Source organism: Salvelinus namaycush, chromosome 9 (genome assembly GCF_016432855.1).
Source record: "Salvelinus namaycush isolate Seneca chromosome 9, SaNama_1.0, whole genome shotgun sequence".
In the NCBI taxonomy this organism is placed as follows: Eukaryota; Metazoa; Chordata; class Actinopteri; order Salmoniformes; family Salmonidae; genus Salvelinus; species Salvelinus namaycush.
In genome coordinates this window covers 29,323,848-29,468,026 of record NC_052315.1, presented here as the reverse complement: position 1 = coordinate 29,468,026, position 144,179 = coordinate 29,323,848, and the positions used below count along the sequence as shown (strand labels likewise).

The window sequence follows — 144,179 nt, the reverse complement described above, 5'->3', positions numbered from 1 at the left end:
TTTTATATCTTCTGGTGGCAATGGTGATTAGAGTCAGCTGCTTCTTGACGAGGGGGCGGAGTCAGCTCCAATCATCAATTAGCCTGGGGTCGACCAATCAGTTGGTTGGGGAGGCTTCCAGGAAGCCATCTCCTGAAACACACACACTCAAATACAACACAGAAACTGGGGAACGTAACACTCCAGAATCTAATGGCGGTGAGCTTTACACTACTCCAGCCGACGCTTGGCATTGCGCATGTTGATCTTAGGCTTGTGTGTGACTGCTCGGCCATGGAAACCCCTTTCATGAAGCTCCCGACGAACAGTTATTGCGCTGATGTTTCTTCCAGTGGCAGTTTGGAACTCGGTAGTGAGTGTTGCAACCGAGGACAGACTATTTTTACACGTTAGGCGCTTTAGCACTCGGCGGCCCCGTTCTGTGAACCGTTGTTGCTCCTAGACGTTTCCACTTCACAACAACAGGACTTACAGTTGATCGGGGCAGCTCAAGCAGGGCAGAAGTTTGACGAACTGACTTGTTGAAAAGGTGGCATCCTATGACGGTGCTACGTTGAAAGTAACTGAGCTCTTCATTATGGCCATTCTACTGCCAATGTTTGTCTATGGAGATTGCATGGTACTGTGCTCTATTTTATACACCTGTCAGCAATGGGTGTGGCTGAAATAGCCGAATCCACTCATTTGAAGCAGTGTTCACATACTTTTGTGTATATTGTATTTGGCTTTTTGTACATAGCAGTTATTTTTTCTCTGCAAGTAGAATTGTGCTCGGATGCATTTATTTCAAATCAAATTCAAATCAAATGTATTTATAAAGCCCTTCTTACATCAGCTGATATATCAAAGTGCTGTAGAGAAACCCAGCCTAAACCCCAAACAGCAAGCAATGCAGGTGTAGAAGCACGGTGGCTAGGAAAAACTCCCTAGAAAGGCCAAAACCTAGGAAGAAACCTAGAGAGGAACCAGGCTATGAGGGGCGGCCAGTCCTCTTCTGGCTGTGCCGGGTGGAGATTATAACAGAACATGGCCAAGATGTTCAAATGTTCATAAATGACTAGCATGGTCAAATAATAATAATCACAGTAGTTGTCGAGGGTGCAACAAGTCAGTGGGCTTTTCATAGCCGATCATTGAGAGTATCTCTACCGCTCCTGCTGTCTCTAGAGAGTTGAAAACAGCAGGTCTGGGACAGGTAGCACGTCCGGTGAACAGGTCAGGGTTCCATAGCCGCAGGCAGAACAGTTGAAACTGGAGCAGCAGCACGGCCAGGTGGCCTGGGAACAGCAAGGAGTCATCCTGCCAGGTAGTCCTGAGGCATGGTCCTAGGGCTCAGGTCCTCCGAGAGAGAGAGAAAGAAAGAGAGAATTAGAGAGAGCATACTGAAATGCACACAGGACACCGGATAAGACAGGAGAAATACTCCAGATATAACAGACTAGCCCTAGCCCCCCGACACATAAACTACTGCAGCATAAATACTAGAGGCTGAGAAAGGAGGGGTCAGAAGACACTGTGGCCCCATCCGATGATACCCCCGGACAGGGCCAAACAGGCAGGATATAACCCCACCCACTTTGCCAAAGCACAGCCCCCACACCACTAGAGGGATATCTTCAACCACCAACTTACCATCCTGAGACAAGGCCGAGTATAGCCCACAAAGATCTCCGCCACGGCACAACCCAAGGGGGGGGCGCCAACCCAGACAGGAAGACCACGTCAATGACTCAACCCACTCAAGTGACGCACCCCTCCTAGGGACGGCATGGAAGAGCACCAGTAAGCCAGTGACTCAGCCCCTGTAATAGGGTTCGAGGCAGAGAAACCCAGTGGAGAGAGGGGAACCGGCCAGGCAGAGACAGCAAGGGCGGTTTGTTGCTCCAGAGCCTTTCCGTTCACCTTCACACTCCTGGGCCAGACTACACTCAATCATATGACCTACTGAAGAGATGAGTCTTCAGTAAAGACTTAAAGGTTGAGACCGAGTCTGCATCTCTCACATGGGTAGGCAGACCATTCCATAAAAATGGAGCTCAATAGGAGAAAACCCTGCCTCCAGCTGTTTGCTTAGACATTCTAGGGACAATTAGGAGGCCTGCGTCTTGTGACCGTAGCGTACGTGTAGGTATGTACGGCAGGACCAAATCGGAAAGATAGGTAGGAGCAAGCCCATGTAATGCTTTGTAGGTTAGCAGTAAAACCTTGAAATCAGCCCTTGCCTTAACAGGAAGCCAGTGTAGTATGGCATATGTCCCTTCCTTTTATTAGTGTAATGTAGAATGCCAATATTACAGATAAGATAGATGCTCTGACATAGTGAAAACGTCTGTATTATACATGTACATTTAGAAAAAAGTGTTGTCTTTGATAATATGCCAACATTTTATAAAGCAGATAAACATATTCATATGATCCTTTCAACATGTTTGAAATAAATGCACCATATTTGTCCATGCAAAGAAATCATTGTGGATCCCTTGAGATACAGCACCTTCGCATGACATACTGCTTATGAAATAAAAGCTCTGCAAATTGTGACATGAAAGGGAACCTTGCTGAAAATAGGCCCCTTAATACAACTGCCTTGTACTTTGATAGGAATTGGAAGCTTGTATGAAAAGGACATAGGCTAGCTGTATTAAATAGTCAAACATAATATGAAATATACAGTTGCAGAATTTTACTTTCTTCAGAACTGAAGTATCCACAGCTCTTGTCTTGGTATAGTTTTGATAGTTATTTAGAAATTAGGCCAACAGTCAATCAACACAGAGCATGTCATTATGAATAATTTATTTCAGGTAATTAAGAGCAACATGTTATGGTCTGGATCAAATGTATTTAGTTTGAAAAAAGATGTTGGAAGTTAGATGATAGCCACCAGTCACCCTGCATACTGCCACACAATAAATCAGAATACTTGAAAATATTAGCTCAATAAAAAATCTGATCGTACTCTGTGCACTTAAAAAGGCAACAAGTACAGGCCTCCCGGGTGGCGCAGTGGTCTAGGACACCGGGAGGTCCGTGGGGCGACTCACAATTGGCCTAGCGTCGTCCGGGTTAGGGAGGGTTTGGCCAGTAGGGATATCCTTGTCTCATCGCGCACCAGCGACTCCTGTGGCGGGCCGGGCGCAGTGCGCGCTAACCAAGGAAGCCAGGTGCACGGTGTTTCCTCTGACACATTGGTGTGGCTGGCTTCCGGGTTGGAGGCGCGCTGTGTTAAGAAGCAGTGCGGCTTGGTTGGGTTGTGTTTCGGAGGACGACCTTCGTCTCTCCCGAGCCCGTACAGGAGTTGTAGCGATGAGACAAGATAGTAATTACTAACAATTGGATACCATGAAATTGGGGAGAAAAGGGGGTAAAATGTATTATAAAAAAAGGCAACGAGTACAAATGGACACCAAAAATAGGATCCAAAAAATGTATATTATACGTACACAACTCTCGGGTATTTTATGAACGAGTAATTTGGTTTATTGGACCTTATTGTAAATGCTGACGATTACCATTGAGAATTCAGTTGCCACTGTCTTCCTCCTGAAAACAATTATTTAATTTCTCATGCTGTCAGAAGCCATAACATAGTTATTATTATTGCACCTGTGTGTGAAATACAACACGGGTGTCAGAGGCACATTTGTTTCCCTGTCAGTGAAGTGATACATTCTTTCTCAGATGAAAAAGGGTCGTATTTAAGCGATAATGCCCAAGAAGCCAGTGTTTGGAGAATATATTGGCACGGGTGTTGTTAGGCCCGAGATGAAGTCGAGGGCTGGCAAAGCGTTGCAATATATCCTCCAAACACCGGCTTCGAGGGCATTATCACTTTTATACAACCGGTTACCAACATATTAAAATAATGATTGACATATTTTCAATAAAAACTTTATTTTTATGAATTTATTCATACTATTTCATCCTTCCACAAGATATAGTCCTGACACACATCTAGGATTGTTACACAAGCCGACTGGTCATTCTTTCTATCGGTTCGGTTGCTCTGTCTTTTTGTTCTGTATCTATGGACGCGACTCAGTCGTTCGTTCTAAATGTTCCATTGCCATACTGGCTGGAAACGTTCTTATCCCTTGCTTGCTAACTAGCCAGCTACGGCTAACTTTGTCTTGTCAAAAAGCCAGAATAACAGCAAATTAGCTGCATTTGCATTTGTTTAAACTGTTTTCTAGTGACATTTATTTGGATACATCCATAACATTGAGCTAATGAGGCACAATTTTGCCTGGCATAGAAAATGTGCTCACTTGTCAGGACACTGTTGTTCAGACAGAGAAGCTAGCCAACAACACAGCTAACACAATCACTTAACTGAAGCTGGAAAGACTGCAAACTAGATGCACTTTGTTTCATTTTACCTTTTTCAATTGACATTCTTTTGTATTTATCCGTAAAAAAGTATGTAGAAATGTTGCCTGCCTGTCTGTCTCGTCACGACTCCTGAAAGGTTCATTACTATCGGACAGCTGGAGATCAAATTTGAATATTGAAACAATGTTGCAAATGTCGGAGAGACAGACAGCAAGGTTTATGCAAATCTCCGCTGTTAAAAATTAAAGTTTTGTCTAAAAGAAATGTGAGATAATGTTTAGATGCTTTTTATAGTAAAGATCAAGTTTAGAAATAGCCTGGCTTGGCTGATGAGACAGTGGGTTGTGCAGTCAGATGGAACAGAGTAAATAGGCATTTTAACGTCATAGATATAGATTAGAGTCTGACAACATTATTGGCCTCTCATTGTCAATGCTGAATATTCTGTAGTCAGTGGACTTCTGTAGTCAGTGGGTATTGTGCAAATAAAAAATATAGAAAGTCACTATGATTGTGTAATGACTTTATAATAACAAACCCATTATTTTATGGATGTTTCCTGAAATAGATTTCCATAATTTTGCATGCCACAGTCCATTTAACTATGTACCCTGGGAGTCTTAGTCTATTTTTGTCAGATTTGTCTCTTGAAGTCAACTGAAGCACTTAAATGGCATAACGCTGATTATTCATTAGTGCGACAGTCATTAGGCACAGCCAAATGTGTTGGATGATGTGCAATGATTGGAATCTGTGTAGACAGCAAACTGAGGGTGAGGGAAAAGTGTAGAGGGAACTCGATTCATCTGCTGTATGGACAGTGGGTCTACAGTATATTCTCTGACCTGGGTAGCAGTGTTATTGTTGTACGAACTGACACTGTCTCTAAATGTTAAAGTAGGCCTACAGTCTGTGGTGCTAAAATTGTTAATAACAACTGCAGTTAACTGTAGATAACACAGGCCCAGAAATAACAAAGGAAAAACAGACCCTTGGTCATTAAATGTTGTATGACCCGTTTGAGAAAGCTTTGTTGCAATAAAGACATGCATTTAATTTCAGATGGTAAATCCACTCTCAAAATTCCTCCCCTTACTTTAACAACACATTAAGAATGCTAAAAGGGGTTTCGACCATGCGTTTCTTACTATTGTATTCCTTTTAGACAGGTTGTATTTGGAATGTAAAAGACAACCTATGGCAACATGGTAATTTAGCATAGGGAAACTGCACGTTGTAAGCATGAGCTAATAATTCATTAATTGCTGTAAGTGCTAATGGTCCCTTATAATTAACATTACTTTGGGCAGAGATTAAAACCTCTTAAGGAACGGACCCTTTTTTTCATTTTTTTTGCCTAAAATGACATGCCCAAATCTAACTGCCTGTAGCTCAGGACCTGAAGCAAGGATATGCATATTCTTGATACCATTTGAAAGGAAACACTTTCAAGTTTGTGGAAATGTGAAATTAATGTAGGAGAATATAACACATTAGATCTCGTAAAAGATAATTCAAAGAAAAAAACATGCACATTTATTTTTTATTTTTTCCTCATCTTTGAAATGCAAGAGAAAGGTAACCATGTATTATTCCAGGTTAGGCGCAATTTCTATTTTGGCCACTAGATGGCAGCAGTGGATGTGCAAGGTTTTAGACTGATCCAATAAACCATTGTATTTCTGTTCAAAATGTTGTATCAAGTCTGCCCAAATGTGTCTAATTGGTTTATTGATAGATTTTCAAGTTCATAACTGTGCACTCTCCTCAAACAATAACATGTTATTATTTCACTGTAATAGCTACTGTAAATTGGACAGTTAGATTAACAAGAATTTAAGCTTTCTGTCCATATAAGATATGTCTATGTCCTGGGAAATGTACTTGTTACTTACAACCTCATCCTAATCACATTAGCCTACGTTAGTTCAACCGTCACGCGGGGGGAGACCGATCCTGTAGAGGTTATTAAGGAAGTAGTACAGTATTTTTCTCTACTTCTCATTATTTCTGAGGTGACTGTGTAACGGATGTGAAATGGCTAGCTAGTTAGCGGGTACGCGCTAGTAGCGTTTCAATCAGTTACGTCACTTGCTCTGAAACCTATTAGTAGTGTTGCCCCTTGCTCTGCAAGGGCCGTGGCCTTTGTGGAGCGATGGGTAACGATGCTTCGTGGGTGACTGTTGTTGATGTGTGCAGAGGGTCCCTGGTTCGCGCCCGAGGTCGGGGCGAGGGGACGGTCTAAAGTTATACTGTTACATTGATGCTGTTGACCCGGATCACTGGTTGCTGCGGAAAAGGAGGAGGTTGAAAGGGGGGTGAGTGTAACGGATGTGAAATGGCTAGCTAGTTAGCGGGTACGCGCTAGTAGCGTTTCAATCAGTTACGTCACTTGCTCTGAAACCTATTAGTAGTGTTGCCCCTTGCTCTGCAAGGGCCGTGGCTTTTGTGGAGCGATGGGTAACGACGCTTCGTGGGTGACTGTTGTTGATGTGTGCAGAGGGTCCCTGGTTCGCGCCCGTGTCGGGGCGAGGGGACGTACTAAAGTTATACTGTTACAACTGCTTTCAGCTAAAAGCTGAGAGAAGAGGTTGGTTGTCTCCTAAACAGAAGATTGGTTGCTTTAATGACATATACAGTTGACCTACTGATTGTGGTTGGCTCTCTGTCCATGGGAAACTGCTGCTGCTGCTATTTTAGATTTCTGAACCAATGTACAGACGTACGGCTTAATAATACATTTATTTATATGGTAAATATTAAAATCAGTATGGTAATGTTTCTTTTTTCAGAGTTTTAAGAAATGTTGTCACATACAGTATGCAACTGTCAACAGTGAGCACATAGCCTACTTCCTACTCTCCATTGAAAATATGTTTTTAATGTAAAGCCGGTTGACCGGAAGCTCCCTCCGCTGTGTGTGTTCTTATGCAAATAAATCTTCTTATGGGCTTAGCTCACACTTACTTTACATGTTTGATAATTCCATTTACCTCTGATACAAGGGTGTGTTAAGAAACATATAATGAAAAGGAAATGAAAGGCCTATAGTGGCAAGCAAGCCTGTATGAAATTTACATTGGATTTGTAATTCTCTCTGAAAAATCCTGCTGCAAATTAAAGAGACTAAAACTGAGCCAACTGCAGTTGTGATATGATGCCATATTAATTTGTTATTGGTAAAGCCTTGGCTTCAACAAAACTATTTCACAGTCCTGATGTTCTTTTGAAACCAGGCAATGTTTATTCAGATATCCCACATTTAACTGCCATTGTAGGCTACTCACCTGACTGGCTGTGTCCAACTCATCCTGTAAGGACACTAGTGCAGAGACACCTGCAGGACATCTTACATTTACACAGACATTTCACTGAGAACAGTATTTTATTAGTATAGTTATGTTCTGTCTTGCGAGTGATACTTTTGACGACAAAGGTTAGATATGCAAGAATCTGTAAAAATCTAGAATCTGTCAGAATCCGGATCAGTGTGGTCTGTGGCTTTCTCTGTTGCCATAGATTAGATTGTATATTTTCATTGACGTTTTCAGCAGGGCTTCCTCGCCAGCTGAATTGCAGAAACCATTGATTTCTCTGAAATATCGCAATGCCTGTGCCTTTAAGATAAATATGTGGCTAGGGAAAGCAATGTGTTTGCCCGTCTTTACAAACTGATCAAACAGCTGCCATAATGGATGGTGCATTATGCTGAATTATTGGACATGCACTATTTCACGACTAGCCAGGACAACTGAGTGTGGCCCCCTGCTATACATCACACCTCTGCTTCGTCCCTGACTGCACTGTACACAGGCAGAGCCATAAACTAGAGGGAGTTCTTTATCACTGCAGCCCTGGCTAGTGTCATTTGTCCTCCTGAGAGGTGGGGCTTCAGACAGGCTGAGTGAATGACAGCCCCACAGATCCTCCCAGGCCACTGAGGGGACCTTGGCTAAGAGATACTCTGGTGACTGGCCTTCATCCATTCATAAGTCACAAGCTTCCCTCTTGATTTATGTCTTTAGGATAATTTATTAGGCATTTGAATCTCATATACTGTAGGCTTACATCTGATTCCTATCTGATTCTAGCTACAGGCTTCCTTCCCCGGCTGTATTGGAGTCTAGCCAACAGACTTGCTGTAAAACCTTCATGCAAAATGTCATTTTTGCTGTTTGTTTGGTGATACAACAAAATCAGAGTGCGCTTGAAGCCAAATATGTATCTTTGTAATTGTATTATTTCCTGATAAAGATGCTAAAATTGTTGGACTTAATTATGCAGTAAAGCATTATGTTGGAGTGCCTCTTCACAGACTTAAACCAAAGAACAGTTCTTCGGACCAGTTGCTACATTCATTTTTGGACTTATAAATTAATTATATTTACCCATAGACTATTGAAGAATATAACTTATACATTCCTCATGAGCTTAGCTCACCTGTCATACCTCATCAGAACCCCAAACATAAGCTTGTTTTACTCCAACGTATGTAAATAATGTAAATGTAAACAAACACTTTATAGCATCAAAACGTGGTTAAAACTATATTGTTGATCTCATGGATGGTCAGTTCTTGCATCCATAGTTCTGTCAATGAATTTGAGAATGGTTCCATTTCTCCAGGCCCATCCCTCAGCTTTTTACCAAAACAAGGGTCAGGGAGAACGCTTTCTAATTGTTTCTACTGCTGATTGCAGCTTTAAAGACATAATTCATCAGAGGCAGCTGATGCCTTCATTAGACAGCTGCAGTACATGCAGGGTTGGATGTAAGGGAGGGAAGAGGAGGCTATTTGCATGTCATTTCCCCATCAGGAAGGAAGCTCTCCCAACTGGCAACTTCAGGATTACAGGCTGAGCAGAAAGGACTGGACCACCCTGTCTTTTCATATGCAGCTGAAAATAAACTTCTGCTCCAAGAGGGGGGAGGAGACTCAGTATCTTCAGTGTGTAAATATGCTGTTCATGTGGCGATGAGTCTTTTATTATTTCTGCAAAACTCACACAGATGAGTCCACATAATATAATAGCTGAGAGATTCTGGTTGTGGGTAGGGTATTGGGTGATCTCAGAACCATCTACTTGATAGAATTAGAATGGTGATGGTAAAGCTATTGTAAAAATGCCGTATAACGTACTTACGATGAGTAATTTCAGCAATGAATTATGATAATATGAAGTCAGAATGCATGAAGACTGTTGAACACTGCTTTGTTACTGATGTAGTCTTAAATTGCCTCAAGGAAATCCTCGTTCCAGGCTGTCAACCTCTCCCTGGCTGACTTCACTTGTTGCTTTTAGTTCAGTTGCACTTGACTTCTGAAATGGTTGTTACTCAGGGAAAAGCAGCCAATGAATGTTTTATGCCATAAATATGGTAAGTGTTTCATAATGGTCCCTAAACGGTCCCTAAAATTACCCATAATACCCTCCTCCACATTCCCTCTCAGGTTGCATTCCATCAGATAGGCTGTGTGATTGACTTACTGCAACAACACCAGTTTTATTTTCAGTCACTCTAAACTCGTACTGTTTGACATTCTGCCAGTATTGGGGAGTAATGAACTACATGTAGTTCAACTAGTAATTTAACTACATTTTGTAGTAGCTTGGTGGTAGTTGAACTAAATTCTAATTTAGGTAGTGTTTTCAGTTGTTAATTACTTTTTTGCCATGTAGCAGTGTAGCTAACTACTGGAACTACACACAATTTTTTGTGCTACAAAAAAACAGAAAATATGGGTGTAGTAGGCAAGAATTTCCTTTCTTTTTTTAAAGATCAGAACTGCCTAATTCACACTTGGAACATAGGTTTTGTGTGTAATAAGCTAAATTATACATTCTGTTAACAGCTGTCTCCAGAGTGATCTGTTCTTGCAATTTGTAGCCTATGACATTTCAGATTTAGATATGATAATTTTTCACAAAGAAGTTTGGATGTAGGGAACTTCTTTTTCAAAGTAACTTTGGTTAAGTAAACTTAATTTTTGTTAAGGGTAGCTTTAGTGTAGCTTAAAACGTATTTTAGTGTGAAGTAACTGGTAGTTTGTTAAACTATATTTTCAAAGTAGCTTCACCAACACCACATTCTCAGTGGTGAAACCTAAACGTTATCACTGAAACATGTATAGATGTTTGAAAGGTAATCAGGAGGAGACTCAACACAGTCGAGAAACTAAAGATAGCTAACGCAGCCTTTTTCCCTACGTGTGTTCCTTCCCTGTCCAGCATAGAGAGATTTATGACATGGTGAATAAAAGAAAGAGTCTCAGTTAACTAGCACTCACTAGATTATAGTAAGTCATGGTGGGAGTAATGAAATGTTCCATGTTGTCTTCCCAGTCAAGCATCACTGAGCCTGCTATTAAAACAGAGCAGAGGAGTGATTGTGGATGGAAGGCAGCCTGGCTCTTGTCACATTGTAAACAATGGAGGCTCCTTGCTCTCTTTCCATGCCTTCCCGTTTATCTAGACAATTTTACTTAAGTGGTTTGGAATGGATTGGGTTGACAATCCCAGTGGTGTAAAGTACATAAGTAAAAATATGTTAAAGTACTACTTAAGTAGTTTTTTGGGGGTATCTTTATTTTCACTATTTATATTTTTGACAATGTTTACTTTTACTTCACTACATTCCTAAAGAAAATGATGTAATTTTTACTCCACACATTTTCCCTGACACCCAAAATTACTCGTTACATTTTGATTGCTAATCAGGACAGGAAAATGGCCCAATTCACAGACTTATTGTCACGCCCTGGCCTTAGTTATCTTTGTTTTCTGTAATATTTTGGTTAGGTCAGGGTGTGACAGGGGGGATGTTTGTGTGTATTTGTCTGGTATTGGGTGGTTGTATGGTATAGGGGGTTTTGGTAGAGTGTATGGGTTTGTGTTGAGTGTAGGTGTCTAGGTAAGTCTATGGTTGCCTGAATGGTTCTCAATCAGAGACAGCTGTCATGCATTGTCTCTGATTGGGAGCCATATTTAAGGCAGCCATAGGCAGTAGGCTATTGTGGGGGAATTGTCTATGTGTAGTGTTTAGTGTCAGCACTATTTGTTTGAATAGCTTCACGGTCGTCTGTTTGTTGTCTTTGTTCGTTTGTTTCGTCTTCATAATAAAGAAGATGTCTTTCTATCACGCTGCGCCTTGGTCCACTCTGCCTCATTATGACGATCGTGAAACTTATCAAGAGAATATCCCTGGTCATCCCTACTGCCTCTGATCTGGCGAACTCCCTAAACACAAATGCTTAGTTTGTAAAAGATGTCTGATTGTTGGAGTGTGCCCCTGGCTATTCATAAATTTGAAAAAATAACAAGAAAATTATGCCGTCTGGTATGCTTAATATAAGGAATGTGAAATTATTCATACTTTTACTTTGACTTTGGATACTTAAGTATATTTTAGCAATTACATTTACTTTTGATACTTAAGTATATTTAAAACGAAATACTTTTTTGTATTTTACTGGGTTACTTTTACTTGAGTCATTTTCTATTAAGTTATCTTTACTTTTACTGAAGTATGACAATTGGATACTTTTTCCACCACTGGACAATCCTCTCTGCACTGTAGTCATGGAGCTAGAGGCAAAGGGAGCACAGTCAGCAGCTTTGAAAACACCTTGTAAATTTATAGCAGATATTCTGGAGTGAGACCCCCCTGAATCATTAAGCATGTTTGCCTCCAGTTCCCTCTTTTAGTCTAGTCTCCATGTTGAATGCTAGCCGCAATCGTACCAACTGGAAGTTTAGTCTGTGGGAATTTATAGTATTTCTTTGCGAAACAAAAGTTGATTATACACTTCATAATGCCCCATTACAAATCTACAATTACATTAGTCACTTTGTGTTAGAATGTAGGCCTATTGTACATTGTACTGAAACTCATCTTGTGTCCACATGGAGGGATCAAGGTCTATTTCCATACATTAAGTGAAAATATGTTACAGGCTTGCTGTTACTGTGGCAATGTATCTACAGTACAACTCCTATATAGCCAAGTTTGACATCATAGTAACGCAACGCAAAAATTCTTGACACAGTGAAGTCCAGGAATAGCATAGCTAGTAGACATAAATCATACATTTCCAGTTATTCTAATGGACTGCAGCTGAGCAAAATTAGTCAGTAAACCTCATGAGTTTTGTGTCTACTGTGACAGTGGGCTTTTTGGATCTGGTGTCCTCTTAAACGTCTTTTCGACATTAATTATCACCACTCATGTCACACACCAAATGCATACTGGCTGTCAGTCGATGACTTATAGACCATACTCAGGACATGGAATCTTCTGTTACCAAGGAGATTATTAACCTTTCAAAATTCGACAACTTCACAATTATTTTATACCCTCTTATGATCTAACACTATATCGCACGTGGCAGTGATAGTTTGACACTTCTTCCCAGAGAGACTGTGAAATCCCACCCACTTGGTGGATAATGCCTTCAGTCTCACAAAAAGCTTAGCTCTAAGTTCCCCTCTGAATCCCTTGGATGGCTGAGGAGACAGTTGATGTATAAGTCTGTTTCTCCTCATTTGCCAGTTCTAACTGTGCTCACTGTGCCGGGTGGGGAGGGTTTAATTAAAGAGATTACTGGTCCGTTGAAATTAAAATTTGGGAATATGTCCAAACTCCACGTTGCGGAATGTCGTTCCTGCAGTAAATGCCTAATATCCCTCTTAATCATTTTTATCCAGAGCTCTGATATACCATTCTGATGTCTCATTACTGCAGCCAAATGTACACAAAAGCAGAGAAGAGCAGAGTTGATAGGGACATCATTTCCCCCTCTCATTCTGCAGCAATTAGTGCACTTCAAAAGAGATGATTCACGGTAGTTAAGTCACAAAGCATGCGGGTTTTCTCCAAGGAACACTTACCTTTTACCTCAATAAACAAACACTAGATAGTAATTTACACACATTTGTTTCTTATTAATTGCCTCTAAATGTTCTAAGAAATACAACTGATTTATAGACTTCAGTCCAGTAATATGGATGTATTGCCACCTGAATCAAGTGGAACAGCCACATTAAGAGAGCTTTGAGGGCCTTGTTCATGCATCAGTCTTTTTTTACCATCACTGGACCAGAGTAGTGTCTGTCTGTATAATTCTCAGTGAGACAATAATATATGACAGATCTGCAACCAATGTCCCTATTTGTGAATGAGGTTACAGCAATAGCTCTTCCAAAGCAGCCCTTTTTGCTATTGTTTTCACTGAGGCCCTCTGGTTATTCAAGGTACCATACCAACAGGTTTATAATCTAGGTCCTGGACTTTCCTCTTAGCTTAGCAGTTCACTTTGACTCCTTACATATGCAGTTCAACTTGTCCTTCTAGTCCAGTGGCTTTGCATTTCATCTTCTCTTCTACCTGCTTCATAATATCATGGTCATTTCTCTATGCCATGTCTAGAACAGGCATGTGATGAGCTAGAATGCCCACGAGCATTTGGCTATGAGCCAAAACAAACAAACACAAGCATTTTTTGACTATTTCAGCTGGGCTTATAGTACACCACAACCGTTGTAGAGTAAGTACAAGAACGAGGTGTTTGTGAGTGTAGCCTGAGAGGACTTAGTCAGGGTACAGTAGCCCAGCCAGATCACTGGGAGATGGGATGAGTAAACAGCAGGCCGCCCCATCTCTGTGGAGCGGACCTGCATCTGGAAATAAGCACTGAACCCCATGGCTTAACCTACCTTGGGGAAGAAATCAGAGCAGGTTGCTAGTTCATTTGAGCTACAGGGTATGTGCCATGTTTTAAACACTCACCTCAGCAGTGCAGGCGATAGAAGTTGAAAACCACACGCTGCGCCTTTTACTGATACTAGTCTAAAAATAGACAGAAAGCCTCAGCGTGACATGGTTTGAACATAGAACAGACACTGACACACTATTTTAAGACAGGCCACAATCACTAAGCCTCCTAAAATGTTTTAAGTAACTCCTGAAGCTAAGCTGCAAATAGCATTTTACTGTCTTTATAATCATTGAGTATTTATGTGCCTTGCAGAACTCTCTGATTTCTGAAAGAAAAAAGCTGAACTCCACATTTAATTGCACTTTTGGTCAGTACAGTATATTATACAATTGGGTACAAAGGGAGGGCAGCACACTGTTGTACTATGAATCTGATATTATTGTCTGCGTTATACACTGAGTGTACAAACATTATGAACATCTGCTCTTTCCATGGCAGACTGACCAGGTAAATCGAGGGGAAAGCTATGATCCCTTATTGATGTCAATTGTTCAGTCCACTTCAATCAGTGTAGATGAAGGGGAGGAAACAGGTTAAATAAGTATTTTCAAGCCTTGAGACAAATGAGACATGGATTGTGTATGTGTGCACTTCAGAGGGTGAATGGGTAAGGTAGTAGGTGCCAGGCACACCGGTTTGTGTCAAGAACTGCAACACTGCTGGGTTTTTAACGCTCAACAGCTTCCCATGTGTATCAAGAATGTTCCACCATTCAAAGGACATCCAGCCAACTTGACCCAACTGTGGAGTCAACATGAGCCAGCATCCCCGTGGAACGCCTTCAACACCTTGTAGAGTCCATGCCCCACCGAATTGAGGTGTTCTCTCACTGTCGTGAGTGCTGTGGCAAAGGGCATGCACACTGTACACCATGCACTCAGTGATCTTTTAATTGTAAGCTGCAGTCCACCGCCACTAGAACTCATTCCAGTAGTTGAAATACTGCATTACTGCCATGACCTGCTACACAGTAGTTGAAATACTTACACAATACAGATGGTGCCTTAACTGTTTGGTTTGTAAAGCAATACAGCAGAGTGATGTTTATAAAAATCCTGAGTTTGTCTAAGCAACGATTTGCTGCAGGCAAAAACAGATCATAGTTGAATGTGCAATAATATACCGTGGCCAATGCAAGTCAGGAACATTTATATGCATGGGTATGAGTGTAGTTAAATGATGTTAGGGAGAAGGAATTGTGGGGAGTTGGAGGCAGGTAGGATTGATGCTGTGAGTTTCCTACTAAAAGCTTTGTGCTGGTTATCCATGGGGACAATGGGGGCCTGGGCCTGGCTCACTCCTCCCTCCAGGTGAAATTCCAGCTCTGCTGTGGAGCGCTTGATTATGTAGTGCCTGAGTCCAGATTGGCCCAGTATCTCTGTGCAACGGCGGAGAAGGGGAGCTGTCATAGTCTGCGTATGAACATGCAATAGAGTCTATTTCAATGACAAAATAAAAACATTATAAAAAGCCACAGCATCTTAAACCTTAACGATCAATAAATAAACCGCAGGTATGTGACTAACTTATCATAAATATGAAATGCATCTTCTATTACTGCTCACATTCTTTCTACGGAATTAAGAAATATTTCAGGTTTTGTGATCAGTGACAGCGGATTGAATCTTTGATGAAGTGTTTGTAGATTTTTGTTTACGAGGCCTTGTTGTACAGTGGCTCCATTTGGGTCTGAGAATATCATATGTAGCTGGTAATAGCATCCTTGTGTTTGCTCCATGGAACACGTTAGTGTAATGGTACAGTAGATCCAGATATCTGGATTGTCATTAGTGAAGCCAGTGCTTGTGAATGCCCAATGTTTACGTTAATGATCTCTGTTGACTGTCAGATGGGCTAATCCAAATGTATAGTAGGGTCAAGACCTTGAAGTTTCTCAGTTGAGAAAAATAAATAAACACTTAATTTTGTACAGGTTTATCAGTGTGGTTCATAACACTACACTTCCTGTTTTATGACATTAGCAGTGTGTGATTACCTTTTCACATTCACACGGAGGTGAAGGGAACTTTACTGACCCTCTCAATTCTAAGATGTGAACACACAAGGTATGAGTCACTGCTTGTCTTCTTAGCTCTACAGTATGTGCTTGAACAGTCAGGCTATCAACACTGATGGAAAAAGCCCAGGAACCATTTGCACATAAAGAACCCACAATGCCTTAGGTCCTGCATGGTTCACTGCACTACAAAGTTCTCAGAGGGAGGCTGGGAGTTTGTAAGAGGCTGGGAGTTTGTAGTGGGACAACTTCCGCTGAAACTGGAGGGTGCGCAATTCAAATAAATAATCATAAATATTATGGATTTTAAACATTTAGGTACAGTTGAAGTCGGGAAAGTTTACATACACCTTAGCCAAATACATTTAAACTCAGTTTTTCACAATTCCTGACACTTAATCCTAGTAGAAATTCCCTGTCTTAGGTCAGTTAGGATCACCACTTTATTTTAAGAATGTGAAATGTCAGAATAATAGTAGAGAGAATGATTTATTTCAGCTTTTATTTATTTCATCACATTCCCAGTAGGTCAGACTTTTACATACACTCAATTAGTATTTAGTAGCATTGCCTTTAAATTGTTTAACGGGGGTCAAACGTTTCGGGTAGCCTTCCACAAGCTTCCCACAATGAGTTGGGTGAATTTTGGCCCATTCCTCATGACAGTGCTGGTGTAACTGAGTCAGTTTTGTAGGCCTCCTTGCTCGCAATAGCTTTTTCAGTTCTGCCCACATTTTTTCTATAAGATTGAGGTCAGGGCTTTGTGATGGCCACTCCACTACCTTGACTTTGTTGTCCTTAACCTTTCTGGCGCAGGCGTTTCGCTAGCGACCCACCTCAACAACATCCGGTGAAATTGCAGAGCGCCAAATTCAAAATACAGAAATAGTCATAATAAACATTCATAATAAATACAAGTGTTATACATCGGCTTAAAGATTAACTTCTTGTTAATCCAGCCGCTTTGTCAGATTTCGAAAAGGCTTTACGGCGAAAGCATACCATGCGATTATCTGAGGACAGCGCCACACATACAAAAGCATGAAAAACATTTTCCAACAAAACAGATGCATCACAAAAGTCAGAAATAGTGACAAAATAAATCGCTTACCTTCGAAGATCTTCATCTTTTTGCAATCCCAAAGGACTCAGTTACACAATGAACGGTCGTTTTGTTCAATAAAGTCCTTCTTTATATCCCAAAAATGTCAGTTTATTTGGCGCGTTTGATTCAGATATACACCGGTTCCAACTCGCCCAACATGCCTACAAAATATCTAATAAGTTACCTGTAAACTTGGTGCAAACATTTCAAACAACGTTTCTAATCCAACCTCAGGTACCCTAAAATGTAAATAATCGATAAAATTTAAGACGGAGTAAACTGTTTCCAATACCAAAGAAAAACAACACAGAGCGCGCTTTCATTCACACGCACCAAAAGCCTCGAGTCCACCTGAGTGACACTAATAAAGAATACGACTACTTCTTCATTTTTCAAAAAACAAAACATCGAACAATTTCTAAAGACTGTTGACATCTAGTGGAAGCCATAGGACCTATAATCTGGGTCCTAATAATTCGGCTTCCCCATAGAAAAGTATTGGCAATGACCTCAACAACAAAAAATTCCCTGGATGGATTGTCCTCGGAGTTTTGCCTGCCAAATCAGTTCTGTTATACTCACAGACACTATTTTAACAGTTTTAGAAACGTTAGAGTGTTTTCTATCCAATACTGCCATGCATATGTATATCCTAGCTTCTGGGCCTGAGTAACAGGCAGTTTACTTTGGGCACCTCAGTCATCCAAACTTCCAAATACTGCCCCCTATCCCTAAGAAGTTTTAAGCCATGTTGACACAACTTTGGAAGTATGCTTGGAGTCATTGTCCATTTGGAAGACCCATTTGCGACCAAGCTTTAACTTCCTGACTGATGTCTAGAGATGTTGCTTCAATATATCAACATAATTTTCCTTCCTCATGATGCCATCTATTTTGTGAAGTGCACTAGTCCCTCCTGCAGCAAAGCACCCCCACAACATGATGCTGTCACCCCCGTGCTTCACAGGGGATGGTGTTCTTCGGCTTGCAAGCCTCCCCCTTTTTCCTCCAAACATAACGATGGTCATTATGGCCAAACAGTTCTATTTTTGTTTCATCAGACCAGAGGACATTTCTCCAAAAAGTATGATCTTTGTCCCCATGTGTTGAAAACCGTTGTCTGGCTTTTTTATTGAGGTTTTGGAGCAGTGGCTTCTTCCTTGCTGAGCGGCATATCAGGTTATGTCGATATAGGACTCGTTTTACTGTGGATATAGATACTTTGATACCTGTTTCCTCCAGCATCTTCACAAGGTCTTTTGCTCTTGTTCTGGGATTGATTTGCACTTTTCGCACCAAAGTATGTTCATCTCTAGGAGACAGAACGCGTCGCTTTCCTGAGCGGTATGACGACTGCGAAGTCCCATGGTGTTTATACTTGCATACTATTGTTTGTACAGATAAATGTGGTACCTTCATGCGTTTGGAATTGGCTCCCAAGGATGAACCAGACTTGTGGCGGTCTACAATTTGTTTTCGGAGGTCTTGGCTGATTTCTTTTGATTTTCCCCTGATGTCAAGCAAAGAGGCAGTGAGTTTGAAGGTAGGCCTTGAAATACATCCTCAGGTGCACCTCCAATTGACTCAAATGATGTCAATTAGCCTATCAGAAGCTTCTAAAGCGATGACATAATTTTCTGGAATTTTCCAAGCTGTTTAAAGGCACAGTGAACTTAGTGACCCACTGGAATTGTGATACAGTGAATTATAAGTGAAATAATCTGTCTGTAAATAATAGTTGGAAAAATGACTTGTGTCATACACAAAGTAAATGTCCTAACCGACTTGTCAAAACTATAGTTTGTTAACAAGAAATTTGTGGAGTGGTTGAAAAACGAGTTTTAATGACTCCAACCTAAGTGTATGTAAACTTCCGACTTCAACTGTACATATAAGTGTCTTATATCTGCTGAAAGCTTAAATTATTTTTAATCTAACTGCCCTGTCCGATCTACAGTAGATATTACAGCGAAAACATGCCATGAGATTGTTTGAGTACGGCGCCCCACATCAAAATATTTTTCCACCGGCACAGGTTTCATACATTCAAATATAAAGATTAAATGTTCACTTACTTTTTGAAAATCTTCCTCTGATTTGTCATCCAAAGAGTCCCAGCTACAACATGTATTGTCATTTTGTTAGATAAAATTCTTCTGTATATCCCAAAAAGTCTGTTTAGTTGGCGCCATCGATTTGAATAATCCACTCGTTCAACTTGCAGAGAAAGAATACGAAAATTTACCTCTAAGCTTTATTTCAACAAGTACAAAATATGTTTCTATTTACTCCTCAGATTCCCGAAAATGTAATTAAACTATAATATTTCTTTCGGAAAGAAGTATGTTCAATAGGAAACTGATTTTAGCAGGTGCACAACGTCTTCTTGGCGCGCACAAACAAGAATTTCCAAGACTGTGTCCTTCTACTAAAACTGTTATTTCTTATTCGTTTTTGAAGTTACAAGCCTGAAACCTTGAACATAGACTGCTGACACCCTGTGGAAGCCATAGGAATTGCATCCAGGGTGCTAATTTTCAAAATGCCTCAAAAACAAATATCTGTTTGGTTTTTCTTTGGATTTTCTCCTACCATATCTATTGTGTTATATTCCCCTACATTATTTTAACATTTCTACAAACTTCAACGTGTTTTCTTTCCAATGGTACCAATTATATGCATATCCTGGCTTCAGGGCCTGAGCTACAGGCAGTTTACTTTGGGAACGTCATTCAGGCAGGAAATGGAGAAAAAAGGGGCCTAGCCCTAAGAAGTTATTCATTTTGTACAGGTTTATCCGTGTTGATCATAACACTACACTTCCTGTTTTATGACATTGTCAAACAATAGCAGGGTGTGATTACCTTTTCACATTCACAAAGAGGTGAAGGGAAGTTTACTGACCCTCCCAATTCTAAGATATGAACACACAAGGTATGAGTCACTGCTTGTCTTCTTAGCTCTACAGTATGTGCTTAAACAGTCAGGCCATCAACACTGATGGAAAAAGCCCAGGAACCATTTGCACATATAGAACCCACAGTGCCTTAGGTCCTGCATGGTTCACTGCATTACAAAGTTCTCAGAGGGAGGCTGGGAGTTTGTAAGATGTCTCCTCCTAAAGAGCCTTGCGGGACAGAGCAGTCAGCCTCTCCTCCCCTTATCCCTCTCTACTCAGCTGTCCGCCCGGTGTTTGCCTCTGCCACCATGGTAACCAGGAAACACACACAAACAAACAAACAAAAACATTGCGGCATGCACATGGAAAACACCTGGACGGCTGAGACTTTTACTGCCAACTTTATACTGGAAATTGTTGAGGAAAAAGGCACACCAGTGGCTGGTTTTTGGTTCATCTTGGTTCAGCAGTTGGATCTATTTGACATAGTCTGCTGTATGCCTAATGTCTGGCTGTGCAGCACTTGCATATACTTTATTATGCCAGTGTTGAGAAATCAGCATTTGAGAAATCAGCACTTCAGAGGACAAAAGTAACTTTGTTTGACATGTTTGCTTTTACATTTTCTTTGTTGCATATACATTGTACACACATTTTTCATACATGGTACTGTTTTTGCACAGTAGTTACCAAACAAATATCGTTTTTTTAATGTACATTACATATAGGGATAGGGAGTACTCAGACATTTCCAGCATACATTATATATAGTGTTTTCCGTCACACCGATTACACATCACTATCCTTTAATCCCATCCCTCAGCTACTCTCATCCCATCCCACATTCATTATATATACAAAAGTAAGTGGACACCCCTTCAAATTAGTGGATTTGGCTATTTCAGCCACACCCGTTGCTGGCCGGTGTATACAATCGAGCACACAGCCATGCAATCTCCATAGACAAACATTGGCAGTAGAATGGCCTTACTGAAGAGCTCAGTGACTTTCAACGTGGCACCGTCATAGGATGCCACCTTTCCAATAAGTCAGTTTGTCAAATTTCTGCCCTGCTAAAGCTGCCCCGGTCAACTGTAAGTGCTGTTATTGTGAAGTCAAAATCTTTAAGAGCAACAATGGCTCAGCCTAGAAGTGGTAGGCCACATAATCTCACAGAATGGGACCGCAGAGTGCTGAACCCCGTAAAAATCGTCTGTCCTCGGTTGCAACACTCACTACCGAGTTCCAAACTACCTCTGGAAGCAACGTCAGCACAAAAACTGTTTTTCTCGGGAGCTTCATGAAATGGGTTTCTATGGCTGAGCAGCTGCACACAAGCCTAAGATCACCATGCACAATGCCAAGCGTCGGCTGGAGTGGTGTAAAGCTCGCCGCCATTGGACTCTGGAGCAGTGAAAACATGTTCTCTGGAGTGATGAATCACACTTCACCATCTGACAGTCCGATGGACGAATCTGGGTTTGACGGATGCCAGGTGAACACTACCTGCCTGAATGCATAGTGCCAACTGTAAAGTTTGGTGGAAGAGGAATATTGGTCTGGGGCTATTTGTTACGGTTCAGGCAATGAGCCCTCAACTCAACCCCATCGAACACCTTTGGGATGAATTGGAACGCTGACTGCAAGCCAGGCCTAATCGCCCAACATCAGTGCCCGATGTCGCTAATGCTCTTGTGGCTGAATGGAAACAAGTCCCCACAGCAATGTCCCAACATCTAGTGGAAAGCCTTCCCAGAAGAGTGGAGGCTGTTATAGCAGCAAAGGGGGGACCAACTCCATATTAATGCCCATGATTTTTGAATGAGATGTTCGACGAGCAGGTGCCAATTACTTTTCAAAATCTATTGTATCTGCGTAGAACACCCTGTTTTGATTTCCAATTGCCATATACAAGCTACATGGTGGGTAATACCAGAATAAACATATATTTGTTTTTCTCTGTGCTATTTCAATATTTAAATACTAAATCGTTAGATTTTTCCATTGTGTCAATATCGAAAAGATTGACTTCCAAGGTTTTAGAATAAATGATCTAACGTTTGTCTTTTTGCAGCAAATGTCCTATTTTGTCAAATCAAATATTTTAAATGCACAGTAATTTGTCTCTAACTTTGGCAGCATTACGCTCGGATGGTCAGTTAGGGGAATTTTACAGCCCAAGCTGTAATTTCCAAGCCATATTGCGGCCTGTATGTATTTTTGCCTCTCAGATATTTAACAACCAAATGGATGTTCCATAAACCTCATCTCATCTGTCACAGGATCCCAGCATCCCCCTGAAAATCTTCAGCCCCGCTCGCTCTAATGCCACAGCAGTTGCCATGGAGATGGCTCTAGGAGGGGATGGGCAGTGGTATAGTATGCAGGGACTTTAGGCTTCTCTTGTGGACACTGCTGACATATTCAATTGGAAACAGAATGTTGAGGTTTATAGTAACACTGTATGAATTATGCCCTTTTTGCTTCATTGAAAGTGTTATGCATATTTGCGGAGACTGTACAATCAGCCAGGCCGCCTATGATACAAGTCAGTATTCGATGTCCATCCATGTCTGAGGACGTCGAGAGATGACGTGGACACCGGCCACTGGGGCAACCGTGAGTGCTGTTACCTTCAAGTAGGCTTTGGTGTTGTGGATGGAGACGGCGGACAGTCATAAGCAACTGCCTCTGATTTCAAATGTTGCATGTTCAAATCCAGCGAGAGAAATGTATTTTTGATTTAAGCCCATCCCAAACCTTAACCCTTACCTTAACCATTCAGAGTTAGTGCCTAACCTTAAGAATTTTGTGTTAATGCCTTAACTTAACCCTAACCTTAAAAACTCTGAGTTAATGCCTAAACTTTACTTTGATGATTGGAACAACTTCAAACTTTGACGTTTGAGAAACATGGATGAACGTTTAATACTGATGTGAGACTGTGAGAGCTAGTTGGTACAATTATACACTTTGCATTAGTATCTTACTCATCTGTGAATTCGAATGACAATCACATAAATAATGTCAATAGATTCCAGGTGATATTAATTGATGGAGCAATATGAATGCATATACATCATGAGTCCTGTCAGTCAAGCGTAATGATATGTGAGTTGAGTCAATACTGTGTATGACACACCATCTCCATTGGAAATAGAAGGTAAAAAATCTTGATGTGTGTGGACACAGGAGTGGAGTACTTGGACCCCAGAGACAGAAAGCTATTTGCTATCTCTTTGACAACTCTTTTTCACATCCTTTTCTAACTCACACAAAACATACGTGTGCCATATGGAGCATCATCAAAAGGTTAATGATGTTATTGTTAGAATGTCTCCTCTTTACTCTCTGACTCTTGTATTCTCTTACAGAGGAGTGAATATTCTAAAGTGATATACTAAAATATTGTATGCATGCATAGACTAGACCCCACAATGGGTTCTCTCAGAATAGTGGCTGTTACAGTTCATTCCATAGCATGTCAATCCCTGACTTCCATCTATTGTTCATCTTGTGCAATTGAATGTAAAGCATGTACTTTAATTTACTCTCTTTGTTATGTTGATTTGATTAATATTGTAAGGACATGTTATGCCTCATCTTACAGGTATGGTAGTGGTTTAGGTTTGCACATAGACCACAACAACTGATGACATGAGCAGTGGATAAATGCTTTTCAAGGCACTATTACAGCCCACCGGACTGTGTGTGAGTAAGAAACACCTTGAGAAGCAGAGTATGTTTTGTGAACGCATTCACTTCTATAATGTCATATCTCCAGGGTCATGCTGATCCTGTAAAATACCCCAAAAGGCACTGTGTTAAATTGCCTTCTCTTCAGCACCAGTCTGAGAGGTGCAGATAATGACGACAGTAATTCACCTGGAGCCACCTGAGAGCAGTCGGGGAATCATAATGCCTTACTTACCTACTGACTTTATGGCATAGTTATTAAAATGTCCTTTTACCTTTCAATGTTTAACACAAACTTCCATCAAAAAGAGATGAACACTAAAAATATATGGTTCTATATAGTACCAAATAAGAGTTATTTGGCTTGTAACCATAGCGGAACCCTTTTTGGTGCTTTAAATTTCAAAGAAATGGAAGGTTCTATAAAGAACCATGCTCATAAGGTTCTAAATTAAACCTGTATGGTGCTATAAAGAACCCTTTCCTAAAGTTCTATAAATAATCATAAAAAAAGGTTCTATATAGCACCAAAACAGGGTTACGCTATGGTTACAACCCTTTTTGGGGCTATTTAGAATATTTTTTTCGGGTTCTTTATCCTTTACTTAATACCCATCCCGGATCCGGGATCCTCCTCATCAAAAAAGCTGACTAGCATAGCCTAGCCTAACGGGACAGGGATATCATATAATATAATTTTCATGAAATCACAAGTCCAATACAGCAAATGAAAGATAAACATCTTGTGAATCCAGCCATCATTTCCGATTTTTAAAATGTTTTACAGCGAAAACACAATATGTATTTCTATTAGCTAACCACAATAGCCAAACACACAACCGCATATTTTCACCATGTTTCCACCACATAGGTAGCTTTCACAAAACCGACAAAATAGAGATAAAATTAGTCACTAACCAAGAAACAACTTCATCAGATGACAGTCTTATAATATGTTATACAATACATTTATGTTTTGTTCGAAAATGTGCATATTTGAGGTATAAATCATAGTTTTACATTGCAGCCACAATCACAAATAGCACCAAAGCAGCCAGAATAATTACAGAGAGCAACGTGAAATATATAAATACTCATCATAAAACATTTATGAAAAATACATGGTGTACAGCAAATGAAAGATAAACATGTTGTGAATCCAGCCAATATTTCCGATTTTTTAAGTGTTTTACAAGGAAAACACAATATATATTACTATTAGCTCACTACAGTAGCCAAACACACAACGCAATTTACTCCCCGCAAAAAATAGCTTGCACAAAACCGACAAAATAGAGATAAAATTAATCACTAACCTTGAACAAATTCATCAGATGACAGTCTTATAACATCATGTTATACAATACAATTATGTTTTGTTTGAAAATGTGCATATTTAGAGCTACAAATCCTGATTATACATTATGAATACGTAGCATCGATTCACCAGAATCTCCGGAGATATTTTGGACACTCACCTAATCTGACCAAAGAACTCATCATAAACTTTACATAAAAATACTTGTTGTATGGCAAATGAAAGATACACTGGTTCTTAATGCAACCGCTGTGTTAGATTTTTTTAAATAACTTTACCATAACATACAGCTTGCGTTATTGCGAGACAGCGCTCACCAAAACGGCGGAGAATAGGACTCAACATTTTACACAGAAATATGAAATAACATCATAAATGTTTTCTTACTTTTGATGTTCTTCCATCAGAATGTTGTACAATGAGTCCTTGGTCCAGAATAAATCGTTGTTTGGTTTTAGAATGTCCATTTCTTCTGGCGAATTCGCGCCACAATGCTAGCCAAGGTTGCTAACATTCCCATCCTCTCTTGACGCAAAGAACGGAAAACTCCAAAAGTCCCAATAAACGTTGAATAAACTGATAAAACTCGGTTGAAAAAAACCTACTTTATGATGTTATTATCATATGTATCAAATAAAATCAGAGCCGGAGATATTCGCCGTGTATACCGAACGCTTTTCAGAACACAATGTCGAACTCCGCCGCACGCCTGAGAAGACAAAGAAAATTCCGGACCTGTCACTCCAAAAACTCTCATTCGACCTCAGATCAAGCTAGACACCCCATTCCACCTTCCACTGCCTGTTGACATCTAGTGGAAGGCGTATGAAGTGCATGCATATCGATAAATAAAAGCCAGTTGAATAGGCAGGCCCTGAAACAGAGCCTCGTTTTCAGATGTTTCACTTCCTGTATGGAAGTTTGCTGCAAAATGAGTTCTGTTTTACTCACAGATATAATTCAAACAGTTTTAGAAACTTCTGAGTGTTTTCTATCCAATAGTAATAATAATATGCATATTGTATGGTCTAGAAAAGAGTACGAGGCCGTTTCATTTGGGCATGATTTTTTCCAAAGTGAAAACAGCGCCCCCGTATTGACAAGAATTATAGAACCTTTATGGAGAATGGTTCTATAAAGAACATTTCTCAGCCTCAAAGGTTCTTTGTAGATCCTTTTGAAGAGCCATATTGTATTTTTTTCGGGTTATCCATATTATATTGTTAATATTCCATAAGTGTTATTATTGTTTTAATTGACAAGTTGAATCAGATGTGTTAGCTCTGGAACAGCTGGGGGTTGCTGAGGAGAGAATAGAGAACCACTGACTTAGTCTACCATTCTCAACTGACACAAGGCCATACATGAGTATTTCACAAGACACCTTCACTGGTCATAGTCATATATGAGAGGTAATAGCATAACACAACAGATTACATGAACTGGAATGACACTCTCACTCACGGTTGCACAAAAAGAGCCATGAGCAAACCAAACAAGCAAATATTCTAATGAGCCACCATCCCTACATTTTAATTATCACAAAAAGAGCAAAGAACCCTTTTGTTAACAGCAAAGAACCATTGAAGGGCTCAAAGATGTATTTAAGTCATTATGGTTCCTCATAGAACAATCACCCTTCCCAAATAACCCTTGAACCCTCTTTTCTTAGTGTGTAGCAATGATTTACATTATGTTAAATTCATCATTTGAATGAAGCACATAATCTGTGTGGTAACTATGATACAATAAAGAGCACCTTACTTTGGCCCATATTGTCATAGATCATTAAAGTATAATTAAATTTCAGGGCTCTTTCCCCATTCACACTCTAGCTGAAATATAGAGCCCATGGGGCACATTCACCACAGCCCTCATAGCAATAACATAAGAGCAGTGATTGTCATTCACAGAATCAATGTGCAACCTATCTTGCTTTTTGGATTAATAACCATGCTGCCAAACAACTCTACACAAGTTAATAACAACTGTGTTTAGGAATTCTGGTTCTATTTATTATGCTTTTTTAAATAACAAATAATGTTATTCATTAGGATGTAGGAGGATGTATTCATTAGTCGATGAATTAATTCTAAGCTTACAATTGTATGTAAAATCATTGTGTTTTCAGAGTACTTTGAGTATTTATTTAGTCATTGTTCCTCCCTTTCCTGCTTTCCCTGATGGGACCCGGACAGAAGGGCTGGGCTGTTCTTTGGCGGTCCGCCCTTTACCAAATCCTATAAATAACAGCTATTCCAAAGAGCAGCACCATTTTCCATTCATACATTCCTGGCAGTACCAGTCAAGTCCACCCACTCACTTCTGCACCTCTAACCTGACTCATGTACTGAGAAGACTGTTGGGAAAGTGGTGCAGGAGTCTTGAACACAACACACACACAGGCAAATAGGCAGGCATACCACACCCATATGCAAACAGACACAGACTTTCTATAAGCTTTTACATACTCTCACTCATTCATGAATTCATTTATTATCTTATCTATTACATATATACATCTAACCACTAAAACAAGCAGCAAACAAGCTGAAAGTCTAACCCAAAATCAGTGAACCATAGATTGATTATTGACACACCAAATTATCTATTGGTGTCTTCTTATTGATTAACTGTAGTTGAGTAATGTTGATCCTGACAAGTGAAATTACTGTCAGAAGCTAGTCATCGAACGGCACTTGTGAGGACTCTACATTAATGAAAAACGACATGCAGAATAGTTCTGTTGAATATTGATATAAGTCCCACTTGATAAATTTCCCCAAACGTTGACCCAGAGTAAGTGATTTAAATACACAAGTAATTGGCAATGTGCCAATAATTGGGCAGAGTTCATGAAATGTTTATTAAAGAAGGTAAATCTTTCACCTGTGTTTTGTTTTAAACGATATAGCATTGCCTGAGTTCTCCTCTCTCTCCATGCCCTCTACACCATAACATCATTTGAATTAATGGGCATCCAACAGAATATGATCTTCTGGTGTGCAGGCAATTATTAATCGCTGGCAGAAACAAATGGCCTTCCTCTATTCACCTCAGTGATGTTGTTACTCATGCAGAAAAAAGGGTAGAGGGAAGGAGGACGTCCATGTGTTTTAAATTACAGCATTGATTTCATTATTTGCAACATTTGCTTCAATGTGTTTCACTGAAAGAAGTGTACACAGATTAAAATAAATTACTTCGCACTGTGAAATCACACATAGGCAGGCATAACAGTGGAACAGCATTTCAGTTGGACTGTGACACACTGTTTTAATTTACAAAATCTCACCTATAGAATTGTAAATTAAATTGCATACATTCCATTCGTATCTCTATCATCTCCTTGAGTGCTGTCAAAGGGTCAAAGCATTATTATTTAGGAACAGGCACACAGGAAAGCAATATATATAAACTGTTGTAGAATGATAATCAGCATTTGTATACTTCTCTCACCATGAAATGCTACTGTTGAAGGCCCTGCTTATCACATCCCTTACCAAAACAACATGAAAAAATCATGTGGAAAAAACGTCATAGGACTGATATTGGCTTTTTTGCTTCACAATCAATTTGAGATACTTTCAGATGATTTAGACATGGAAAAAAATGCTAATATCGGTCCCATGACTTGAATGGGATCTGTACTATAAATGCTAAAACGTTAGCATGTGGAAACAGAGGCAGGGAAATTAAACCAAAGCATTAATTGCTGTCATACCTTGTCCATAGACTGCTTTCAGGGTAAGGAAACTAATGTATAATTTTGCAATTTGGGTGAACTATCCCTTTAACAAGCACTAGTTATACTGACCAGGTTTATGGAACCACCAACACTAAACTACTATATATTTTCCCTTTGTAGATTATCCCCTGTCATATGGCTCTCTGTTGGACACACGGATGTCCACTGCTTGGGGGCTCGGGTACACATAATGACAGTGTAAAAACGTAGAGGTTAGAGGTTGCTGGAGTGTCAGATAAGAGGGTATTTTTTTGCTCATAGAAGGCCGACCAGCTGTGATATCATGTCGAGGCAAAAGGTCATGGTCCTCAGTCCTGTCTACTTCTTCTCGCTTAAAGACCATTGACTAAGCTAAAACTAATATAATCATCTCAGACCTCAGTTATGTGGGCAAACAGAATAATAGGATGGATGATGTAATGTGTGCATGTGTATCATACAGGAAGGATTTGTTACGGTAATTGTTGGCATCATGTGGGCCATTTATTTAATCATGTTGTTCACATTTTCTGTTCAACATTGAGTAATACATAGCAACACACAGTGTGTTGCTAATATCTTGAAATGGCCCCTTGGCTTTGAGCTCAATATGTGAAATTATTATTATTTTAAATAGGCCTATAAATTAGAATGAACAAATTCCCTATATCAACGTGTATGTGTTATAGAGAGAGAGTCTATTCGAACGCAAGTTAGTTTAGAATATGGTGCATGCTACACATCGCCACTATAGGCCACGGCTCTTAGTGGTTGGAAGAGGCGCGGATTCAGAACATACTAGTAGGCTACACAAGTGGTGGAGGGAGTGAGTGTATGCTCGCATACTGTACAGCAGGCTACAAGGACCATGCCAAGTATAGCTGGAGCAGCGACGCCGTGGCAAGGTTCTCATCGATTATTTTTAGAATCTATGCATTGTTACGCTTAACATTCGTAAACGAGCGTCAAGATTCGGAAAACATGTTATTTGAGAGAAAACCCGGCGTCTCTTATTCTCGTATGCATATGAGAAAATCGTCGGTGAGTTCATGTGTCTTATTCGACGAAGTGGCAATTTTTAAAGCTTGTGGAGTGGAAGCCCTTTGGAGTCTGGCTGTATATTTACAGTCATAGTTTGTAAGATGTAAAGCATAGGTTGAAAGAGAAAATAGACAGAGACCGTGCGTCAGACACCCACTGAATGTAGCCTACAGGGGAAACATAGTCGGTGTCTTCTATGTTTATCTCCGGGCTGGCCGGTTACCCTCTGGCTTTCGTTTCTCGCTGTGATACAAAATAGCTTCCCAAAAGGATGCAGGTGAAAAAACAAATGGGTTCGGACAGGAGCCCTGGAGAGGGCATCCGTAAAAAGTCATCATGCTTCTCAAACATCAAGATATTCTTGATATCGGAATGTGCCCTGATGTTGGCACAGGGCACTGTTGGAGCCTACCTGGTGAGTGAAACATTTTAAACTGTGTCATTGTCTGTCATGTCTCTCATGAGAAGATCTTGCCAGACGCATGTTTTATATACATTTTAGTATTTGGGCCATTTTATCTTAGCTATAACTCTATATCCGTGCCAGTACTGTGCGTGTAAGCAAAGTGTTTGTCATGAAACGTGTAACAGCTATGACATAATGAGATAATGTGTAGCTAACCGGTTTAAGAAGGTTTGACATCCACCGGTGTTTTTTTATACGCAGTAGCCAGTGCCCATACACATCTGGGAGATGGAACACATTTTCGTCTGGTTGCAGAGTTTAACATTGTCCATTTGTCAATAGCAAACATAGCATATTTCCCCTCTGTCAAAAAAACAGTTGTTGATGATTTAATCTCCTAATGCCGCACCTAAAAAATCCAATTGTCCAAAACAACACTCAGATTCCATAGAGGACAAGAATGAACAGGTGACTTGTTAGTAGTCTATGCGGCAAAGGGCTCCTATAGCTGTAATATACAGTAGTGTAATGTACTGCAATAACACCATTTATTGATGTAGATGAGTGAAATGTTAGGTCCCTACCTGTATTATTAGTGTCAGGCTTGAAAGCAATCCTATCTTGATTAAGAAGAGCAGGCAAGCCTATTCAACTCTTATCTCTAGTTCAAACTTGATACTTTTGATATTCTGTAGGCCTACTTGGTTAAAGCTTTTACATCGTTTTAGTCCTGTAGGTCATCCATGCAGAATTATTCAATGGGTTTATGGTGATCAACATTTTTTACCACAGTTCTCATATCAAATGAAACAACAAATGATGGATGAGTAGGTTATTTTAGGTCACATGCTGGGCTAGTGCCACTTCCCAGGGGAATCAAATATGTAAACTGAAATGCTTTAGCCTTATTTGGAGTGGAACATGTTATCTATTCTGTCGCACTGAACCGAAAGCCTCCTCCTGACCATGGGAACAGTGATGCCTACGTGGATGAAGCATGTTGGTATACAGTCAGAATTTCCCCTGTAAGGAGAGGACTTGGATTTTTAAGCCAAAAGTACAATTAACGAGAATCCATCACATCCTGCTTTTGATAATGAGTTTAATGACCCCAAATTATTGAGTAGAATGTTTTCCCACGTACTTGGTACTTTTTTTTTCTTTTTTCGATCTCTTTATTCTATTTTTATAACATGTTGTTATAACATGTTTCTTAAATCTATTTGGTTTGACTAACTTTATAACACTACGTGCATGTGAAGTAAAGTTCTTGTGAAATTAGGCCCTATAACCAGTAGTCTCCACCCTTTCTCTCTCACTTGGATTGAACATTGCAGTCATTTTTCTGTGATGTGTCTCTGCTATGTACACACTTGCCAGTCAGAGTGGAAGAAATGGTTCTATCAGGACTCCTCTGTGATAATATGTTCAGTCATGTCTCATTTCATTAAAATGTAGTTGAAATGGAATATGGCACATCTGCAGTAGTGCCTCCACGGGACTGATGGCTTTGTGTCCTTGTTTATACATAGGCACTTATAGCTTAGTTTAGCTCAAATGTTGACACCTACAGTAGAACTGCCATTTAAAGCCCTGTTTCACTTTGACTATGTAAATGTTTTCAACTACACTTTTCAGGAGGTTATTCTAAAGAAGGTTAACAAACATTGAAATGAAAAGGGTGTACTTTAAATTGGTAAGCAAAGATGAGTTGGTGGAAGGCTAGTCACTCAGCAGGGATGTCTGCTTGTAAAGTATACTCTGGGGCTCAGGCAGGGATTTGCCAATGATGGATCTGAGAGGGAAGCGCATGACTTGCCTAAGCAAACAGGACTTCTGCATGCTCTATGGTCGTCAGCACAGGTAGTCTCTTTCACATGGCACCTGCTCCATTTGCATGGGCTGGAAACCAGGCACCAGCTCCAGCTACAGGGACAAGCTGATGACCCTGTCATGACCTCATTAGATGTTCTCCTGTCAGAGGTACTCTTCTGTCCATGATAGGATGAGGCGACTTAAAGTGTTTTTGTGCTGCCAGGCAGCCAGCCTGGAAGTCAGGGGTCGTGGCCTATGCTCTTGCTCTACGTTAGCAGCTTACAGTGGACGGGCTCTTTTCCAGGCAACATAGTCTCTGGGTAAACAGTCAGTGCACATACCTGCATGGACAATTACTCTCAACGCTATGGGGTTGTGATATGACTGTCAGCTTCCCTAGTTCATTTTGAGAAGTATATGGAAATGGTGTGTAGGCCTACCTTTAGTTCTCAGTTCTCGGAAATTCAACTGAATGTGGTTTCAGCCTTTGTAGTCCCATGTTCTATGTTGTGGTAATGAGTGACAGTGGTGAATGTGTTTCCTGTTATGTGCTCCACTTACTCGTGGGAAAACAGGCTGAACTATCTATGTATTTCATAATTTTCCCCTCATATATACGATTTTCAAACACAGCTTAATAGTTGATTATGATAATTAGACACCAACTTTTTCGAGACTTTAATCCATTCAGGTTAGGTGTTAGTTAAAGTTTGTTGTTACTACCATGCAGTCTCCAATCTTGCAACTTGCAGGTTGGTAAAGCTTAGAGAGTACAGACAGTCAGTGAAATATTTAATTGCCAAGGGATCAACTTCATGTTTTGGAATTAGATAGGATTTTGTCAGAAAAAGGCCTCTGGCTAACTCTGAATTGTCCTTTTGAAAGGGCTTCTATACAGAATAGGAACCTGAGACGCACTTCAACACTTTTATTTAGCAATCGGCTGTTGTTATGTCTCATACTGTGCTTACACAAGCCTCATCCTCCTGTTTAAAAAAGGGATGTCTGTGTGGGGCTTGATTCCTCTGAGGTAATGTTGAGGTGACAGTCACATTGTCCACGAAAACGCAGCCAGACAAGTTTGCATTGTAACCATGCTGCAATAAATAAACAACCTTTTGTGACTGACTGTTTAGTTTTTGGTTCAAGGTTCCAGGTCTATCTTTAACTAGCTTACTGTAGCCAGAGTTGCTCTTCTTTCTGGAACTAAAGATATTTTTGTCAATTATTGAGTATCTCGGAATGCTGTGCCTACTCTTTAGTAAAATGCTTCGCTGGCAGAGTGCATTGGAATTTAGGGGACAGGTACTCTTCTAAATTCACTGCATGTTTCAGGGCTCACTAAGCTGTCAGGCCAAATTCTGCCTGGGTCTGGCCTGGGCAGTAGATGACATGACATGGTCTAGCTGGCCTGGCTGCCATTCCTCTGCTGTGGTGTGGTGGTGAGGTGGAGGTTCAGTAGTCTGTGCTGGTGTCTGCTGAGTGCTGAGAGCTCCAGCTGTGCTGTGGGCAGGTTGCATTGGCTTGGAATGGGCTCTGAGGACAGGAGCAAATGGTGATGTTTCCAACCCAACTCGTCAAGCTTCCAGTATTGCTGGGAAGCCACATTACATTCTCTGGCAACTCAGATGAGACTGCAAGCCCATTTTGGACACCCATAGCATCCCTATTGCTGAGCTGTAGTTTTCGGAGAATTAAACATTTTATAATAATAGGCCTTGTGCAAAGGATGACATCACTACATTGATCAACCTGTTGTTGTGTTCACATTTAATCAAAGTGTAGCTAGTTGTATTAGTATAGATATTACTCAGTCACACCTTCCATTTAAAGTAATTTAAGTCACTTTGTAATCACAGAGAAAATATCATTTTTCCTGCTGGCATCTACGTTAGCTGTTATTTTCCTGTCTCCACGGGTCCTTAGAGGAGCTTAACTTAGCCTATTAGCCTGTTTGACATCGCTGTGGGAATGGAACAGGACCATGCCCTTTCAAGGGCATTTTGGGACACATCTGAAAATAGTTCGATACATTTGTGAAAATGTGACGGGTGGGATATGGCTCAGCAGTTGGTTCTCAGACATTACAAACCCACATTATTTGTTGTGAAATCCTTCCAGGCAATACTTACCAATTGAAGTAAAAGCAGACGAGGATGCTGCATGCAAAATTAGATAAATCGGAGGATCCACACATTTGAGAATGGGCAGCGTATTATACTTCCTGCAGAGTAAGGGATATTGCCCCTCTTCTTTATGGTAGAGCATTTATGTGTATTCCATACATGTCTGTCTCAGAGTCTTGTCTTGGTCTTTCTATACATCGTTGTTGCCTGTACAGTGTTGATACAAATGTGTGGGTGGTTGGTTGGCTATGTTCTTTAAGAATCTTTCTACCCTATTAGTTGGGTGTGTTCCGTATCACCAACTAGGAGGCAACCAATGCAGGTAGCTGGGCTTCAACCATATTATTGTACCAAAAACAGAAGACTCAGTTGGCCAGATTCACCAAGGTCATTGCTATCAAACTATGTACAGTCCTCCTGAGCCTGTGTGAAGTTGTTTTTTATCATTCAGGTTGCGTTCATCATTGAAATCAGTGCCTTATAAAAAAGCTGGTCATTCACTGTCTGCTTTCATGACAGTCTGTGATGGAGCACATATCACATGAAGAAAATCTAAATGAAATGGAGATCAATTTGATCATTATATTTAGTTAGGATCTTATCTTATGAACTGAAATGCAATCCATAATGTCTGACTTCCATGTATTTTACCAACAATGGCAGAGGGGAGACAAAATCCCCTGCTGCCCCAGCTTCCATCTAGAGACAGTGTTATGCTCTTATCTTTCACTTGCATTAAATGCTGCACCATTAACTCAGAGAGAGAGAGTGAGCGTTAGGGGAGAAGGCACTTTCAATAAAGCCTTGGGAGTAAGTGCTGCAGTGCCCAGCTAATGAAAGACAGGGATGGATCTTGGCAAACGGGATTTTACTCAGACCACAATGAGAAACATCTGAAGAGGTCTGTGAGTCAGTATATCCAAAGGAAAGGGATTATGTAAAAGGACACGACCTCAATAACATGGTATTTTCATAGCCGTGCTTTATTTCTCTCATCTGCTCGAAACCCTCTTGCGGTCTGTGTGCTACTTGATTCAAAATTCACCATGCAAATAATATCCTATTTTCTCTCATTTGCATGCACCGAAAGTTTGGAAACCCCTTGGCACGTTAACCCTTATTATTCCAATATATAGAGTTTTATGTCATTATTTTGTATTACTTTTGGTAGAATCACTTCTTTCAGAGAAGTTTAATATAGAAACATGTAATTTGACTTATATGAAGTTGTTCTGTAATAACCAAAATGATATGACACTTAATCGGAATTCAAAAATACAAAAATACCCTAAATACAAATATATTTCTTTTCTCAATGTTTAGGCCTACAGTCTTGGTTATTTGTTTTTAAATTTCAACTGTAAAATACTGCATGCATCTGTGATGTGATTCCTTATACCAAAGGCCATTCATTCAAATGCATCAAATGTTTCAAGTGATTCTAATTTTCTTACTCATGGTAAAACTGTAACCTATTTATTTAGTTGCTATTTGTAAGCTAGGTGTTTTCATGTTCCTCTCAATGACATAATTCTCAGCTAATGTGAAAGCAATAGGCTTTAAGCCTGGTCATATTTCAGCCTCATAATGATGGTACCCTGCCATTTACAAAGTTAATCAGTTTTGTGAAGTTAGTTATGATTGCCTTTTATGAGTAACATATTTCCTCCGCTGTTGCTTTCTCAGGTGAGTGTCCTGACAACCCTGGAGCGACGATTCAATCTCCAAAGTGCCGACGTGGGTGTGATCGCCAGCAGCTTTGAGATTGGCAACCTGGCTCTCATCCTATTCGTCAGCTACTTCGGGGCCAAAGCCCACCGGCCAAGGTTGATTGGCTGTGGGGGTATCGTCATGGCGCTAGGAGCTCTTCTGTCAGCACTGCCGGAGTTTCTAACCAAACAATACGAGTACCAGCCAGGGCAGACATGGAGAACTGAGGTGGGCAGGAATGGGTGCGCCAACAGTACCAGGAATGGTGGGCAGTACATAGAGGAGATGTGTTCCAACAAGGCCAACACCAACATGATGTACCTGTTGCTGATTGGGGCCCAGATGCTGCTGGGGATTGGAGCCACCCCAGTTCAGCCGCTGGGTGTGTCCTACATAGATGACCATGTGAAGAGGAAAGACTCCTCTCTGTATATAGGTAAGTGAGGTAGATGCATGAAAACATGGGTTTTCAAACTGGGGTCCGCCGAGGTAAAAAAAATAATAATAATTGGGGGAGAATCTACAAATTCTCAAAACCGGACATTCAGGGCACATTCCCATTGGTTTTGTTATAATGTCTGAGAAGAGGAACACAGCATGAGCTATGGCAAAATGCATAGAATTGCAGGAAATTAGCTTTAAAACTGAAAAATTGTCTCTCAGCTTCATGCCAAACTGTGTAGAATTGCTGGAAAGTAGCTTCAAAACGGCAAAATATTTTGTGTGGTCCTCTATAGCTCAATTGGTAGAGCAAGGCTCTTGTAATGCCAGGATAGTGGGTTTGATTTCCAGCACCACCCATACTTAAAAAATGTAAACACGCATGACTGTAAGTCGCTTTGGAAAAAGCGTCTGCTAAATGGCATATATTATATTATATATTTAAATAATATTTATTAGAAAGACATTGTTATCACACTACCATTTCAAAATGAATTTGTTCCAGCGCCAAGGGATTCACAAGACTACTTAAATTGGTACATCTGTATGGTGGAAGGACTAACAGTGGTTGTGTTTGTCTCACTGCGGGAAGGTGCAGTGTGTACACATCCCTGCCTCTGAGTCAATACAGCGTGAATGTATTCTCTGTGTTGTGCTCAGTCTTTCTTTTGTCCCCAAGCACAATCTGACCTAAGTGACCGCCAGGTGAGCAGATCTATGAGGGGTTTATAATCTCAATTACATTTGTGCTTGAGTCACAGTCAAGTGCAGACGCCAGGGATGGAAAAGGAGCATTAAAGTGCAAAATATCTCCGCTCAGCTGGCTTGCTCTCTCACGCAGGTATTTCACTGCTGACGTGGCTTTTCAAGGTTTTACAGTGCATTCAAAGCACTTTCTGAGAACCTTAAATAGCAGATTATTATTTGTGAATGTACCTTAAGGATACTGTAAAGGCCCATGTTTTGACATCATTGTTGAAGGCACATGATCACTGATGTTTTTCTGTCTAACTGTAAAGCTGGCTGGCGTACATTGAGCATTCAGTATGTGTGTAATCTTAACATGAGACCATCTTGTATGACCACAATTACACACCATGGCTTAATACTCCATTCTGATTGGCTGAAGGGCGTACACAGGGCATGTTACAGCACAGCCATTAGGCTAGATGCAGGCTGCTGGCTCAAATCTGCTGCAAGAGGAAGACCACCTACAGAGATAATTCACAGTCAGATGAAGCACAACTCATTTCTCTGACTGCAGCTCGCTTTGAAGACCTACAGTTGTCAAGGTGACAAATCTTTAAGGGATTATTAGACATTTCCCTGCAACATGTGCTCTTTCTTTTTTATTATAATTATTATAATTTATAATTAATATATATATTTTAAAATTACACGCCTTTTTCTCCCCAATTTCGTGATATCCAATTGGTAGTTACAGTCTTGTCCCATCGCTGAAACTCCCGTACGGACTCGGGAGAGGCGAAGATCGAGAGCCATGCGTCCTCCAAAATACGACCCTGCCAAACCACACTGCTTCTTGACACACTGCTCACTTAACCCGGAAGCCAGCTGCACCAATGTGTCGGAGGAAACACCGTACAACTGGCGACCGTGTCAGCGTGCATGCGCCCGGCCCACCACAGGAGTCACTAGAGCACGATGGGAAAAACCCTCCCCTAACCCAGAAGACGCTGGGCCAATTATGCGTCGCCTCATGGTCTCCCGGTTGCGGCCGGCTGCGACACAGCCCAGGATCGAATCCGGATTGGTAGTGACGCTTCAAGCGCCACAGTCTCTTAGACCGCTGCGCCACTCGGGAGGCCCAACATGTGCTCTTTCTTCTGTATTTTTTGTTGATAGTGAGAGAGAGAGAGAGAGAGAGAGAGAGAGAGAGAGAGAGAGAGAGAGAGAGAGAGAGAGAGAGAGAGAGCATTGTTAACTTGGTATATACAGTACCCAATTCTCATCAAAGCAGGGATGTTTCCTATTTTGATAGAGGCATGGCCATAACGTGTTGTCCATGCATGCACATTAGTAGCCTTTGGTGGGATAGAGACGACGTGGCTTTGTGAATCAGCTGCTGGCTGCATACGTGGCCATGTTTGATATCTCAGCAGTACAACAGACTGAAAGTACGGCTGAATGGGAGACAACTTCCGGAAACACTCACAACATTAGTAATGGGGATGACATTTGTTAGTGTAACTAGGATGTGATGGTCAAACTCAAGGATAAAGGCCTTCAGTGTCTTGTGTGATCTTATGCCAGCAGCGTAGACCTCCCTAACTTTCATTCTTACTCATATGCACTTTGTTTCAAGTCCTAGCTATTTTTCACAGCGAATTATGTTTTTTCTAGAAGTGACAGAAACAAACAAGCACAGAACAAAACAGGTTTGACGTAATGCACAACTGCAGCGCCTTGTTAACACTGTACAGTAGGAAGTGGACTCTCATTGATTAAAGTTTGGCAGGCACAGAGGGAGATTTGGTGCTGTTCTCCTCAGATAAGCTGCACGGAGAGTTGGAGGAAAACAAGTGGTGAGCGTTGGAGAACAATGTGTTATTGAGTTGGGAGCATGTGCTCAGCTGATCGTTCTAATCCCCATGCTGTGGGCATGTCATGTGCTTGTAGCAGCATGAATGGACGAGATTGTCTGAATCGCTCTAAGATTTCTTTTCACATGCTTATAATGTAGTCAATGATTGTTCATTAATGTACACATCATTGTACTCAGGGAACATACACATTGTTAAGGTAATCAGAAAAAGTTTTACTTTAGTTGTAATTTGTCGTATTTTTCCTTTGCTAAATATTTTTCTAACACTTTTGCAAGACACTCCGAATTCAGCATGGCAGCATTGAATTTCACTGCCTCGAAAAACTGAAATACTGTAGATGCTTCTATATTTCCACATACAGAAATATATATATAAAAAAAAAAAGTACCCCAATTTCATGGTAGTTACAGTCTTGTCTCATCGCTGCAATTCCTGTATGGACTCAGGGGAGGCAAAGGTCAAGAGCTGTGCGTCCTCTGAAACACAACCAACCAAGCCGCACTGCTTCTTGACACAATGCCCACTTAACCCAGAAGTCAGCCGCACCAATGTGTCAGAGGAAACACCGTGTCAGTGTGCACTACACCCGGCCCACCACAGGAGTTGTTAGTACACAAGGACATCCCTGCCGGCCAAACCCTCCCCTAACCCAGATGACGCTGGGCAAATTGTGCACCGCCCAATGGGTCACCCGGTCATGGTCAGCTGCGACAGAGCCTGGACTCGAACCTATAATCTCTAGTGGCATAGCTAGCACTGCGATGTAGTGCCTTAGACCATTGCGCCACTCGGGAGGCCCTACAGAAGTATATTATTGTTGACGAATATAGACCAAACACACTCATAGACGTTACACCAACAACAAAAAACTCAACATACAGCACCTGCACGGGGGAAGGCTGAATATGTTGTTTTATATGGGCTTAATACATCCCAAAGGCCCACAATATGAAGTTTAATAGTGTATGGTAGCCTAATTGTTAAATGACTAAAACAGACAGTCAGCATAGTGATTACCATTTAGCCCCCTAGTCTCCCATCTCCCGCAGTCTGTATGTCTGTCCATCTGTCCAGCCTGAACAATTCTGTTACATGCTCGCTATGGCAGATTTGACTCTTTATATTTCACTACTATGCATTAATACTGTAAGGATAACCTGAATGAACAGCCTCACATACTGTCCATAAAATGGATGGAGCAGTGCGGTGCATTTAAAGGGTTAAAGGGCATAGAAACAGTTGACAAAGGAGGAAGAGATGGTAGTAGGATAGTCAGTCAGAGAGCAGTGAGAGAGGATGGTACTCCTGCAGAACTATGCAGTGTGATCCTTGTAAAGGGCGAGAAAGTCGTATGTACTATTTGAACATCTCAAAGAAAGCTGCTTGCAAGATTTATCACTGTCTTGAGTCTGTTCTTAGTCTGACACAACCAGGTTCATACTGTACATCAATGTGTCAGGAGACATGAATATTAATCTGCAGCTCACAGTAACACATTGCCTTGTCTCCTCGTAGTGCAGTGGGACCCAGTGTGTGAGATGAAACTATGGTGATTAGAATAATATACTACCACTATCACACCATTGGTAGAAGTCTCTGCTCAGATGTATGTTCTGCTGTGATATGTTCATTTCTAAATGATCATCATCACAAACTGATGATGGTGACGATGGCAATGACACCACCTATAGCCCCAGGCATAGCCTATTGTAAATAGCCACTGGGATAAACTGTTGAGTTAATGGCAGGATGACATCAGTGGAAGGCCCGTGTAAGTGTGAGAGTGTGCTATGGGGAAGAGAGAGCAGAGAGAGCAGTGGTTTGTAGGAGTGGAGCCATAATTACAGAGTGAGGCAGGAATGCCAACCAGCCAGCCATGAGGTGGGTCTGAGCAGCCCGACTGCACATACATACCACATAGCTCTGTGAAAAACAACTCCTACTAACTCAGCGGCAGAGTTGGGCTGGCCTGTCGACTAGGCAGGAATTATAGTGCTTTAACAGCAGATAAAACGGATTCAAACTATGTTAGCAAACTATGTTTCTATATTCTTTTTACTTTCAGTTTTGTGATCGGTCACTGTTGAATTTGCAAGTCCAGTCATGTTGATCACTGAACATTGTATTATTTTTGCTCAAATGTAATTTTGAGGGTTGAAAGGATTTGTCTAGGAAGGAGTGAAATGGCTACCATCACGACTTGATGTTGAAAGTGGTGCTGCGGATAAAGACTGTGTTTTACGAGTTGATCTTGTTTTCCATGTCGTTTGGGCCAAAGGAAACAAATATGATTAGAAAGTTAGTGTCAACAGGATATCCGTCCGTTCCCACTGCTCTATGATCCTTCACCATCTCATTCTAACTATGGCTCTTCCCACAGGGCCTCAGGTTCCAAAAACATACATACATGTATGAACTGACTGTAGCTTAGCAATGATGCTCCCTCCATAAAGCATTAACTTAACCTCTCTTGGGTACGTGAGACGTTAGCGTCCCACCTCTTCAACAGCCAGTGAAACTGCTGGGCGCCAAATTCAAATACAAAAATACTCATTATAAAAATTCAGAAAACATAACATATTTTACATAGGTTTAAAGATTAACTTCTTGTGAATCCAACCACGGTGTCAGATTTAAAAAATGCTTTATGGCGAAAGCATACCATACGATTATTTGAGAACATAGCCCACTAGACAATTCATTACAAACAGTAACCAGCCAAGTAGAACAGTTACACAAGTCAGAAATAGAGATACAATTAATCCCTTACCTTTGATGATCTTCATATGGTTGCACTCACTCATTTACTCAATAAATGTTCCTTTTGTTCGATAAAGTCTCTTTATATCCAAAAACCTCCGTTTTGTTCATGCGTTTTCTTCATTAATCCACAGGCTCAAACACAGTCAAAACAGGAAGACAAAAAAATCCTATGTTCATAGAAAAATGTTCATAGAAACATGTCAAACGATGTTTATATTCAATCCTCAGGTTGATAATATTTCAACCGGACAATAACGTCGTCAATTTAAAAGGTAAACAAGAAACGCACTCTCTCAGTCTCGCGCATGAAAAAGCTCTGTGACACTTTAGGATCCACTCATTCAGACTGCTCTTACTTCCTAATTTTTCAGAATACAAGCCTGAAACAATTTCTAAAGACTGTTGACATCTAGTGGAAGGCATAGAAACTGCAATTTGAGCCCTAAAAACTACTTCCTGAATGGATCTTTCTCAGGTTTTCGCCTGCCAAATCAGTTCTGTTATACTCACAGACACAATTTTAACAGTTTTGGAAACGTTAGAGTGTTTTCTATCCATATCTACCAGTTGTATGCATATCATATCTTCTGGGCCCGAGAAGCAGGCAGTTTAATTTGGGCATGCATTTCATCCAAAATTCCGAATGCTGCCCCTTACCCTAGAAAAGTTAACCCCACCCATCCACCTCTCACAGCTTTTGAGGCTTTTTCCATCCTGGGTAATCTCCTGTAACACGAGAGGACCTAGATAAAGACTGAAAGGATCACATTAGTTTATTCAGTGTCAATGTATAAATTGGATATGTGCTTTTTAAAAGGCTGTGTTTCTATGATATGGGGTCTATAACATAGTTGTTTGATGATTGGAAAAGTGTTATCACTGCTGTCCATCTTGTAACTGAAGATCATATTAACTTCACAGGTTTCAGAGACATTCTCCTAGATGTGAGGGGAGGCCATAATAGGATGAACTCTCAAGCTTGGATCTTTTCGATCTTGTCTTTTTCAATTAATGCTTCATGCATTTTCATTGATAAAGATAAGGTTCAAACAAAAGTCTCTATCAGAGAGGTGTCGTGAAATGTGGCCTTTTGAAATGCAATTCCATTGTATGTCAAATCGGCACTCTTAAGCCTATGTTACACGAATGCAATTTAGATGCAATTTCTGTTGCAGATGCTAGTTGCAATTGACATCATCTCAAGCAACTTTGCTGATACACGAAGAAATTCAAATGCAATTGAAATTGATTGCAACATCCAATCCTGTCAAACATCACATCATGGTTTCATAAATTATTTGTTTAACCAAACGTTTGGTAATTGTAACAGCATCGATATAGACAAAATGCAGACTGTACAAAATTTTGCCTATTTGCCAACCATGTTTAACCAAGCTTGAGTAAAATAAAAAGGAAAACGCTTCATCAGGCTTCCATATTCTTCAGCTTTTTACCAAGCTACAGTGCCTTCAGAAGTATTCATACCCCTTGACTTATTCCACATTTTGTTGTGTTACAGCCTGATTTCAAAATGGACATTTGCACATTATTCTTTTTTAAATTCTTCAAGCTCTGTCAAGTTGGTTGTTGATCATTGCTAGACAGCCATTCTGACGCCTTGTCATAGATTTTCAAGCCGGATTAAGACAAAAATGTAACTAGGCCACTCACTCTTTACCTATAGATGTGATAGGTAAAGACCTTTTAGAGTTTAATTCGGGAGATTGTTAAATTATTAAATTAATCGGGTAACAATTAAACATATTTAGTTCATTAGATAAATAAATCTTCAGATTGATATTAAAGTCAAGTCGCAACAAAATCATTAGGGGATGAATCACTTCAATACATGCCTAAAGAGGAAGAAGGAGATGTTTACATATGATGAACAATATGCGAATGACAAGACAGGTTTTTGTTTAATTTAAAACGGTCTTATTTAAAAACATATACAGCGCATTCGGAAAGTATTCAGCCCCTTGACTTTTTCCACATTTTGTTACATTACAGCCGTATTCTAAAATGTATTAAATACATAAATACATACAATACCCCATAAAGACAAAGTGAAAACAGGCTTTTTGAAATGTTTGTACATTTATAAAAAAATGTAAACAGATACCTTATTTTTGTAAGTATTCAGACCATTTGCTATGAAATTGAACTCAGGTGCATCCTGTTTCCATTGATCATCCTTGAGATGTTTCTACAACTTGATTGGAGTCCACCTGTGGTAAATTCAATTGATTGGACATGATTTGGAAAGGCACACACCTGTCTATATAAGGTCCCACAGTTGACAGTGCATGTCAGAGCAAAACCAAACATTGAGGATGAAGGAATTGTACCTAGAGCTCCGAGACAGGTTTGTGTCGAGGCACAGATCTGGGGAAGGGTACCAAAAAATATCTGCAGCATTGAAGGTCCCCAAGAACATAGTGGCCTCCATCATTCTTAAATTAAAGAAGTTTGGAACCACCAAGACTCTTCCTAGAGCTTGCCGCCCAGCCAAACTGAGCAATTGGGGGAGAAGGGCCTTGGTCAGGGAGGTGACCAAGAACCCGATGGGGAAAGGTTCACCTTCCAACAGGACAACAGCCCTAGCACACAGCCAAGACAATATAGGAGTGGCTTCGGGACAAGTCTCTGAATGTCCTTGAGTGGCCCAGCCAGAGTCCGGATTTGAACCTCTCTGGAGAGACCTGAAAATAGCTGTGCAGCAACGATCCCCATCCAACCTGACAGAGCTTGAGAAGAATGGGAGAAACTCCTCAAATACAGGTGTGCCAAGCTTGTAGCGTCATACCCAAGAGGACTCGAGGCTGTAATCGCTGCCAAAGGTGCTTCAACAAAGTACTGAGTAAAGGGTCAGAATTCTAAAAACCTGTTTTTGCTTTGTCATTATGGGGTATTGTGTGTAGATTGATGAGGAAAGCAAACAATTTAATACATTTTAGAATAAGGCTGTAACGTAACAAAATGTGGAAAAGGTCAAGGGGTCTGAATACTTTCCAAATGCACTGTACTCTCCTGAGATATCAAGTCACTTCACAAGACAATTTCGCTCTTATATTGTACTATATCTATGTAGTATAGTACTGTATTTACAGTATCAACATCCACCACATTTTGCGACACAACGTAGGTTCATGTTAGCTCTGTTACAAATGTCACTTCAGCTTTGGTTCTGTTGCAGTGGCATAAACCTCGGAGGGATCCTAGAAAGACACGTCAACATTCTGCTAAAATGTTCTGAATCCAATCAGTGGCTTCCGCGGGGCATGTTTAAAAGCTACTTAAACTCAGCTCTGTTATGTCATCTTGAAGGATTAGATTCTAAATGGGTTTTTCCATCTCTGTGATAAGCTCCATGTTGAAAGTGCCCTAGCAACACCAATTTGTTTTATTCTAAGGCAATAAACAGCATGGATTCATCAACAGGCAGCAGAGAAGTTCTCTTCATCATTCTGTTCTGCGTGGACCTGCACTTCCACTAGCCTGGTGGCAGGCTTGTCATCACCTGCTTGGCTGCATAATTCCCTGAATGCTTCAGAGGCACCGCTATAGTAACTACACACCAGTTGCCAGAGCACAGTGGCCTTACTGAGCCATGTCAATTGGATCTAACTGCACAGCAACATGATAGCATGTCAGGAGAGCGCCTAGAAATTACAGCTACACATACGTTGGAAAATGAAATCATGGGAAGCAATCACATAATGCTGTGTTTGAGACAATAAGAAGCAGGATACCTTGTACCCAAAAGAGCACACATGCTGGTAATGACAAACTGTACTACAGTGATTGATAAGTGATAGCCATTATTAACAGTCGTCATTAAAATAGGGCGGGCGTATAACATCATTATCATTAGTTGACTGCTGTCATTACTTAAACATAATGATAGCATTTATCAATGCTGTCTGCTGATGAAGCAAAACAAATGCCATGCAGTGCAAGTGAGTCACCTCCTGTGCCCTGTATCAATGAAGCAGGAATAGGCTATAATATATCATGTGTAGCAGCTGCCATTTGGGCATTCCTCATGTTATCCTTAAGTTATCCAACACTGATTATACAAAGCCATCGTTTCTACAGGAATCATTACAACTGCCCATGGCACAACTTTGTTGTTGTGTGTCTGGTTTGGCTGCTTAGTTAAATGTTAGATGGTGTCACTAAATTCCTTTGTGTGCTGTTAGGGTGTCTGGACACAGAATTGCTGCATACTTGTTAATCCTCAGATTCTGTATGAGATGAACCCTTACAAAAAAAACACATGAAAAAAATTATGTGAAAAAAAACGTGGTTTTCGGGAACACACTAGGGCTGGGAATTGCCATGGACCTCACGATACAATGTTATCACAATACTTTGGTGCCGATACAATATGTATTGTGCTTCTTATAATTTTATATGTATTGCGATTCGATACTGCGTTTTTATTGTGATTTCAAGTTCCAAACATTTTGATCACTGTACTGTATGTTTGCTACAGAGAGGCAAGAGAGAGCATGAGAGCTTGTTTTGATCAGGGAAATGAAAGTGCTGAAAACATGTTGACTCACTATTTAAAAAGAAGACGGAGAACAATCTATAGGATGAAAAATACCAGAGCAAGTACTGCCAACTAGCGCTAGCTAATGCTACCTACAGTAGCAAAAAATACAAATACAATTTTTTTTTATTTTTTATGAATCAATACTTGAGTAAGATATCGCTATAATATCATTGCAAAATAATATTGCGATATGTAACTGTATCAATTTTTTCCCCCATCAGTAGAACACACGTGTGAACAAATCACATGAAAAATGTCACATAAATAAATACAACTATAAATACCTAGGTGTCTGGTCAGACTATAAACTCTCCTTCCAGACTCATATTAAACATCTCCAATCCAAAATCAAATCTAGAATCGGCTTTCTATTTCGCAACAAAGCCTCCTTCACTCACGCCGCCAAACTTACCCTAGTAAAACTGACTATCCTAACGATCCTCGACTTCGGCGACGTCATCTACAAAATAGCTTCCAATACTCTACTCAGCAAACTGGATGCAGTCTATCACAGTGCCATCCGTTTTGTTACCAAATCACCTTATACCACCCACCACTGCGATCTGTATGCTCTAGTCGGCTGGCCCTCGCTACATATTCGTCGCCAGACCCACTGGCTCCAGGTTATCTATAAGTCTATGCTAGGTAAAGCTCCGCCTTATCTCAGTTCACTGGTCACGATAACAACACCCACCCGTAGCACACGTTCCAGCACTGATCATCCCCAAAGCCAACACCTCATTTGGCCGCCTTTCCCTCCAGTTCTCTGCTGCCTGTGACTGGAACGAATTGCAAAAATCGCTGAAGTTGGAGACTTTTATTTCCTTCACCAACTTTAAACATCAGCTATCTGAGCAGCTAACCGATCGCTGCAGCTGTACTGTACAAGTCCATCTGTAAATTGCCCACCCAATCAACCTACCTCATCCCCATACTGTTTTTATTTTATTTACTTTTCTGCTCTTTTGCACACCAGTATCTCTACTTGCACATCATCATCTACTCATTTATCACTCCAGTGTTAATCTGCTAAATTGTAATTATTCGCTCCTATGGCGTATTTATTGCCAACCGCCTCATGCCTTTTGCACACACTGTATATAGACTTTCTTTTTTTCTACTGTGTTATTGGCTTGTTTATTGTTTACTCCATGTGTAACTCTGTGTTGTTGTCTGTGTCACACTGCTCTGCTTTATCTTGGCCAGGTCGCAGTTGTAAATGAGAACTTGTTCTCAACTAGCTTACCTGGTTAAATAAAGGTGAAATAAAAAATTTAAAAAAATTATAATAAACATGTGAAAAGGTGGTGTTAACATTTAATATATGTGAAACATGGTTTCACGTGTGAAATGTAAGCTCAACATGTGAAAACAGCTATTTCACATGTAAAACGTTTCAGGTGATTTGTTCACACGTGTGTTCTACTGATGTAAGGGTAGCTGCAGCAGTAAGGCCTGTATCCGCTGTATGAACCTGCTTTCTGTTGTTGTCCCTTATGTGATACCACAGTGTGAAGGCTATACTTTCTGAGTGGCCATGAATATATGACAAATGTGGGCATTAACTTGTCACCCAAGCAATGATGTCTCAGTGCTCTGTGTACATTTAGATGAAGGTGAGGGATAAGAGCTGAATGGTTTCTTTATTCATTTATGCTACTATATCTTTATTGATGCCAATATAACACAGCACCTTTATTGCCAATGTTTATAGCTATGTATCTAAAAGATGTCTTTCAACATGCCTTAGAATTATGCTTTAAAAGGTTGTCTGTGTGCCAATACTGTCATCGCCCTTGTAGCTCTTGCTAGTGCTTCTATCATTTGAGTTAGAGTCTAGTCAACCATGAAGAGTTACAGATGACTGACCAGAGCATGTTGCACTGGTGTTAAAAGGTTGTCTGCAGCCTTGACCATGCCCTGCTCCCCTGCCCTCACCAGACCCAGAGCACTGAGCACTGACCCATGTATGTGCTTTGGCAGGGCAGTTTCATCAGAGCAAAGGAAAGGGCTGCACCAGTCATGCTGCTGTCCAGATGCCCTGGTATATCTCTGCTTTGGAGACTTTGAGCACTTTACTCAGAGCCTAAAAGCTGCAGTGTGGCTCACGGGTGCTGGGCAAGCCAGATGAGCACCATGCATCCGTCCCTTGAATTCCAACTGGTCTCACCAGAGAGGGATGTGGAGGTTGAGTTTGAAGCCTCAAAATAGGTCAGACCTTTGAATGAAGTGGGTCAGTGTTGGATAACAGATGTGGCCCAGAGCACCAGAGGGAGGCCTTAACACGTTAACACCAGAGCAGTGTGCTGCCTGCCACCCATGGCCTGCCTCTCAGCATATCACTCACTGTACAGTATAGGCCGCCATCTGCAGCACCGGAGAGTAGGGCCAGTGGCCTGGTCCACTGCCCGCACACTTCCCACCCATCCCAAACCACCGCACCCCATCTCTGGCCCCTACTGTATCACTCTAAGCCCTGTTACTGTAAGGCCTGGGCCAGCTCTGTGTCTGAATACTTAGGGAAGGTAGAGTGGATGTGTGTTGGGCTAGGCAGAGGGATGGTCGTCATAACGTCCTCATCTCCCTCTCTATCTCCAGTCCCATCAGTAAACCTGTCACCATGCAGCCTTCTCAAGGCAATCTGGGTCAGGCCCTGTCGTAGGGCTGGCCGATATATCAAATGAATTTGATTAATTTGCATGTATTTTTTATTCCAGATGCCTGTATCGCATGAATCAATTTTTATATTCTTAAATTATTTTTTTTGTGTTTATGTCCGCTTGTTCTCATATTGTCTTTTTGGTCTCGTCTCCTTCACTCTTTCTGTGCTGTGTCAGAGGCCTGCATATAATGATGAGATGCTCATGTCGCCGACCTAAAAATGGGAGTCGTTGTTCCAAAGGTGGGAAGGCAGTTGACAAGCTTGTGTCACCTGGGGGAAAGTGAAACCTCTCACTTCGCCTCATCCTCTCTAGCTGTGTGCACCTTCCGCTGATTAAAAAGGGGACATTGTTTTCAGTCTGGGGGGTCAAAGGGATAAAAGGGGGCAGAGGCAGATCATAAACACAACAACATCAGCAAGCCATTGCCACGGAAATGCCTGTTTGTCTAGCTGGTTTTGACTATTGGATTGAGATGCTCAGCCTTTCCCTGGCACGGCTGTCGGCTCTGGCCATATGCCTGCTGGGAAGGATGCAGCTGTCAGAGGGCTCAGGCTGATCTGAGAAGCGAGCCTCTGCTCACAACCCAGTAACACAGAGAAGTGTTCACAAATCACAGCCCAGGAACTGGCCCTTCCGCTTTAGAAGAACGCAAGATCCACGCAGGCCTCTGGTTAGATCAGTTCTTGGATGCACAGTAGCTGTTCATTTTCGGAGGTTAGGTTGACCTTGTGGTTGGTGGTCAAAGTGTGCAGATTCACTGTCCTCTCCTGGCATTAACACAAATCCCCAACCTCATTGATTGAGTGGTCTGTAAGTAGTGGCTCTGCAGGCTCCAAGGATTACCCAGTAGCATGTTCAGCACTTCATCCCTGTATCAATGCTGACGTGGAGCGCAGGATGACATTGCCTAATTAAATGGACTTGAATCAATAGGGTGGGCAGTAATTATTACAAACAATCAGATGTTTGATTGAATCAACTTTTATTAAGTAGCCAGGGTCAGGAGATCCCTCTCGCTGGTCCTTCTGTATTCTGTTGGTTTTCAATGAATTCACAGGAGTTTAGTATGTGTAATCCCTATATCTGAGAAAAATAAGACGTGATACAAAACCTGATGAACTGTAGGCCTATCTATTTTCCATTCAATAATGCCTTGGGCGAAAATATTCTGGCCTCACCACATTACAATATCACTTCCATATTTCACTTTCAAAAATGAGCTCACTGTGGATAGTCAATAGCGCTGAACGCTCTCCGCATTACAGATCACTGCCAACCTCACATTTGGCAAACCCCATCAATTTACCCTCTTCCTCAGGATGCAGAAAAATGACTACTTAATTGTAATTTGTGGCAGATATTCTCTTGTCCAAGCAGCTTCATTATATTTTCCTGGTTGAGGAAGGAGGAGCCGTGCTGTTGGCATCTTTAGCCTGGTAATTAGGCCAAGCCACCTGCTGAAGGAGCTGCTACCAGCTGCAGTCAGTCACTGATCCCTTTACCCTGCACTGGCTCCTCCTCTCCTTCTATGTGGCAGCTGGGGGCACTCCAGTAGAAGAGAGCAGAGCACTGCACCCCGCCTTAGCCTCCCATAGACCGCCTGATGTTCTGCCCTGCCTGCCTCCACCCATAAGCACAATGGACACTGTGTGTGTCACACTCCAGGCCTCAGGAAAACATCTGAGTCAGCATAACAAACAGATCATACAAATCGCAACAATGGCCCAGCACAGGGTTGCTATGGATGTTAAACTGTGCCCTCCTCCTTCTATATCCTCCTTCTATATCCTCTCTCTCTCTCTCTCTCTCTCTCTCTCTCTCTCTCTCTCTCTCTCTCTCTCTCTCTCTCTCTCTCTCTCTCTCTCTCTCTCTCTCTCTCTCTAAATTTTTACATTTCAATTAAATGTAAGGGCTTTATGGAAACATATGTTAACATTGCCAAAGCAAATGAACTAGATAATAAACAAAGGTTAAATAAACAATAAAAATTAACAGTAAACATTACACTCACAAAAGTTCCAAAATAATAAAGATATTACGAATGCCATATTAAGTGCAAACAGTTAAAGTACAAAGAGGAAAGTAAATAAACATATATATGGGTTTGTTCTTCACTGGTTGCCCTTTTCTTGTGGCAACAGGTCACACATATTGCTGCTGTGATGACACACTGTGGTATTTCACACAATAGATATGGGAGTTTATTAAAATTGGGTTTGTTTTCAAATTCTTTGTGTATCTGTGTAATCTGAGGGAAATATGTGTGTCTAATATGGTCATACCTTTGGCAGGAGGTTAGGAAGTGCAGCTCAGTTTCCACCTCATTTTGTGGGCAATTTGCACATAGCCTGTCTTCTCTTGAGAGCCAGGTCTGCCTACGGCGTCTCTCTCTCTTTCCTTCTCTCCCTCCCCTCCCTCCCTCCCTGACCTGGTGCTGACACAGAGGTGGCAGTCTGACAGTCCACCAATGTTCCAGTTCCACATCAATGCCCTGTTTGCAAACATGCTGAATCTGTTTATGCAGTCTTACAGCACAGAATGACTATAATTATCATTGTGAAAGGGCTCTAACCTAGCATTATTGAAATAATTGCAAATCACAGGCTGTAAACAAGAGAATATCTATTTTTTAATTTCTCAGCAGTAACGTGCACGTTTAGTTTTTTGCCCTAGCACTACACAGCTGATTGAAATAACCAACTCATCATCGAGCTTTGATTATTTGTATCAGCTGTCTAGTGCTAGGGCAATAACCAAAATATGCACTGGGGGGGCAGGACTGAGTATGGGAAACCCTGAGTGTGGTGACACAAGTTTATGATGTTGACTTACAGTGTTTAGAAGATCGAACTCTTCACTCGTATGTAGGCAGACAACAAACAAAACAGGAACACACACACAGACAGTATGTGCGCACACATAGACATTCACATACAGACAGTATGTACGCTCACATAGACATACACACACAGACAGTATGTACGCACACATAGGCATACACACACAGACAGTATGTACGTACACATAGACATACACACACAGATAGTATGTACGCACACATAAACATACACACACAGACAGTATGTACGCACACAGACAAACACAGACAGTATGTACGCACACATAGACATACACACATAGCGTATGTACGCACATATAGACATATACACACAGACAGTATGTACGTACACATAGACATACACACACAGATAGTATGTACGCACACATAAACATACACACACAGACAGTATGTACGCACACAGACAAACACAGACAGTATGTACGCACACATAGACATACACACATACAGTATGTACGCACATATAGACATACACACACAGACATTATGTACGCACACAGACAAACACAGACAGTATGTACGCACACATAGACATACACACACAGACAGTATGTACGCACATATAGACATACACACACAGACAGTATGTACGTACACATAGACATACACACACAGATAGTATGTACGCACACATAAACATACACACACAGACAGTATGTACGCACACAGACAAACACAGACAGTATGTACGCACACATAGACATACACACATACAGTGTGTACGCACATATAGACATACACACACAGACAGTATGTACGTACACATAGACATACACACACAGATAGTATGTACGCACACATAAACATACACACACAGACAGTATGTACGCACACAGACAAACACAGACAGTATGTACGCACACATAGACATACACACACATAAGGTATGTATGCACATACAGTATATATGCACACACAGACATACACACACATAGACAAACACACATACAGTATGTACGCACACATAGACATACACACACATACAGTATGTACGCACACATAGACATACACACATACAGTATGTACGCACATATAGACATACACACACAGACATTATGTACGCACACAGACAAACACAGACAGTATGTACGCACACATAGACATACACACACAGACAGTATGTACGCACATATAGACATACACACACAGACAGTATGTACGTACACATAGACATACACACACAGATAGTATGTACGCACACATAAACATACACACACAGACAGTATGTACGCACACAGACAAACACAGACAGTATGTACGCACACATAGACATACACACATACAGTATGTACGCACATATAGACATACACACACAGACAGTATGTACGTACACATAGACATACACACACAGATAGTATGTACGCACACATAAACATACACACACAGACAGTATGTACGCACACAGACAAACACAGACAGTATGTACGCACACATAGACATACACACATACAGTATGTACGCACATATAGACATACACACACAGACAGTATGTACGCACACATAGACATACACACACATAAGGTATGTATGCACATACAGTATATATGCACACACAGACATACACACACATAGACAAACACACATACAGTATGTACGCACACATAGACATACACACACATACAGTATGTACACACACAGACATACACACACATACAGTATGTACGCACACGGACAAACACACACATACAGTATGTACTCACACATACAGTATGTACGCACACACAGACAAACAAATATTTGATTGATGCTAAAAGCATGAAACATGACATATGAATGTATGACTCCTTTTTGAAATACCAAGTTAGGAACTATGTGGTTTAGTATATACTCTCCCAGATTAACACACAGGATGACACTTCAGTAACTCATTTTCATCTCCGGAGCCAGTGTGACTGAAGCGTCCCCCCAGTTCAGCCGGGTGTGTGGATGAGACTGTGGCTCACAGAACATTATCCCGAACCAAACAAACAGAAACATTCTGGGAACCAATTTCTTAGCTGGGTATCGTCAATGAGGGGAGAGGGAAGGCTTAGGACTGCAAGCTATTGTCCTTAAATGGTCTCTCTGGTTTATACAGGGTCATGTTGCTGGTGTCAAGCTCTGTCTTCACCCAAACTGGATTGTTAAATGTTAATGACAATCCACGTTTAGATTGTTAACCCGAAGGTGATTTCTAATCATAGCAAAGACTTGATGTAGACAAAAAGTGCCTGCTACTCTGTTTCTGTCTTGCTCTGGATGTGCTACATAATCCTTCTGTCTCTGTTACATATTATTATTCTCCTTTAAAGGAAGCCCCACACAAAGCACATCAATATCATACATCCTAATGCAATAGCCGCACGTTGTCTCTGAATGACTTCAGTGGACATGTTCTTTTACAGATCCAAATAGCATTTATTGCCATGACAATGTCCTGGAGTGTGTCATGTGTCCATTCAATAAATTGCTGTTTTCAGCCTACAGCAGCCTGTAGTGTCTTACTTAAGTGATTTTATTCTTTATTGACATCCACACTGTCACAAGATGGTCACAAGCTATGGTGTTGCATCCCCAAAACAATGAAATAGGACTGATTCAAATAACATTTTATTTGTCACATGCTTCATAAACAACAGGTGTGAAAAGGTGGTCCTTTTCAGAGTTAAAGATACAGAGTTAAAGATACAAAAATATAAAATAAAAATACAAATAGTGACACAAGGAATAAATAAACAGTTAATAACGAATAGCAATAACGAGTAAAATGAAATGGCTATTTACAGGGAGTACCAGTGCCGAGACGATGTGCAGGGGTACGAGGTAATTGAGGTAGCTATTTACAAATACAGTACCAGTCAAAGGTTTGGACACACCTACTCATTCAAGGGTTTTTCTTTATTTTGACTATTTTCTACTGTCACGCCCTGGCCATAGAGAGGTTTTTATTCTCTATTTTGGTTAGGCCAGGTTGTGACTAGGGTGGGCATTCTAGTTTCAGTGCGCATCTACAGCCCGGTGCGCTCTGTGCAAGCTCCCTGCAGTGGCCGTGCTAGAGTGGGCATTCAACCAGGACGGATTGTGCCGGCTCAGCGTTCCTGGTCTCCGGTGCGTCTCTTCGTCCCAGGTTATCCTGCGCCAGCTCTACGCACGGTGTCCCCGGTTCGCCAGCAAATCCCAGTGCGGCCTGTTCCAGCTCCTCGCACTTGCCGGGCTAAGGGGGTTATCCAGCCAGGACGAGTGGTGCCAGCTCTGCGCCAGAGACCTCCAGTATGCCTCCACAGTCCAGTATGTCCTGTGCCTCCTCTCCGCACTTGCCCTGAAGTGCGTGTCATCAGCCCGGTGCCACCTGTACCGGTCCCACGCATCAGGTATCCAGTGCGCCTCCACAGTCCAGTACGCCCTGTGCCTCCTCTCCGCACTCGCCCTGAGATGCGTGTCATCAGCCCGGTGCCACCTGTACCGGTCCCACGCATCAGGCATCCAGTGCGCATCCACAGTCCAGTACGTCCTGTGCCTCTTCCCCGCACTCGCCCTGAGGTGCGTGTCATCAGCCCGGTGCCACCGGTACCGGTCCCACGCATCAAGCCTCCAGTGCGGCTCCACAGTCCAGAGCTTCCGGCGACAGTTCCCAGTCCAGAGCTTCCGGCGACGTTTCACAGTCCGGAACCTCCAACGACGGGCCACAGTCCGGAACCTCCAACAACGGGTCACAGTCCAGAACCTCCAACGACGGGCCACAGTCCGGAACCTCCAACGACGGGCCACAGTCCGGAACCTCCAACGGCGGGCCACAGTCCGGAACCTCCAACGACGGTCTACAGTCCGGAACCTCCAACGACGGTCTACAGTCCGGAACCTCCTGAGACGGTCCCCAGTCCGGAGCCTCCAACGACGGTCTACAGTCCGGAACCTCCTGAGACAGTCCCCAGTCCGGAGCCTCCAGCGACGTTCCCCAGTCCGGAGCCTGCAGCGACGGTCCTCAGTCCGGGGCCTGCAGCGACGGTCCCCAGTCCGGAGCCTCCGGCGATGATCGGTGGTCTGGTTCCTCCGGCGATGATCTGCGGCCCGATTCCTCCAGTGAAGGTCCATGCACCAGGGCCGCCACCAAAGCGGAGGGATCTGCAGGGCGGAGGGTGGTCTACGTCCCGCACCGGAGCCACCGCCGTAAGGGATGCCCACCCGGACCCTCCCCTTTAGAGTAAGGTTTTGCAGCCGGAGTCCGCACCTTTGGGGGGGGTACTGTCACGCCCTGGCCATAGAGAGGTTTTTATTCTCTATTTTGGTTAGGCCAGGGTGTGACTAGGGTGGGCATTCTAGTTTCTTTATTTCTCTGTTTTCCATTTCTTTGTTTTTGGCCGAGTGTGGTTCCCAATCAGAGGCAGCTGTCTATCGTTGTCTCTGATTGGGAATCATACTTAGGCAGTCCTTTTTCCCTCTTTCATTTTAGGGTAGTTATTTTCTCTTTAGTATCTGTTTACCTGACAGAACTGTTCACTTTCGTTTTGTTACTTTGTTCGAGTGTTTTTGATATTAAATAAAATCATGAACACTTACCACGCTGCACTTTGGTCCACTATTCCTTACGACGACGAGCGTTACATCAACATTGTAAAATAATAGTGAAGACAACAAACTATGAAATAACACATATGGAATCATATAACCAAAAAAGTGTTCAACAAATAAAAATATATTTTATATTTAAGATTCTTCAAAGTAGCCACCCTTTGCCTTGATGAAAGCTTTGCACACTCTTGGCATTCTCTCAACCAGCTTCTCTTGGAATGCTTTTCCAACAGTCTTGAAGGAGTTCCCACATATGCTGAGCACTTGTTGGCTGCTTTTCCTTCACTCTGCAGTCTAACTCATCCCAAACCATCTCAATTGGGTTGAGGTCAGGTGATTGTGGAGGCCAGGTCATCTGTTGCAGCACTCCATCACTCTCCTTCTTGGTCAAATGGTCCTAACACAGCCTGTTGAAAAACAAATGATATTCCCACTAACCGCAAACCTGTTGGGATTGCGTATTGCTGCAGAATGCTGTGGTAGCCATGCTGGTTAAGTGTGTAGGGGTAAAGTGACTAGGCAACAGGATGGATAATAGACTGAGCTGTAGCAGCAGCATATGTGGTGAGTGTGAAAGTGTGTGTGAGTGTGTGTGTGTGGGTAGAGACCAGTGTGTGTGCAAAGCGTCAGTGCAAGAGAATTAGTTCCAAGAAGGGTCAATGTAGGTATTCCGGGCTGCCATTTGATTAGCTATTTAGCAGCCTATTTTAGCAATCGCATGACTTGGGGGTAGAAGCTGTTCAGGGTCCTGTTTGTTCCAGACTTGGAACCAACCTCCTGGTAGAGAGGTCCTGGAAAGCAGGGAGCTCGGCCCCAGTGATGCACTGGGCCATACTCACCACCCTCTGTAGGGCTTTGCAGTTGCCGTACCAAGCGGTGATGCAGCCAGTCAAGATGCTGTCAATGGTGCAGCTGTAGAACTTTTTGAGGATGCCACATCCTTTCAGCCTCCTGAGGGGGAAGAGGAACTGTCGTGCCCTCTTCACAACTGTGTGTATGTGTGTGTGTGTGGACCATGTTAATTCCTTAGTGATGTGGAGCTCAAGGAACTTGAAGCTCTCGACCTGCTCCACTACAGCCCCATTGATGTGGATGGGGGCGTGCTATCCCCTCCGTTTCCTGTAGTCCACGATCAACTCATTTGTCTTGCTGACGTTGAGGGAGAGGTTGTTGTCCTGGCACCACACTGCCAGGTCTCTGACCTCTTCCCTATAGGCAGCCTCATCGTCGTCGGTGATCAGTCCTACCATTGTTGTGTAATCAGCAAACTTGATGATGGTATTGGAGTTGTGTACCGCCGTGCAGTCGTGGGTGAACAGGGAGTACAGGAGGGGACTAACCACACAACCCTGAAGGGCCCCCATGTTGATGGTCAGCGTGGTGGATGTGTTGTTGCCTACCCTCATCACCTGGGGGACGGCCCGTCAGGAAGTCCAGGATCCAGTTGCAGAGGAAGGTGTTCAGTCCCAGGGTCCTGAGCTTGGTGATGAGCTTGGAGGGGACTATGGCGTTGAATGCTGAGCTGTAGTCCATGAACCACATTCTTACATAGGTATTAGTTTTGTCCAGGTGGGTGAGGGCAGTGTGGAGTGCAATAGAGATTGCGTCAGTTGTGGATCTGTTAAGAGCGGTATGTGAATTGGAGTGGGTGTGGGGTGTCTGGGATGATGTGAGCCATGATCAGCCTTTCAAAGAATTTCATGGCTATAGATGTGATTGGAGACCTGATCAGTTGAGGGGCTATTTTGACAAATATAGGCCACACTAAATGTTCCCTCTCCTTAGGTTAACCCAAACTGGACATTGGTTCAAGTGGCTGAAAATATTTGCCTTTTCAAAGAGCTGTTTACGGAAGGGTATATCGTTTTATTTAACTGGCTATATTGCATATAGCTTTAGAGATTTAGTTGTCTACAACAGTTATTTGTTTAATGTCCTGTTAAATTACTCTGTGCATGATGATGGCCCAGGGGCACAGTCACAAGTATCAGCATAGCATTTCCTGCTCTGTGCTGCATTTGGGCTTAAAATAGCTGATGTTGTCCACTTGATGTGATGCTTTCAACCCATCAGCAAGCCCTGACACCGAACTCCCATTCAGGGTTGTGATCTCTTTGAGGTTTACTGTAGATGCACACAGACACAGACACTGGACTGCAGGGGCCTGCATGAGACTGGTTAGTTTGGCCCAACACTTGAAAACTCCACCCGAAATTCCTGAACCAGACTTGTGTCCTCAGGCTAATGCACAAAATTGCTCCTTCTGTTTAGAAGGCACAAACTGGTACAAGTTGTAGAGAACTATGACACTCAAAGGCACTCGCATATTTAGGCTCATAGCCCTACAAGGGAAAGGCATGTTGGAGTGTGCTGTTTTAGTCGGACACAGTATGGAGTTGGGGACATGGATAATAAGGATAAATGGAATGATAAGTTTATAACATTAATGTGCACCACAGTTTTTTTTTATTACCCTTTAAACTACTACTACTAGTTTGATTTTTGTAGCCATCAATTGCCTCATTAACAATCACCCATATTAGCAGACTTATTGCATTTCAAACTTCACATTTAGTATAGGCTACTTATTGTAATGAACGATATAAGCAAAACCGCTTGCGATAAGTGGTCTGTGTGGTCGGTGTCGATTATTTTGGGTTTATCGTCCCAGCTCTAGCATAGTACACTGCTCAAAAAAATAAAGGGAACACTTAAACAACACAATGTAACTCCAAGTCAATCACACTTCTGTGAAATCAAACTGTCCACTTAGGAAGCAACACTGATCGACAATAAATTTCACATGCTGTTGTGCAAATGGAATAGACAAAAGGTGGAAATTATAGGCAATTAGCAAGACACCCCCAATAAAGGAGTGGTTCTGCAGGTGGTGACCACAGACCACTTCTCAGTTCCTATGCTTCCTGGCTGATGTTTTGGTCACTTTTGAATACTGGCGGTGCTTTCACTCTAGTGGTAGCATGAGACGGAGTTTACAACCCACACAAGTGGCTCGGGTAGTGCAGCTCATCCAGGATGGCACATCAATGCGAGCTGTGGCAAGAAGGTTTGCTGTGTCTGTCAGCGTAGTGTCCAGAGCATGGAGGCGCTACCAGGAGACAGGCCAGTTAATCAGGAGACGTGGAGGAGGCCGTAGGAGGGCAACAACCCAGCAGCAGGACCGCTACCTCCGCCTTTGTGCAAGGAGGAGTACTGCCAGAGCCCTGCAAAATGACCTCCAGCAGGCCACAAATGTGCATGTGTCTGCTCAAACGGTCAGAAACAGACTCCATGAGGGTGGTATGAGGGCCCGACGTCCACAGGTGGGGGTTGTGCTTACAGCCCAACAACCGTGCAGGACGTTTGGCATTTGCCAGAGAACACCAAGATTGGCAAATTCGCCACTGGCGCCCTGTGCTCTTCACAGATGAAAGCAGGTTCACACTGAGCACATGAGCACATGTGACAGACGTGACAGTCTGGAGACGCCGTGGAGAACGTTCTGCTGCCTGCAACATCCTCCAGCATGACCGGTTTGGCGGTGGGTCAGTCATGGTGTGGGGTGGCATTTCTTTGGGGGGCCGCACAGCCCTCCATGTGCTCGCCAGAGGTAGCCTGACTGCCATTAGGTACCGAGATGAGATCCTCAGACCCCTTGTGAGACCATATGCTGGTGCGGTTGGCCCTGGGTTCCTCCTAATGCAAGACAATGCTAGACCTCATGTGGCTGGAGTGTGTCAGCAGTTCCTGCAAGAGGAAGGCATTGATGCTATGGACTGGCCCGCCCGTTCCCCAGACCTGAATCCAATTGAGCACATCTGGGACATCATGTCTCGCTCCATCCACCAACGCCACGTTGCACCACAGACTGTCCAGGATTGGCGGATGCTTTAGTCCAGGTCTGGGAGGAGATCCCTCAGGAGACCATCCGCCACCTCATCAGGAGCATGCCCAGGCGTTGTAGGGAGGTCATACAGGCACGTGGAGGCCACACACACTACTGAGCCTCATTTTGACTTGTTTTAAGGACATTACATCAAAGTTGGATCAGCCTGTAGTGTGGTTTTCCACTTTAATTTTGAGTGTGACTCCAAATCCAGACCTCCATGGGTTGATAAATTTGATTTACATTGATCATTTTTGTGTGATTTTGTTGTCAGCACATTCAAGTATGTAAAGAAAAAAGTATTTAATAAGAATATTTCATTCATTCAGATCTAGGATGTGTTATTTTAGTGTTCCCTTTATTTTTTTGAGCAGTGTATTTTGTACAGTGTTGCAGTATGTGTGTGTCTGTGTGACGTTTCCCAAATTGCCTATGCCAGGTCATTTGCTGAAAGGTATGATTATCTGGAAAGGTATGCTTATATTTTTTAAAACGTATTTCAAATGTACACTTTTATTTTCCAGTCAGCTAAAAAAAACAGACCACAGAAAGCCTCCATCCCCCTCCTCTCCTCCTGACCTACACAATACTGCACAATAACTAGCTAAAACACCCTAACCGGAATGTGACCATACCTGAACAGCAGGCTGGTTTACATGCTGATGGATTGGCGTGAGTGGTGTCTAGGGGGGCAGCAGTAAGCAGAATGACCCTGATGTATTGTAATGGCATTTGACTATGAGTTATTAGCCTACTTTAGTTCTTTGGCTTGTTATTTAGGTCAACATAGTTGTGGAGTGTTGTATTGGTAACATTATGACAGTTGATTAACATATCATCCCAAATGTGAAAAAGGTGCGTGGTCAACCTCAAAACAGGACAGTTAGGAAGTTCTCAGTTAACACCTGTGCTGTTTACAAAACAACTGACTGAAACTCAACCTAAATCCTTATGTTGAAACAATGATACTGTTGCACAGACTATATGTATAAGATCATGTGTGTCTGGAGGCATATCCGGACACATCAGTGAGATACATTTGTCTGTGTTTAACTCGATTTAAAGCAGATGCCTGCAGAACAACATGTTGACATTGTGATACACCATAGCCTGAAGACTTTACAGGCCAGGCAGGGTAATGCTGTTAGTTGTGACTGGTAGACAGGATGCAGATCGGGCTAGGCCTAATCCCCTCTTATACGGTGTACTCGATGAAAATAGACGTCCTCACCTAAGTTTACTCAGCGGGTTCGTCCGTTATTTGTCCTGTTTGCTTGGTCTGAGCTGTCACTGTTGACATCCCTTATGAAAAAATATTGCAGTCAGAGTGCCGTATAACTGCAGTTAGAATGCAGTATAACTGCAGTATGCTGCAAATACGGCATCCAAAATAAAACAACAATTTACTGCGGTAATTTGGCAGTGTAACTGCAGTTACAGTGCAGTATAACTGCAGTACACTACAGTTATTCTGCAAATAGTGTGTCCAAAATACCACAGTCAACTGCAGTTACTGCAGTCTTTTTTTGTAAGGGATAATACAGCTAAATGTACTGCTTTGTTTTTTACCAAACTACTGAATGACACTCCCACAGTCTGTACTCTGTTGGACAGGTTGGTTGTATGTTTGAATTGGTCAAGTAGGTTACAGAAAGGAGAGAAGCCATTTTAGCGACTGTGAGAGACAGTGTGGCAACTCTGAAGACCTATATCCTTGAGCAGGGCATGAGAATTCTATTCCTGTTATAATTACCTCAGTTATCCTTTGGGGTTGGTCAGGGGACCTTGCATAGCTAATGAGTTACAGGGAATCTCCTAATATCAATGAGACAGCTGGAAGCTGCTGCAGAAAGACAGAGCCCAATCAAAAATGAATGTCTACCAAACAGTGTTGTTGCTGCTGAATCACCTCACCAGTGGCAGCACATTCTCACACTCCTTCCCATATGAAGATTCAAGACAGTTTGCTTTGCTCTCATATCAAACAGCAGTAAAATGCTTTCATTAATTTCTGATTACCCCTCTGTGACACTGGGATGGTGCAGCCTGCTCCCTCATTGTGTAGACAAATGTATTTCAGGTAAGACATATAGTATGTTTCCTTTCAAAATGTTACAGTACAGTATGACTCAACGGCACAAATGTAGTAATCTATTTGAAGTCCCAACTAATATGGATATTATCCAGGGCTGTTTCTAGCTTTTTTGGGTACCCTAAACGAGATTTGATTGGACGTTGCATGTTGTGTATTCTACTATTCTAACTAACAGTTAGTTGAGACCCCAAAAGCGGTCGCTTATGTTGCTTATGTCTAGAAACGGCACTGATATTATCACACTATTCTAGGGGCTTGTCACACCTGCTCCCGCTCTCCCCCTCTGGCGCTCGAGGGCGCCAGGCTGCCCATCATTACGCACACCTGTCACCATCATTACGCGCAGCGCTGATTGGACTCACCTGGACTCCTTCCCTTTGTTGATTGCCCCGTCTATAACTGTCTGCTCCCCCGTTTGTTCCCGGTGTCTGCACTGATGTCGTTATTTTTCCCCTGTCCAGACGAGCTGTTCCTGTCCTGTTACATGTCCGTTGTTCATTAAATGTTCTCCCTGTACCTGCTTCCGGTCTCCAGCGCCGATCCTCACAGGGCTACCATTTGATAACCAGAGGTTATGGCATCACACCATCTTCCACCTTCTTATTAATGAATGACACATTCAGAAATTATTGAATGTGGAGCTACTAAGACCACCGAAAATATAAATAAATGTTCTAATAAAACCAGGGTGCTAGCAGCAGCTTGTATATTATGTAATGTGAAGATGATGTAGAGATGTTTGGACTTTTTGATGCCTTATGTGTTGACGGTCAAGGAAGTCAGCTCAGAGACCCAAATGGCATCAACCCAGGGTCAGAAGTGAAAATGAAAGTTGCTCTCTAAGGAATGCTGGGTTAGGGTTTCTGGGTGAATTGTTATACGCTCCAGTATTTATTTGCCTCTGATATATTCTCATTAGTGATTTTAACCTATTTCTAATATTCCTATGGGAATCCTACATAGAAAATTAGAACATTTAATTTGATACAGTATAATACTATATTTACCATAATAATTTATCGTAATAATTTCCTCATGTACAACAAAAGTGCATAAATAATATAATTAGCAGGGTATTGTTCTGGCTGTAGGCTTCTAATATCAGCTACACTGTTTTTAGGCAAATATCTTCTAAGGCTGTTTGGGGTATTCAATTAGCGCACAGTCCATTTTCTAACCAGCTCAATAGTGTGTGATTATATTTTTCCACTCAAAGGCATACAGTATACTCTCCATCTGACAGGAAATCAAAGTCAGTGTGACTTACATCTCTTAATACAGTGGTGAGCTCTGAAAACAGACCCATGTTTCACTAGGTCTGATGCTGACTTAATCACCAGTCTGAATGGGACAGACTCAAGCAACTGTGAAAACACCCCATCTCCTTAATAATCCAGGTTGAAAAGAACTGTAGGCTACAACAACATTTATGTTACTAGCTTTATCCTTCTTGGCAATACGCAATACCTAAAATGTTGTAATGTTATTGCACTGCAATTTTGCTCTGTATTTTTGTAGCAGGACATAGCGTATACCAGATAGAAATGGAGGGATTGAAGACAATTATTCAATAACTTAATGAAGGAGTCTTCATTTTATTTTAATATACTAAATTTCATATATATTTTCTCTTAGAATGTTAGAATTTGAATAGCATTGGTGGAAATGTTTTGTTTGACAACAGATAACTTCATAGGTAGGGCATTGTTGGAGAGCTAACATCAGCAGCAGTTGAATACAGAAGTTTGGCAACTGTCCATTTCCCAATTGCTTTGCCTTTCCTTGTTAGAAAAGCAAAGACTCATAATGTATTCAGTTACATTTCCCCCATCCTAGACTACCCTTAACAAAATGCCTTGACAGAACAATAAGGTGCAATTTCAGTGCACATTTAGCTCAGTGAAGAGAGAGGGAAGAGGAAACGAGTTGGGCGAGAGCAGGGAGCACATTGTGTAAACTATATGTGACATCTCTAGAAAATATGGCGCTTTCTCGCTTCACATAGCTCAGCATTCCCCAGAAGTCCGGTGAAGTTGTGGATACCATTTTTATGTCTCTGCGTACAGTTTGAAGGAAGTTGCTAAATAGCGTTATCGCAATTGCTAACTAGTGTTAGCGCAATGACTAGAAGTCTGTGGTAAATGATAGCATGCTAGTAGATACCAAAGACTTCATCATTGCACTAACGCTAGTTAGCATTGGCTTGCGAAACTACTTCTAACTTACTTCATACTTTATGCAGACATAAAAATGTTATCCATGAGTTCATCTTATTTTTTGGGGCTGATTTTAGGACTCCCGAGTGGCGCAGTGGTCTAAGGCACTCCATCTCAGTGCTTGAGGCATCACTACAGACCCTGGTTTGATTCCAGGCTGTATCACAACCTCCCGTGGTTGGAAGTCTTATAGGGCGACACACAATTGGCCCAGCGTCGTTAGGGTTTGGCCAGGGTAGGCAGTCATTGTAAATAAGAACTTGTTCTTAATTGACGTGCCTAGTTAAATAAAGGTTAAAAAATACATTTTGAGGAAGTAGATAAATTCATTGCCTAGATCCCGAAGTATCCCTTTAACACCTCTAGGCAGCAGGAGTTCACTGTACTTAACACCCATGGCTTTATCTGAAATTCAATAGAAAGTGATATTACTGAAGCAAACAATGTTACAGTAAACTAACATGTGTTTTGTGTCCAGTCCGGGCAGTTGTACAAATGCCCTCCTGCCCTTCCTCGCCTATATATTGTGTTGTTTTTTGTGCTATCCGTTCGGTGTATACCCTAATTCAGAAAGGTCTCAGACTCTGAAACACTGGCAGTTGGCACTAGCTTAAGGATGATCTCTGTCTCTGCCTCTCAATCTGGTCCCATGTGAAATTGTGCTGGGCTGGGCAGGATGTTGCTTGGCCTCCCACGTTGCACTGCGTCCCCAAGCTCTAACTGAGCTCAGGAGGATTACTCTCCTGGATGCTTAGTAAACTTGAGCAGGATTAATGGAGGGAACAAGGATTGCCCTCTGCAGAGAGAGCAAGGCAAAGAAATGAACTAAGGCTAACGGCATAAGCTCTACAGGCTATTAGGTTCAGCAGCCTTTATTATGTTCACACTTACTTATATTTTCCCCCAACGTGTAAGCTAATGATCACTAGCCTTTATTTAGAATATAAATTACTCATATATAATGAACAAAAATATAAACACAATATGTAACAATTTAGTTACAGACCATATACGGATGGTTGGTTGGGCCATGGTTGGGCCTGGGAGGTCATACAGTAGGCCCACCCATTTGGGAGCCAGGCCCACCTACTGGGGAGCCAGGCCCAGCCAATCAGAATTCGTTTTTCCTCACAAAAGGGCTTTATTACAGACATAAATACGCCTCAGTTTCATCAGCTGTCCGGGTGGCTGGTCTCAGATGTTCCCACAGGTGAAGAAGCCAGATGTAGAGGTCCTGGGCTAGCATGGTTACATGTGGTCTGCGGTTGTGAGGCCGTTTGGACGTACTGACAAATTCTCTAAAACGATGTTTGATGCGGCTTATGGTAGAGAAATTAACATTCAATGCTCTGGTAACAGCTCTGGTGGACATTCCTACAGTCAGCATGCCGACTGCACGCTCCCTCAAAACTTGACACATCTGTGGTATTATTGTGTGACAAAACTGCACATTTTTGTGGCCTTTTATTGTCCCCAGCACAAGGTGCACCAGTGTAATGATCATGCTGTTTAATCAGCTTCTTGATATGCCACAACCTGTCAGGTGGATGGATTATCTTGGCAAAGTAGAAATGTTTAATGACAGAAATAATAACAAATTAGTGAAAAAATATGAGAGAAATACGCTTTTTGTGCGGATGGAACATTTCTGGGATATTTTATTTCAGCTCATGAAACATGGGACCAACACTTTACATGTTGCATTTATAATTTTGTTCAGTATATTTTTGGGTGGGTACACAACTCTATGTCACTGCGGAATATTTCATGTCATATAGTGCATTCGGAAAGTATTCAGACCGCTTGACTTTTTCCACATTTTGTTACGTTACAGCCTTATTCTAAAATGGATTAAATTGTTTTTCTTCCTCATCAATCTGTACATAATACCCCATAATGACAAAGCAAAAAAAGGTTTTCAGAAATTTGTGCAAATTTATTACAAATAGGAAATGGAAATATCACATTTACATAAGTATTCCAGACCCTTTACTCAGTACGTTGTTGAAGCACCTTTGGCAGCAATTACAGCATAGAGTCTTCTTGGGTATGACACTACAAGCTTGGCACACCTGTATTTGGGGAGTTTCTCCCATTCTTCTCTGCAGATCCTCTCAAGCTCTATCAGGTTGGATGGGGAGCGTCGCTGCAAAGCAATTTTCAGGTCTCTCCAGAGATGTTAGAACGGGTTCAAGTCCGAGCTCTGGCTGGGCCACTCAAGGACATTCAGAGACTTGTCCCGAAGCCACTCCTGCATTGTCTTGGTTGTGTGCTTAGGGTCGTTGTCCTGTTGGCAGGTAAACCTTCGCCCCAGTCTGAGGTCCTGAGCGCTCTGTAGCAGGTTTTCATCAAGGATCTCTCTGTACTTTGCTCCATTCATCTTTCCCTTGATCCTGACTAGTCTCCCACTCCCTGCCGCTGAAAACATCCCCAAAGCATGATGCTGCCACCACCATGCTGAACCGTAGGGATGGTGCAAGGTTTTCTCCAGACTTGACGCTTGGCATTCAGGCCAAAGAGTTCAATCTTGGTTTCATCAGACCAGAGAATCTTGTTTCTCATGGTGTGAGAGTCCTTTAACGGGCTGTCATGTACCTTTTACTGAGTAGTGGCTTCCGTCTGGCCACTCTACTATAAAGACCTGATTGGTGGAGCTGGTTGTCCTTCTGGAAGGTCCTCCCAACTCCACAGAGGAACTCTGGATCTCTGTCAGAGTGACCATCAGCTTCTTGGTCACCTCCCTCACCAAGGCACCTTCTCCCCCGATTGCTCAGTTTGTCCGGGTGACTAGCTCTAAGAAGAGTCTTGGTGGTTCCTAACGTCTTCCATTTAAGAATGATGGAGGCCACTGTGTTGTTAGGGACCTTCAATGCTGCAGAATTTTCTTCGTACTCTTCCCCAGATCTGTGCCTCAACACAATCTTGTCTCGGAGCTCTTTGGACAATTCCTTCAACCTCATGGCTTAGTTTTTGCTCTGACATGCGCGGTGAACTGTGGGACCTTACATACCTCACAGGTGTGAACTGTGGGACCTTACACACCTTACACACCTTACACACCTCATAGGTGTGTGGCTTTCCAAATCATGTCCAATCAATTGAATTTACCACAGGTGGACTCCAATCAAGTTGTAGAAACATCTCAAGGATGATCACTGGAAACAGGATGTTCCTGAGCTCAATTTCAAGTCTCATAGCAAAGGGTCTGAATACTTATGTAAATAAGGTATTTCTGTTTTTATTTGTAATAAATGTGTCCCAATAAATGTTCTAACTGTTTTTGCTTTGTCGTGATGGGGTGTAGATTGATGAGGAAAATGTTTTATCTTATCCATTTTAGAATAAGGCTGTAACGTAAAATCTTTGGGAAAAATCAAGGGGTCTGAATACTTTTACGAATGCACTGTATGTCACTAGCATACTGTACATATTATCCAGTGCACAGAACATAGTACTGGTTTACATGCTACTGGATTGTGATACAGTACACCTGTGGCATGGTGAGTGCTTGTGTGTAGTAGAGGTCTTCATGGGTCCAACAGACCCGAAATTCAGAGATCCGACCCGGGACCTCCGACTTTTGTCTCAGATCTGGGTTGGGTCTGATATAATTGCCACAGGTCTTGGGTATGTGCAATTACAATTGATTTACTTCCTGGACCCGATTGGACCCGTCCTCTGTTAATTTAATTTGTCTGAGGTGATGAGAACTGCGCGAGCTTGCTATATGTGTCAGCCAATTGTAACTCAATAAAACGTATAGTTTACAGTGCCTTGCAAAAGTATTCATCCCCCTTGGCATTCTTCCTATTTTGTTGCATTACAACCTGTACTTTAAATCGATTTTTATTTGGATTTCATGTAATGGACATACAAAACATAGTCCCAATTGGTGAAGTGAAAAGAAAAAAATTACTTGTTTCAAAAAATTATACAAAATAAAAAACGGAAAAGTGGTGTGTGCATGTGTATTCACCCCCTTTGCTATGAAGTCCCTAAATAAGATATGGTGCAACCAATTACCTTCAGAAGTCACATAATTAGTTATATAAAGTCCACCTGTGTGCAATCTAAGTGTTACATGATCTCAGTATATCTACACCTGTTCTGAAAGGCCACAGAGTCTGCAACACCACTAAGCAAGGGGCACCACCAAGCAAGCGGCACCATGAAAACCAATGAGCTCTCCAAATAGGTCAGGGACAAAGTTGTGGAGAGGTACAGATCAGGGCTGGGTTATAAAAACAAATTGAGAAACTTTGAACATCCCACGGAGCACCATTAAATCCATTATTAAAAAATGGAAAGAATATGGCACCACAACAAACCTGCCAAGAGAGGGCCACCCACCAAAACTCACGGACCAGGCAAGGAGGGCATTAAAGAGAACAAAGATTAGCATGAAGGAGCTGCAAAGCTCCACAGCAGAGATTGGAGTATCTGTCCATAGGACCACTTTAAGCCGTACACTCCACAGAGCTGGGCTTTACAGAAGAGTGGACAGAAAAAAAGTCATTGCTTAAAGAAAAAAATAAGCAAACGGCATGTGGGAGACTCCCCAAACATATGGAAGAAGGTACTCTGATCAGATGAGATTAAAATGGAGCTTTTTGGCCATCAAGGAAAACGCTATGTCTGGCGCAAACCCAACATCACCCCGAGAATACCATCCATGTTTTTCATCGGCTGGGACTGGGAAAATGGTCAGAATTGAAGGATTGATGGATAGCGCTAAATACAGAGAAATCTGTTTCAGTCTTTCAGAGATTTGAGACTGGGACGGAGGTTCACCTTCCAGCAGGACAATGACCCTAAGCATACTGCTAAAGCAACACTTTAGTGGTTTAAGAGGAAACATTTTAAATGTCTTGGAATGGCCTAGTCAAAGCCCAGACCTCAATCCAATTGAGAATCTGTGGTATGACTTAAATATTACTGTACACCAGCAGAACCCATCCAACTTGAAGGAGCTGGAGCAGTTTTTTAAATTTAACTTTGATTTAACTAGGCAATTCAGTTAAGAACAAATTCTTATTTACAATGACAGCCTAGGAGCAGTGGGTTAACTGCCTTGTTCAGGGGCAGAACAACAGATTTTTACCATGTCAGCTCAGGGATTCAATCTAGCGACCTTTTAGTTACTGGCCCAAAGCTAACCACTAGGCTACTTGTGTGCCTTGAAGAATGGGCAAAAATCCCAGTGGCTAGATGTGCCAAGCTTATAGAGCCATACCCCAAGAGACTTGCAGCTGTAATTGCTGCGAAAGGTGGCTCTACAAAGTATTGACTTTGGGGGGGTGAATAGTTATGCACGCTCAAGTTTTCTATTTTTTGTCTTATTTGTTGTTTGTTTCACAATAAAAAAATATTTTGCATCTTCAAAGTGGTAGGCATGTTGTGTAAATCAAATTAATTAAAAAATCTATTTTAATTCCAGGTTGTAAGGCAACAAAATAGGAAAAATGCCAAGGGGGGTGAATACTTTTGCAAGCCACTGTATGTCCACCTGAAACTGGTTCTGGCTGCTAACCTCACTTGCTCCTGCTGCTGTGGAGAGAGAGAGACAGCGAGTGAAGGAACCTTGGCCTAGGCTACTGTTGATTACGAAGATGGAGGCCTTTTTCATTGAAGTATAGGTAAAGTTAGAGGAGAAAGAGTATAGTCAAAAGAAGCTGACAAGGGGAATGTCCACGGGAAAAAGTTTTAATATTGTAGTGGACAAAGCTGGACTGCATGTGTGCAACACGCTATTCAGGTTTGATGCAATTTTCTAACTTTAATTTAGTTATTTTTGTATTTTTTATTATTTGTTTTATCATTACTATTATTGTGTATCATTATTTTTAATATTATAGGGCTGTTTAAGAATTTAAAACATGTCTTTAAATATGCAAAAAGTGTTTTGTTTCATTGTGTTGAGATATTTTCGTTGGCTAACTTAAGTTTGAACTGTCTTTTACATGATTTGCTCCGTATTTAGCTTAAGACAGGTTACAAGTAGGCCTGTTGTAAAATAATGGCATTAGCCTATTGTTGTAATTTGTTGGGTAGGCCTACGGTAAGCACTTGCCTTTGTTGGTAATTGATTCAATATGAGCCTGTTCAAAACTTTTGTGATGATTTAAACCAGTTCTTAAATATGCAACACGTGTTTTGTTTAATTCTGTTGAGCCATTTTCATTGTCCAAATTAAGTTCCGTCTGTAATGTTGTGTTGCCACAATGTAATAGAATTACCAGTAGGCATACTATAGGAAGGCCGTGCACACCAGGGCTCCAACTGACTCTGACAGTTGAACTTGAGGTGAATAAGAATGTTTTAGGCATACCAGAGTCACTCCTTTAATCTTGCAATATAATTAATATGTTTATAAAAAATATTCTGATCGAAAATTAACAAATTAGCCTCGTTCTGTACACATACAGTTGAAGTCGGAAGTTAACATACACTTAGGTTGGAGTCGTTAAAACTCGTTTTTCAACCACTCCACAAACTTCTTGTTAACAAACTATAGTTTTGGCAAGTCGGTTAGGACATCTACTTTGTGCATGACACAAGTATTTTTTCCTACAATTGTTTACAGACAGATTATTTAACTTATAATTCACTGTATCACAATTCCAGTGGGTCAGAAGTTTACATGCACTAAGTTGACTGTGCCTTTAAACAGCTTGGAAAATTCCTGAAAATTATGTCATGGCTTTAGAAGCTTCTGATAGGCTATTTGACATAATTTGAGTCAATTGAAGGTGTACCTGTGGATGTATTTCAAAGCCTACCTTTAAACTCAGTGCCTCTTCGCTTGACATCATGGGAAAATCAAAGGAAATCAGCCAAGACCTCAGAAAAACAGAAAAAAAATTGTGGACCTCCAAGAGTCTGGTTCATCCTTGGGAGCAATTTCCAAACGCCTGAAGGTACCACGTTCATCTGTACAAACAATAGTATGCAAGTATGAACACCATAGCACCACGCAGCCATCATACCGCTCAGGAAGGAGACGCCTTCTGTCTCCTAGAGATGAACGTACTTTGGTGCGAAAAGTGCAAATCAATCCCACAACAAGAGCAAAGGACCTTGTGAAGACGCTGGAGGAAACAGGTACAAAAGTATCTATATCCACAGTAAAATGAGTCCTATACCGACATAACCTGAAAGGCCGCTCAGCAAGGAAGAAGCCACTGCTCCAAAACCGCCATAAAAAAGCCAGACAACGTTTTGCAACTGCACATGGGGACAAAGATCGTACTTTTTGGAGAAATGTCCTCTGGTCTGCTGAAACAAAAATAGAACTGTTTGGTCATAATGACCATCATTATGTTTGGAGAAAAAAGGGGGATGCTTGCAAGCTGAAGAACACCATCCCAACCGTGAACCACGAGGGTGGCAGCATCATGTTGTGGGGGTGCTTTGCTGCAGGAGGGACTGGTGCACTTCACAAAATAGATGGCATCATGAGGGTGGAAAATTATGTTGATATATTGAAGCAACATCTCTAGACATCAGTCAGGAAGTTAAAGCTCGGTCACAATGGGTCTTCCAAATGGACAATGACCCCAAGCATACTTCCAAAGTTGTGGCAAAATGCTTAAGGACAACAAAGTCAAGGTATTGGAATGGCCATCACAAAGCCCTGACCTCAATCCCATAGAAAATGTGTGGGCAGAACTGAAAAAGCGTGTAGGACCATGGAGGCCTACAAACCTGACTCAGTTACACCAGCTCTGTCATGAGGAATGGGCCAAAATTCACCCAAATTATTGTGGGTAGCTTGTTTACGGCTACCCGAAACGTTTGACCAAAGTTAAACAATGTAAAGGCAATGCTACCAAATACTAATTGAGTGTATGTAAACTTCTGACCCACTGGGAATGTGATGAAAGCAATAAAAGCTTAAATAAATAATTCTCTCTACTATTATTCTGACATTTCACATTCTTAAAATAAAGTGGTGATCCTAACTGACCTAAGACAGGGAATTTTTACTAGGATTAAATGTCAGGAATTGTGATAAACGGAGTTTAAATGTATTTGGCTAAGGTGTATGTAAACTTCCGACTTCAACTGTATGTCTGTGCAGCAGATAAGTATAAAGAAATGCATGTCGGTGTCGGGAACATGGAGCCGGCATATCTCTATCTTTCTCTCGGTCTCTCTAGGGCTAGGCCTAAGCTTCTCTTCCTTTATATTCATTTGTTAAATATTCATATCATACAGTGGATGTGCATGCAATGCCCTGATGCATTTAGCGCTCAAATCTCTGACAGCTGAACCGTGAGGTGGACAATTATTGTTTTGAAAAAAATAGGCTACAAAACAATAGGCTATACAGTTTTGAATTTGCTACACATCGGAACATAATTCATTGTTTTTTTGTAATTTGCTATAGTCCGTTTTTAAGGACACATAACTGTGGATCATTTGGCCAATATCACTTGTTTATTGATCGTGCTGGCAGCGCCCAGTCTGAGGTTTCTTTTTCTCTCTCTTTCTACTCTCGGATATGAATGGGTTTCTCGGATCCGAACCAGCACGGGACTGTTTGGTTCTGTTTTCCATGGGCCTTTTTGGAACGGGTCCTACTGTCCTTGGGTCTATTCAGAATGTGTCTCTTTAAAAATAAAAATAAATTATGCATATTGATTCGGGTGGGAAAGCCACAGGTCCTTTCCGGATCACCTGTGAAGAACTCTAGTGTGTAGGCTTATGTGTTTTATGGTTGCATAGCTTTGAAACGTTTGTCTCAAGAGGTTTCAGTTGGCTCTGGAGCACAGTTGGCGGCACCTTAATTGGTGAGGATGGGCTCATAGTAATGGCTGGAACAGAATTAATGGAATGGTATTGAACACATCAAACACATGGTTTCCAGGTGTTTGATACCATTCCATTCACTAAATTCCAGACATTATTATGAGCCGTTCTCCCCTCAGCAGTCTCCTGTGCTCTGGAGTGATGATGCCAGGAACAGTGCAAGGCTGCTCACTGTCTCTTTTTGTGGCCTGCATTATGGTTTAGTATAGATGTTAAGTTCCCTATATAGGAGACTTTGAGTGGTTCTGGACCGGTTCCGACGGATATTTCTGTGTACAGCGCCCTCTGTGAACGTCCCAACATCAATTGCTTTAGATTCCCTAAAAGCGCTGGTTGTCCCGACTCATATGCACTATTCTTGCAAGCACCGTTGTGAGGTTCACAAACACAGTGAATCGTCTATTTGAATAGTGAGCGACACGTCACATTTTCTGTCCTATCCAGACAAAAGAACGATTTCCTGTGCCTGTGAATCTCGTAGCTGCAATAGCGCATATGAAACGGGAGACTCTAGCTGATGCAACAATATCAGTTTCATCTGTAAACAACTGTAAAAAAAAAAGGTTGTTTAGGAAATCTGTTCCCAATATTCCCACAAATAAAAAAAGAGACATCTGTGATCATGTCTCAATGTAATCAAGGTATAAAATGATTGTTATTTTCAAATACTTTATGGGCTTAGTTGTGGTCAATTTGCAGTGTACAAATTATTATAATTATGTTCCGGGCCCCCCGACCATCCGCTCTGACAAAAATCTAGTTGCCTACCCCTGCTCTACCGAGAGTAATTCACGGGATACATACATTCTTGAACAAAATACAACAAGAAGAAATGTGTTTGTTTTGTACTTGTTCCATAACAGAACTGCTGGAAGAAAAGGAGATTTCAGACGCAATTAAGGGAAATACTATGGACGTTTACAAACAAGCCCATTTGGCTCTGATCATGGCCTTAATTAAGATCTATTTCATTAAACAAAAATGCCCATTAGTTCCCTAGCATAGTATTATATAGCAGTTTTGTCTTAACTGCTTTCATGAAATCAATGGAATTATTTTTCTAGTTTAAGGTGTGTCTGATTTTCATTCTCAATTGCTTGTACTGTAACCTCCCCATGCAGAGTAAAATGCGTGCTATCACATTCATCTAGCAATGCTCAGATCTAGTGGAAAGACTTGAGGTTTGGAAACATTTGAGCTGCATCACCCACAAGATGGGTGGGGAATAACCAGAATACCTGCATAAACAACTTCATTGGTATATCTGCTTACTTTGCTAACTCTCCTGTTTTTATAAAAAATGTACAACTCAGGTACTCTTTTGAGCATAGTTTGTTCCATGTAGTATTTTTGAAGACGTCTACTTACTGTAGAACACCATGGTGAAGCTACCAGTGATGATTTGGTGCATAAGTTACTGTTTCACTGGAATTGACTTGTAGGCTATCCAATCCCAGTAAGAGATGGCTTCAGATCAGCAGTTGTTGTTACAGCTGGTTGGAGAAATAGACAACATACTGTACTAGACTAGAGCCAAAGTGATTGATCGTAGAGTAATCTAGGAGACCTATATGTGATACATGTTGTACGATTGACTTAGTGATATAGTCACTCTGGAACAAGAAAATGATCCTGCTGTACAATAGTGCTTTAGGGATACGTACATACAGTAGCTCTCACTATGCACAGACGTCAGTTCAATGTCTAGTTTTCATTTACATTTGGTTGAGTCGTCAACTAGCGTGAATTCAACGTGAAATCAACAAAAAAATGTCACCATGTCATTTGATTTAGGTTAAAAGTTGGGTGAAAAAAACACGAAATTCCCATATGTTGATGACTTTTTGCAAATCCAATCAGTTTTCCATGTTGATTCAAAGTCATCACACAGACACAGCCAAGTGTGCTGTATCTGTATTTGCCTTCAACCAACAGACCACGTTGGCCTTACGGCCAACCTTCCAGACAACCAGGGTTTGCCTTAGGTCTCAGGAAGAAGCGATATATTTTTGTTTCCAGCTTGACAACCGTAAAGCGAACACTCCAGACTCCCCTCTCTTTATCCAGAAAAAGTTACCTGATTTGTCCTGTGATATGACAGGAACAGTGTGCAGTACTTTATTGCTGTGCATTGCCTTGCGTTAGATTAACATAGTCATTTATTGAGAGGATAACCTTATAAGCAGCAAAGTGAAACATATAGCCCGTGGGATATAATGAATAGGTGGGCAGTATGGTGGTGTGGTCAGGAAGCAGGGACTCATTGTCAGTGTTCACAGGGATGTACATTATATACAGCTTTGATCTGAGCCAATGTAATTAAGTGAATGATGAAACTGACTCATTCATTGGCTGCTTGAGGTGTATGCGTAACATCTGTCATGCTGACTGTAGCTGTGGTTCCTATCGGCAGCAGTGCTAAGGCCGACCCGGAGCTAGCACGGGCTAATGTCAGGTGGCTGTTCAACTTAATGGGGCTCCCGCTCCCTACCTCCACCACCTCACTTTAATGGAGCACAACTGCAAAGGGAGCTGGGATAGCAAGGAGTGCTACTGCTTTTGAGTATCTCTGAATCATCCTAAATAGTCAACCAGCTAGTGCCTAATGCCACACCCGCTGCTTAAGTGTTTTCAGTACTTGCTAGAGAGCATTGTTTCGTGATAATCAAGAACATTTGTTCTTTGTTTGCACATTTTCTAATTTAATTCCAGTAAACACATTGCTCGATTGAAACATTTTAGGGCTTAAACCCATAATGCATATTAAACATTTTGGGATTAAAAGACTTCTTACTATCTGTAACTTATTATTAGTAAACATTTTATTTTATTATTTGTAACAATAAAAGTTTTTAATGTGACTACTACCATGCGTTAGTGGGAAAGGTGAAACACACTCTGCAAACATACTGTATCTTGTACAGACCTGATGAAAATGAAAGAACCACACTTCTATCTTCTGACATTTACAGTATCTATGGTTTTTTGGCTGTGAATCGACTTGTGTTAGTTGAAGTGCTGCCTGTCTACCCACCTCCCACTGTCTGTCTGTCCGTCAGGCATTTCAAACAGCGTCTGCCAAAGCTCAGTATTATGCTAAGCAGGATTTTATTTCAGGAATGACATGACCATGGGCTTTGAGCCTCCCCGCACAAGACCCGACTGGCCTCTGCCTGAGCCTAAGCCAGAGCAGGACTGAGAGGGATCAGCAGGAGGCTCTGGAGAGTGTCAGTTGGTCCAGGAGCATCCTTCTGCTCGTACCCAAGTTATCCATATTATCCAATGCCCTGTATAGCACTGGCTCACTAACACATTCAAATGTGTTTTTATGTTCCACTTTGAATGAATCAATTTACACTAAATGAGGTGTGTTGAAAGGTGAAAGAGGATATTTGGAGGCCAAATAGAGCCTCCCAGGTCCTCATGAGCTCTGGCCCTTTGTCTTCCCCTGTCTGTCTGACTCCCTGTGCCAGGCTCTCACCCTCTGACAATCAGCACTTTAATGAGGATTTGTGGTCACACAGTGTTGCTCCAGCTGGCCACACTGTTAGACTCAGGCTTTTTTGGAATAGGTTTATTTTAGTAGGTCAACTGAATCTTTTTCATGATGTATGTAGCTAGCGCAAGTATATATTTCTCTCCTTATTGTATGGCATCATCAGTGGGTTGATGATTGTCAAGATCTGGCTAGTTAGGATCAGAGGTGATACACATATTCAAGTGTAGTTCAATTCAGCTTCCTTAAAGCTGATACATTTGTTTTGCATAATTATTTACATAGCATGCATAAAAAAATCCGCTCCGAGCTTGCCTCATGCTGCCCTCTGGAAAAGGCTGTGGATTAGTGAACAAGGTGCGACACCTTGTGGTTAAATTAAGAATTGTTATATTTCACCCAGGAACTGGTGATAACTTGTTCATACCTGTGTTGTCTACTGAACTAATCTCTCCATGTCATCCCAGGGATCGTCTTTTCTACTCTGGTGTTTGGACCTGCCTGTGGTTTCCTCCTGGGGTCCCTCTGCACCAAGTTCTATGTGGACTTTGTCTTCATCGACACTAGTAAGTCACTGGGAAATACAACCTACCTCACCTCACACCAATACTGTGGAAAAAACACAAACAGAGCACAGACTATACAAAACTGCATTCATTAAGAAGTTAAATGAACTATCAATGCATGGAACTTCCTTCCATCTCATATTGCTCAAATAAACATCAAACCTGGTTTCAAAAAACAGATAAAGCAACACCTCACGGCACAACGCCTCTCCCCTATTTGACCTAGATAGTTTGTGTGTATGCATTGATATGTAGGTTACGTGTGCCTTTAAAAAATGTTTTAATGTAGTTCTGTCCTTGAGCTGTTCTTGTCTATTGACGTTCTGTATTATGTTTCATGTTTTGTGTGGACCCCAGGAAGAGTAGCTGCTGCTTTTGCAACAGCTAATGGGGATCCTAATAAAATACCAAATAATTAGAGCTAAGTTGTGTGCTATTCAAGGTTAACCAAAATAACATTAATCTGTAAATTGATTATGGGGAAATCACTGAAATGTGTGTTTGATGTTAACAATGCTTGTATGTGTTTTTTTCTGTCCCTCCACAGGTAAGCTGGACATTACCTCTGATGACCCTCGGTGGATCGGAGCCTGGTGGGGGGGCTTCCTCCTGTGTGGTGCCTTACTCTTCTTCTCATCCCTCTTCATGTTTGGCTTTCCCCAAACCCTGTCAGACCGAGAGAAGGACAGGGACGGTGGAGGGGAGAGTGAGCAGGCCATGCTCCCCTCTTCCTCTCTGCCCCTGGACTATAATGAGATGCCCAAGTCCAGCAACGGGGTGGGACGCAACAACCATGAGCCCATCAATGGTCCCACCTGCTTTCAGCAGCTCAGAGGTGAGAATTGTTTTCTGTCCCTTTATAGTACATGTAGTATTTGTGCAGTTAAATTAACACTTGTTATGCTATTGTATATACTGTATCACATCACTTATTCTCCATCTCTATCCCACCATGATTTGTTTGGCTATTATGTGCCCACACATAGTTCTATACAATACTCATGTCAATGGTGGAGCATTCAGTATAAGACCAAATAAACATAATGTAGTCCCCACAAACTATGTATTAATTTAACACCCGTGCAAGAGAGTAGACACTAAATGGGAACGTTTATCAATGTTGGGGTACAAATTTGAGTATATGCTTGTATGGATGTCACCAATCAACTGCATTACACGTAAAACAGCTTCAACTAGCACCTCCGATTCTATATGGCTAGCCTGTCTACCAGCTTAAAGGAACGGGAGTTAGCATTTAGCAGTCTTTTTTATCATCCTGAAAAGGACAACTTGTAAATATTATGCAGCAAAAAAAGCAATACATATTAAAATCGGATTTTAATAACCACAGTGTGGGCTTGTTAGAACACATAAATCATTACGGATTTTACTAATGTCGATTTTTTGAATGCCTGCCAGTGATGGTGTCCTTGCGCTTTCCCCCATGGTCTGCGTTTCATTGGCCTCTTTACCGCATGTATGTTTTTTTCTCAAAACCGCAATAAAGATTTTTTTAAACCTAGTTTCAGGTGCTGTTTTGTAAAGTGTAGACCAGGGCTCTCCAACCCTGTTCCTGGGGAGCTACCGTCCTGTCGGTTTTCACTCCAACCCTAATCTAGCCCACATGATTCTAATAATTAGCTAGTTGACAAGCTGAATCAGGTTAGTTACAACTGGGGTTGGAGCGAAAATCCACAGGAGGGTAGCTCTCTGGGAACAGGGTTGGAGAGCCCTGGTATAGTCTATTCTCTGATATGCCAGGGGTAGTGTATGATTTATGCTCTGTTATGAGAAAATGAAGGGAATTAAATCCTCTGCTTCCACAGATACTATTTAGCGTGTTACTAAATATGAAGAAAGAGACATGTACATTCCACATGAGATTACAAAATGTTTTCAGATGTTGATATTACCCTTACACCAGTTAAATTATAACTGGCAGAATATTTTTTTCTAAAATATATCAGAAATAGTAAGCGATAGTTAGACTTGTTAGCAGTTGTCTGTGTCCATGTGGCACTTTGAAATTAAGGATCTCTTCATCTTCTCTTCTCAGTGATCCCTAAGGTTACCAAGCACCTTCTCTCAAACCCGGTGTTCACTTGCATCACGCTGGCGGCCTGTATGGAGATCGGTGTGGTGGCTGGCTTCGCTGCCTTCCTGGGGAAGTACTTGGAGCAGCAGTTTAACCTCACCACCTCCTCAGCTAATCAACTACTAGGTTAGGGCCAGTGGCAAGCACATGCATGACACACACACATACACACAGCCCCAGACCCCCTGGTGCAACACAGTACACAGGGAGCAATACAGTGAGAAGCATCAGTACAGTATATGAGAAGGTGATAAGGTTAACATATGGCGGTATTAACTCTCTTCAGGAATGACGGCCATCCCCTGTGCTTGTCTGGGGATATTCCTGGGGGGGCTTCTGGTCAAAAAGCTGAACCTCTCAGCGCTGGGGGCCATTCGCATGGCCATGCTGGTCAACCTGATCTCCACCGCCTGCTACGTCTCCTTCCTCTTCCTTGGCTGTGACACAGGGCCTGTCGCTGGGGTGACCGTCGCCTATGGCAACGAGTAAGAACAGCCTGTACCTACACCACTGGTTTAGCATATGTAATAGCAGAACTTCTGTTGGGGGAAGGGGGTTTGATGAAAGTGGGAACAAGGTCAGCCACACACTGACTACAGAAACATTAGTCAATATACAAGTTACTTAAAATCTGTTTGGAAAAAGCGCTTTCACTGATTTCTGAGATAATAGCTGAGATAGTAGCTTATACTGTCTAGTTCCACAGAAATGTGATTTCCACCATTTAAAACATGCTCAATTAGATACATCGTAGCTACAGAAACTTTCAGAAACATTTATGTGCTTTTTATTCCTTTCTGATATGTACACAGCATAGTCTAAACAGCTTTCTCTATCTCTTTCGCTCTCGCGCTCTCCAGGACACTGCGGGTGGGCGAGAAGCCAGAGGTCCCCTGCATGAGTAACTGTAACTGCTACACCTCATCAGTCAGCCCAGTTTGCGGCTCCAACGGAGTCACCTACCTGTCCTCCTGCTTCGCAGGCTGCACTACAACAGTAAGTACAGGCATCTACCCTGGAAAGCTTCCACCCTCATCTCCATTTTTTATGTTTTTTTGAGTTTAGTCAGGGTTTTAAATTACTTTTGAGCGTTTGAATAATAGAATACACAAGGTGCGATTTAGAAATGTGGTTGTGCATCAGTAGTTTTTCTCTTGTTATGTCAGTCACTGACAGTCACTCAATTAGCCATGTCAGCTAACAATTTTTAGATCGGTAAGTTAGTCTTGCCAGCTATCTAAACCTGTAGTCATTATGGCCGAATACCGACCGGGCCCTATTGATTTTGTTAGTCACTCTCACTCAGATATCATATTAACATGGCATAAGCCATGGCAAAATGTGTAGAATTGCAGGAAATTAGCTTTAAAACTTCAAACGTCTCCACTTCATGGTAAAATGGATACAATTGTAGGAAATTAGCTACAAAGCTGAAGGAAAATGATCTCTGCCCCATGGCAAAATCAGTAGAATTGCATGAGATTTTTGTGTAAAATTTCCCAATTTCTCTCCACTCCATGCCAAAATGCATACAACTGCAACATTTTTCTATGCCTCATGGCAAAATTGCAGGAAATGTACTTACAAACACAAAATAATTGGCCATTCAAATCTTGCTTAGGGCACCCAAAAGGCTATGGCCAACCCTGGCTACTGGTATAATGCATTTAGGTAAGAGAGTTAAGTAGTTTATCTGCACAAATACAGTACCAGTCAAAAGTTTAGACACACCTACTCATTCAATGTTTTTTCTTTATTTTACTATTTTCTACATTGTAGAATAATAGTGAAGACATCAAAACTATGAAATAACACATATGAAATCATATGACTGGATCCAAAAAAGTGTTCAACAAATCAAAATATATTTTATATGTGAGATTCTTCAAAGTAGCCACGCTTTGCCTTGATGACAGTTTTGCACACTCTTGGCATTCTCTCAACCAGCTTCTCCTGGAATGCTTTTCCAACAGTCTTTAGGAGTTCCCACATATGCTGAGCACTTGTTGGCTGCTTTTCCTTCACTCTGCAGTCCAACTCATCCCAAACCATCTCAATTGGGTTGAGGTCGGGTGATTGTGGATGCCAGGTCTTCTGATGGAGCACTCCATCACTCTCCTTCTTGGTCAAATAGCCCTTACACAGCCTGGAGGTGTGTTGGTCATTGTCCTGTTGAAAAACAAATGATAGTCCCACTAAGCGCAAACCAGATGGAATGGCATATTACTGCAGAATGCTGTTGTAGCCATGCTGGTTAAGTGTGCCTTGAAATGTAAATAAATCACAGACAGTGTCACCAGCAAAGCACCCCACACCATCACACATCCTCCTCCATGCTTCTCGGTGGGAACCACACATGCAGAGATAATCCGTTCACCTACTCTGCATCACACAAAGACACAGTGGTTCTAAAATTTGGACTCATCAGACCAAAGGATAGATTTCCACCAGTCTAATGTCCATTGCTCGTGTTTCTTGGCCCAAGCACATCTCTTATTATTCTTACTATTGGTGTCCTTTAGTAGTGGTTTCTTTGCAGCAATTTGACCATGAAGGCCTTATTCACACAGTCTCCTCTGAACAGTTGATGTTGAGATGTGTCTGTTACATGAACTCTGTGAAGCATTTATTTGGGCTGCAATCTGAGGTGCAGTTAACTCTAATGAACTTGTCCTCTGCAGCAGAGGTAACTCTGGGTCTTCCTTTCCTGTGGCGGTCCTCATGAGAACCAGTTTCATCATAGCGCTTGATCTTTTTTGCGACTGCACTTGAAGAAACTTTCAAAGTTCTTGACATTTTCAGAATTGACTGACCTTCATGTCTCAAAGTAATGATGGACTGTCATTTCTCTTTGCTTATTTGAGCTGTTATTTCCATGATATGGACTTGGTCTTTTACCAAATAGGGCTATCTTCTGTACACCACCCTTACCTTGTCACAACACAACTGATTGGCTCAAACGCATTAAGAAGGAAAGAAATTCCACAAATAAACTTCATCAAGGCACACTTGTTAATTGAAATGCATTCCAGGTGACTACCTCATGAAGCTGGTTGGGAGAATGACAAGAGTGTGCAAAGCTGTCATCAAGGGAAAGGGTGGCTACTTTGAAGAATCTCAAATATATAATATATTTTGATTTGTTTAACACTTTGTTGGTTATTTCATTGTTTTGATCTCTTCACTATTATTCCACAATGTAGAATGTTTAAAAAAAAATGTTTTTAACCTTGAATGAGTAGGTGTGTCCAAACTTTTGACTGGTACTGTAGATTGGTTGCACAATCAGTTGACTGCATGTGTGGGGAAGGATGTGGGTACACAGACCCGCGAGCCACTGCGGTCCCTTATCAGTTCAGATCTTTTGTGGTCCCCACCCCTATCTATATGGTCTTCATTGTTACACCTTGCTCTGTAGTCAGATGCTTATCCCTTTGCAGTGAACCGAAGCCCCAAAAAAACCTACCTATAGAGAGATGGGAGACTGTTTTGTTGTCTCTGTGTTAATCTGGCTTATTGTCACATAATGTAAGACAGTAATACTAACGCAGATGCATCTATTCTCCTGTCTTCAGAATCTGACAGGGTGTACATGTATATCCAGTGACAGCGAGATGGCCACAGCTGTCCCAGGGAAGTGTCCCAGTCCAGGCTGCCAGGAGGCCTTCCTCACCTTCCTCTGTGTCATCTGTGCCTGCTGCATGATCGGCTCCATGGCTCAAACACCCTCCGTCATCATCCTCATCAGGTAACCCCACTGGCACTCACCTTCCACCATGCTATAACTTTCGCAGAAGAACCCAGTCAACATGTAGAGAGGGTTTGCATTACTCAGAGACAGCTCTCTCTTTTCTGTGTGTAACAAATACTGTTGTCTCCTCTTCCTAGGACTGTGAGCCCTGAGCTGAAATCATATGCTCTTGGAGTTTTGTTTCTCTTGCTGCGACTACTTGGTAAGTTACAGTACTGTTAGACTTGCATCTGAACCAGTCAGGTTGCACTATTACATTACTTTGTTTATAAATCAAACATACTGGGGTTTCAGATGCTGTAGTATTGATTTCTCCAGCTGTAATCCTCTCCACACCTGTTCTGTAGGATTCATCCCCCCTCCTCTGATCTTTGGTGCTGGGATTGACTCAACTTGCCTTTTCTGGAGTACAGAGTGTGGGGATAAGGGAGCCTGCCTGCTGTACGACAATATCGCCTACAGACATCTGTATGTGAGCCTGGCCATTGGTCTTAAGGTCACCGCCTTCATTCTGTACACCACTACCTGGTACTGTTTACGCAAGAACTATAAGAAATACATCAAAAATCACGAGGGCTATACGACACCAACCGAACTGTTCCCCTCCAGTCTCACAATGGACAACATGAAGGATGGGAGTCAGAACCCAAACAGGACAAAGTTTATATACAACCTAGAGGACCATGAGTGGTGCGAAAATATGGAGTCGGTTTTATAGTTTCTGAACCATCAAGAGGACTATCTGCTACCTTCATAATTCTCTTGAAGGATTATCGTCTTTCTGTCTTTCTTTATTTATTAAATGATAGAACGTTTTTTATCTGAAGTCCTATTCAGGCCCTGGAAGACTGTTGCTGCTCTCTTCTCCAAATTGGTCACTTTTGATAGAGGCCAACTTGTTTGTAGATGTGTTATCAGCGAGGATGTCGTCCAGTGCCAGTGAACTCTGTTGTGATTGTTAGTAGAAGACAACTACTGTCTGGTTCTGTCCTGCTCATAGGTGATTAGATGGTCAATATTATACTACTGTGGGCGCCATACTCGCTTGAGTATAACATGGATCCAGTCAGTGAAAATGACAGGTCCTGTTCGGTCAGTATTACTATGTGTTACATCTCGTTCCGCCAGGGAACTAATATATAAGTGTAAATGATTCGGTGTTGTGTAATTTACGTTTTATTTTGATGAAACGAACAGAGCACTTTCTCATATACTCTATATAGTAGAGGAAGTAGAACGCTTATATAGGATGATAGTCTGAAGTTACTATATGCTTTCAGTGTCAGAATGCAGTTCAGTGGAGGTAGCTGAAATGGTGTTAATGTCAGCATACATTGTACAAAAACAGTACTCTTGCTGGAACAGAAACACTGTTTTTGACTATGAACATAGAATACAGTTTGTCTTTCTATGGGTTATCTTATATTATTCATATCCATTTCTATCATTGTGAAAGAGATACTGTATATCTGTCTTTTTGCAGACTAATTTCTGAAGGGTCTTCAAGTTGTAAACATTTCTTTGCTTTTTATTTGCCTAGTTTATTAAACCCTAATATTTTTTAATATGAGGGATTACTAGATAAGAATATTATTTATGTTTTTTTTTTTGGGGGGGGGGGGGGGGCTTTTGGACCATAGTGGAAAAGCAAAGATTGGAAAATCAACAAGTATTTTTGTGTGTGTTATAATGACATACCATATCTCTTCAAGCTAAACCATGAATATTAAAGTTTATATATTTGTACTTGTGAGGTTCAGAATGTTTTATTAGAGTTAACTAAACTGAGATGATAATATAATAATTTGATATTTAATTATTAAAACATTTTTAGTTGCATCACATATCAGATGGGAGCCATGTCATAACAAGAAAGGAATAAGAAACAAACAATGAACAAGAGCAAAGCAAACTAAAACAGGGCTTTTCATAGGGCAGAGTAACACTGCTTGTTGCTTTAGGCATGCAGAATCTACATGTGAAGTCTCACAAAAGGTACTTGGAGTAATTTACATGCAATGGCTGATAATCCTACAAGGTAATAGGCGTTCTTATTTTGTTATCCCTTGACATATTTATTTGAAAACCCTCAAGGCTTGATGGCACATCTAACTTCTTATTTTCCATTTTCTCTAGAGTTAAAGTTTTGGCATTGTCCCTTTTCTTACACTTTTTTGTATGGCAATATATCATTTATTTTACTCTGGAAATAAAATATTTTTCAGAAAATAAACCAGACATGGTGTCATTTTCACTTTATTTCTTTACGGAGAAAATGTATGTACTGACATGCACTGTATGCATAGGCAGAGAAATGAATGATCTGTGTATTTAATATGTGTCTAAAGCACTCAGCAATCAGCCCTCTTTATTCTGATGTCCAGGTCCTAAAATGAATAAAATACAGGTGTAGTGATTGATTTCAGTTTGTCAGAATATATTTAAATAGCTTCCCAGAGCATATGTATGACCTATTGGTACTTTGTACTTGATGTATGTTGAGTGTCTTTTGAAAATGTGAATGGACAACTACACAGTACTTTCATCTGGTCAGCTTGGTAAGTAGATTAGAGTTATTATTGATATGGCTTAGATTCTCTTTTGAGCCATTGCAGATGAACTGAGTTAACAGTGGTGGAGGGGAAGAGAATGCAAGGCAGGAGGCTTAGAGCTAATCATCACTACTCTACACACTCTACACACTCCAAAAGGTTTCTTTGGCTGTCCCCATAGGAGAACCCTTTTTGGTTCCACGTAGAACCCTACGTTAAACCCAAAAGGGTTCTACCTGGAACCAAAAATGCTTCTTCAAAGGGTTCTCCTATGGGGACAGCCAAAGAACCCTTTTAGATTCTAGATCACACAAGGTTAGTGGCAACTTAATTAGGGAGGACGGGCTCATAGTAATGGCTGGAACGCTATGAATAGAATGGTGTCGAACTCACCAAACATGTTTTCCATGTGTTTGATACCATTCCATCCACTCCATTCCAGACGTTATTATGAACCCTCCCCTCAGCAGCCTCCTGTGTTCTAGATAGCATATTTGTTTAGTTGTAGCCATCAGAGCGTTTGGCAAAACAGTAGGACAGACACAGACAGGATCTATCAGCCCACATGCCTCTCCACTCCTCTGGCTGGAGGAAACAGGAAAAATAGTCTTCACATCCCGCTATGTTTAAGCTGGAGGTTTTCCATGTGTCCCGTGTGTGCAGTATTGTGCCTCTATCTTTAAAGCAGAAAAACATTGTGCAACAATATGGCCTCACAATTTCAGTGTGTGCATGTTAATAGTTCTTCTTTGATAGCCCTTAAAGAAGTCGTAGAACATTGCAAAGATTGTAACATTATGGGATGTGTTTGATGATGCTTTCACACACACACACATACACACACACACAAACACATATACTGTACAGATAAACAAAGCAAAATTATTTGCCTGGTTTGATTTTGCAGCATCTTGAGACTGGCATTCAATTATTGGTGATTTATCAAGGATGTATTATGCTTTCCCTCTGTTTCCTGTCTTTCTCCTTAGAATCAAATATTTCTTGCAGCCCTAATGCATTTTTAGATTAATCTGTATATTGCAAATCTGAAAGCACTTTTTCCACATTTTGAAGTGTTACAGCCTTATTCTGTGTTACAGCCTTAATGGATTAAATAAATAAAACATCCTCAGCAATCTACACACAATACCCCATAATGACAAAGAGAAAACAGGTTTTTAGACATTTTTGCAACTGTATTAAAAATAAAAAACAGTAATAAGTATTCAGACCCTGTGCAATGAGAATCGAAATTGAGATCAGGTGCATCCTATTTCCATTGATCAACTTGAGAGGTTTCTACAACTTGATTGGAGTCCACCTGTGGTAAATTAAATTGATTGGACATTATTTGGAAAGACATACACCTGTCTATATAAGGTACCACATTAGACAGTGCATGTCAGAGCAAAAACCATGCCATGAGGTCGAAGGAATTGTCCGTCGAGTACAGAGACAGGATTGTGTCGAGGCACCGACCTGGGGAAGGGTACCAAAACAATTCTGAAGCATTAAAGGTCCCCAAGAACACAGTGGCTTCCATCATTCTTAAATGGAAGACATTTGGAACCACCAAGACAAACTGAGCAATCTGGTGAGAAGGGCCTTGGTCAGGGAGGTGACCAAGAAGCCGATGGTCACTCTAGAAGGAAGCCACTCCTCAGTAAAAGGCACATGACAGCATCTAAAGGACTCTCAGAACATGGGAAACAAGATTCTCTGTTCTGATGAAACCAAGATTGAACTCTTTGGCCTGAATGCCAAGCGCCACATCTGGAGGAAACCTGGCACCATCCCTACGGTGAAGCAGGGTGGTGGCAGCATCATGCTGTGGGGATGTTTTTCTGCGGAAGGGACTGGGAGACTAGTCAGGATCGAGAGGAAAGATGGACGGAGCAAAGTACAGAGACATCCTTGATGAAAACCTGCTCCAGAGCGCTCAGGATCTCAGACTGGGGAGAAGGTTTACCTTCCAACAGGACAACGACGCTAAGCACTGTCATGACTGTCCTGATCAGGTTAGGTTACAGGAGACCACAACCCTACAGATTATCTCTCACCCCCAACCGTTGAGGAGAGATCTAGGGGTCTGAAGATGTGGGGGTTTTATGACCCCTCACGCCCATGGTAAATCTTAGGCCACAGACAACATTCCTTTGTCCTCTCACTATGGAGAACCAGCCTCAGAACATTAAACATGCAATAAAGGGACTTTGGAACAATGGTTTCCGTCAGCCACAATGGTGGTCATGACGATAGATGGAATATGAAAATGTATGTCATTTTTGTTTTGTTATTAAAGGTTAATAGATGACGTTATTACGAAAACATTGTAACTTTAAGAGTTTTCCCAGTATATGTTTGATGTTTATACATTGTACGTTGTGTGGAAAATGTCCAAATCAAAGAGAATGTTTTGGTAAAGATGAAATGTGAAGTTAGTTGTCTAAAATCTGATTTGAGTCAAATCTAGACCTTGCCTCTTAACTTGGTACGCCCAGAGAATTGCCCTAAAGGCGGTTACGCCCACTTCTGACCCGAGGGTATAAGACCTGTGAGTTAAGAATGAACAGATCAGACTAAGTGACCCAAGTTGCAGCCAAGGTCTAAAAAGTCAACGAACCCAAAACTCAACCCAAGGTTGAAGACAAATAAATATTTTTCTACCCATGCTACTGGTGAGTAGCTGTGTCTAAGCGGGTGAATTCAAGCCGGACTACCTAACCTCCACTCTCCATCGAATCGTGGTATCTACACTGTTTCATTCCTACGCTGTGAGCCCTGAGCTACAGAGCTGTCTGTCCTCAGAAGACCCATCCCAGAGCAAGGGTGAGGAATCAGACCAAAAGGACACTGACATCGTGAGGACGACCAGAGAGTTGCGCCGGAGAAGTGCGTCATTGAGAAGCCTAAACGACCCACGCGGAGCTTCCCATCTGAGACCTCCCACACGTAATTACATCATTATATTCTGACACATAAGAGCGGCAGTTCGGGGCAAGGCTAGGGTTAAAATAAGCATAGCTGACAAATGCACCCAAATGTATATTTCTCTCGTGTACTTTCTCTTTTTCTCTCTCTTTTAAATCCCCATTTTGGGTAACACGTGCCATAGTGTGTTGGCCCGTTATACTAAGTTCTAATCAATAGCCTAGAATGTGTTTTTGTGTATGTGTATCTTTTATCATCATTTTAGCTTTCTAGTAAATAAATACTCAACTAAGATTGGTGTGGTACGAACTCATTGGTGAGACCCGGGTCCGTGCAGATTCCCTGATTATGCTGCGTTCAGAATGAGATTGTAGAGGAAACTGATTAATTAGTGACTGTTGTAAAATCAATATTCTGATATTCTTTGAGTTAATTTGGGAAATAGAAACTCAATAAAACTCATTTTCCCATGGTGCCCCAGGTTAATGAGTTAATAATTGCTTGATTCATTTAATCACGCAATTAGAAACATTTAATCATTCGATGAGCAACAGTCGTCACATTAACTAATACAACGTCACGACAGCACACAGCCAAGACAACGCAGGAGTGACTTCGGGACAAGTCTCTGAATGTCCTTGAGTGGCCCAGCCAGAGCCCGGTAACATCTAAAGGTTGAATAATTAAACAGTATTTCTGTATTCCAAACATTTGGAATTGTCTGTGGGTATTTAAAGAACAATGCTGTCGAATTTGTTAATAATTTGTGATGTAACTAAAGACAGTCTAACAACATAACTGTATCTCTGAATGTATATATTTCCCAGTTGTCAGGGTCACATCAAAATGTGGGGGAATGTATAGGTTTAAATATGAAACTATTTGTGAGAAAATATAATGTGATGTTAGCCTTCTAAATGAGAGAATTGGTTTTCATATGAAGTCTTAACCAAGTCAGTGGCCATGCCCACATCGGCGTCATGGAACCCCCTTTTCCCAGAAGTGTATAAAACCCACTTCCGACAAAATTTACATTAGGCCAACGAGACCAACAGCGTGAGCTGAGAGGGACATAATTGCTAGAACTCTGAAACTTTCAACAGAGAAAAAGAAAATCTCTACAAAACTAAAGACTACACAGGAACATTCAGTCTCTGCAGCTGTTTAAGTAAATTAGTCTGGTAAATGCGAAGGAGAACCAACGGGTGGTACTTTGAAAGATCCATTCTGGAGAACATTTCCCTATCAAACGATAATTGGTACCTCTGACATATCTATTATAACAGACACTTGCAGAACAAAGGGAACAAGGGAACAAGCTACAACTAGTTTACAGACAGGCCTATTTAAATTAAGATGGCGCCGACAGAGATGGTCGCCTCGCTTCGGCGTTCTTAGGAAACTATGCAGTATTTTTTTTTTTTTATGTATTATTTCTTACATTTTTACCCCAGGAAATCTTAATTCTTATTACATACAGCCGGGAAGAACTATTGGATATAAGAGCAACGTCAACTTACCAACATTACGACCAGGAATACGACTTTCCCGAAACAGATCCTCTCTTCGAACCACCACCCAGGACAATGGATCTAATCCCAGCAGTTGACTGAAAACAGCAGCGACGCAGAAGGGGCAGACGGAGCGGTCTTCTAGTCAGGCTTCGTAAACGAGCACGTCGCTCACCACTCCCGAGTATACTACTCGCCAAAGTCCAGTCTCTTGACAACAAGGTAGAAGAAATTCGAGCAAGGGTTGCCTTCCAGAGAGACATTAGAGATTGTAACATTCTCTGTTTCACAGAAACATGGCTCTCTCGGGATATGTTGTTGGAATCGGTCCAGCTACCAGGCTTCTCCATGCATCACGCTGACAGAGATAAACACCTCTCTGGGAAGAGGAAGGGCGGGGGTGTATGCTTTATGATTAACAACTCATGGTGTAATCATAACAACACGGGAACTCAAGTCCTTCTGCTCACCCGACCTAGAATTCCTTACAATCAAATGCCGGCCATTCTACCTACCAAGAGAATTCTCATCAATTATAGTCACAGCTGTGTAACGACCCCCCCCCCCCCCCCCCCCCTCAAACAAACACCAAGATGGCCCTCAAGGAACTTCACTCGACTCTATGTAAACTGGAAACTATATACCCGGAGGCTGTATTTATTGTAGCTGGGGATTTTAACAAAGCATATTTGAGATCAATGTTACCTAAATTTTAACAGCATATTGATTGCAAGACACATAGGGCTAATACTCTCGACCACTGCTACTCTAACCTCCGCGATGCATACAAAGCCCTCCCCCGCCCTCTCTTCGGCAAATCCGACCACGACGCCATCTTGATCGTCCCGGCTCATAGGCAGAAACTCAAACAGGATGTAATAGTGACGAGAACCATTCAACGCTGGACTGACCAAACAGAAGCCACGCTCCAAGATTGTTATTATCACGCGGACTGCCTCAGAGAACGACATTGATCTATGCGCTGACTCGGTGAGTGTATTTATAAATAAGTGCATTGGAGATGTCGTAACCACTGTGACTATTAAAACCTACCCTAACCAGAAACCGTGGATGGATGGCGGCATTCGCGAAAAACTGAAAGCGCGATCCACCGCATTTAACTATGGAAAGAGGTCTGGTGATATGGCTGAATATAAACAGTGTAGTTATTCCCTCCGCAAGGCAAGCGAAATGCCGATACAGTGACAAGGTGGTATCGCAATTCAACAGCTCAGACACGAGACGTATGTGGCAGGGTCTACAGGAAATCACAGACTACAAAAACAAAACAGCCACATCACAGATACTGACGTCACGCTTCCAGACAAACTAAACACCTTCTATGCCCGCTTTGAGGATAATACAGTGCCACCGTCGCGGCTTGCTAACAAAGTCTGCGCCCCCTCTCCTTCTCAGTGGCTGACGTGAGTAAATCATTTAAACATGTTAACACTCGCAAGGCTGCTGGCCCAGACGGCATCCCTAGCCGCATCCTCAGAGCATGCACAGACCAGCTGGCTGGTGTGTTTACGGACATATTTAATCGCTCCCCATCCCAGTCTGTTGTCCCCAGAAGTTTCAAGATGGCTACCATTGTTCCTGTACCGAAGAAGGCAAAGATAACTGAACTAAATGACTACCGCCCCATAGCACTCATTTCTGTCATCATGAAGTGTTTTGAGAGGCTAGTCAAGGAGCATATCACCGCCACCTTACCGGCCACCCTAGACCCACTTCAGTTTGCATATCACCCCAACAGGTCCACATATGACGCAATCGCCATCGCACTGCTCACTGCCCTATCCCATCTGGACAAAAAGAATACCTATGTAAGAATGTTGTTCATTGACTACAGCTCAGTATTCAACACCATAGTACCCTCCAAGCTCATCATCAAGCTGGATGCCCTGGGTCTCAACCCCTCCCTGTGCAATTGGGTCCTGACAGGCTGCCCTCAGGTGGTGAAGCTAGGAGACAACATCTCCACTTCACTGACCCTCAACCCTGGGGCCCCACAAGGGTGTGTGCTTAGCCCTCTCCTGTACTCCCTGTTCACCCATGAATGCATGGCCATGCACGCCTCCAACTCAATCATCAAGTTTGCGGACAACACAACACTAGTGGGCTTGATCACCAACAACATTGAGACAGCCTACAGGGAGGAGGTGAGGGCACTTGGAGTGTGGTGTCAGGAAAACAACCTCTCACTCAACATCAACAAAACAAAGGAGATGATCGTGGACTTGAGGAAACAGCAGAGGGAGCACCCCCCTATCCACATCGAAGGGTCAGCAGTGGAGAAGGTGGAAAGTCTTAAGTTCCTGGGCGTACACATCACAGACAGACTGAAATGGTCCACCCACACAGACAGTGTGGTGAAGAAGGTGCAACAGCGCATCTTCAACCTCAGGAGGCTGAAGAAATTTGGCTTGTCACCCAAAACCCTGACAAACTTTTACAGATGCACAATCGAGAGAATCCTGTCGGGCTGTATCACAGCATGGCACAGCAACTGCACCGCCCTTAACTTCAAGGCTCTCCAGAGGGTGGTGCGGTCTGCACAACGCATCACCGGGGGCAAACTACCTGCCCTCCATGACACCTACAGCACCTGATGTAACAGGAAGGCCAAAAAGATCATCAAGGACAACAACCACCCGAGCCACCAGCTGTTCACACCGCTATCTTCCAGAAGGCGAGGTCAGTACAGGTGCAACAAAGCTGGGACCGAGAGATTGAGAAACAGCTTCTATCTCAAGGCCATCAGACTGCTAAACAGCAATCACTAACTCAGAGAGGCTGCTGCCCACATTGAGCCCCGATCACTGGACACTTTAATAAATGGATCACTAGTCACTTTAAACAATGCCACTTGAAATAATGCCACATTAATAATGTCTACATATCTTACATCACTCATATCACATGTATATATTGTATAGATTACTGTGTAGGAAAACAACCTCTCACTCAACATCAACAAAACAAAGGAGATGATTGTGGACTTGAGGAAACAGCAGAGGTAGCATAGATTGTTAGATTACTTGTTAGATGTGTGTGTATTAGGTAGTTGTTGGGAATTGTTATATTATTTGTTAGATATTACTGCACTGTTGGAACTAGAAGCACAAGCACTACGTTACACTCACATTAACATCTGCTAACCATGTGTATGTTACCAATAAATATGATTTGCTATTTCTTTTCAAATGAGCAGCTGTTCATGTGCAAAGTATTAGCATTTCCATGAACCTAGTTATCAGCTGTGTGTACGATAGTGGAGTCCTTTGTCTTTTCTCCCGCTCTTTCTTACCTGCCCCTCCCTTTTCATTTGATATAACAAGCTGTTATATCGGTTTAGTCCACTAGGGACTTTTCATTGTATCATGATAGTAACCAATGCATAGCCTATCCTGTGTGTGTTTATGTACTTCTGTGTGATTATTTAGTTAGTTAGTAAATAAATAATTAAGCCAATTGGTATGCCGTTGATTCATAATTTATGCTAGGGTTCGTGCAGACATCCAAGAGTTTGCGACATTCAGAATATGACTGATGAGGTAATATATTAATAAGTGACTGTAATCGATAAGATATGAAAATATCTGACGGGAGTTAAATTCGGGAAATCGTAACTCTTTAAACAACATTTTCCCGTGGTGCCCTAACTTCCTAGTTAATTCATGTTTACGTGATTAGTTTAATCACGTAATAATTACACATAGAGAATTGATTTGATAATATAACAGTCTTCACATTAATTATCGTTCAAGACACGACAAGCCCTTAACCAACAATGCAGTTCTAAGCAAATACCTAAAAAGAGATAAGAATAACAAATAATTAAAGAGCAGCAGTAAAATAACAATAGCAGGGCTATATACGGGGGTACCGGTACAGAGTCAATATGTCGAGGTAATTGAGGTAATATGTACATGTAGGTAGAGTTATTACCCTTACCACCTGGGGGCGGCCCGTCAGGATGTCCAGGATCCAGTTGCAGAGGGAGGTGTTCAGTCCCAGGGTCCTTAGCTTAGTGATGAGCTTTGAGGGCACTATGGTGTTGAACGCTGAGCTGTAGTCAATGAATAGCATTCTTACATAGGTGGGATGGGGCAGTGTAGAGTGCAATAGAGATTGCATCATCTGTGGATTTGTTGCTCCCTGGAGTACAAACTCTAATTATATTTATAGCGCAAACTGTCACTATCATCAATTCCTGTCATCCCTATCAACGACAAACAAGAACAGACCCATAGGAAATTAGAGTTATAGTCAGACTGCAATACACAGATAAGTGTTGAACACAACACTGTTACCACTGGATCTGTAAAGCATTGGATTCAGTAATTTGTCATTGGTTCTACACACACACATTTGCTTTGGGTGAAGATAAAGTGCTTTCATGTAAGAATCGACAGGAAGGAATAGCTCTTTTGTCCTGCTGACAGATATCTTGCTTTTTCCCTCAGGTGTAAACCATTGGCTTTGTACCACAGTAAATAACTGTGTGCAATCAAGGATGCAATCAAGGATTACAATGGACAACCAACACTGAGGACATCCAACACTGTAGAATAATATGGTCTCTGAGAAATTGACTATTTTTTAAAACAGTGTGTGTGTGTGTGCGTGTGTGTGTGTGTGTGTGTGTGTGTGTGTGTGTGTGTGTGTGTGTGTGTGTGTGTGTGTGTGTGTGTGTGTGTGTGTGTGTGTGTGATTTAGGGTGGTTCATCTAGGCGTTTTATATGTCGATGTTGGCCTGTTATGGTTCCCAATCAGAGGCAGCTGTTTATCATTGTCTCTGATTGGGGATCATATTTAGGCAGCCATTTCCCCTTTGTGCTTTGTGGGATCTTGTCTATGGATAGTTGCATGTCAGCACTATTATTAGCTTCACGTTTCATTTGGTATTTTGTTGTTTTTGTTCGGTGTTCATTTAATAAAGGAAAATGTACGCCTACAACGCTGCACCTTGGTCCATTCATAATGACGATCGTGACACTCACTTTCGCTACAGTATGTGGTTTGGGCGATAAATAAAGGCAAAAAAAAAGTTACAGAAAAGATGTACTGCATTTGTTATTGCTGGTTTTTGAATCCAAGTCTGCTTTAGAGCCATGGCCTCATGAAATCAGATGTGGTCTAAAGGCTACAGTTGAAGAAATTAATGCCTATTGCTCCCTGGAGTACAATTGGATAGACATGCGTGATAGACAATGGAGACTGAGCAGAGAAAATGTGAAATTGCAGTAGACAGTGCTGGATATTCACTTGATGCTTTGTGTTACTGGCATTTCTCTCCTCTCTTGGAAAACAGATCCATGAATCTCATTAATTTAGCCAAGTTCAGCCCCCTCAAGCAGTTCTTTAGTCTATGAGTGTTTTGGGATTCAAACAGGTTCTAAACATGATTCAAACATGGGGTTTAAGAATGTTGAGCTGGTACATGGTCTACTGGTAGGCAACAAAATGACCTGTCCTTAGCTACAATGCCTTAAGTTATTTATTTAGTTAGTTCAAGTTGCCACAAGATGCACAGAGAATAAGAAGAATCCCTGCAATATACTGTCACTGACTTCAAAAACACACATCAAGTTAATCTCATCTGGACAGCCTTTTTTGCTCCATTTTAAATCCCAAAGCATGTGATTCCAAACATATTTTAATGTTTACACACATTAAAAGAGACAGCAAGTCTTTTAATGAGGACACTACTAATCCACATCTTTAATCCCTACAGCAGCCCTTGGCTGTAGCCAGGGTTATGTCACACAGGTACAACTGACATGTAAGATGCTTACTGCTGTATCTCCTTGACCATTTTAATTGTCAACAGCTAGGACGATGATACAATGAAATAAAGTGGCTGTTCTCTAGGTCAACCATGAAAGTTCCTCTGGTTGCATTAAGATCGTTTCATTTCTATTTCAATCTTTTGACTCAATTTCATTTTCCCGAATGAGGCTAATCAATTGGGAAATTCCCTCCACATGAAACAGCTGCTACTCCACCATGCACTGCTCTGAGCTGATGAGCTAATTTGTATAGAGTTCCCATTAACAAGCCACTATCCTACAACAAATCTTAGAATTTATACGACAAACTTGAGATTACTTTCTTGTTTAGAATAACTCTGCAAACAATTACTCCCCAACAGTTACCCCCCCCCCCCCCCCCCCCCCCCACCCCATACCCCTGATTGCAAACATTTGTTGCTACCCAATACATGCTCTTGACTTTGATGCATACAAACTGATCAGTCTAAAAGTGTTGTTTTGGAGTCTGCCAAGTAGGTGCTGTTGAAAAATCAACCTGGCTCAGCTTGAGTGATTGTGCATTTTACACGTCAATTTATTGTTTTGTCCTTAATCTTATGACAGGATGAAATATAATATATTTTATAACAGACTTTAAATCAAGGTCAGTGTTGTTATTCCCACTGCATACCAGACAACAGCTGAATATCTTATATTGTTTGTGTTCAAAGTGGTGGACTTGAAGCAAAACCAGACAGAGAAACGGAGGTGGTGCGGTATTGACAGGCTGTCTGCTGATATCAGAATGCTGAACATTTAGATTGATTTGGAGACGCTTTATGTCGGTCTTTCATATATACTTTGCAGGATGTGTTTGTGCTGACTCACAGTTGTAGAAAAATCATATTCATTTTCCTCAGTATCACAGCCCATACAACCCATATCACTCCATGCAACAAAATCCTTAAAAGGTTTTATGGAGTAATCCATTTCAAATGTCACTTTACAGATTTATTGGAATGCTGTGCTGAAAGAGCACTATTGGTTTATGAAATAAATCAAATACAGAGTACCAGTACGCTGAGCCAGTAAAGTGACCAAATGTATATGCAAATGGTTATGATTTGAGAACCTGCTCTATTTCATTCCTCTCTTAAGTCTTCAATCCCTCACCCTACCATCTGCCTGACAAAGGACATTTTTACTGACTCAACATGACTATAAATAAGACAAGACAACCAGGCAGTTGAAAACTGAAAAGTTTTGCATTGATCATATTGGAGTGAGACCAGTAATACAACTCAGACAGGACAGTAAGCTATTCAAAGGACAGTTTATGATATGATGAAACCAGAAGGCTACCCAATAAACTTCTTTATGATACAAAATTAGATTCTTTTAACATTATCTCAACAAACCTGACCTCACAAAGGCACCAATGACAGATTATAGTATTCTGTGTCTATTATAATGCTATTCACATGATGAATGGTTGAATATAGAAGGTGAATATTAATTTGATGACATATGTTAGCCTACTATTGCCTGATGGTCCTTTGAACCTGGTTATCAAAGTCATGCAGCAATAGTGAGTTCCAATTCAATGATGATCAGACAAAGGTAATAGATAGCATCCAATAGCAGCCTAGCCTAAAGCCTCAAAGAGCAGCCATAGGCTACCCTACTGTAGAAAGCCATAAAGTGCCTGTACCTTTAAGGTTTGTGGTATTTTCCATATTGTTCGTATCTCAATCGCAATGTAGTTTCAAGCACAATCTTTCAAAGTTTGACTGGGGAATTGAGGTGAGGATGAAAACAGTGCCGCTTGGAAAAAGGAAGAGAAAAAAATACGTTATAAAAATATATCAACCTGGGATTTGTTCCGAGACAAATTGTCTTCGTTCAAGATTAACATTGAAGAATATTGGTGGAGATAATTGAGTAAAATCTATCAATTTCGGCGATTAAAAGGATAATGTATTCAATCGATTTAGATTTTTGTCGCTTGGATTAGTTCTGCAGCCTTCTCCTGAGTCATGCAGTTAGAATTCCGAACATTGATATTTGGAATTGTAACACTGCTGGTCATATTTCTGATCATTGCTGATATTGCTGAAGTCCAGGAAGAAATTGGGTAAGTATAGCGGTGTTTCTGATTCGTTTTGTTCATGATTTCTGTTGCACTATACACGTGTTATATAGATGTGAAAATGCATTATTCAAAGAAATTGAATCTTATGTTCATGTGCAAATTATGTTCGATGCTGCGTTATCTTCACTCATTCATTAGAACTTCAGAAGACATTGAGTGCTCCTCCAACGTTAACATTTCTCCAGTAGGCTGTAGGCTGTTAGGATACATTTGCAGAGTTTCATTCCAAAACGCTATACATTTTCTGAAATGTTGGTAAATTAGCTTTTATTGTTTAAAGATATTATGAAAGGGATGAGTGTGTTTTTTCACTATCTAATCATGGTATGGGGTTGTTCAATGACAGACGTATTTGTTTAAAATCTATTGCTTGATGGTTTATTTTGCAAAATGCTACATATCAGTTTAACGCTCAAATAAATTAGTAGTACTGCTAGGTTTTAATTTTTTTATGAAGAAATGTACCAAATGATCATTTGTGACGTCAATATTATTATTATTTTTTGTAATAATACAGTAATATGAGATCTGTATGTAAAACATTTACATTTGACATTTTAGTAATTTAGCAGATGCTCTTATCCAGAACGTCTTACAGTAAATGGATTCACCTTAAAATAGATAGGTGAGAAAACCACATAAAGTATCACAGTCAAATATACAGGATACAAACATTCTATTTAAAATCAAATCAAATTGTATTTGTCACATGCGCCGAATACAACAGGTAGACCTTACAGTGAAATGCTTACTTACAAGCCCTTAACCAACAATGCAGTTTTAAGAAAATACCCACCAAAAAGTAAGATATAAGAAAAAAAATTGAATTAAGGAGCAGCAGTAAATAACAATAGCGGGGCTATATACAGGGGGTACCGGTTCAGTGTCAATGTGCCAATGTGCAGGGGCATCGGTGTCGAGGTAATTGAGGTAATTATGCACATGCAGGTAGGGTTATTAAAGTGGCTATGCATAAATAATAACAGAGAGTAGCAGCAGCGTGGGGGGGGGGGGGGGGGGGGGGGGGGGCAAATAGTCTGGGTAGCCATTTGATTAGCTGTCCAGGAGTCTTATGGTTTGGGGGTAGAAGCTGTTTAGAAGCCTCTTGAACCTAGACTTGGCGCTCCGGTGCCGCTTGCCGTGCAGTAGCAGAGAGAACAGTCTATGACTTGGGTTACTGGAGGCTTTGACAATTTTTAGGGCCTTCCTCTGACATCGCCTGGTATAGAAATCCTGGATGGCAGGAAGCTTGGCCCTGGTGATGTACTTGGCCGTACGCACTACCCTCTGTAGTGCCTTGTGGTCGGAGGCCGAGCAGTTGCCATACCAGGTGTTACATCTTCTCCTGCCACGCCCTCTACTGCTCATCCTGTGTCTCCTTGACCTGCCGCCACTCCCCCAGTGCTCTCTCCCTCTCTCTCTGTGTGAGATTGTGCCTGTTTTCCTTGCCTGACATGGGTTTCCTCTCAGCTGCAGTTCTTCCTGCTCTGACTCTGGTTCCTGTCTCCAGTCCCACGTCTCCTCATCCTGCTACTCTGCCCTGGATTCCCCACTCTACTCTACTGCTCCCTTGGATTCCCCACATGACCTGCTTACCCTGTCCCAACCCCTCTAGCTCCAGCCTCAGCCTCCGCATCTGGTTTCCTGCAACCCGCCCGAGCTTCCCCTGCCTGCACTCCATCTTCCCCCTGTGTTTCAACAAATACATTGGTTACTTCATCCCAGTCTCCTCGTCTGAGTCTGCTCTTTGGTTTCCCTGTTCCACTCCGTGTAACACCAGGCAGTGATGCAACCCGTCAGGATGCTCTCGATGGTGCAGCTGTAAAACCTTTTGAGGATCTGAGGATCCATGCCAAATCTTTTCAGTCTCCTGAGGGGGAATAGGTTTTGTCGTCTTTACAACTGTCTTGATGTGCTTGGACCATGTTAGCTAAATAATGGATATATATCCTTTTGCAACAACAAAAAATACAATTATACACATTTCAAATCTATGAATAAAAAATCTGAGAACAGTAATATTTTACACACACATGACGGTACCCATAAGCAATAATGTCTGATGAAAAAACACAAATTTGAAGAATTGGGGATATAACGTTTTGGAAATAAACTCTTCATTTGTGTCCATTTCAATGTTACAAACCGCTGTCCATTTGTTGATACGTTCTACTCCTATTTCTTTACTGTACATCTTGCATTTTTAATCGAACCTTTCACTTTAGCTTTCCCTTTGTGATATCCCAGTATAATAGCCTAATGCAATTGACAACAGATGTTTAACAGACGCTCTATACCTGGATCTACAAAGACCAATTTGTCTGCAGTGTAGCCTCCATGCATTATATAGTAGGCTCCAGTATCTTGAAGGACTACCTTCAGATCCTGTGTGTGTGTGTGTGTGTGTGTGTGTGTGTGTGTGTGTGTGTGTGTGTGTGTGTGTGTGTGTGTGTGTGTGTGTGTGTGTGTGTGTGTGTGTGTGTGCGTGTGTAATCTTGGCACTTTACTTATGGGGTGCATGGATGGAATAATTGCTACAAAACTAGGGGAGTCATAACACATGGGATCAAAAGTAGGCTACCTAGTATGGAGAGAATGGACTGGTAATCAGATAGTTTCAGGTGTAACTCTACACTGTTAACTCTCTTCACTGCATAATACTGAACTCTCTAACAGCTGTGTCAACTGGGTTTTGCTCTAATTCTATTGCGCTTTCATAATAAAAACCGTGTATAGTCACTATTTTAGAAGACATATTATCACAATAGACCAGACCATTGTATCAAAAGGAACCAGCCCATTGGAAGCCCATTTTGCTTTCCACATCAAACCTTGAATCAATTGCATCATCAGGCTGAGTTGAGGCTTGAGGTTGACCGATTAATCGGAATTGCCGATTAATTTGAGCCGATTACAAGTTTTCATAACAATCGGAAATCTGTATTTTTGGACGCCGATTTTGCCGATTTTTTTTACACACACCTTTATTTAACTAGGCAAGTCAGTTAAGAACACATTCTTATTTTCAATGACGGCCTAGGAACGGTGGGTTAGCTGCCTTGTTCAGGGGCAGAACGACAGATTTTTACCTTGTCAGCTCAGGGATTCAATCTTGCAACCTTACGGTTAACTAGTCCAACGCTCTAACCACCTGCCTCACGAGGAGCTTGCCTGTTACGCGAATGCAGTAAGAAGCCAAGGTAAGTTGCTAGCTAGCGTTAAACTTATCTTATAAAAAACAATCAATCAATCAATCATAATCACTAGTTATAACTACACATGGTTGATGATATTACTAGTTTATCTAGCGTGTCCTGCGTTGCATATAATCGATGCAGTGCGCATTCACGAAAAAGGACTGTCGTTGCTCCAACGTGTACCTAACCATAAACATCAATGCCTTTCTTAAAATCAATACACAGAAGTATATATTTTTAAACCTGCATATTTAGCTAAAAGAAATCCAGGTTAGCAGGCAATATTAACCAGGTGAAATTGTGTCACTTCTCTTGCGTTCATTGCACGCAGAGTCAGGGTATATGCAACAGTTTGGGCCGCCTGGCTCATTGCGAACTAATTTGCCAGAATTTTACGTAATAATGACATAACATTGAAGTTTGTGCAATGTAACAGGAATATTTACACTTATGGATGCCACCCGTTAGATAAAATACATAACGGTTCCGTATTTCACTGAATGAATAAACGTTTTGTTTTCGAGATGATAGTTTCCGGATTTGACCATATTAATGACCTAAGGCTCGTATTTCTGTGTGTTATTATGTTATAATTAAGTCTATGATTTGATAGAGCAGTCTGACTGAGCGATGATAGGCACCAGCAGGCTCGTAAGCATTCATTCAAACAGCACTTTCGTGCGTTTTGTCAGCAGCTCTTCGCAATGCTTCAAGCATATCAACTCCCGAGATTAGGCTGGTGTAACCGATGTGAAATGGCTAGCTAGTTAGCGGGGTGCGCGCTAATAGCGTTTCAAACGTCACTCGCTCTGAGACTTGGAGTAGTTGTTCCCCTTGCTCTGCATGGGTAACGCTGCTTCAAGGGTGGCTGTTGTCGTTGTGTTCCTGGTTCGAGCCCAGGTAGCGGCGAGGAGAGGGATGGAAGCTATACTGTTACACTGGCAATACTAAAGTGCCTATAAGAACATCCAATAGTCAAAGGTATATGAAATACAAATTGTATAGAGAGAAATGGTCCTATAATTCCTATAATAACTACAACCTAAAACTTCTTACCTGGGAATATTGAAGACTCATGTTAAAAGGAACCACCAGCTTTCATATGTTCTCATGTTTTGAGCAAGGAACTTAAATGTTAGCTTTCTTACATGGCACTTATTGCACTTTTACTTTCTTCCCCAACACTTTGTTTTTGCATTATTTAAACCAAATTGAACATGTTTCATTATTTATTTGAGGCTAAATTGATTTTATTGATGTATTATATTAAGTTAAAATAAGTGTTCATTCAGTATTGTTTTAATTGTCATTATTACAAACAAATTTAAAAAATCGGCCGATTAATCGGTATCGGCTTTTTTTGGTCCTCCAATAATCGGTATCGGTATCGGCGTTGAAAAATCATAATCGGTCGACCTCTAGTTGACGCACCCCAGGGCTTCTTGACAAATGGCATGCGCTTGGTGTTTTTTTCCAACACTTCAGTGTATCCTGTGTGCACTCCAGCTCCAGTCATGTTATGGTATAGAGGGCTGTTTGGTGGGTGGATGTGTGGATAGAATATTACTGTTTGATTTGTTACTGAGAGCAACAGACTGGAGACAAAATGAACAGTTCCCTTTCAAATCAAATCAATTTGTATTTGTCACGTGCCGAATACAACAGGTGTAGACCTTAACGTGAAATGCTTAACCAACAATGCAGTTCAAGAAATAGAGTTATATTTACTAAATAAACTAAAGTAAAAAAATAAATAAATAAAAAGTAACAATAAAATAACAATAACGAGGCTATATACAGGGGGCACCGGCACAGAGTCAATGTGCAGGGTCACAGGCCAGTCGAGGCAGTTTGTACATGCAGGTAGGGGCAAAACGACCGTGCATAGACAATAAACAGCGAGTAGCAGCAGTGTGAAAACAATGGGTGGGGGGGATGTCAATGTAAATAGTCCGGGTGGCCATTTGATTAATTGTTCGGCAGTCCTATGGCTTAGTGGTAGAAACTGTTAACCTCTCTGGGATATTCGGGATGCTAGCGTCCCACCTCAACAACAGCCAGTGAAATTGCAGGGCGCCAAATTCAAAACAACAGAAATCTCATAATTAAAATTCCACAAACATACAAGTATTTGACACCATTTTAAAGATAACCTTGTTGTAAATCCAGCCACAGTGTCCGATTTCAACAAAAAGGCTTTACGACGAAAGCACACCATCTGATTATGTTAGGTCAGTACCTAGTCACAGAAAAACACAGCCATTTTTCCAGCCAAAGACAGGAGTCACCAAAAGCAGAAATAGAGATAAAATTAATCACTAACCTTTGATGATCATCATCAGATGACACTCATAGGACTTCATGTTACACAATACATGTATGTTGTGTTCGATAAAGTTCATATTTATATCCAAAAATCTCAGTTTACATTGGCGCGTTATGTTCACTAGTTCCAAAACATCCGGTGATTTTGCAGAGAGCCACATCAATTTACAGAAATACTCATAATAAACATTGCTAAAAGATACAAGTGTTATGCATGGAATTTTAGATCCACTTCTTCTTAATGCAACCGCTGTGTTAGATTTCAAAAAAGCTTTACCGAAAAAGCACACCATGCAATAATCTGAGTACAGCGCTCAGACAACAAAACAAGCCATACAGATATCTGCCATGTTGTGGAGTCAACAGAAGTCAGAAATAGCATTATAAATATTCACTTACCTTTGATGATCTTCATCAGAATGCACTCCCAGGAATCCCAGTTCCACAATAAATGTTTGATTTATTCGATAAAGTTCATCATTTATGTCCAAATACCTCCTTTTTGTTCGCGCGTTTAGTACACAATCCAAACTCACGAGGCGCGGGCAAGTCCAGGCGAAATTTCAGACGAAAAGTCATATTACAGTTTGTAGAAACATGTCAAACGAAGTATAGAATCAATCTTTAGGATGTTTTTAACATAAATCTTCAATAATGTTTCAACCGGAGAATTCCTTTGTCTGTAGAAATGTGATGGAATGCAGCTAACTCTCACGTGAGCATGCGTGATCAGCTCATGCCAAACCCCTGACTCAATCAGCTCCCATTCCCTCGTCCTTCACAGTAGAAGCATCAAACAAGGTTCTAAAGACTGTTGACATCTAGTGGAAGCCTTAGGAAGTGCAATCGGACCAAATTTACACTGGATAGGCAAAGAGTTGAAAAACTACAAACCTCAGATTTCCCACTTCCTGGTTGGATTTTTTGTCAGGTTTTTGCCTGCCATATGAGTTCTGTTATACTCACAGACATCATTCAAACAGTTTTAGAAACTTCAGAGTGTTTTCTATCCAAATTATATGCATATTCTAGCTTTTAGGACTGAGTAGCAGGCAGTTTACTCTGGGCACCTTTTTATCCAAGCTACTCAATACTGCCCCCCTGTCCCAAAGAAGTTAAGGAGCCTTTTGGTCATAGACTTGGCACTCCGGTACCGCTTGCCGTGTGGTAGCAGAGAGAACAGTCTATGACTTAGGTGACTGGGGTCTTTGACAATATTTTGGGCCTTCCTCTGACACCACCTAGTGGATGGCAGGAAGTTTGGCCCCAGTGATGTACTGGACCATACGCACTACCCTCTGTAGTGTCTTACGGTCGGATGCCGAGCGAGGCAGTGATGCAAACGGTCAGGATGCTCTCGATGGTGCAGATGTAGAACTTTTTGAGGATCTGGGGACCCATGCCAAATCTTTTCAGTCTCCTGAGGGGGAAAAGGTGTTGTGGTGCCCTCTTCACAACTGTCTTGGTGTGTTTGCACCATGATAGTTAGTTGGTGATGTGGACACCAAGGAACTTGAAAGTCTTGACCCACTCCACTACAGTCCCCTCGATGTTAATGGGGCCCTGTTCAGCCCGTCTTTTCCTGTAGTCCACAATCATCTCCTTTGTCTTACCTCACTGCCAGGTCTCAGACCTCCTCCCTATAGGCTGTCTCGAAGTTGTCGGTGATCAGGCCTACCACTGTTGTGTTATCAGCAAACTTAATGATTGCGTTTGAGCCGTGTTTGGCCATGCAGTCATGGGTGAACAGGGAGTATAGGAGTGGACTAAGCACGCACCCCTGAGGGGCCCCAGTGTTGAGGATCAGCATGGCAGATGTGTTGTTGCCTACCCTTACCACCTAGGGGCGGCCCGTCAGGATGTCCAGGATCCAGTTTCAGAGGGAGGTGTTTATTCCCAGGGTCCTTAGCTTAGTGATGAGCTTTGTGGGCACTATGGTGTTGAATGCTGAGCTGTAGTCAATGAACAGCATTGTCACATAGGTGTTCCTTTTGTCCAGATGGGATGGGGCAGTGTGGAGTGTGATTGAGATTGCATCATTTGTGGTTCTGTTGGGGCGGTATGCCAATTGGAGTGGGTCTAGGGTTTCCAGGATGATGGTGTTGCTGTAAGCCATGACTAGCCTTTCAACGCCTTTTGTGGCTACCGATGTGAGTGCTACGGGGCGGTAATCATTTAGGCAGATTACCTTTGCTTTCTTGGGCACAGACATAACTGAGCCCTGCATCAGAAGACTCTTCTATCTTACACAAACACAACTCTTGAAGCTTGGAAGATACAGTTCTGCCTTCTGATAGAACAAGAATCAAGCTTCTTGTGGCTGTAAATGTTAAGTAGCTGGAACAGTTGGTACTGTAGCACTTTATTTTACAGTACAGAGATGACCAGGTATTTATTACAAAATTATGGTGGTAATATCACAATAATAATCATGTGTATGTGGTAATTACAGAGTAATAACCTATTAATTACAACTGTTTGTTTCATGAAGTAGCTTTCCTATATTGGTATATCTCTCCACTCCAAGAACAATAGAGTAGTTGTGTTGCTCCCCAGATAGTACAGCTAGGCCTGTCACCTTCATTTGAGCAGACTGAATGCTCCTGGCTCCTTGTCTGCTGCTTGTCATATTAGTGATTCTCCTTGCCTCTGTAATAACTGACTCAAGATACAATTGTACATACTTAATTGAGACACACTCCATTTGCAACGTCCTTTTGGACATAATGGAGCCGTAGTATTATGGTACTGTGTGCTTGCTCTAATTTAATTTCTGGAGCTTTATGGTTTTATAAACCCCATGAGAGTTGGGACTTTGAAGCAGATATGTTAGCCGACTTAATCGTCTTTTCTTTAACACATTGATGTTGCTGTCATAAAAGGCAATAATGATCTATGTCTTGAGCAGTAGTCCATGCTGCTCATAGTGTACAGATTGTATATCATTCAGGGTTGATCTATACAAGATTTATAGAGGATGTTTAAGCAATGTTGACCAACTACACCTCTTTATCCAGACTCACAAGCACCGGTAACAGTCAGATTGGTAGATCAGTTGGCATGTCCTGTTTTTCCCCTCAGGTGTATACATAAGATACCTGAGACATTGAGGTACCTAGCTCTACCAGGGATCATATGACACATTTTGCTCACATGCTTCTTTAACGACATGAATGGCCTTCAGCACTCATGTATCAGTGTTACACCAACAACAGTTCTGTTTCACAGTCTGACTGCGTTTTGATGCATGCTCTTCTCTTTCACGTTCATGTCAATGTGATGAGCCTACTGCTCATCTGAATACACATTAAGAGCATAGCCATGGATATTCTGACAGCCTGAATTATATGTGATGCCTGGAATTTGATTAAACCACCTCTTGCCCCTCACACTTCATGTTCTGCACGATTCCATTCATCTGAAAATAATATGATGAATTATTCTGATAGTGGGTAAAATAACTTTTCGTTGGTCTAGGAATATTGGAGGTTCCAGAACATTGTACTTGCACAGTGTCATCCCAAAACCCAACAGGTTTGTCAGGCTGACCTGCTCCTTCTATTGCCTTCTGGTTTTATAATACTCATCAATTCTGTTATTCTAGCCCTTTATTTGCTTCCCCTTTTGAGCTATTATGCTTGCAGACTTGTAAAATAATTAACAGACTTAATACACATGAACATATCAAGCAGTGGATTACAGAATTGTGTGTATCTAATTTAAATGATTGATAAATCACCCAATTGATGTACAATTGATGTGCAAGTGATAGACACATAGAACTTCCCTGGGGTTTGAAATTAAGTATCACATTTATGAAGACATGAAATTGACTGGCTTTCATTATACATTGGGTGGCTTTACACACATGACATCGTTGTTCATTCACACTGCTTTTTCAAGTGATGATATGTGTTTTTATATCACATGTATCAAAGTCATGTTGCATTTCATTTCTAATGGATGCCTTGCTGTCCTGTTGTAGAAATGTAGCAGTGAAAGCCAATCCTACACCTTTAGTCAATGAAGGGGAGGACAAGAGTCCTGCTTCTCCTTCAGGCTCGAAAAATGCCACCAGGCTCTCTTCAGATAACTGGACCTTCAACAGAACCCTCTCCAGCCTCATCAGGTAGGAATACAATCCTCTTCTGCATTGGTCTCTATTAGGTCTTACACTCCCATAAGCTGGGTATTCCTTCATGGATGACCTTCTTCCTTCTATAGGAAGAACATCCTGAGGTTCTTTGACCCAGAGAGGGACATCTCTATTCTGAAGGGCACATTGAAACCTGGAGATGTCATCCACTACGTCTTTGACCGTCAGAGCACTACCAACATCTCAGAGAACCTGTACCGGTTGCTACCCACTGCATCCCCCATGAAGAACCAGCACCACAGACGCTGTGCCATCGTAGGGAACTCTGGGATCCTACTCAATAGCAGCTGTGGGCCAGAGATAGACTCCCATGACTTTGTTATCAGGTGAGGTTCCCATAACAGCTATTTCATAAATTGAATTGATACAGGTGATTTTCAGTAGTGCGTTAAGGCATCTCCATTTAATTAAGCAATCTTCTTGTATAAAAGGGAATTATGAGTTAATTTATTGCTGCATTTGCAGTGAAATATTCAGGATAGTAATGAGTCTCTCTCTATAAAAGCACTATTCATCTTTATACTCATCTAACTGTTATGTAAGCACAGTCCCTTGGATTGAACAAATACTTCACCTTGAGGAATCAATGCCACTGAGCTAGAACACGCATTGTCCACACCGTTGGAATACCCGCTACTTTTTTGACCTTCATGTTTGTTTGATGATTTGCAGACTTTTAGAAATGAGCAGCAATACTTACAGCAATTAAATTCCTTCTGGGTAAATGTGACATTTTAAAAAGCTACTGCTGTCTACCCAAAATTTAATGAGGTGCTTTAGAGAAGCACTGCCGTTAGTTGCTAGGACTGCTACACTCATGTACCAGGGGAGAATGTCTGTCTGAAACCATCCGTCAGTGCTGCTCTGTGCGAGTGTGTCAGCAAATGGCTTTCTGTGAGTAGGTTATTTATTGCTACTCACCGGTTTGTCTGTCAGTAACAACAAAGTACAACTATGCATTGTAATGTTACAGGGGGGAAAAATCCAGTTTGCCTTACTGTGTTGCCAGTACGGCAAGGCATTGTGATTATGATGAAGAGAGAGGTATCTGAACTAATTAATGGGAATTGGGAAATATGTGAAACCATATCAATAGTACATGGATTGTTTGGATGGAAAATCATAGCATATCTCTGATCTTTTGATTCCTGTACAATAATTGTGACTCATTACATTGGGGTGGGATTTTTCCCCATTCTCCTTGTGTGACTTCAGCTGCAACCCCTGCTGTTATTACAGGGCCTTAGTGTCATTGATCTACCATCGTCTGGATATGCAGAGCCATCAGCAGTGGTGCGTGGGTAATATCACTGGTGAAGCGAGCCAGAAAAAAGCCATATTACAACCTATGTGATGTGATAATTGCTTTGTTTGCTTGATAACCAGTTCATAGGCCTATAAATCATGGTGGCAAGGCATAAGGCAGAGACCATAAGAAGACACAGTGGCAGAATAAATTCAACCACCTTTGTTTCATCACAAAACCGGAGAGCAACCTCTGTCCGGTGAAGTGCATAAAGCTTATTGCATGTAACAAACAGTTACATGACCTACAGCATGGTCAAGTAATTTAATGTTTCCGCAATTTTTGAACCACGAAACAACTATTGATTTAGAACCACAGAGAGTTACAGCAAGTCATAAAGAAAACAGGATCTGCTTCACTATTCCAGTACCATTTCAACATCATCAAATCACCCCTGCTTTGTCTAATACAGTACCAACTAAAATATACCAAAAACAATTGAAAAAAGGGATTTTTTGATAATTGCTTTGTTTGCTTGATAACCAGTTCATATGCCTTGCCACCATGATCAACAAAAGCTAAATATGATGTGACTGTCCATGGTTCTGATATCTGTGTGTGTGTGCCCATTCGTGCAAGTAGATAAAACATGTTGACTTGCCCTACTTGTAGAGAAATGCCAATGCCATCCCCCTCTCTTTCATGTTGAAGAAACGTTATACAGTACTGTCATACAGTACACACTTTCATTTTTTGTTGTCTTAGACTACCTGGCTAAAAAGCTTGCTCGCTAGCCTAACTTCCTTTCATGGGCAATGTTAGCTAGTTAATAATAGCTTTCTACATTTAGCTACATATTGAACTTCCATCCTCTCAGGCCAGGGGCACAATATATGAATTTATGGTTGGATCAGAATCGCCATTATAATCATTGCCCAGTATGCAGAATTAAGTGAAACCACAAGTCCAAATCCCTATCAAGTAAAATAAAATAAAATAAAAATGTATTTGTCACATGTGCCAAATACAACAGGTGTAGACCTTACAGTGAAATGCTTACTTACAAGCCCTTAACCAACAATGCAGTTTTAAGAAAAATAAGTGTTGAGTAAAAAATAGATAAGTAATAAAAAAAAATAAAGGTTACAAATAATTAAAGAGCAGCAGTAAAATAACAATAGCAAGGCTATATACAGGTGGTACCTGTACAGAGTCGATGTGCGGGGGAACCGGTTAGTCGATGTAATTAATAAACAGAGAGTTGCAGCAGCGTAAAAGTGGGTCTGGGAAGCCATTTGAATAGTTGTTTAGGAGTCTTATGGCTTGGGGGTAGAAGCTGTTAAGAAGCCTTTTGGACCTGGACTTGGCGCTCCGGTACCACTTGCCGTGCAGTAGCAGAGAGAACAGTCTATGAATAGTGTTGCTGGAGTCTTTGACAATTTTTAGAGCCTTCCTCTGACACCGCCTGATATAGAGGTCCTGGATGGCAGGAAGCTTGGCACTGGTGATGTACTTGGCCGTACGCACGACCCTCTGTAGTGCCTTTCAGTCGGAGGCCGAGCAGTTGCCATACCAGGCAGTGATGCAACCAGTCAGGATGCTCTCGATGGTGCAGCTATAGAACTTGCTGAGGATCTGAGGACCCATGCCAAATCTTTTCAGTCTCCTGAGGGGGAATAGGCTTTGTCGTGACCTCTTCACGACTGTCTTGGTGTGTTTGGACCATGATACTTTGTTGGTGATGTGGACACCAAGGAACTTGAAGCTCTCAAACTGCTCCACTACAGCCCCGTCGATGAGAATGGGGGCGTGCTCGGTCCTCCTTTTCCTGTAGTCCACAATCATCTTCTTTGTCTTGATCACGTTGAGGGAGAGGTTGTTGTCCTGGCACCACATGGCCAGGTCTCTGATCTCCTCCCTATAGGCTGTCTCATCGTTTTTGGTGATCAGGCCTACCACTGTTGTGTCATCAGCAAACTTAATGATGGTATTGCGGTCATGCCTGGCCATGCAGTCATTAGTGAACAGGGAGTACAGGAGGGGACTGAGCATGCACCCATGAAGGACACCCATGTTGAGGATCAGCGTGGCGGATGTGTTGTTACCTACCCTTACCACCTGGGTTCGGCCCGTCAGGAAGTCCAGGATCCAGTTGCAGAGGGAGGTGTTTAGTCCCTGGGTCCTCAGCTTAGTGATGAGCTTTGTGGGCACTATGGTGTTGAACGCTGAGCTGTAGTCAATTGTCGTGTCTTTGGCTATGCCGGATGACATGCTATTCTATAAAATCATTTCTCTGTAATTAATATTACCTGATTAAGCTAATCAGGTAGATAATTAACTAGAAAGTCGGGGCACCACGAAATAATGTTTATAGAGCTGTTATCTTCCGAATAAGCTCTTAAAGACCTGGTAATCTTTTACATCAATAGCAGTCAATATTTAATCGTCACCTTGTTTAGTCTCATCTGAAAGTTGTAAATTCTTGGTTATCTTCACGAACCCTGGCTAACAAGTTGAATCAGCAATACACAATTTGGTTGAATTATTTATTTACTAAATAATCACACAGAATGGATCATACATTGATTACAAATTATGTCATAAAGAAAACGTCCCCTGGTGGACAGAACAGATACGACGGCTGGTTACACAAAGAGAGGGGGTTGGGTTTGAGTGAAAGAGCGGGAAGACTGAGTAACAAAGGGAGAAGCTATGCTATCGTAAATACAGAATCTTATGCATTCTAAATAACCGCCTATTTGAAAAAGGAGAATGCAATAAATATTTACTCTGAGCAGCGCTTCGGTAGATGGGAGGCCGGGTTGTCCAGCATGGATCTCTGGTCCTCTGAAGACTGTCTAGTGGTGAACTGGAGCATGGTAGAATGGATACTCTGTCCGTCCTCTCCTAGTCCACGTTTAGCGACTGCTGTTAACTCAACGGCTAGGAGGTATCACTTCTGGAGTGAATAAGTGTTCAAAGTTCATACCAAGTTGCCATACTTTTAAGCTCATGCTATATTCTGGCTGGTATAGTCGAAATTCATCCTTCCGGGGTGTAGGTCGTCACCTTCACATTGAAATTCGATGCTAATTTGATGCTTCCTTAGGTTGTCTAAGGTTGGCTTAGTTCTGTAGGTGGTCTTTGTCCTTTCAACGTGGGGACCTCAAGTCCACACGTCCTTGGAACAGCTTATTATCTGAGCCCTTTTAAACGTAGGACTGTCGCCCTAACGTCCTCGGAACACAAAGTTACATTTTCGTCAAGGGCTTTATATAGGAGGGGAGAGAAGGGCGTGTTTCATAGTTTATAACCAATGTCTCTTCACATGGGCGGGGCCACTGAGTGAGCAGAGCTTCAACCTTATGAAAACCCAATTCTCTCATTTGGAAGCTAAAATTTCATTTTTTCACAAATATTTTCATATTTAAACATTTAAATTGCCCAACAATTCCATGTGAATTTGATAACTATAATGTGTAGACTTTCCAAGATACAGTTTATGTCATCCTATCATTAGTAAGAATGTCTCAGACGCCAACTGATCTGGCATCATATTCATTAAGTACCAACGCATATTTTCAACTGGTTGCATTACCGAAATGTGGTTCCTTTCCCCCCACCTTGTGATGTTCCCAGACTCTATATGTTTAACAAAGGCTTTTCAAGAATCCTTCAATCCTTCAAGAGAGAGGAAAGGGAGAAAGGTATTTATGGGGGGGTCAAAACCTCACCCACAAGCCAACATCATGACACAATGAATATCATTCTCACATTGGTGTTCCTTTTGTCTTGGTGGAAAGGGCAGTGTGGAGTGCAATAGAGATTGCATCATCATTGGAGTGGGTCTCGGGTTTCCGGGATAATGGTGTTGTGAGCTATGACCAGCCTTTCGGTAGTCAATTTTCGGTCATTTAGGCAGGTTACCTTAGTGTTCTTGGGCACAGGGACTATGGTGGTCTGCCTGAAACATGTTGGTATTACAGACTCAGTCAGGGACAGGTTGAAAATGTCAGTGAAGACACTTGCCAGTTGGTCAGCGCATGCTCAGAGTACACGTCCTGGTAATCCGTCTGGCCCTGCGGCCTTGTGAATGTTGATCTGTTTAAAGGTCTTACTCACATCGGCTACAGAGAGCGTTGTCACACAGTTGTCAGGAACAGCTGATGCTCTCATGCATGTTTCAGTGTTACTGGCCTGAAGCAAGCATAGAAGTAATTTAGCCTGTCTGGTAGGCTCGTGTCATTGGGCAGCTTGCGGCTGTGCTTCTTTCTGTAGTCTGTAACAGTTTGCAAGCCCTGCCACATCCCACGAGTGTCGGAGCCAGTGTAGTAGGATTTAATCTTAGTCCTGTATTGACGCTTTGCCTGTTTGATGGTTCATTGGAGGGCATAACGGGATTCCTTATAAGCTTCCGGGTAAGCTTCCGGGTTAGAGTCCCACTCCTTGAAAGCGGCAGCTCTAGCCTTTAGCTCAGTGCGGATGTTGCCTGTAATCCATGGCTTCTGGTTGGGGTATGTACATACATCACTGTGGGGATGACGTCATCGATGCACTTATTGATGAAACCGGTGACTGATGTGGTGTACTCCTCAATCCCATCGCAAGAATCCCAGAACATATTCCAGTCTGTGCTAGCAAAACAGTCCTGTAGCTTAGCATCTGCTTCATCTGACCACTTTTTTATTGAGCATGTCACTGGTGCGTCCTGATTTAGTTTTTGCTTGGAAGCAGGAATCAGGAGGATAGAATTATGGTCAGATTTGCCAAATGGAGGGCGAGGGAGAGCGTCTCTGTGTGTGGAGTAAAGGTTGTTTGGAGTTTTTTTCCCTCTGGTTGCACATTTAACATGCTGGTAGAAATGATGTAAAATGGATTTAAGCTTCTCTGCATTAAGGTCCCCGGCCACTAGGAGCGCCGCCTCTGGATAAGCGTTTTCCTGTTTGTTGTGGTAAATAGACAGCTACGAAGAATATAGATAAAAACTCTCTTGGTAAATAGTGTGGTCTACAGCTTATCATGAGATACTGTACCTCAGGCGAGCAAAACCTCGAAACTTCCTTAGATTTCATGCACCAGCTGTTGTTTACAAATATACACACACCGCCTTGTCGGGCGTCTGAAGTAAATCCTTTTCGTCCGACTCATTAAAGAAAAAATCTGCTTCCAATACGAGGTGAGTAATCGCTGTCCTGATATCTAGAAGCTATTTTCGGTCATAAGAGACGGTGGCAGAAACATTTGACACACAATAGCGCAATTGGTTAGGGGACCGTAAAACGGCAGCCGTCTCCTCCGGCAGCATTGACGTATCTCCATCCATGGCTAATTTAGGAAAGGGCCCATTTTATCTAGCTAGCTAACCACCAGAGAACAACAACAGAACGAGATGCTCAACACAACGAGTTTCTGTCAGTGACGTATGCTCTCAATGTGATGTGATTGGAGTGAAGCCAAATCCAAACTGGCTTCCCGTGACACTTTTTTTTGGTGCGCCAGGACCATTCACAGTTGAGCTCACTCAGTTCAGCTTAATGCTGATTGGCTATTATTTTTTTGTTTAATTATCAAGGGAGGCCAAATGCTTGCTGGCTTCCCTTGCATTCAATACTATGGATGGCAAACATGTCATACTCTTTTGGACCAGACAGCATGAGTCAGCCTCTTGCGAAATGAAGATAATTGTTGAAACACAGAGAGACAAAAGATAAATAATTGTCTGTTTTTTTCTTGGTACATTTTTGGGGGAAGCCTAGCTTCCCTTGGCAACCATGAAGGCACGTCACTGAAAGCCATATGCCTCTGGGTCGTTCCACCAACTACGTGCCTTTTGAGAAGTGTAACTTGTTCAAAAAAGTTCTGTCATAAAGAGAACTTGTTCACCTTAATAAAAAACAAGTTTTCCCATCTCAAGAAGTTGAATTTAAAAAAATATGGCTATAGTAAGCACCTATTAAGTGCCAAATAAAGTAACACGGTTGACTGTAATAGGGTTGACGATTTCATCTTAAATCAGCCATAAATCCCCATTTGACAAGGGGAATGGAAGCTTGTTGTGTGCAACAAGGAGTGGAAATTGAATACAAGGTTCACAAAAAAGTACATTTCTAGCCTGTCTATCTCTAACAGGGTTGATGTGGTATGCTCTACCCGCTTAGTTTTCACCAAAATACAACAGAAAATGTTTTTTTTTAAACATTTGCTTTTACACTATGATTTGACTATTATAGGTTCAATGTTTCTTTTGAATAAAATATTTCAAAAGGAATAGTTTCACCATATTAAAACGTTCAGTTCGCGTAACAGGGTTGACCTTAAAATGAGGGACAGACGTAAATTAATCACTAATCACATGAAATAAATAATACTCTTCAGAACTGACTTTGTCAAAGAAACAAAATAACTAGGGCTTTACAATGATGGTGCAACTTTTTTGTATTAAGTGAGTGGAAATGTTCCTAGGAGTGACACAGAGTTGATGGAGGGACATGTCAAAATGCTGAATTTTGGCACTTTAGCAAACTTTTAGTTGTATAAAAATAAATCAGATGTATTGAATTCTCCATGTGATCTATATTAAAGGGCACTTCAATTAATATAACAGGCTTTTAAAATTCTGTATTGGTTCACAATTTCTACTTAAAATATCAAAGGGACGCAAAAGGCACTAATTTCGTGGAACGACCTATACAGTGCCTTATTCAGACCCCTTGACTTTTTCCAAATTTTTTTAGGTTAAAGCCTTATCCATAAAATGGATTAAATAGTTTTTTTCCTCATCAATCTACACACAATACCCCATAATGACAAAGCAAAAACTGTTTATTTTTGCTAATTTATTACAAATAAGAAACTGACCCTTCACGGAGTACTTTGTTGAAGCACCTTTGGCAGCGATTACAGCCTTGAGTTTTCTTGGGTATGATGCCACAAGCTTGACACACCTGTATTTGGGGAGTTTCTCCCATTCTTCTCTGCAGATTATCTCAAGCTTTGTCAGGTTGGATGGGGGGCGTTGCTGCACAGCTATTTTCAGGTCTCTCCAGAGATGTTCGATCGGGTCAAGTCCGGGCTCTGGCTGGGCCACACAAGGACATTCAGAGACTTGTTCTTAGTGTTCTTGTCCTATTGGAAGGTGAAACTTCACCGTAGTCTGCAGTCCTGAGCACTCTGGAGCAGGTTTTCATTAAGGATCTCTCAGTACTTTTCTCTGTTCATCTTTGCCTCAATCCTGACTAATCTTGCAGTCCCTGCCGCTCAAAAACATCTCCGCAGCATGATGCTGCCACCACCATGCTTCACAGAGGAATGGTGCCAGGTTTCCTCCAGATGTGATGCTTGGCATTCAGGCCAAAGAGTTCAATTTTGGTTTCATCAGACCAGAGAATCTTGTTTCTCATGGTCTGAGAGTCTTCAGGTGCCTTTTGGCAAACTCCAAGCGGGCTGTCATGTGCCTCTTAGTGAGGAGTGGCTTCCACCTGGCCACTCTACCATAAAGGCCTGATTGGTGGAGTGCTCCAGAGATGGTTGTCCTTCTGGAAGGTTCTCCCATCTTCACAGAGGAACTCTAGAGCTCTGTCAGAGTGACCATCGGGTTCTTAGTCACCTCCCTGACCAAGGCCCTTCTCCCCCAATTGCTTAGTTTGGCCTGGCGGCCAGCTCTAGACAGGGTCTTGGTGGTTCCAAACATCTTCCATTTAAGAATGATGGAGGCCACTGTGTTCTTGGGGACCTTCAATGCTGCAGAAATGTTTTGGTACCCTTCCCCAGATCTGTGCCTCAACACAATCCTGTCTCGGGAACTCTACGGACAATTCCTTCGACCTCATGGCTTGGTTTTTGATCTGACATGGGGACCTTATATACAGTGGGGCAAAAAAGTATTTAGTCAGCCACCAATTGTGCAAGTTCTCCCACTTAAAAAGATGAGAGAGGCCTGTAATTTTCATCATAGGTACACTTCAACTATGACAGACAAAATGAGAAAAAAAATCCAGAAAATCACATTGATTTTTTATGAATTTATTTGCAAATTATGGTGGAAAATAAGTATTTGGTCACCTACAAACAAGCAAGATTTCTGGCTCTCACAGACCTGTAACTTCTTCTTTAAGAGGCTCCTCTGTCCTCCACTCGTTACCTGTATTAATGGCACCTGTTTGAACTTGTTATCAGTATAAAAGACACCTGTCCACAACCTCAAACAGTGACACTCCAAACTCCACTATGGCCAAGACCAAAGAGCTGTCAAAGGACACCAGAAACAAAATTGTAGACCTGCACCAGGCTGGGAAGACTGAATCTGCAATAGGTAAGCAGCTTGGTTTGAAGAAATCAACTGTGGGAGCAATTATTAGGAAATGGAAGACATACAAGACCACTGATAATCTCCCTCGATCTGGGGCTCTACGCAAGATCTCACCCCGTGGGGTCAAAATGATCATAAGAACGGTGAGCAAAAATCCCAGAACCACACGGGGGGACCTAGTGAATGACCTGCAGAGAGCTGGGGCCAAAGTAACAAAGCCTACCATCAGTAACACACTACGCCGCCAGGGACTCAAATCCTGCAGTGCAGACGTGTCCCCCTGCTTAAGCCAGTACATGTCCAGGCCCGTCTGAAGTTTGCTAGAGAGAATTTGGATGATCCAGAAGAAGATTGGGAGAATGTCATATGGTCAGATGAAACCAAAATATAACTTTTTGGTAAAAACTCAAGTCGCCGTGTTTGGAGGACAAAGAATGCTGAGTTGCATCCAAAGAACACCATACCTACTGTGAAGCATGGGGGTGAAAACATCATGCTTTGAGGCTGTTTTTCTGCAAAGGGACCAGGACGACTGATCCGTGTAAAGGAAAGAATGAATGGGGCCATGTATTGTGAGATTTTGAGTGAAAACCTCCTTCCATCAGCAAGGGCATTAAAGATGAAACGTGGCTGGGTCTTTCAGCATGACAATGATCCCAAACACACCGCCCGGGCAGCGAAGGAGTGGCTTCGTAAGAAGCATTTCAAGGTCCTGGAGTGGCCTAGCCAGTCTCCAGATCTCAACCCCATAGAAAATCTTTGGAGGGAGTTGAAAGTCCGTGTTGCACAGCAACAGCCCCAAAACATCACTGCTCTAGAGGAGATCTGCATGGAGGAATGGGCCAAAATACCAGCAACAGTGTGTGAAAACCTTGTGAAGACTTACAGAAAACGTTTGACCTCTGTCATTGCCAACAAAGGGTATATAACAAAGTATTGAGATAAACTTTTGTTATTGACCAAATACTTATTTTCCACCATAATTTGCAAATAAATTCGCAATGTGATTTTCTGGATTTTTTTTTCTCATTTTGTCTGTCATAGTTGAAGTGTACCTATGATGAAAATTACAGGCCTCTCTCATCTTTTTAAGTGGGAGAACTTGCACAATTGGTGGGTGACTAAATACTTTTTTGCCCCACTGTAGACAGGTGTGTGTCGTTCCAGATCATGTCCAATCAATTGAATTTATTGCCGGTGGACTCGAATCAAGTTGTAGAAACATTTCAAGGATGATCGCTGGAAACAGGATGCAAACTAAACACCTTCTTTGCCCGTTTTGAGGATAATACAGTGCCACCGATGCGGCCCGCTACCAATTACTGCGGCCCCCCCTCTCCTTCTCCGTGGCCGACGTGAGTAAGACATTTAAACATGTTAACCCTCCCATGACTGCGTGGCCATGCCCGCCTCCAACTCAATCATCAAGTTTGCAGACGTCACAACAGTAGTGGGCTTGATTACCCACAACGACGAGACAGCCTACAGGGAGGAGGTGAGGGCACTCGGAGTGTGGTGTCAGGAAAACAACCTCTCACTCCATGTCAACAAAACAAAGGAGATGATCGTGGACTTCAGGAAACAGCAGAGGGAGCACCCCCCTATCCACATCAACGGGACAGCAGTGGAGAAGGTGGAAAGTTTTAAGTTCCTCGGCATACACATCACGGACAAACTGAAATGGTCCACCCATACAGACAGTGTGGTGAAGAAAGTGCAACAGCGCTTCTTCAACCTCAGGAGGCTGAAGAAATTTGTCTTGGCCCCTAAAACCCTGACAAACATTTTACAGATGCACAATTGAGATCATCCTGTTGGGCTGTATCACCGCTTGGTACGGAAACTGCACCGCCCACAACCGGAGGCAAACTACCTGCCCTCCAGGACACCTACAGCACCTGATGTCACAGGAAGGCCAAAAAGATAATCAAGGACATCAACCACCCGAGCCACAGCCTGTTCACCCCGCTACCATCCAGAAGGCGAGGTCAGTACAGGTGCATCAAAGCTGGGACCGAGAGACTGAAAAACAGCTTCTATCTTAAACAGCCATCACTGACACAGAGAGACTGCTGCCCACATACTGACTCGAAATCATTGGCCACTTTAATAAATGGATCACTAGTCACTTTTATAATTCCACTTTAATAATGTTTACATATCCTGCATTACTCATCTCATTTGTATATACTGTATTCTGTACCATCTATTGCATCTTGCCTATGCTGCTCGGTCATCGCTCATCCATATATTTATATGTACATGTTCTTATTCCATCCCTTTACTTACATAGATTTGTGTGTATTAGGTAGTTGTTTTGGAATTGTTAGATTACTTGTTAGATATTAATGCACTGTCGGAACTAGAAGCACAAGCATTTCACTACACTCGCATTAACATCTGCTAACCACGTTTATGTGACCAATACAATTTATTTGATTTGATTTGACCTGAGCTCAATTTCGAGTCTCATAGCAAAGGGTCTGAATTCTTATGTAAATAAGGTATTTCTGTTTCGTGTTTTTTATACATTTGCAAACATTTCTAAAAACCTGTTTTCGCTTTGTCACTATGTCTAGATTTCTGAGTAAATTAAAAAAAAAAATCTATTTTAGAATAAGTAATATAAAAAATGTAAAAAAAATATGGAAAAAGTCAAGGGGTCTGAATACTTCCCGAAGGCACTGTATATGGTGGAAGAGTAAATCCCAAAACCCCTTGCTGCCGGAGTGTCAGATCAACAGGGAAATTGCAAGACAGGTCAGGATGAGTTGGCAGAGAAAGACATGGTTTAGCAAGGGCAGTTAGCTGGGAGGGAGTGATGAGGGATTTGCTGAGGTATTCAGGCAGGGAGATAATCCCTCTACTCACAGCAGTGCTCAGCTCCACCCACCTCTGGCTCTCACACAGTAGCCTCACATTCTACTTTCATAGATATAGGACACTTTTTTTCTTCATTTTAGGTCATTATCTCTCTGTGCATTGGCACTGTTTAATCACTTTTACTGAGGTCAGTCAAGTAACTTTCTGTGAACTCCTTACCAATACACAGCAGCATGACACATGGAATACATTAATTAAGGTTTTCAACCCTGAGCTAGGTGTGTTTGGTATGGGATTATTCTTAGCTGACTGATTATGTGCCTAATTCAGGTTGAACAATGTCTGAGCATCCTAAATGATTGTATGTGGTGTTTAGAGCTTCTGGAGGACAGTAGGATATTGACCTCAATACTTCTGGCAGACTAATCAAAAGGATGAAGTGATAGCATAATAATTTATATGCATGGCTCTTTGCAGATGTAACCTGGCACCAGTGGAGGAGTATGCTGGGGATGTGGGGCGGCGCACCAACCTGGTGACCATGAACCCGTCGGTGGTGCAGCGGGCCTTCCATGACCTGGCCAGTGAGCAGTGGAGGGAGCGCTTCCTGCAGCGGCTCCGGGGCCTCAGCGGCAGCGTGTTGTGGATCCCAGCCTTCATGGCCAAGGGAGGAGAGGAGAGGGTGGAGTGGGCCATCCGTCTCATCCTGCTGCACACGGTGGATGTGCACACCGCCTTCCCCTCACTGCGCCTTCTCCATGCTGTCAGAGGGTAAGACAAGGAGGGAACACGTGTGCCCTTTGTGACACTGCAGCATGTAGTCTGTCTGTACACCTGTGAACTCCTCAACCCAGGGCCTGGTAGCCACTAATCTAGCAGCAGTTCACAGGTCCCCTGCTATTTTTAAACACAGCATTACAGCTACTCTAAAGGCCGTTGGTGGCCAACTTACTGCTGCTTACTGCTGCTGGCCTCTCTGTCTGCCGTTGGATTTGCAGAAGGAGGACAGTTAGACAGGGACAGCAGGACTGGTATTTTCTGTAGTATAGTTAGGCAAAAAGCCTGGAATCTTCTCTGAAAGGGCAATAAATGTTTTGAAATGCAGGGAAAACGCTAATGAAATGCAGTGCATGTCTATGACATTTTAGCTATACTGGTTTTTGATAAATGCTCAGTATGCCAAACTGAATACTTTCCCCTGGGCTTCTGCTTCTCTGACTACTAGATGCCCTTTAAATAGATCATCCTTTGGCTTCCCCATTGACCTACTAATCCAGAGTCTACTGCTAGGAGAGTATCTATAGGTCCTGGTGGGCCAGACTATGAGTGAGAGGACCAGATGGACCTTGCTTTGTTACTGCGGGCCCCAGACCCCTCTGTCTTATCACAATTCAGCTCCTCTACTCGAGTCGACTGGCTCCTAAGCATGTATCCACCCAGAGATCTGAGTGAAAGCCACCACATAGGGAGGGAATGGCGCTTATTGTTGGGGCTTATTCAATAGGGCTGTGTTTACAAGTGTATGCTAGTTTAATAGATTCTATAGACATTGAACACTCACTGATAAATAGCTCTAGCCTAAAACAAACATTCTTAAGATTTGTATACATTCTTCTTAAGACATCTGAGATTTCTTTCTCAGATGTCAGGTCTCTTGGGTGCCATGAAAGACCATTTGATTGTTTACTCTCCCTCTTCATTCTTCCTCGTCAGGTATTGGCTGACTAACAATGTCCAGATCAAGAGACCCACTACTGGTCTGTTGATGTACACCATGGCCACTCGCTTCTGTGAGGAGATCCATCTGTACGGCTTCTGGCCTTTCCCTCGGGATTCACAGGGGAAACCAGTCAAGTACCATTACTATGACACTCTGACCTACGAGTACACATCCCATGCCAGTCCACACACTATGCCATTGGAGTTCAGGACACTGAGTTCACTCCACAGACAGGGGGCGCTGCGACTCAACACTGGCTCTTGTGATGCAGGAATGTAATCTAAAAAAGCAGCATGGAATGTACACTGAGTATACCAAACATTTGGAACACCTTCCTAATATTGATTCGCCCCCCCACACACACACTTCTGCCCTCAGAACTGCCTAAATTCGTCCGGGCATGGACTCTACAAGGTGTCAAAAGCATTCCACAGGGATGCTGGCCCATGTTGACTCCAATGTTTCCTACAAAGTTGGCTGGATGTCCTTTGGGTGGTGGACCATTCTTGATACACAAGGGAAACTGTTGAGTGTGGAAAACCCAGCAGGGTTGCAGTTCTTGACATAAACCGGTGCACCTGGCACCTACTACCATACCCTGTTCAAAGGCCCTCTCTGACTGGCACACATACACAATCCGTGGCTCAATTGTCTCAAGGCTTATAAATCCTTCTTTAACCTGTGTCCTCCCCTTCATCTATACTTATTGAAGTGGATTTACCAAGTGACATCAATAAGGGAGCATAGCTTTCACCTGGATTCACCTGGTCAGTCTGTCATGGAAAGAGCAGGTGTTCTTAATGTTTTGTATACTCAGTGTATATCACCATCAAAATGACCTATACACTTTTGGGAAAAGACCTCTCAAAGGAAATAGTTTCATTTTATGAAACTGTTACAGGACACTTTTATGACGCTATGAATTGAGTTCAATGACAGTATGTAGGATACTGCATGTCTAATTTGGGCTCATATTGTTGCCCTACAAGAGACATGAGCAGTGAATAATTTTGAAAACATGTTTACAGTAACCTGTGAAAATGATCTAAAACAGAAACTTGTTGCTTTGTTCATTTTTAAATCAAACTAATTGGTGTTGGTAGGCAAATTGCTTCTTTGTCAATGAGAAGACTGAAAATGTTATTGCATTTACATGGCATATGTGTCATCTAAAATGAATGTAATTACAAAGTTTATAAATACTTCCTCCAAGGGCATTGTGAATGTGAATTGAACTACTAAGTTATCAATAATTCATCCTGACATTTTGGTCATTATTCCTTTGAATTATATGATAAATCTACTTCATCAGTACTGTTGGAGACATCATGTTATATCATATCATATTAGACAGATTGAAGGCAGGAACACCAGTTTGCAGGGCACTGGTTGAACCACAAGATGGAAGCACTTCTTCATAGGGGAGCTATATGTAATATTATTGCATTGTAATACATTTAAAAAATCCTTAATATATCTACAGTAATAGTGAAATGATAGTCTTTAACAATATTTCCTCAAAATGTTTTATTGGGCTCACACAAAATTGCATTCTAATGGTGCAGGCTTCTTATTTATTAGCAAAAGACGGACCGTCTCTTGTTGTCAAATTGACTGGGGCAACAGACCAGTGAATTTCAACAACAGACCAGTGAATTTGACAAGAGATTTGCTGGCCCCTGTCAATTTGACAAGAGACAGTTCATTGTTGAGTTGTTACATGTAGTACCTTTAATTAGTGAACATGGGTTCAACTACATGCTAATTTTCATATTTGTGATGGTTTGTGAGCTCTCACTTTAAATTGGGAATTTGATCATTGAAGTAGTAGGTGTAGGCCTAGTTTCTTATCTTGCCTTAACTTCCTCATCAGGGAAACTGTGTTTGTGTTACAAGGACTGACAGAATTGCATTTCTTTCCTTCTGTTCTGTTTGGAGTTTGGTGTATAATGAGTCTTTGAATATAGTGTGTTCACTTATGAATGTTTTAATTTAATTCGATTTGGAGATAAGAGGTAACTGCACACAGAAATCCCTGGATAAAGCATGAATGGCTGAAAATACAGAACATTTGTAATCAAAACAAAAACAAGATAGTTTCAGCACCTTCACAGCTTATTAAATCGATCCTACAGATGATCTACAGAGGCCACAGCAAGTGTTGTCTACAACTACCAGTTGCTTTGTGAGAGGACCCTCTTCAAGCCACAGGACGCGTCATCCAGGGCAGACATTGGCTATTATTAGTTTACCTAGGGTGCTCAGTCAAAGGCAGTGTAACGTAGTAATGTTGAAAAGAGGCACTCAACTGGTATGGAAAAAGTTTGAGATAATACAGTCCAACAGGGAACACACCCAGCTGTTTACACAGGAACAGCCAACATCTTCAACATTTTTCCCTGAGGTTTTGACAATGACTTTTTTGGAATGTGCCTCTTAAGACCATTTCCAAATATAGGTGTGTTTAAGACCTTGGGTTGACATTGGCTAATGCTTTGCTGTTATTCAGAAGGTTGTGGTAGTTTTACTAAATGCCCCACTCATCAATAAGTAGGAAGCTGTTCCTGTGAAAATGTTTTATGTTGTCAACTGGACATCATAATTGTCAGACAACTTGTTATCAACAAATAATGTGAACATTGTTTCTTAACAAAACTGGGGCTTGAGATGGAATGTGTGTAAATATTTTGCAGTCTGTTTATATGCACCTCTAGCTCAAGGGAGCTGTGTTAAAGAAAGTTATATTTAATTCTAAAAGTCGTTTCAAAGGTTTGGCAAGATGTTCAGCACTGTAGAAAATGTTTACTTCCACAGTGGGAACATGCCTCTGTTAATAGAAGTTAGAAGTATTTAAAATATTCGTAGTATGGCCTACTCCAGTCGCAGCCTCTCAGCCTCTCACACACGTGATCTGTCTGCCAAAAAAGTGTTGTTTTGATATGATCCTTCTGTAGAATTACATGTTGCTCTTATTACACTGACAATTAAGTTAAACATAGATATAGTCTTACTATAGATGTCAGAGGGCCATCCAGAGTAATAGACGCATTTATTCCTAAAATAACTGCTGTATTTTGCAAAAGTAGAAACGGTCTGTGACCAATACAACTAAATGAATTACCCCTGAAATGGCCTTGGGATCACAACTTGTTGGACATACTGAAGAGCTGTTCACATATCCTTCTGTCAAAATGTGATCTTTCTTTTGTATTCTATTTTGAGGTTTTCCCTTCTGAAGTCTATATATGTCCTCTGAAACACAGTCAACTTTTTTGTTCAAATTTCTTTGATGCACATTATTGTGTTGGATCTGAAAGTGCTTTTTGTTTTGGAAGGACACCATACTAAAATTCCCTTTGTAAAGCTGTTGAAATAGGCTCATTTCATCAGGAAGGGTTCTTTCTAATAAAGTTAATCTATAGTATCACAGGAATGGTTTAAATGTTACAGAAAGGAGGAAAAGTTAATGGAAAGGTGTATAACATGGTGACTCCAAGAGAGGGAGGGTAATGGTGACCTCCAAGAGAGGGAGAGTCCCAAGAGAGGGAGGGTATTGTTGATATACAACCCTGACTTCATATGAAACTCCATAAGCCAAAGGCTTAGCAAAGATTTGTACAGACCAAGTACACATTTGTCACATTTCAGTACAATTATTCAATAAAATGAATGACATGTTTCAGCAGACAGACCAAGACAGGAGATAGTTGATGGTAGGGGACAGTCATTAAATTTGGTTAATAATGTTTTATACAAATGGAAATCCATGGAGCCAGCCAGTGGGTTGATAACAACTACATTTTCTGTGCCAGAAAAACCAAGCGTAGACATGCTTTCAATATTTTATAAAAGAAGCGTTAAACATTGGTTTTCTTACTTAAGCTTATTTGGCTTAGAGTTGGGATGAGGGTAATTAGTGAAGGTCTACATATAGCATGGCAGATTTCATTTCATTTACAAGAGGAAAAGCTGCATAAACCAGATGATTAATTTCAAATAAAAGTTCTAATGAACATTGATACAAGACATAAGCCCAAAAATAAATTACTTGTACATTCAAACACTGCACTGAAGATCAGAAACATTCACACTATTATCCTTTTGGAAAGGATATTGTAGAAGAGATAAATTGCTGAGGAGAGGGACGATGAAGGTGGAAATGTTCTAGCAACAAAATATCTAAAACAAATACATCAAGAATATGATCAAAGGAACAAGACGCCAATTGTGCATTACTGAAAACTGAAGCTAACTTAATCACACACAAAATATCTAAATACAAATACTCTGATGACTGAAATATGAAATAGACTACAGTTTTTTATATTAGCATACAATGGGAAACTTGAATCTTAATGTCAATCTTCAACAGTAATATATTTTAACTGCAGGCTAAAATATATCAATCTAGATGTAAAATGAGTAAACAGCTTTAAATCATAATGCGCCATCTGTCAATGTGGCATAGGAAGAATGAACAGAAAGTGGTAAGTTCCTTAATGGTGTTACTTTTGACCATATAATAACAGTGAATAGAATCAATAGATTGTATTCTGAAAATATAACGTGCTTTTTATTCATAATAGAAAATTAACTTGTAATGATTGTATGCTAAATGCTTCAGCTATCCACTATGGGTTAGTACACATTCCCTTGTGAAAAAAGGTAGGAAAGTTTATTATTTGCATACAGGTGTATGACTTATCAGGCAGCTCAAATGGAATTCATTTGAGTTGCCTGAAAACCCCTACATTTACTGTAGTTGATAGTCTAGGGTTCTCTCAGATAACAAAACCGGTTAACCAGACAAGGTCACCTGAGTTCATGGGTAACTTGTGTTCAACAATGGGTTTTAGGTTTGGGGTAGTGTACATTTACTGAGGTATGGTCCAATTAAAAAGCACTGTAAATGCAAAATTACCCTTTATCCATTCCTTGGGGGCTGAAACATGTCTTGCAAGGTCGTATTGATAAAAAAAGATGAGCTACTGTATGTGTGTGTGTATACACACATACATACATACAGTGGGGAGAACAAGTATTTGATACACTGCCGATTTTGCAGGTTTTCCTACTTACAAAGCATGTAGAGGTCTGTCATTTTTATCATAGGTACCCTTCAACTGTGAGAGACGGAATCTAAAAGAAAAATCCAGAAAATCTCATTGTATGATTTTTAAGTAATTAATTTGCATTTTATTGCATGACATAAGTATTTGATCACCTACCAACCAGTAAGAATTCCGGCTTTCATAGACCTGTTAGTTTTTCTTTAAGAAGTCCTCCTGTTCTCCACTCATTACCTGTATTAACTGCACCTGTTTGAACTCGTTACCTGTATAAAAGACACCTGTCCACACACTCAATCAAACAGACTCCAACCTCTCCACAATGGCCAAGACCAGGGAGCTGTGTAAGGACATCAGGGATAAAATTGTAGACCTGCACAAGGCTGGGATGGGCTACAGGACAATAGGCAAGCAGCTTGGTGAGAAGGCAACAACTGTTGGCGCAATTATTAGAAAATGGAAGAAGTTCAAGATGACGGTCAATCACCCTCGGTCTGGGGCTCCATGCAAGATGTCACCTCGTGGGGCATCAATGATCATGAGGAAGGTGAGGGATCAGCCCAGAACTACACGGCAGGACCTGGTCAATGACCTGAAGAGAGCTGGGACCACAGTCTCAAAGAAAACCATTAGTAACACACTACGCCGTCATGGATTAAAATCCTGCAGCGCACGCAAGGTCCCCCTGCTCAAGCCAGCGCATGTCCATGCCCTTCTGAAGTTTGCCAATGACCATCTGGATGATCCAGAGGAGGAATGGGAGAAGGTCATGTGGTCTGATGAGACAAAAATAGAGCTTTTTGGTCTAAACTCCACTCGCCGTGTTTGGAGGAAGAAGAAGGATAAAAACAACCCCAAGAACACCATCCCAACCGTGAAGCATGGAGGTGGAAACATCATTCTTTGGGGATGCTTTTCTGCAAAGGGGACAGGACAACTGCACCGTATTGAGGGGAGGATGGATGGGGCCATGTATCGCGAGATCTTGGCCAACAACCTCCTTCCTCAGTAAGAGCATTGAAGATGGGTCGTGGCTGGGTCTTCCAGCATGACAACGACCTGAAACACACAGCCAGGGCAACTAAGGAGTGTCTCCGTAAGAAGCATCTCAAGGTCCTGGAGTGGCCTAGCCAGTCTCCAGACCTGAACCCAATAGAAAATCTTTGGAGGGAGCTGAAAGTCCGTATTGCCCAGCGACAGCCCCGAAACCTGAAGGATCTGGAGAAGGTCTGTATGGAGTGGGCCAATATCCCTGCTCCAGTGTGTGCAAACCTGGTCAAGAACTACAGGAAACGTATGATCTCTGTAATTGCAAACAAAGGTTTCTATACCAAATATTAAGTTCTGCTTTTCTGATGTATCAAATACTTGTCATGCAATAAAATGCAAATTAATTACTTAAAATCATACAATGTGATTTTCTGGATTTTTGTTTTAGATTCAGTCTCTCACAGTTGAAGTGTACCTATGGTAAAAATTATAGACCTCTACATGCTTTGTAAGTAGGAAAACCTGCAAAATCGGCAGTGTATCAAATACTTGTTCTCCCCACTGTATATACACACACACGAATATATATGTTGTTGTTGTTTTTTTACAATCCAGCTTTTGAGAAGCATACATTTATTTTAAATACCCTGCAAAGTCTATTCTATGACCCGGTTTTCCACTATACTTTTATGCACTTAAAACCTTAACCAACCCCCAGTTAGATAGCAGCAAAATGGGAGACTCTCAAACACACACAGTAAAACATATGCACCCAAACCAGCCACGAGACAGAGGACAGAAAGCCTCAGACAATATACAGTGTATGCATATTTTAGTGTTTAGTGTAATATTTGGAATAGCCGAATAGTTGACAATTAAAATAATCTTTGCACCAAATTAGTAAATAAGTATTCTTCAGTGTGCAAACCATACATATTAAACTAATAATCTGAGGAATGCCTCTAATATTACAGTGAATAATATACCATAAGCATTAGAGGACAGCCAGAGGATTGCCTTTACGCAGAAGCCATCAAATGTTCTCTATGTATTTAGTTTTAGCTTAAAGAAGATATGCATTTACTGAGCTAGCTGGGGGCAGTATCCCTCTGAAGATGAGGCTTCTGCATTAGAAGTGTATGATGTGTACAAAATGATTGTAAATACAGCTTGTACACAATCAGAATACATTCTAGAAAACAAGACCACTGAGGTACCCTCTTCTGCAAATATTGGGTGAGATGGGTAACTTGACTAGACTTGACAGAAGTTACCAAACACTGAATACATCAGGAAACAGCTTTAGGAAAGATATCCTTGGGTTGTGTTTCCACTGGAGAAAATTGTGAGTTCAAAATCCAACATCCTCTGTTAAATGCTGGCATTCACCTGAAAAACAAGTGAAAATACAGAATAAGGCTACATATAGAGTACCAGTCAAAAGTTTGGACACACCTACTCATTCAAGGGTTTTTCTTAATTGTTATTATTTTCTGCATTGTAGAATATTTCAAGAACTTTGACAGTGCAGTCGTAAAAACCATCAAGCGCTTTGATGAAACTGGCTGAGGACCGCCACAGGAAAGGAAGACCCAGAGTTACATCTGCTGCAGAGGATAAGTTCATTAGAGTTACCAGCCTCAGAAATTACAGCCCCAAAAAATGCTTCACAGAGTTCAAGTAACAGACACTTCAACATCAACTGTTCAGAGGAGACTGCGTGCATCAGGCCTTCATGGTTGAATTGCTGCAAAGAAACCACCACTAAAGGACAGCAATAAGAAGTAGAGACTTGCTTTGGCCAAGAAACACGAGTAATGGACATTAGACCAGTGGAAATCTGTCCTTTGGTCTAATGAGTCCAATTTGAGATTTTTTTTCCAACCGCAGTGTCTTTGTGAGACGCAGAGTAGGATGATCTCCGCATGTGCTATTCCCACCGTGAAGCATAGAGGAGGAGGTGAGATGGTGCTTTTCTGTTGACACTGTCAGTGATTTATTTTGAATTCAAGGCACACTTGACCAGCATGGCTACCACAGCATTCTGCAGCGATACACCATCCCATCTGGTTTGCGCTTAGTGGGACTATCATTTGTTTTTCAACAGGACAATGACCCAACACACCTCCAGGCTGTGTAAGGGCTATTTGACCAAGAAGGAGAGTGATGGAGTGCTGCATCAGATGACCTAGCCTCCACAATCACCTGACCTCAACACTTTTTTGGTTACTACACGATACTATATGTGTCATTTCATAGTTTTGATGTCTTCACTATTATTCTACAATGTAGAAAATAGTAAAAATAAAGACAAAACCTTGAATGAGTAGGTGTGTCCACATTTGTGACTGGTACTGTATAGTTTCTTGTGAAATGATTCCAAGTTGTGAATACTGTACAATCGGACAGACCTGGCTTCCTATTCAATCAACATGAGCTATCAGGAGACTGAATATATTTGGCATGGGTTCCCAGATCCTCAAAAAGTTCTACAGCTGCACCATCAAGAGCATCCTGACCGGTTGCATCACCGCCTGGTATGGCAACTGCTCGGTATCCGACAGTAAGGCGCTACAGAGGGTAGTGCGTATGGCCCAGGACATCACTGGGGCAAACTTCCTGCCATCCAGGACCTATATACTAAATATGCAGTGTCAGAGGAAGTCCCAAAAAATTGTCAAAGACTCCAGTCACCTAAGTCATAGACCGTTCTCTCTGCTACCGCACGGCAAGCGGTACCGGAGCACCAAGTCTAGGTCCAAAAGGCTCCTTAACAGCTTCTACCCCCAACCAGTCTTTTAATCAAATGGCCACTCGGACTATCTACATTGTTTTTACACTGCTGCTACTCGCTGTTTATTATCTCTGCATAGTCACTTCACCACTACCTACATGTACAAATTACCTTGACTAACCTGTACCCCCACACATTGACTCGGTACCGGTACCCCCTGTATATCGCCTCATTACTGTTATTTTATTGTGTTACTTTATATTTTATTTTTTACATTAGTTCATTTTATAAATATTTTATTAACTCTCTTGAACTGTATTGTTGGTTAAAGGCTTGTAAGTAAGCATTTCAAGGTAAGATTTACACCTGTTGTATTCGGCGCATGTGACAAAATACATTTTATTTGAAACCCCACATCTTACAGAAGAACAATGTTGAGAAATACTACCTATTGATTTACTACTGATCCGTTTGCATTTGTAAGTCTACTGTCCACTGGGTGTGGGAGGAAATAGCCTTGATGAGCTGAGTTTGACTTATACGAATACTGTAGAATATAAGGTAAACAGGAGGCCATATCTTTCTCACAGGAAATTGGGACTGTGTCAAAGAACAATTGAAAGGACGGATGGGAGAAGCCTAATATCAACACTTGAAATTTTGCTACACATGAAAGCATATGTGACGTAAAGCTGTGCAGAGACCAGAAGCACTTTATTTTACAGTACTTGTTTCCATTTTCCCTGGTATTTTAGTAGCAATGGATACATTCTTGAAGGCTACTTCAAAGAATTTAACACCAGTAACATTGGAACTAGGCTACCTGGTACCAAATGTTACATGGTGGTGTTTGTTTTATGGAATCACAATGAAACATATGTTATTTATGTTATTACTATGTAATTAACATTTTCGCATGTCATTTCTTAGATAATAGTTATTAATTACTTTACCGTGAAATAAAGTGCAACCATAGGTTCAGTTAACTCCAAGAACTTCCCGAACCATGTGAGATGGATGATATTGAATGTATTGGGTTGAGCTCAAACAGTGCCCACTTTCATGGTTATCGTTATTTAGTGTTTATTAAGCAGACAGTCTAAAATCTAAATATCCTACTTTCAAACATTTCCCAAATTTGCAATTATGGCAAGGGAAATGTGTGTGGCAGCTCCACACAGAAAACCTTTCATGATTAAACATCTAAGGGAAGAACATTATTGTTACCTTGTAAAATGTTTAATTTTGCTTAAGCACTGGCAATGAAAGTAGTGGAGATTAAACAAAAAAGCCAATATGACGCATTTCCGTATGCTCTAATTTTGTCCTTATGTTTTTAAACTGAGATAGTATGAAGAAGGGCTCAGGGCACATGCGTTTTGCATTACGAACTGAACATATCACAGAGAAAGTTACCCATTCACGGATGTGACAAAAACATATCTATAACATTCATCTAATGAGTTAATCAATGACACTGAAATATTTTGAAGACTTCTGAAACAGGAATAATCAGTGAGCTATAAATAAAGGTAAAAAATAGAAAGCATCCTCATAAACAGGAATGTCTGAATCAAAAAGAAAAGGCTGAACGGCTGTGCCACTCTTGTGGGTTTGGGAAAGGTTTTGGTGCTCCCTCACTTCAAGTTCGGACCGCCTTGAACTGATGAGAGTAGGCCTACCTGTACTTGACATCAAAGAGGGTGGAGTCCTCTTCATCATCATTCTCCTCATTCAAAGGAGCCATCTCTACTCGCTCTGCTGGTGTCGTGATTATGTCATACTTTCGTGTTTTCCTGATTCTCCGTCCAGATCTATGACAAAACAGAGAAGGGTTGTGATAATGACATTTCAAGAGGGCTGCATTTACACAGGCAGCCCAATTCTGATATTTTGCCTAATTATTGGAAAAATTGCTGATCTGATTAGTTAAAAGACCAATTAGTGAAAAAAAAAGATCAGAATTGGGCTGCCTGTGGAAACGCAGCTGAGGTGTGCAGTAGTTTCTCACTTGGAACAAAGAAGAATCTGATATGGCTGCTTTGCCATATGGACAGGATTAAAGTAGTGTATTGTGGTTGCAGTTTAGCGTTTTTCGTCATTAATCTTGTTCTGTAGGCAGCTCTGCAGAGTGGTCACTAGCTGGTACAGCCACAAAGACATAAAATCTGATTTTAAACCTAACCACACTACTAACCCTAATGCCCAACCTTAAATTAACACCAAAAAGCTTGTTTTCATGAATTTTTACAATATAGCCCATTTTGACTTTGCAGCTGGCCCATCTAGAGAAATCGCTCCGTTGTGCCTCTAGGGTAAGATTCATGACAGTAAATGTCAACCTGCATTGTGGTTAAGGCCTACTGCCCACCTTGTGTGGGGAATGATTATGTCATCGCTGATGTAGCCTAATGTAGTGGTGTTTAACATATTTAGATATTAAATTACTGACACAATATGATAGTTGCTGCAATATAATGAACACCAAGACCCATCCCGTTTGCCAACTCTCCTACTACATACTGGCTGATCGAAATCAATAATGACGCACATGCTACGTTATTATGAATGCTTCAATTCGATTTCATAGAAGAATAGTATAGTATATTACAGTTGTAAAATATATAATGTTAATTAGGATAATACAGTTGCCTATAGAGTTTTTGGTTGCCTATTGGTGTAAACATAAATCAGCCTACCTGATCACTTTGATTACCAAGCACGTGATGAGAACAGCTGTTAGCGCGCAAATAATAATTACAATATTTTTAAGAGTAGGAAGATATTCTAACATTGAAGACATTTTTGATTCGGTCTCATCTGTGCCATTATTTGACAAATCCCCTCCATGAATGGATGATGTTGAATTTAGCTGCGTTGAGGGTGAAGGTAGAGTTTGTGGTTCACCGATAACTTCCCATGCCACAGCAATAACCAAAGTGAATATGAAACTGTATGACACCATCCTGCTTGAAGGAATAAGAGCAAATTTCTTGTGAAAATGATCGTCTGTTCTTTCTATCTAAATTCCTTTCACGAAGCCAAGGAAGATATGTGATTGAAGATATGCAGTGACATGCTGTGACATTTCATGAAAGGTGTTTAAAATTGCGCCTCCGCTCGCCAAACGAAATTGAAACGATTCCATAAAACGGTGTAAATATCCCATCTGTATAACCCAACAATAATATCTCCTGAATGGTTGCGGACTGCTTCTTTCGCTGCTTCTCCTAACTGCTGTCAAAGCAAAAGGTGCCAGGCTTCCGGTCTGGACAGCCTGGTCTCATAGACTAGACGTAACATAGTAAACGTAAATCCGGGAAACTCATTTCTATGATATGTTACGTTTGGTATTGTTACATAAGACATATGGTTACTGAAGGCAAAAACGAAAGTAGGGTTGTTGGTTGGGTTGGGTTGGGTTGGGTTGGGTTGGGTTGGGTTGGGTTGGGCGTATAATGTGAACGTCGAGCAGCACAAAGGTGAGTTTCAATCTCATCACTGACAATTTTATCAACTTTTCAACTACTTAGCATGTTAGCTAACCCATACCTAACCATAACCTTAACATTTTTAGCTAACCCTTCCATAGCCACGTGAAGTAGGGGTGCTTAGGGTGCTACAGTATCCCCTGAAAAATTTGAATAATAATATTAGATTTTTTATTTTATTTCACCTTTATTTAACCAGGTAGGCTAGTTGAGAACAAGTTCTCATTTGCAACTGTGACCTGGCCAAGATAAAGCAAAGCAGTTCGACACATACAACAACACAGAGTTACACATGGAATAAACAAACATACAATCAATAATACAGTAGAAAAATCTATATACAGCATGTGCAAATGAGGTAGGATAAGAGAGGTAAGGCAATAAATAGGCCATGGTGGCAAGTAATTACAATATAGCAATTAAACACTGGAATGGTAGATGTGCAGAAGATGAATGTGCAAGTAGAGTTACTGGGGTGCAAAGGAGCAAGATAAATAAATAAATACAGTATGGGGATGAGGTAGATTGGATGGGCTATTTACAGATGAGCTATGTACAGGTGCAGTGATATGTGAGCTGCTCTGGCAGCTGGTGCTTAAAGCTAGTGAGGGAGGTAAGAGTCTCCAGCTTCAGAGATTTTTGCAGTACCAGTCAAAAGTCTAGACACACCTACTTATTCAAGGGTTTTTCTTTATTTTTACTATTTTCTACATTGTAGAATAATAGTGAAGACATCAAAACTACAAAATACCATATATGGAATCATGTAGTAACCAAAAAAGTGTTAAACAAATCAAAATATAATTTATATTTGAGATTCTTCAAAGTTTCCACCCTTTGCCTTGATGACAGCTTTGCACACTCTTGGTATTCTCTCAACCAGCTTCATGAGGAATGCTTTTCCAACAGTCTTATTTCATGGTTTTGATGTGTTCACTATTATTCTATAATAAAATAATAACTCTGCAATGAGAAGGTGTGTCCAAACTTTTGACTGGTACTGTATAGTTTCTTGTGAAATAAGTTGTGAATACTGTACAATTGGACAGACATGGCTTCCTATTCAATCAATATATATATATATTATTTTTCAGATTTATATATGTATATACAGTGGCGATTTTAGAATGTAAATCTTGGTGGGACCAACAACAAAAAAAGGGATATATGCCAGCAAAGCCACTACACAACACAACACTAAACAATACATTAATTGCACTATAACGGTGACAAATGGTGCCCACAAACTGTTAGGGCCTACATAAAGCTGTCCCAACAACAGAGTCCCAACAGCAGTCCCAACACCTTACGACTGCTTCACCTGGCTATCAGCGGAGCCTTGTCTGGCAGCAAAACAGTTAAATCAGCCTTATTTACTGCCTTTATAAAAACATAGCTGATATGGCTGACTTGCTTAAACAAATGTGGTTTCTAATGACAATTGAGATGTACGAACTATGGCATATTTTATTTCTTTATTTATTTCACCTTTATTTAACCAGGTAAGCTAGTTGAGAACAAGTTCTCATTTACAAATGCGACCTGGCCAAGATAAAGCAAAGCAGTGCGACAGAAACAACAACACAGAGTTACATGGAATTAACAAGCGTACAGTCAATAACACAATAGGAAAAAAAAGAAAGTCTATATACAGTGTGTGCAAATGGCATGAGGAGGTATGGCAATAAATAGCCCATAGTAGCAAAGTAATTACAATTCAGCAGATTAACACTGGAGTGATAGATGAGCAGATGATGATGATCAGATGATGGTGTGTAAGTAGTGATATTGGTATGCAAAAGAGCAGCAAAGTAAATAGATATGGGGACGCATAAGGGGACGACAAGTGGATAAGAGGCAATCCGTAACTTCGATTAAGACATTAATGAGCGAACTTGGACGGACGAAGTCATTATATCTATTTGTTCAGCACTTTTGAAATGTACAGCAATAGAATTCAGAACCTGTACACCAAGTCAAAACCGTAGGATAAATAAAGGGGACATATAAGCAGACAATGAAAGCTCTTACAATATTTGATGATAACATTTCTCAAAAACGGGTTATAGGCTACATGTGCACCACCAAGTCAGAACAGTAGGCGAAATTAAGAGGTGAACATAGACCAAATTATTAGGGTGAGGCACATGGGCTACTAACAGTATTACTTTCTTAGCTACAGTATACATATCTCCCTGGCATATTATATAATTTATGCAGCAGCATACAAGACATTTTTGGACTCACCTTGTTGTGCTGTGCTCACTTGAACAGGAAGGTGGCACGGCGATCCTTCGTGGGCACATTTTGTCATCAAAGTCTGGCATTCTCTGGATTTATGGTGCTTTCAAGACAATTGGGTATTCGGAAAAAATCAAGGTCGAATCATGATGACGTCAGTGATCTTCAGTTTGTAGCTGTAGAAAAAGGCCTGAGTTCCGAATGTACAATTCTGAGTTGGATGAAAGTTCAAAACATATTTTCCCAGTCGTAGCTCCTTTTTCCAGACTTTCCAGTTGTCTTGAACTCACTAAAGTCAGATTTTGCCGTTCAGAGTTAACATTTGTTTTGAGCGCGGTACAAATCTTACTTAATTGACAGCATGGCCAATGTTGAATGTTTATCCTTTTAAACTAGGAAAAGAGACCATTCATCTCAGACTTTGGACCACCCAGCCACTCCGCTGAATAGCAGGCTAATGATTGCTTTGCAATGCTTGCAGTTAGCCACACTGAAATCACTCATTGTTGAATTTGCGATTTCCAACTTGTTGTGTAACGTTTATGTCCAATGGCCGATGAGCACCTATATGTTTTATCTATAATTTCTCTTCATTATTTCTCTTCATATGACAAGGATTACATAGGATTTGCCAGTAGATTGTCGACTTGACTCATGATGATGACTGCTAGCTCAGACTTTGAAAGTATGATGTTGACATCAGTCCAATCAAAGCTACTGTAGATATGTGATTTGACGTAATTTTATCTGTGGCCAATGACCTTAAGCCTTCTTGGTTGGGCACTTCTAATGTAACTCTGTGGCAGCACCCAAGGGGCTTGAATTTTCTATCTCTACCTTTAGACTTGGCGGTGATGTAGTGTCCCCATGAGTGACAGAACACTGAGCCAATCACGGCGCAACGCTCCGTATTTTCTGCTGGCTTGCCCCACCTCCACAGAATGCACTGAGCAAGGCTGAAACACCTGCATTTTGGAGCTGCCTTACTCAAGAAAACAAAAAAGAGACCATGTTTGTATGCAGCTTTATTAACTCAATGATATATTTTTTTTCTGTAGTGTAGGCTGAAGTGTAGGGAAAAATATTTTTTCAGCATCTCTGCTTTAGCAAAAATAAAAATGTGTTGTATAATTAATAACAATATTTTGCAGGATTCAATCAAATTTGAATTGTAAGAGTCCCTTTATCTGTGATTTTCATTCCAATGGAATCCAGAAAGAACAAAACCCTGTCCTCAAACATTTACATCAAAAGGTGCAAAGTTGTGGGCATCAAATTAAATATTTTTCTCGATCAAATAACATAGAAAACAACCACTTTTTGTTCGGTATCAATTTACCATCCTTATAAACCACTGAATGTAAATGTACATTAACATATCTAGGTTTGTACATGTTGACTCAATGAGCACATTGAGACAGCAAGTGGTTTGTGAGGATGTAATGAGATGATGTGGCTAAGTTGGTAGAGCATGGTGCTTGCAACTCTAGGGTTGTTGGTTCAACTCCCATGGGGGACCAGAATGGGGATTTTTTCTTTTAAATGTATCCACTCACTACTGTAAATTGATCTGAATAAGAGTGTCTAGTAAAAAGAATGAATAGACCATTTCAGTTTTAACATAAGTAAGTTGCATTTGCAAAGTATACTGAAGAAATACATAAACACAACATTCAACAATTTTACTAAGTTACAGTTCATATAAGGAAATCAGTCAATTTAAATAAATTCATTAGACCCTAATCTATGGATTTCACATGACTGGGCAGTCGTGGGTGGGCCTGGGAGGGCATAGGCCCACTGACTTGAGAGCCAGGCCCACCCTCTGGGGAGCAAGGCCCAGCCAATCAGAATGAGTTTTTCCCCACATAAGGGTTTTATTACAGACAGAAATACTCCTCTGTTTCATCAGCTGTCTGGCTGGTCTCAGACGACCCCACAGGTGAAGAAGCCAGATGCAGAGGTCCTGGGATGGCGTGGTTACGCATGGTCTGCAGTTGTGAGGCCAGTTGGACGTACTCTCTAAAACGACGTTGGAGGCAGTTTATGGTAGAGAAATTAACATTAAATTCTCTGGCAACAGCTGTGGTGGACATTCCTGCAGTCAGCATGCCAATTGCACACTCCCTCCAATTTGAGACATCTGTGGCATCGTGTTGTGTGACAAAACTGCACATTTTAGAGTGGCTATTTATTGTCCCTAGTACAAGGTGCACCTGTGTAATGATCATGCTGTTTAATCAGCTTCTTGATATGCCACATCTGTCCGGTGGATGGATTATCTTTGCAAAGGAGAAATTCTCACTAACAGGAATGTAAACAATTTCGTGCACAACATTTAAGAGAAATAAGCTTTTTGTGCGAATGGAACATTTCTGGGATCTTTTATTTCAGCTCATGAAACACGGGGCTAACACTTTACATGTTGCGTTTATATTTTTGTTCAGTATATTTAAAGAAACTGGAAAAATTTGTTTTTCTGCATCGCAGCCCATCATGCTGTGATGTGGGCGAGCTTATGTCACATGCACACACTGAAGGGCAAACTAGCCAGCTCCTGACCGGGACCTGCTCGTGCGTAATGTAGGTCAAGGAGCCAGTGGCGTGTATTCATGGCTGCCAAGGGAAGACAGTCTTCTCCAAATGGGGTCCCCTGAGAAGATCTGTAATCTTATCAAACTAATTATTAAAAATGTATTATCTTCAAATGTGTATAGAATACAACTTTTTAGTGTCAATTAAGGACCGCTTACACTTTTAGAATGTGCTTCCATGTCACGCCTACTCCTGATCACCGGTCCTGACAACCCACATTGCGTACACCTGCAACCATCATTGAGTGTACCTGCGCCCCATCGTTAAAAACACCTGGACTTCATCAACACCCTGATTACTCTCCCTTCATATTGCTCTCACCAACCTCAGTCATCAGGCAGAGTTTGTGGCCATTTACACAGATGGTTAAAAAGAGCCAGGGACTGGACTGGACTGGATTGGATTAGACGGGATTAGACTAGACTGGACTGGACTGGACTGTGTCGGCACTTGTAGTGCAGGAATGTGGGGTGGAAGTCAGAAAATGTATTACGGATCATCTGGCTGTTTGAAAATGGCACTGAAGAACATGGCTGACGTTTTACATTCTCCCAACCAATTGTGCTATTTGGTATTTTTTTTTGCGTTTTGTGTAACTTATTGTGTACATAATGTTGCTGCCACCGTCTCCTATGACCGAAAATAACTTCTGGACATCAAAAAAGCGATTACTCACCGTGGACTGGAAGAAACTTTTTTCTTTAACGATTCTGGCAAGAAGGATATCCTGCTTTCACTGGAACAAGCCCAGATCCACGCCCTTTGCGTAAAGAAAAGACGCCGGAAAAGGGTCCACAGATTGGGCATCCTTCTGAAAATACGGAGGTGAGCGAGTAAACTCGCACTGCCTTCCATTCTTCTCACTAACGTGCAATCATTGGACAATAAAATGGATGACCTACGATTAAGATTATCCTACCAACGGGACATTAAAAACTGTAACATCTTATGTTTCACCAAGATGTGGCTGAACGAAGATACGGACGACATAGAGCTAGCGGGATTTTCCATGCACAGGCAGAACAGAGACCCTACCTCTGGTAAGACGAGGGATGGGGGTGTGTGTCTTTTTGTCAATAACAGCTGGTGTGCAATGTCTAATATTAAAGAAGTCTTGAGGTATTGCTCGCCTGACGTAGAGTACCTGATAATAAGATGTAGACCGCACTATCTACCAAGAGTTCTCATCTGTGTTATTCATAGCCGTCTATTTACCACCACAAAATGAAGCTAGCACCAAGACCGCTCTCAACCAACTCTATAAGGCCATAAGCAATGAAGAAAATGCTCACCCAAAAGCGGTGCTCCTAGTGGCCGGGGACTTTAATGCAGGCAAACTTAAATCAGTTTTACCAAATTTTTACCAGCAAACACTAAAGCAGGAAGTACCAGTGACTCGCTCAATACGGAAGTGGTCAGATGATGCAGATGCTACACTACAGGACTGTTTTGCTAGCACAGACTGGAATATGTTCCGGGATTCATCTAATGGCATTGAGGAATACACCACCTCAGTCATTGGCTTCATCAATAAGTGCATCGACGACGTCGTCCCCACAGTGACTGCACGTACATATCCCAACCAGAAGCCATGGATTACAGGCAACATCCGCATCGAGCTAAAGGCAAGAGCTGCCACTTTCAAGGAGCGGGAGACTAATCCGGACGCTTATAAAAAATCCCACTATATACCCTCAGACGAACCATCAAACAAGCAAATCGCCAATACAGGATTAAGATTGAATCCAACTACACTCGCTCCGACACTCGTCGGATGTGGCAGGGCTTTAAAACTATTACGGACTACAAAGGGTAACCCAGACGCATGCTACCCAGTGACGCGAGCCTACCAGATTAGCTAAATGCCTTTTATGCTCGCTTCGAGGCAAGCAACACTGAGCATGCACGAGAGCACCAGCTGTTCTGGATGACTGTGTGATCATGCTCTCGGTAGCCGATGTGAACAAAACCTTTAAACAGGTCAACATTCATAAAGCCGCTGGGCCAGACGGATTACCAGGATGTGTACTCGAAGCATGCGTGGACCAACTGTCAAGTGTCTTCACTGACATTTTCAACCTCTCCCTGACCAAGTCTGTAATACCTACATGTTTCAAGCAGACCGCCATAGCCCCTGTGCCCAAGGAAGCGAAGGTAATCTGCCTAAATTATTACTGCCCTGTGGCACTCACGTTGGTAGCCATGAAGTGCATTGAAAGGCTGGTCATGGCTCACATCAACCCCCTAGACCCACTCCAATTCACATACCCCCCCAACAGTTCCACAGATGACGCAATCTCAATCACACTCCACACTGCCCTTTCTCACCTAGACAAAAGGAACACCTATGTGAGGATGCTGTTCATTGACTACAGCTCAGCGTTCAACACCATAGTGCCCACAAAGCTCAACACTAAGCTAAGGACTCTGGGACTAAATTCTCCCTCTGCAACTGGATCCTGGACTTCCTGAAGGGCCGCCCCCAGGTGGTAAGAGTAGGCAACAACACGTCTGCCACGCTGATCCTTAACACTGGGGCTCCTCAGGGGTGTGTACTTAGTCCCCTCCTGTATTCCCTGTTCACCCACGACTGCGTGGTCAAACACGACTCCAACACCATCATTAAGTGTGCTGACGACACAACAGCCTGATCACCGACAACAGTGAGACGGCCTATAGGGAGGAGGTCAGAGAACTGGCAGTGTGGTGCCAGGACAACAACCTCTCCCTCAATATGAGCAAGTCTAAGGAGCTGATCGTGGTCTACAGGAAAAGGCAGACCGAACAGGCCCCCATTAACATCGACGGAGCTGTAGTGGAGTGGGTCGAGAGTTTCAAGTTTCTTGGTGTCCACATCACCAACTAACTATCATGGTCCAAACATACCAAGACGGGAGACTGATAATATTTGGAATGGGTCCACAGATCCTCAAAAGGTTCTACAGCTGCACCATCGAGAGCATCTTGACCGGTTGTATCACTGTCTGGTATGACAACTGCTCAGCATCTTACCGTAAGGCTCTACAGAGGGTAGTGCGAATGGCCCAGTACATCACTTGGACCAAGCTTCCTGCCATCCAGGACCTATTTACTAGGTGGTGTCAGAGGAAAGCCCATAAAATTGTCAGACTCTCTTCTCTGCTAACGCATGGCAAGCGGTACTGGAGTGCCAAGTCTAGGACCAAAAGGCTCTTCAACAGCTTCTACCCCCAAGCCATAAGACTGCTGAACAATTCATAAAATCGCCACCGGACAATTTACATTGACAGCCCCCTCCCTACCTTTTGTACACTCGCTGTTTGTTTGTTAGCTATGCATAGCCACTTCTCCCCCACCTACATGTACAGATTACCTCAACTAGCCTGTACCCCCGGACACTGACTCGGTACCGGTGCCCCCTGTGTATAGCCTCGTTATTGTTATTGTGTTACTTTTATTTTAGTCTACTTGGTAAATATTTTCTTCTTCTTGAACTGCACTGTTGGTTAAGGGCTTGTAAGTAAGCATTTTACGGTAAAGTCTACACTTGTTGAATTTGGCACATGTGACCAATACCATTTGATTTGTATATATGGCAGAGCTGATGGCCATACTGTTGGCCTTGCAATGGGTGGAGGAAGTTAATACAGAGTAGTTATTTGCTCTGATTCGTGGGCAGTGTTAATGAGTCTCCAGTCCTTTGGGTCATGTAACAGACAAGCTCTACTTTATGAAGTACATGTAGCCTAGTGGTTAGAGCATTGGGCCAGTAACCGAAAGGCTGCTGGATCGAATCCCTGAACTGACAAGGTAAAAATCGGTTGTTCTGCCCCTGTTCCCCGGGCACCGAAGATGTGGATGTTGATTATCGCAGCCCCCCGCACCTCTCTGATTCAGAGGGGTTGGGTTAAATGTGGAAGACAGATTTCAGTTGAATGCATTCAGTTGTACAACTGATTAGGTATCCCCCTTCCCTACAAACCCATGGCAGGATTAGATAGATGATTAGAGATAAGATTTACTTGGGTCCCAGCACATGTGGGGGTAGAGGGGAACGAGGCAGTTGATTTACTGGCTAAACAAGCTCTTAGAAGTGGGAATGTTGATGTAATTTCAATGAGCAAGGCAGAAAGCCTGATATGGACAGTCATGGTGCAGAGATGGTAGGAGCAGTGGAATAGAGATACTAAGGGCAGGCATTTATTTTAAGTACAGAGGAAAGTCGGGGAGGATGGAAGGGACACGAAGGGAGGCTATTTTTACAAGATTAAGGGTGGGGCACAGCCAGTTGAATAAGTCCTTAAATGTGATAGGGAAGCATCCAATGGGAAAGTGTGATTTTTGCCAGGAGACAGTGGTGCGTGTATTGCTACAGTGTGGGCAGTATCAGAGGGAAAGAGAGGGGCTGAGATCTAGTATGAGGGAGAAGGGGATACAAGAAATTAGTTTGAAGAGTATATTGAGTAGAATGTCATTAGATATAGTCTCAAATATGTTATCTTTATTAAGAGCAACGGGGCCGGCAGGTAGGATTTAGTTTCTCCCTGTCTCTGGCCCACACTCCAGTACAGTTGGTGGCGGTAATGCACCATAACGTTGGATGCCAACCGCCGATAAACCCCACCGAAGAAGTCATCAGGCAGAGGCAATGGGTTTGGACGTTGAAGGGGCACGTCAGAGAAGGAAGACGGAGAGCGCGCTTGTTTGAAATTGAAAGGTGTCGCGGTAGCTGTTGGTAAAGAATATCATCAAGACGAAGCAGCTGCATTATAAGTGGGATGCACTGTTGACCGCTACATCCCGAGGCGTTCGTGCTGATTGTACGGAGATTGTGACAGCCGGTTAAATGGCGTCCCTTGAGAAAGCAAGAACAAGATATGCCAGGCGAAGTGCAGTATTACATAAGGAGATGTATACTTGGAAAGGGGATATGTTTTGTTAAAGAAGAATGGTAGAAAGCGTAAACTGAGTGAGCTGAAGACCGGTGGAGAAATGGGAGTGAATGAGGGCGAAGTATCGGAGGTAGGTGTGGTGAAGTTCTCAGAGCCCGAGGCTTGCATTGCGGGTCAGGATAAAGATGAGTCTGTGACAGTAGGAGTGAAGTTTTTGGAAAA

The 144,179-nt window shown here is 41.6% G+C and overlaps 2 protein-coding genes across 2 annotated transcripts; both read left to right on the top strand.

The window, feature by feature from the left end:
• The first annotated feature begins 29,708 nt into the window (after positions 1-29,708).
• slco3a1 (solute carrier organic anion transporter family, member 3A1) lies at positions 29,709-84,832 on the top strand. Its single transcript, XM_039000582.1, has 10 exons — positions 29,709-30,325; positions 35,944-36,403; positions 77,342-77,440; positions 77,988-78,275; positions 79,497-79,661; positions 79,822-80,020; positions 80,396-80,531; positions 83,111-83,283; positions 83,424-83,488; positions 83,634-84,832. Exons 1-10 carry the CDS (start codon positions 30,182-30,184, stop codon positions 84,002-84,004), a joined length of 2,100 nt encoding a protein of 699 aa, XP_038856510.1. The 5' UTR covers positions 29,709-30,181; the 3' UTR covers positions 84,005-84,832.
• A 13,243-nt stretch (positions 84,833-98,075) lies between these two features.
• Positions 98,076-122,245, top strand: st8sia2 (ST8 alpha-N-acetyl-neuraminide alpha-2,8-sialyltransferase 2). Its single transcript, XM_039000372.1, has 6 exons — positions 98,076-98,173; positions 107,191-107,247; positions 107,699-107,842; positions 107,938-108,195; positions 120,724-121,017; positions 121,960-122,245. Exons 1-6 carry the CDS (start codon positions 98,076-98,078, stop codon positions 122,243-122,245), a joined length of 1,137 nt encoding a protein of 378 aa, XP_038856300.1.
• Positions 122,246-144,179: the final 21,934 nt, after the last annotated feature.

Excerpts from the sequence above, each read along its gene's own strand:
- st8sia2 (XM_039000372.1), top strand. The coding sequence starts at position 98,076 with ATGCAGTTAGAATTCCGAACATTGATATTTGGAATTGTAACACTGCTG. Across the intron at positions 98,174-107,190 it reads GAAGTCCAGGAAGAAATTGG|GAATATTGGAGGTTCCAGAA; the intron begins GTAAGTATAGCG and ends TCGTTGGTCTAG. Across the intron at positions 121,018-121,959 it reads CTTCTCCATGCTGTCAGAGG|GTATTGGCTGACTAACAATG; the intron begins GTAAGACAAGGA and ends CTTCCTCGTCAG.
- slco3a1 (XM_039000582.1), top strand. The coding sequence starts at position 30,182 with ATGCAGGTGAAAAAACAAATGGGTTCGGACAGGAGCCCTGGAGAGGGC. Across the intron at positions 80,532-83,110 it reads TCGCAGGCTGCACTACAACA|AATCTGACAGGGTGTACATG; the intron begins GTAAGTACAGGC and ends TCCTGTCTTCAG. Across the intron at positions 83,489-83,633 it reads TCTCTTGCTGCGACTACTTG|GATTCATCCCCCCTCCTCTG; the intron begins GTAAGTTACAGT and ends CCTGTTCTGTAG.